The following is a 140,155-nucleotide window of genomic DNA, read 5'->3' as shown; positions in this document are numbered from 1 at the left end:
AAGCTGGACAGCAGATGAAGAGGTGTGATGGAGGGGGAAATGGAAGGAGAAACCAGGGGCCTGAGGAAACTCTCAAACATCCCCAAAACCTTTCTGCATCCTCTCATGTAAAAGCACCAGTGGGAGGAGGAAAACCCAGTGCTTTGCAAGATAGCCAAGAAGTCCAAGAAAAATGGCCACATGCTCCTAAGCATAGACAAGAAGGAAAAGAAAGTCTGCCTTTGCTTCAGGTCTTGATGAGGAGGTAGAAGAGTACCATTCTACCAATCCAACATCCATTGCCAGGCAAGGGATGTCTGGTTTGGTTGGATGGGACAACAACCAGCTGCTTCTCCTCCACAAAAAAAGAGTGAAGCTTTGTTCCATCTGAATTTCATGGTGAGAGAGAAACAGCACCCAAAGCCAAGCAGGGTCCTGCTCCGCTCAAACCATGGTGCACAGAGGGTAAGGATCCCATATAAGTTGGAGACTGGATGTGAAGGAAGCCTGCAAAAAACACTGATGCAACATCTACTGGAGGAAAACCTCAGACCCCTAGAGCAGAGACAGCCCAGAGTGCTATTAGACAACAGCTGCTCCATGGACCATGAGATCTTTCTAGCTGAGGCTTATGCCACTGTAGGGAGAACTAAAAGCTAGGAAGAAAGAGGGAAAGAAAATACAGATGTTTTTTTCCAAGAGCAAAAGCAGCAAGAGGCTGGTGGAGGAGAAACCTGCTGGGATGTGACGCAGAGCTCTGACGCCGACGTGGTGTCAGCCCAGCTGAGTAGAAGCCCATTCTCCTGGGTCAATAACGTCAATTGATTTGGGGATGCTCAGAGGACCAGTGACAAATGCTGGCCACCAGCCATTCAAATAAACAGTAGGCAGCCAGTTGGCCAGTGGCCACTCAAATAACCAGCCCCAAGCTAAAAAAATACAGTAAGCTAGTAAATTTAGTAACCTAAAGAGAAACATTCCTCTACCAACCAGCATGCAAATAAGCCAGAAGGGGATATAGAGCTGACACAGTCCCCTGTTCGGCTTTTGATATTCGATGGCCCTTATCCAACTGGCTGCCAGTTGGTTATTTGCATTGGAACAGGAAACAAATTTTTCTCCTATTTATACTGCTTACCTCAGGAATAAACTAATTACTGTTATAAAATCCCATTCCCACAGTGTCCAGCACACATCTGTAACCTCTGGAAGGGACAAATGCACAAAACCTGCCAGCTGGACTGTCCCATAGACGTGGCCAAGTCCCAGTTTGCTTTTTTTGCTGGCTCTCCCCACTGAACGATGAGGCAAATTCCTACCAGTGCCCCCCTGGCATCAGCTGTTTGCTGTGCTCATAAACACATCGCTGCTACACAATGCTCTTCCAAAACTGCCCAGCACACAGCAAGACAGCCTGGGAATGGGGAAGAGGAGCAGGGAGCAGCATGCTGGTGCTTTGGGTCCTGTGGCCAAGGGCAAGGCCAGCTGGTTGTTCCAAGGGTCCAGGCTGTGGAGTGGCTGGGATGGAGACGGTCCAGCCATGACGAGGCCCAGACGTGCCACTAGATGGAGTTCAACGGCGAGACGGCCCCATGTCCCTGTCCAGCTGCCAACCAGGGGAGATGGTCTCCACCTGCACTGGGAGAAGGGGATTTCTGAGCTTCAGCGCAGGTAAAGGACTCCAACCCTACCATGGTGGAAGCCATCCCATCTTCATGCATGCTTGAGGACACCATGTGCTCTTGGCAGAGAGGTCTTGTGGTTCCCAAAGCCTCTCCTACTGCAGAAATCCCTCCCAGTGCCTTCCCACCAGCTCAAACACAAGACAAAGCTCCAACATTAACCCCTGCCCCATATGCAGGAAGAGACCCAACAGCCATGGCCATGGCCAGAAGCCCTAGTCAGGACAGGTGAAGCAGTCAGTGCCCAGCAGTGCAGGGACACCAGGCTTGGAAGGACACTCTGGTCTCACCAACCATCAGCACACATTCTGCAGGATTTGCCATTTTCTTCAAGACCCAGCTGCTGGAGTCAGGAGATTAGGGAAGAAAGGCTGCATTCTTCCTCTTTATCCCCATCTGTAAAGACTTTCTCGTAGCATGTCGCTTGCAGATGGCAGCTAAGGAGCGTGCAGAGTCTGTGCTTTGCTTTCATCTCACTTTTAAAGCCAGACTCGTGACTTGCCAGGTCCTGACCCGTGAACACTTTGCATGTTAGAGCCAGTTTCCTGGCTGCAAACTTCCTGCTGCCTTTGGCTCCCTCCTGACAAGGGCTCTGCTCAGCCTGGCAGAGGAAGATGCACCGTGGTTTCCCCCTGGCAGAACCCCGCTCACCTAAGCCAGCAAATCCCCTGATCTTTGTGGGGATCCAGCTGAAGATGGTTCACAGGAAAAGATGGAGATTTGTCACCTCAGGTGTAAGCAGAGGGGGCAGGATAGGTGCATGCCTGGCTCTGCAGGAGGCAAGCAGCAAGTGAACATGGAATCAGGATGGGTGATGGGTTGGTGAGCTTCCTGGGTCTGTTTTCCTCCTATCTCATGTCCACCATGGTGTACTTTCCTATCATGAGAAGAGCTGAATGAGAACAGCCCCTCCCATAGCAGGGCATGTCTGAAGGGTCTGTGTCATGCAGTGCAGCTGTGCACCAGGTCAGGAGGTTCCCTGAGATCTGTCAGCAGCTTGGAAACTCTGTGCTTCAAGATTTGAGCTATTTCTGAGCTGGCAAGCTCAACCCAGCAGAATGCCAAATCCCCCTCCCCACCTGCATATCCAAATCCAGACACCTCTGGGACCTGAGCAGAGAGAGCCCCAAGGCCTGGAGTCCACCCAAGATCGAGAAAGAACCTCTGAGGTTGGAAGCCAGTGGTGCCCACAGGGATGTTTCCACTGGGGTCCCTGTGCAGCACCACAGACAGCTTCCTCATGCAACACCTCTCCACATTACTGGTCTCCTGAGATGGCCCTGAGCATCCCCCAGGGCAACTCATGAGAGTCAGATGGACTCAGAACTCAAGGCCCTCTACAGTAGACAGTGTCTCAGGCAATCCTAAACAATGAAATAGAAAGATGGAAAACTGGGAAGGAAGTTTGCATTTAGGGGATATCCCTTCTCAGGAGACCTATGGAAGAGGTGTGCAAGAGCCCTTCCTCTCTCCTGAAGGAGGAACACCCTGCTGAAGAGAAAGCAAAGCCTACACATCTGCCAACAGCCCTTTTTGGAAGGGTGCTCATGCAGGGGATGGCAGAGGTTGAAGACTGGAGTGGCTCACAGCAAGGGGGCCATGAAAAGGGGAACTGGTGTGACCAGGCCAGAAAGTGTTCAGAGGGACAGCTCAGTCCTGGGGACAGCTCTGTGGAGTCAGAGTGGTTGGTGGAACCAGCCAAGTTTCTCCTCTGCTTTGGCCATGACAGGACTGGAGAGTCCACACGAGACCATCCAGGGCCTCTTGTGATCACCTGGCACCTGCCACAGCTCAGCAAAGACCTCGGTTCTCCTGCTCTCTGTCAATCACCTCTCTGTCCCGACTGTCACATGGTCCCATGGACTCCACAGCCATCACTGTGGTCTTGGAGATGGCAAAGTGTTACCTGGTCCCTTCCCACTCACCTCAGCCTCATGTCATACCTTCCCCATCCACAGGCTGGCGCAAGGATGCTGCCACACGAGCATGTGACCTTCTCTGCAGGCTCATCCTGGCCCAGCACCACCAGTGCCCCATTTCCAGCTTCCATCACCTGCTTTATTGGCCAAGCACCCAGAGTCTCCTCACACATCCCTGGAGGCAAGTCCTGGCTGTGTGGAACAGGCAGAGCCCAGGACAGAGAGGCACTCAGAGCGGATAAGATTTGAGATTGGGTTAATTGCACCTTTCCATCATTTGTTTGGCTTGGGATAGGTCCAAAACATAGGAATGAAATCCCCCCATGCACGCCACGCCGCTGACAAGCGGATATTGCATCTGGTTTGAATATGGCAAGTGGCTGCAGAGGCAGAGACAGTGTGGAGCTGCTTGAAATACAACACACACCTCATCACGCTCCCAGCCCCCCTGGACCATGTGCCCTGTAGTTGTGTTATGCTGCAAGACCCCACCTGGCACCCCCAAACTTTTGCCACCACCTCCATGTGCCATCATCTCAGGCCTCCATCACCCCAGCATGTGCCAGTGCCACTACTGGGTGGGTCCTATGCCCAGCCAAAAGGCAGAACCAGGAGATGGAGGATGAGGAAAACAACCCCTTGGACCAGCATGTGGAGATGTCTGTGGGATGGACTGTGATGGCCAGGATGGCTGAGGATGTCACAGGTGAAATGGCAACATTACTTGGCATCAGGAGAGGGTGGGAGAGGAGATGCAAAAGGAAAACAAAGCAGGGTGTATGCCAAAGGTTTGTTTCTCTAACCCTTCCCCAAAGCCCCCCATCAGCCCAGTGTGTGATCATTGCAGGGGCTGCAACACCCAGGGCATGAAAGAACTGATGGCTGCACTGTCCCTGGGGTGCTGAGGCTGGCTCAGGGGGAGGGGGAGCTGATGCCAGGGGAATTTCAGTAGAAGAAAATAACCTTTGGTCTAACATCACTGGCTGAGGGGCACAAGGTGCTGGGGGCAGTCTGGCACCAGCAGCACCAGTGAGCAGAGAAAGCCCTTATTCCCCTGTGTCCACACCCTGATCTGCAGCTAGCACAGGCTGGGGAGTTTGCAGGGGCTCCAGTGAAGCAAGAGAGATTCACCAAGGCTTTGCCATGTAGCATGAAGACACAGGAGCCTGCAAGAGCTGCTTGAATAGGGCCCCTTGGATCATGGCATCCTGCAGCTGCTGGAAGTGCCCAGGAGGATGCTTGGTGAAGGGGCACCCTAGCAGAGGGAAGCACATGATAGAGAAGATACAGGCTGGGAAACCACTTTTCCAGGGTAAACATACCCAGGAAATAAAAAGGGGCTCTGAGTTAAGTTGAGGCACAACATCAGGATTTGGTTTTTGCTTATAGACAACCCAGAAGTTGATGACTGAACTAAAAGCAAGCCTGAATCCCAGCTTAGGCATTAGGGAGAAGTTCTCAGCTCCCTCCCTACAATGCTTCCATTTCTTGCTTTTCAGGAGGAAGATGGGAAAATGTTGGCCTACATTAAGGTGTTCCCCACACATTCTCATTTCAGCCTGTCTCATGTACCCCCAAGACACAGGGGTCACTTAGTTGATCACTGCAGCAGCATCGTGCCCAGAGGACCGTGGTGGGCACAAGGTCCAGCAGCCATGGAGGTGATGGCTGTGTACTGGTTTCTGTCCTGGGCATTGCTGCTGGCCCATGACCCACAGTCCATCCCTACCCCAAAGCTTAGCTGCCTCCTCTTAACCTTGTCTCCCTTGAGCACCTGCAGTAGTGGGAGATGAGGAAGCCAGGAGCTTTCCACGCTGGTGGCATGTGGTCCTCACCCATTGCCTGGATGCCAAAGGGATTGACCTGCTGCCACCAGCACCCAGTCACAGCTTCACTCCAGCTCCCACCGTGGCACAGAGGAATGCCAGTGTCCATGCTGGGAGAACCACACAAACCCAATCCTCCTCCTGGCTGGACAGCTGAGCCCTGATTTGTGCAGGTGTTGAGCACCCTTCATCCCCGGCGGCTCTCAGGGCTGTCACGATCACTCAGCACCTCCCAGGATCTGGCCTTCTTTTTTTCCCCCCTCTTCTTTTATGAAGACGTTATTTTACAGCTTGTTAATTTGTACTTTTTTTCAAGCTTTTAACAGGGAGCAGGGGCCAAGTCCCCAGGCAGCCCCCTTGGCCGTGAGAAATCCCATTTGGTATCATATAAATTATTGCAGATATTGCTAATATTGCGTCTATTGTGTAAATACTGACTAAATGTTTAAAAAGCACAAATAAATATGAGCTGAGCTGATGGTTGGAGCAGCTGCCTATGAGCCATTCTGGCCCCCCCAGGGGAAAGAATCCACATTTTAAACTAATGTGTAAATATGCAACCTGCCTCCATCCCCCGCCAGAGCGGTGTGAGCAGGCCTTGGAAGCGGCCCAGTCCCTCAGCTGCACGGCTATGATTTAACTCCAGCTATAAATACATCTCATCCTGCTGGGCAACTGCACAAACAAGGGCTCACCTGACAGTAAAGGGTCACCAAAGAGTCTCCCACCTGAGACCGCTGCACGTGGGAGGGAGGGAGGTGGTGGGAGATGCTCAGGGAGGCCTGGGCCTTAAAGCCTCCCTTGGGTACTAGGCCTCATCAGGCCAGCCTAGCAGAGCTCAGGGATGCATGTCATGGCTGGGTATGAGGTGTGGTACCACTGATGGGCCACCAGGACCGACAAGAACACCCCCTCCAAGTTAAGTGAGCTTCCCTGGTTGGGGCAAGTGCCTCCCCTCACTTGCAAGCTCTTTCCCCCATTCCTGTAAGAGAGTCACAGTCCTCCAAAGTCCCAGTCCCTCGTTGCCATCCAAAGATGCAGGGCCACATGCCCCTTGCCAGAGAGCAGCAGGACCAGCCAAGGACCACATCCCCATGTCCCACTGGCTCCCAGCCTTAGATGCTGGGATTTTCTAGCCCCACCTTCCAATTCCCCAGACATCCCACCACCCAGGACTGGCTCTGAGTAGTACCTCTTCAATTTGCAGTACCCCTTCCCCACCCAAACCAGGGGTACTGCAAATTGTCCTCTTGGTGCAGCAGATGGAGTGGTGACCCACAGGCTGCAGACAGGGGAGAGGAGACAGCCTGCATCCCTGGGATTACCCAACCTTTTTTTCCTTTTGAGACCTTCCCAGTCTTGTTGGTTGAATTTAACCCATGGCCACTACTCAGGTGGATACAAACACCCCAGAGCTGCAGAGCTCCTGCAGAGGATGAGTCCGTAATGGGTCCGATCCCATTGGAGTTCTGTGATCCTTGGGGTCCCTTCCAACCCCAACCATTCTATGATTCTATGAATCCCCCCTCCCAACTACCCTTTTGGCTCTTCCATGTCACATCTCTGAGCCCTTTTATAGGTCCAGGCATGAGTCGTTGGCCACGTGCACCAAACAGAGCCAAGCAGGGTGAGGGACCAGGGAAGGACAGAGAAGCATCTGGTTGTGCATCAGGGCTTCAGGTCTTGCCCTGTAACTACAGATTAAAATAATAAACTCAGATAGATCCAGCATTTGGCAGGGACCACGAAGAACCAGTGTTTGACTGGCCCTCAGATCACAGGCACACCCAAAGAAACAGCGTTGTTTATAAGGACTGCAAATTAAAAATGAAGGGCTGTGATTTTGAAAGCTCCCTGAGGATCCCTGACATTGAACTCCCATAAAAATAAATGGCATGAAATCCCATCCCTACACGTCTCTGGAGTGATAAAAAGAGCTATTCATTGGGCAACCAATTGCCTAAATTCATCATCATTTATACCAAAGCAATCCTAAGTAATTTCACTGCTCTGGAGGGTTTCAGTTGGCTATAAATCCACTAAATCCAGCACCTACCATTGAAGTAGGAGAAATAACTGTAAGATTCAGCAAATTAGCCAACACAATGCAAAGCAATTTCACTTAGCATCTGCTGGGATTTTCAAGCCACCAATTTCAGTTCATTGACTCTAGTTTGAATTGTAGGTCACTGTTGCCTTCAAGATGACAAGCAAAACTTCCAACTTGGCTGAAAACCATCTGAGGAAAGTGGGGGGGGGGGGGGAGGAGGGTAGCATGGTGTTTGACAAAATCAGGAGGTGTCAATCAATCTGCATTGACCACTGTTGCTTGTGACAGCCTCAGCTTTGTCCAGAGAAAAACATAAGCAGGAGAGGCTTTGATGGAGAGACTTTGGCCTTGCCTAGACACCTCTGCTGAGTTTCTCCAGATGTGCATACCTGCAGGTACCAGGACCCCCCCACCACCCCCACTCACACACAGGATGTTGTTCAATTTGCTATCAGACTCCCTTGTTACCCTGCTGTGTGGTCTGCTGAGGATGGGGTAAATGGTGCACAGGACTAGAGATGCCACATGGAACATCACCAGTGGTGATACACCACAGAGTCACACACACAAACACACACCTGCAGGTCCCATGTCCATCCAGACCACCCATGTGGCTCACAACAGGAGGTCACCAAAGCCACACATGCCCCACTGACACTCACAAGCAGCTGGGACACTGCTCCTAGCCCCCTCCTTGGAGATCACCCATGTGTGGAACACACTCAAGGAAACACATGCCATGGCTGGACGCTCCATCCCTCTCTGAACACCATGGTTCTCTCTCCACCACATGTCTACAGCTGGGCGTCACCACTCTGGCTTCACTCAACAGATGGACCCTGCAGCCACACTGACAGCTCCCTCACTCCCAAATGAACAGAAGATCAGCAGCATTGATGGTTTTAAACTAAATCAGGGTTGGTTAGGGTTAAACATTAGGAAGAAGTTCTTCACTGTGAGGGTGGTGAGACACTGGCACAGGTTGCCCAGAGAGGAGGTGGAGGCCCCACCTCTGGAGACATTCAAGGTCAGGTTTGGTGACGCTCTGAGCAACTGGATCTACTTAAAGGTGTCCCAGCTCACTGCAGGGGCTTGGACTAGATGGCCTTTAAACGTCCCTTTAAAGGGTCCCTTTAAAGGTCCCTTCCAACCCAACAGAGTCTGTGGTCATTCACACCCAAGTGAATCCTTTTTTGGGCAACTTGATCCACAAAATTGTAGATTTCAGAGTTGGCTGAAGAATTAACCACTGATCCCATATCGATTTAGTAAGAATCATGTCCCAGCCTCTGAAACCCTGCCAAAACTCTTTACACAGGGGTCCAACCCTGATCAAACTAGCTGTACCATCAGAAGTCGCTGTGGATCATGATCCCTAAGAAAAGGTCTGTAAAGGAAGAGAGGCAGGAGGCTGCAGGTCACACCATCAGGCACACACACAGCCCCAAATTAGTGATCTCTTCTTAAAGAGATGCCACAATAGAGGGAAAGACAAAATGGGAAACTCTTGAAACTCTTCCTCTCACTTGAGTCATTGTTGGGTCTTCCCTACAGACCACCTCCACCACGCCAGATGCCCACTCCACACACTGCAGACTTGACGCAGGGCTTCCAGGATTTTCAGACCTGGAGAATGCCAACCAACCTCCAGAATCACACCAATGATGAGCAAGAAGAGTGAAAAGCCAAGTCTACTCCATCCCACACCACGGCCATTGGCTTCACCACCAACCAAAGGGACAGAGAGTCTTACATGCACGTTGCCTTCCCGTGGCGGGGTGTGAGCTGGCTGGAAGCACCATGGGCAGCCGAGGTCCAGAAGGTCCAGGGTGGCAATGGTGCACACTGGCCACACGGTCCCTTGGCCACTGAGTCTGCCCCACGGGCCCACGCTGGTGGCTGGTGGCCACGTCCCATTACATGTGGCTGTGTCCCCCTCTAGTGGTGTGTCCCAGCCAGCACAATCCTGGCCACTGCGGCGAGCCGGACACGCACCCTTGGCGTGGTCACCACAACTGCTCTCAGGTCTCTCTGGTGGCCCTGTGCTGGGCAGCAGCATGGTCAGGCCTGTGGTGCACAGAGAGGATCTCCAAGGCCTAGTGCTGCTGCTGCTGTGCATCGAGCACCAGCCTTCAGTGGCCACGGCAGGGCAAGGTCTTCCTGTAGGGATGGGCTGGTCCATCAAGGTGAGCAAGACGCTCCCAGTCCCCCAGAGCTCTCCAGAAGATGGACAAGGGAAGGGCTGGCTTGGCCAAGTCAGACGAAGTTGTAACCAGCCACAGGTCCCAGTTTGAGGTGGCTCCCCTGCCTCAAGTGAAGGGTTTGGGGTGTTTGAGAGGGCTGGGAAGATTAAGTGGAATTAACTTCTGGCAGCTGTTGCCAGCAGATGAAGAGATGAGTTCCAGCCAGCCAGGCTGTGAAGCTATGAAGATGCCTCCTCACCCCAATTAGGATGTAGCACTTGATATCACTGTTAACTTGGACTTCCTCAATGGTTCTGGCCTCATGTGACCTCCATCCATCGTATCACTCCAGGGCAGGCTCTAACCTTGATTCCTTGCTGCATGTATGGGTGAAGATTGTCTTTAGCCCTGCATAGCTCAGCAGGTCAGGCTCCCTGTCAGCTGTGTGTGAGCCATGGGACCTAGCTGGGGTTGCATTCCTCAATCTTTAGTGTTTGTTTTGCTGATGGGTTGTCTTAAGCAGCCAGAATTGTTTCACAGCTTTGTGTTGCCATATATCCTGGTAGACTAAGCAGTGCAAACTGCCCTGGTTTGCTCAAGAGAGATCTGTGGTGAATCATCATGGCATTTCCTCTGCTGGGAGGGCAGACACACTCTTGATTTTGAAACAGTGCTACAGCAGGTGACTCTAAGAGCTCTAAGAGATGATGGGACACCCTGAGATTCTGCTGAGCATGCTGGGATCACGACAGCTCCTCAAAAGTGCATCTCACTGGAGGGTGTTTCAATTTCTGTCTACATTGAGGTTCCTAAACTAGACACTCTTGTACACTCAGCTCTGAAGTGCCTGCTGAAAAGGATGCTGTGAGTGCTGCAGGCTCTGCAAGCACTGACAGTGGTATCACCTCCTGCACCTCTGGAGAGGAACTGGTGGGAAATCAGCACTCTAAATGTTCCTCAATTTTCTTCAAAACTAGGAGTTTCCCCAAGGGACAGAAATCAGCAGTCTGGAAAAAAGAAGAATTGACACCAAAAAAAAAGCACTTTGAGGAGGAAAAAATAAAAATGAAAACTTTTGAGTATTTTTCTACTCATTTCAGCAGACCTGAGCCCATGGACACTGGCCACTCTGTACTGCTCATGTCAGTTTGGTAGAAAGCCAGAGAGATGGTTAAACATCTTTCTCTCTGGCTTCCCCTCCATGCCAGATGTGCACCACGGTATTTCCTGAATCATGCAAGGGTTTGGGTCTGTATGAAGCCTGTCACGCTGTGCAGTGTTTCTAGGATGGAAGAGGACCCATGTATCAATGTCAACATTTCCAACAGGGAGTCTCTTGAGACAGAATCCCAGGATCACAGGGGTTGGAAGGGACCTGGAGAGCTCCTGGGGTCCAACCCCCTGCCAAAGCAGCTCCCCAGCTCATATTGCACAGGGCGGCGTCCAGACGGGGCTGGAATCTCTCCAGAGATGGAGACTCCACACCCCCTGAGCAGCCTGTCCCAGGGCTCCCTCACCCTCACTGGGGAAAAGTTCTTCCCCAGGTTGCTGTGGAACTCCCTGTGCTCCAACTTGCAGCCATTGCCCCTTGTCCTGTCCCCACAGACACTGAAAAGGGGCTGCCCATTTCCTCCTGCATCCCACCCTTCAGATATTGATAAACATTAATCAGGTCCCCCCTTAGTCTTCTTCTCTCCAGGCTGAACAGCCCCAGCTCACTCAGCCTTTCCTCACAGGGGAGATGCTCCAGGCCCTTCATCATCCCCGTAGCCCCTCTGGACTCTCTCCAGGAGATCCCTGTCTTTTTTATCCCAGGGAGCCCAGAACTGGACACAACCCTCCAGGTGGGGCCTGACCAGGGCAGAGCAGAGGGGGAGGATCCCCTCCTGTGACCTGCTGCTCACACTCCTCTTGGTACAGACCCTTGAGTCACCCACAACTTCACTTATAACTTCTGGCATCTGTGACACCAACTTTTGTGGGTCTGGGTATCCTGCTGCTGCTGTAATTTCCCAAGGAAAATGCCTCAAATCAGCAGCTGGTTCACAAACCTCATTTCTGAGTCCTCCTCCCATGAGCTGAGGGGTTGAATTCACCCTGTCCAGCCTCCTGGAAAATAGTCCAGCCTTGAGAACTTACGTGGGCTTCTCTACAGCCTTGCCAAGCATTGCCACAGGCTCTGCTGCAAACACCCACTGGAGAGTGATGGGGTGAATGCCCACTAGAGAGCCCAGCATTTCTCTATAGATTAAGAAGGGACCTTGGATCATTATTTGACCGTTGACACCCACTTTTCAAGTGGTTACACTTAAGGAAGACGAGTTGAACCCTTTGTGGTGGGGGGGTTCATGCATCAAGTCCCCACAGTGTGCTGGGTTTCTGGCCTTTGTGGGATGGTGCATCCTGCAAACCACAGCAAAGGACCTCTCTTAGGACCCCCCAGCCAGCCAACGATGCCCTCCAGCCCCTCAGGTGTTTGAGAGACCACTGTAGTGTGTGACACAGCACAGTATCCACACCTGAAACCTGAGTATCCCCAAAGCCTTCCTTCCCCCCATGAGTTCTGCTATTTCTCCCTCTTGGGCGGAGGAACAGGCACCCATGGGGGAAAGAACCCTCCAGAGTCCAAGCCAGAGGACCCTGAAGAAACCCTTGGGAAGAGGAACGTGATCAACCTCTCAGCTTTACTTTCCAGGCTGGTTACTGCCTAGAGGGCCTTGACCTAGGACATTTCCTAGATGCTAAGCATCTGCCTCAGGAAATATCTGTTAGGACATTCCTGTGCCCTTAACACCCCTCTTGGCTGAGGCACTGCCGACCCAGACACCTAGCAGTGATGGGAAGCCACACATCCTCCATCTCCACTGCTGGGTTTCTGTGCTGTGCCTTCCTGCTCCTGGTGTCTCTTCCTCATTGGCTGGGACTCAAGAGCATCTCTGTCACTGCATCCCCAGAGCACTGTTGTCCTGTGGGTGCCTGCTAACACCATCCTTGCAGGGCTCCTGCATCCCAGCACTCGGTGGTTCACCCCCTGGGTCAGACACTTCACGATCCTGGCAGCTCACAGGGCTCTTTGTTGTGTTCAGGGCACAAAGTCCAAGTGCTCTTCCTTTGATGGGAGATGACATTGGGTCTAGCACTCACAGAAACAGCCTTCAGCCTCTCCTCACCCCACAACAGCCATCCCTTCTCTGCCTTTTGTCCAGAACCCCCCAGGAGTTACTCTGGAGGTGCAATTCCCCTCGTCAGGGAGACAAGATGTTGCTCCATTATCCATCACCACCTGGTAACTGAGTACAAGAAGCACAGATATATGGACAACACAATCCTCTCTCCACTTGCTAGTAAGCTTTCTCCAATGTGTCCTGGCTCCTTCCACCTGCTCATGGCTCATCCTTCAAGCTGGGGTAGTTTCCCCTCTCTTTTCTTCAGCCATTTCACTCTTTCCCCATTAACCTGAGAGAGACTGTGCACATGTGCCTTTCTGATCCCATCTCCTCCCCAAATTTCCTGTGTCTGAGCCCCTCTGCATTTCCCCCGTTCCCAGGCCCTGTGGTATTTACAGCCCATCTCTTTGTTCTGCTCTGGAGGAATCCTGGTGCTGCTGGCGTGGCCCTGGGCTGCAGCCACCATGCTGGAACCTCACTCAGGAACGTTCCCATGACCAGGGGACGGGTGATGGATGCAGCTGATTTCCCATCCCCTGGCCCATGCAATGTTTTCCTGACTTGGAGCCAAACTGACCCATCAAAATACAGATCAATATATGCAGAATTACAGCTCATAGAATCATGGAATCCCAGACTGGTCTGGGTTGGAAGGGACCCCAAGGATCACAGAGTTCCAACCCCCCTGCCACAGGCAGGGACACCAACCTCCAGGCCTGGAAGCCCTAGTCCCCAAGCCTCCATCCCTTGCCCTAGTTTGCAGTGGGATTTACAGACCAACTGATCCTTCCAGCTGAGAGCAGCTGTGTGCTGGAGGGGATGCGGTGCCCAACGCCTGGCACACTCTAAGGTGCCCCCAGCCAGATCATTTCACTTGTCATAGAATCCCAGACTGGTCTGGGTTGGAAGGGACCCCAAGGATCACAGAGCTCCAACCCCCTGCCACAGGCAGGGACACCAACCTCCAGGCCTGGAGCTACACAAGGTTGCTCAGGGCCCCATCCAACCTGGGCTGGAACACCCCCAGGGATGGGGCACCCACCCCTCTCTGGGCAGCCGGTTCCAGCCCCTCACCACTCCCTCTGTGAACTTCCTCCTAATATCTAATTTAAACCTTCCTTCCTCCAGCTTCACTCCATCCCCCTTGTCCTGCCAGTCTCTGCCCTTTAACAAGCTGATTCCCCTCCTGTTTCTCTGCTCAAACAGCTGCAAGTGCCCACAGCCATTGGCTGCCTCAACAGTCCCATTCCTGGTGCTTTGTTAGGAGGTTCCCTGGAGCAGGTCTGCCCCATGACTCAGGCACCCCTCTAAATCCAATATGTGAAACAATCCACGTCTAACCCATTGTCTCCAATGTATCTCCTGGATCTGCACTTTTGAACCTCGGATCCACAAATCCCTACTTATTGCAGGGCCCACAGAAAGTAACTCATCAACCTGGAGCCTGTTATCAGTACAGTTGAGTTGCTTTAGAAGGGGCTGCGTTGCCAGAGGAAAATGTTTCGGGCTCAGCAAACCAAAGCAGGTTGAAAGGCACCAGCCAGAGGTTTTGGGATTCCGGGGAGAGTCTGAGATGATTCAGAGGCTCTGGGCTTCTAGGGCTGAAATATTAATAACAGACTATTGACTTTAGTTGGGATGAACACTGCAATATTGACGTGAGAAGGAAGTACAGACTGAGAGAGAGAGAGAGAGAGAGAGAGGAAAAAAAAAACCCCAAGTCAATATTTGCCAGGTGGGATAATAAATCCTGATTTATGATCAATGCAGAACGCGGTGGTTGCGTTGCTATATACAGCCCATCAGGTAAACCCAGCCTCTGCCTTGCCTTTATTTCAATTAGCTGCAAGTAATTTGCTGAGATATTCTGGGTAATGTGTAACTGAGATGTTCTGAGGGACGTTCCCAGCCCCGTGGCTCAATAACCTGGCACCCCTGAGTGATGTGGAACGTTTTTAGCCTTTGCTGGAGGCGAAACCAAACGTTACACAGCGCAGCCCTAATTCTTTCCTGGATTGCTGGGATGGTTTCTGCTGGGTCCCTGCCCCACAGCAGCACGGCTTGGGTGGGAGTTGAGGTAAGGAGGCTGCCCAAACACCCTGAGGGATGTTGGGTGCAAGGGAGGGGGAGTCCTGTGCTACAGCTCCTCCTGGCCTTCAGAGCCAGCCCAGGCAGCCCATGCCAGCATGGAAAATCTGCCCCTTGTCTCTGACCACGAAGTGAATTTTGGCAGAGGGGAGATGGGCAGCTGCCTTCCCCCATGTGTGTTAGGTGGGGGTTTTTTTTGTCTGGTTCTCTGTACACCTCCACAGAGCCATAAAACTCTGCCTTTCTTCCCTGCCACAGACATTTCAAGCTTCAGTGATTAGGTTTTCATTGTATGTAGCTAGCTATTAAAGCCAAGCATTTACGGTCCTTCCAGTTTTGCAGGATAATTTCAGGAGCAACAGCCCCCAAAGAAGCCCTTTGCTGTAGTTGAATAACCTGATTTGTACAAATATTTTAGCAAAAATCCGGACTATTTTGATTTCTACGTGGCTTCCCTCCCTTCCTAAGAATAATTGCACCAAATCCTCCAAGACACAGCATAAACACAGTGGTTTCTCTTTATTATAACAAAGTATAGATTCTTCACTGCTGCGTCACCAGGTCTCTCGCTGGCTTTTGTCTCCAAAAGGTTTTGTTTTCATCATTTTACCCCCATATTTACGTAGAAATGCGCTGGACAGCTGAGGGGATTTTGCTGTCTCTTACATTTCCTGCCCTGTTGTTTAATTAGTCATTTCTGAAGAGAACACCACTTAAATTAAGTTGTTTCCCACTACAAGAGAAAATTGATTTGAAGAGCCCCGGGCAGCCCAGCGCTGCTGAGCCAGCTCAGCTCCTGGGGGGTTCCAGGAGGAGCAGCGATGTGAGTGGGGAAGCAGGTTTGGTTCTCGATTGTGTTCTAGCAAAGCAGTGGCCTCCAAGTTCCTCTGAGTGCAGAAATCTGTCCTTTAGTTATGTCCCCAAGCCCAGCCCCAGCTCTGCCTCCCAACCGGGTGACAATGTCACATCCATGTGCCTTCATCAGCCAACACTTGGCTCCCACGCGCCCACTGGGCAGAGAACCACCTCTCCCAGAAGATGCTGGGAGGGTTCTCATGGTTCAGCACAAGCATTGGGACCTCCTGGAGATGGGTGTGGAGGGGAAGCGCTGTCCTCTTTTAAAACACTCCCCTCTCAGGGAAGGGGAAGGTAAGCTGATGTCCTCCCAACACAGCCGTGCTCTGCTGTACGGCAGGAACAACAAGAGTGGTTTTTCTGGTAGCCAAAGGTAGAAAAAAAGGCTGTTTCTTACCAAAACTCCATACAGCTTTCAAAGGGCTTTGCCAAAGCAGCTCCACAGCCTCTTAGTGAAAGAAAAAAGGGGGGATTTATGCATGGAGAAGGCAGACACCTTGGCAGGATGTGGCAGAGGACTTTGGTCCTGGGCTTCTTCACTGGCACAGACTCAGTTGTCTCTGTGTGTCCTCCTCCCAGGCTCTTTCTGGGCTCTCACACAGTTTTTTTCTTGCCCCCCAACATTTAGAGGATTTTATCCAGTGGCACCATCAGTAGATTGAAGAACCAAGTAGCATCTGCCTTTTCCTTGGTTTTCTTCTGTTCCTTTCCACCTCTGGGTTTGTGTCCTGAAAAGGCTGGGCCAACCAGACATTGGTCAGGGAATGATGGCACAAAGGGCCACATGCTGTGGACCTGCCAGGGAACACACAGCTAAGCCTAAACCAAAGCTGTCTCATCTACCCCATTCCTTGGGACAGGACCTGCCCTGAACTTTGCCTGGCCACTGCCTGGTGGCTGCCAGTTGGGTGAGCCAAAATCACACCGGCAAGAGCACTGAGAGGGTGGGTGGTGCCAGGAGAGAGCAAGACACGTCCCCACAAGCCCCTTCAAAGAGAGTCACACACAGGAAGGGAAATTTGGGCATGGACATCACTTCAGCTGAACATCTCACCATTGATAACAGCACTTGCTGTGGGAATAGGTCTTCTCTGCACCCTGCTGAATGTGAAGGCAACATGAACTCGACTCCACCATGAGTCACGAAGGGTCAGTGTTTCATCCTGCTCCTTTTCTGGCCATCACCAGCCTGGAAGACCCTTTGCTATCCTGGTGGCCACCATCCCTCCTCCCACCCTGCTCCTCTGGGCATGGGGGATAAAGTCCCAGTACTCCTGAACGCCTGGAGGTACCATAAGGATAGAAAAGGAGTCAGCTGGGGTGTTCCATGTCCAACCAGCCCACAATCTCATTTTCTCCCTGGGCAGGGTGAGTAGGGCAAAGGCTGCAGTCCCTGGCTGTCACTCTGATGCTGGCTCACTGCACATGGCTTGTCCAGCACCTGGATCAGGATTTATTTCAGCAGCACTACAACCTGTCTGGTTTGGATGGCACCCGGGACAGCGGGGAAGCCACTTGTGATCTGTTTGACACCCTAGAGCCTGGAACTGCGATAGGATCTGTGTTGGAGAGAGCACAACATTCATTCCCATCCCTGTGTATAAGGATAGGTTTGGCTGGTGCAAAGCTTGGCCCTTGCCACAACAATTTGGCTTCAAGGCATTCACCCAACTCGGGGATGCTCTGAGTCCCCACATGGACACCACCCCCAAATTCACCAGAGGCGCTTCCCTCAGAGAAACTGCTCTATCCAGAGGCAACACCAAAAGGCAAAGACCTTCCATCCCAACCCACCCTGGGGGGGATTTTTTTTTTCCTTTAATGCCATATTTTTGACAATAAACTCAGAGGAGCAGATGCTCATCCCCAAAGTGCTCCGCAGCCCACGCAGGACACGAGGCTTCCTGTGGAGGCTGGAAAAGGACCGTCTGGATCTTCTAGTGACCATCAGGTTGTGTTTAGCCAAGCAGGTGAGCACGGGTCACAGCAACCCCTGGCTTTCTGTTTATAATACCCTGGACACAGTTCTTTTGTCAGAGGGATTTTCACCCCTGCAAAGCTGCTTCTGTGTGTGGACTGCGCTCCCATACAGCACCTTCTCTGAGCAGGCATCAGCCCCGAGCCGAAATGTTTGGATAGTTTGAAATAAATTTCATCAGAAAAACCACAGGTTTCTATAAAGGAGTACAATTGTCCTGTGTTTTCTGGTATGGAGGCTCTCAGAACAGCTTCTCCTTTCTCCAGGACAGGATTAATACATGCACTGTTGCTAAGTGTCTGATATTTATGTTCCATTAAGTTCAAAACAGGATTTGTTTCTATTCAGCATCAGCCTCAGCAGCTTCAGATTTAGCCCTGAGTTTTGCCTCCTCTTTTCTCACAGCTCTTCTCATGGCTGAGACCACCGACCGCATCGCAGACTACCCCACTTTCCATCCCATTTGGTCAGTCCCAGGGGCATCAGAAAGGCAAAAAGAACCTGTAAAATATCTCCTGTGATCTCTATGACTAACAGCACTAGTCACATCCAGGAACTGAGAGACAGCACTACTTGCCTGCGTTTATCCAGTGTGCTTGTGTTTACATCACAGGAACACAGAGTCTGGCTACACCTCTGCAGGGACCTTGGCAAACTCCTGTGTCTTCCCGTTGGTGCCAGAGCTGGAAAACCCTGTCCTATGGTGACAGTAGTTTCTCTGCAGCCTTTGAACAGAGAAGCACCTGGGCAAACCTATGAAACCCTCCTCAAGTGCATCTTTCCCTCTTCCCAGCCTCTGAAGTATTCACACATCAAAAGAGCCGTGGTTCTTAGTGGGGGTTTGATGTTGATTAAAGCAGAACATGGGCAGCAGTGAAGAGTGATGCCCTGCAGAGCTGGGGTGGTCAGCAGGGGCTGAGCTCCAGGCCACACTGGGGGTGACAAGGGTTCTTCCCCCCCACCCCTTTGATGCTGTCCTGGGAGGGTGGCAAAGGAGGGTCCTGGCTGTGCAGGATGCTCTGCACCAGTGCACAAGGCCAGAAGACCTGGTTCCTCCTGGATCTGGGCCTTCCTCTCTTCCAAATCAGCTGTGCTTTGGAGTCTTTACAGCAACCTGGCATCTTCTGAGGAACAGGACAGCTCAGGAAGCACCTCATCTGCAGGTAGCAAGCCAGCAGTGCTTCACAGCATCTCTGGAAAGACTGGTGGGGGGGGCATGGGGACCCCTCTCCTGGTGAGCACCCATTTCCATCTCTGTTCATTCACACTCACCATCCCCTGTAAAATAAACACCCCTCCTGCCCTGCCATGCTGTTATCATCCCCACAGACAGCTCACACAGCACTTCCCTTCAGGGTGACTCACTCCAGATGTGTCTGCATCTGCCTTCCCTCTGCTATGGGCTCCCATCCCATGGATAGCCTGGCCTCAATGTATCCCATAGCCATGGTCCCACACTGTGATGGATGCAGATGGCCTGAGATTCCTACCTGGTATAGCTCCCTTCCTTCTGGCTAAGTCAGGATGTTTCCCTCTGCTCTACCTGCTACTCTGGAGTCAGTGGCTGGTACCTCTGCAGCAGCAGGTGGACATGTACCATGGCTCCTTGCCCAGGTCAGGAGAGCTGCCACGGCAGGCATGGTGCAGGCAGAAGGTGGGAAGTTAAAGGAAGGAGGGAGCAGACCCACGGGAAAATATCTCCAGGGGTGTTGGAGCCAAGTGGCTGCCAATGTCCACTGCTGGTAGCAGGACAAGGAGCAGCATGGCCAGAGGATCTACCTTCCCAAACACCTCCTTGACCCAGCTAAGCTGCCTCAAACATGTGACCAGTGAAACAAGCATGGAGCCAGACGCTGGGACAGGACATCATAGGGCAGCAGAGCATCTCACATCCCCCAGAGAACACAGGGCCCTTACGAAGGGCCCTGGGAAGTCTAACTATGGCATCTTACAGAGGTCTTCCAGCTCATCTCAGGCACCCACCACAGCTACCCCAGCAAGAGCTGCAGGGTGCCCTGGGCCTGCCAACACCACCAGCCCTGACACCAGCAGCATCTCTGCAGGGATGCTCCTCAGGCTGCAGGTGTCTGCAGCAGTCAGGGGGCCCTGGGGACCCACGCAGAAATCTGCCTTGTGTTGAACTCTGTGGTGTACCTACTTGGTAGGGGGGTTGGGGTGAGATAACACATCTGAGGCTGAAAAATATGATATTCCCATGCACCCACGTGGCTCTGGCCAGCCAGCCATGGCCCTCTAACCTCTCATTCCCCTTCGCCTTTCAATTAGCTCTTGCCTTCCTGACGACTTCACTCAACACCCAGAGCGATTAGAAGCCAGAGGAAGGCCATGGCTTTGTCTTGAACGATGAGCCAGATTAATCAGCTCCAGTTGCACTGAATTACCCAGTCGGGGCTCACAGCAACAACCTGGGATTCACCAGCCAAGCAGCCAGCATCCCGCTTTCAACCGGGATAATCAGCCAGGACATGAAAGCCAGATGAATGACTAGGTGAGGGTGGGCTGCCGCCTGTCAGGAGCTGGAATATAAGTCAAAGCACTTTGAAATTAAATCCTGGCTTTGACAGGGAACTAATGCAGAGATTTTAAAGTAGGTGTAATACACTTAGACAGGCATGTGGGCAGCCCAGCGCGAGCTGCCCCGGCTTTGAATGAGTGTGCCTGGGCTACAGAGGGGAGAGCAGGGAAATGGAGGTGGAAAGACAAAGGGAATTTTGAATAGCTCCAAACAGGCTTGGCGAGATTTTAGAGATGGTAGCAAGAGGTTTTAGTAATGGACCTAACTAATGACATCGTCAGGAGATTTGGTGCGGGGTCGTTGGCTGCCTGGGGTCTTGGATTTCACACCAAGCAGGCATCTCGTGTTGCTCCTGGCTTTAAATTGAGTCATTTGTGCCCTGGTGGACTGTAGGGGACAGGTGAAGGCTCGGTGGGTAGGGGTGGAGACAGGGATCTCCACCACATCTCTTGGCTTCCAAGGTGGCCACACTCTTGGTAGCTGCAGGGATTCCCAAGAGCTGACCTTTCTAGACACCTCTGGAGGTAGATTTAAGCCTCAATACTTGGTGGAGCATCACCTGCCACCCCCAGGGCCAGGAGCCCGTCACCGCAGCATTGTGGCTGGGTGCTCTCAGCAGGGGCAGCCCCACAGAAACACCAACTTCACCCCTGCCGCCCGCTCCGGGTGCTGACAGAACCCCCCCAGACCCTTCTCCTTGTTCACCAGTTGCCAGAGGGCAAAATGTGGCGTTGAACCCTCCCAAACTGTGAACTGGGAAAGGCTTCGGGACGGACTGGGGGTGGTTAATGGGAAGGCAGCTCCCAGCAATGAGCGAACCCCAGGCAGCGCCATGACCCCCCCTTCGAGGCTTTTTCACAGGGGAAATTACCCTAAAAGCGTCAAATACGAGACAACACCCCCCACCCCCCTCCAACACCCCCCCCCCCGCCCACCTCGGGACGCCCCCGCCTCTCCCGGCACCTCCAGGGAGAAGCGAACCCCCCCTCCCCCGCGCCCCGACCCCGCGCACCCACCGAACCCATCCCGGGGGTCGCTGCGGGCACGGGGAAGCGCCGTGGGGCGAGGGGCGGGCCGCAGCGGAGCAGGGGGCGCCGGCAAAGCCCCCCCCGCCTTCCCTTCCCACCCCCGGTGCCCTCCCCGCCGCCGTCCCGCCTCCGGGGGTGTCCCCGGCGGCGGGTCCCGCCCAGGTAGCGGCGGAGCCGGGGCGGCCCCCGGGGCTATCCCCCGCCCCCGACCCGCCCCCGGCCCGCCGCTCCATCCCGGGATGGGCCGGCCGAGCTGACAGTCGGGCTCGGCGGCCGCCGCGGGCGCATCCACCGGGAGCCCCCGCCGCCGCCGCTCCTGCCCGGCGCCCACCTGCGGCGGCGGCTGCCCCGGGGGGCTGGGGCGCACTGGGGTGGGTGGGTGGGGGGCTGCCGCCGCCGGCTCCGCTCGCTCTTCCCCTGAACTGCCCTCCAGGATGAGCCCGGAGTATTTCCTGCGCTCCTTGCTGCTCATCATCCTCGCCACCTTCTCGGCCAACGCCAGCAACTGGCTGTGAGTAGCTGCGGGGAGGGGAAAGGGGGGGGACCGGCCGCTGCTGCCGTCGCCACTTGTTGCTGCCCCCCCGGGGGCGGCGGAGCAGGTGCCGCCGGGGTCGGGCAGCATCGGGGCGCAGCTCCCCACCACCCCTCAACCCCCCCCTAACCCCCCCGCCCCGCGCCCGTAACGATGCTGCTCGGTTCCCGGCGGGGCATCGGCTCCCGTCCCTGTCGTGCTGGGTACCCGCTGCCCCCCGGGCCGGGGGTCGCGACCTGCGGCAGGTGGGCTGCGGGGGATGCCGACCCGTCCGGCGGGTTACCGAGGCTGGCTGGGCAGGGGCTGCTTGTCAAGGCTCTGTCCCCATTCTGCCCTCAAGTTATGGACCCAAATCACGGCAGGGAAGGACGGAGGTCGGGGCATGGGGTCAGAGCGGGGCCCGGGGGCTGCTGAGGTGCTGTGCCAGCGGTCCAGGGAAGGATTTGGCAGGGCTGGGGTGGCCAAGCACGTCAGCCCCGGGGATGCGCAGCAGGTAGGGCTGCCTGTATCTCAATGCCCCCGCTCCTGGTGGGAGGACGGGTGGAGGGGGCTGCAGGAGCCCAGTGACATTGGGAACCTGCTGAACAAACACTGAAATAACGTGTAAGGTAAACAGGGGGGGGAAATTGTTCTGGAAAATTCCTGTGTGTTTGCCAGGGTGGTGGGACTGTCATCTGGGGAGATACCCCCTCCCCCTGCCAAGGCAGAGGGATGGAGCACGACAGCACCTAACTTTAAACAAAGGTGCCAGTTCCTCCTAATTAATCTTGTCTGGTGGGAGATGGTGCTTTCCCTGTTCCCGGTGTCACTGGTAGCAGTGAGCTAATTAGATCCCAGTGCACACACCCAGCAGACCCGCTCTCAGGCTGGGAACATGGGCCACCTCCACCTCCACCTCACCTCCCCGGGTCTCCATCGGCAGGGGCAGGTATGGCACAGCAGGGTGGGGAGTCCCTGGGGCCGTTGGCAGGAAAGATCCTGAATGGCTTGTGCCTCCCCCGACACCTGTGCTCAGGTGGGCAAGGTCCCACAAGCGTATCCCCAGCATAAGAAGTCCTCTCCATACCTAGATATGGCTCCCATATCCCCTGCCTTCAGCTTGGGCTCGCTGGAGGCTGTGGGACATGGGCAGGTTTTGGAAGATGCTCCCTACACCCAGGGAAAGCACCAGGTCAGCAGTGTTCTCCAAGTGTCCTGCCTTTGGGAAAAGGTGCTCACCCATCAGTAGCTGCCCCGGATGCGTTAGCACTTAGTCCTCCTCCCCTCCTCCTTTGCCAGATGGAGTGACTTGCATGCCACGCGTCTCCGTCAAGTGGTGGGTGGATCGTTGCAGCTACCAAGGTGGTCTTTTAAGCTGTCATGCTTCTGGTGAAGGTATATTGGGAACTGTGGGAGTGTTTTTCCTGCAGAGAGACTGTCCTGCTGAGGAAGGAAGCCCTGCGGGGTGATGGAGAGTCCCTCAGAGAGGACCAGTCTCCGTTGCCCTGGGATGGGCACGGGGAAATACCTGGCAAAGGGGAATTTCAGGGTCCACAAGCCACCAGACGCAGGTGTGCAGAGATGGGACACCCTCCCCTCCCTGTCCCCTGTGCTGTGCACAGCTGGGATGGTATTTGGGAAGCCGAGGCGGAGGGCTGGTTCGCCGCTGTAGCTGGGGAAGGAAGGCTGTGTGCAGCCGTCCGTGCTGGCAAAGAGAGGGGTGGGCGCGGGGGGCTCGGGAGAGCAGAGAGCTCATTCCTGCCAACGGGGGAGGAAAAGCAGAGCCCCATCAGCCCGCTCTGAAGGAAGGGGGTCCGGTGCTTTTTGATGTTGCAAATGTATGGTGATAAAAAGGTCGTCCCCCGCTCGGGCGCTTTTTATTCTTTGCCTTTAGGATTAAGACAATTCCCATTGTTTATCTTCTCACATCAGAAACAAAGGCTGCCCGAGGCAATAAACAGAGTTAGAAGGATCCCAGGAGTTATCAGATATTCGAGGAATGAGCGTGCCTCGTCCGTCTTCACCCAGCCTGACGCGTGTGGGCTCTGGGGTGCTCTGCTTCCCCACAGAGCTTCCCTGGGCGCTGCCAGCCCGCGCCCGGCACACGGGGCCAGATCCGGCCTCGCCGGGCGCATATTTCTGCACCTAGGTGTGTGCGCTGGGTGGCAGCCTGCAGTGCAGTTTGCTTTTCCAGAAACCTGCTGGATTAGTGATTAAGCTTAGTTGTGACTTTTTCTTTTTTTTCCTGGTGGGTTTTTTTTTGGTGTTGTTTCCCCTGAAGCTTCTCCCGACCTGTCCGGACTCGCATTCCTGCGGCGCTCCGCAGAGACGCCGCTCGCAACAGTTGAGCTGAAGTTTTTCTCTGAGCCTGGCTTTGTGGGGAAAGGCTCGTTTTTGGCCGTGCAAACGGTGGCCTCTGAGCCACCCCATCCCATCTGACAAGGGAGGTGGTGTAGGTGCCCCTCAGAGGGATCCCTCCGCTACCGCAGCCACTGCCGCTGGAAGGGCCAAATCTTTGCACTGAACAGACCGAGCTCCTTTCTCTCTGGTTAGGAAGCAAAGCTCAGGTGTGTTTTCTCAGCGTCTTGAGTTCTGGGAGGCACTGCTTGGCTTGCTGCCTATCCATCCTATCTGGCCTGTGAATCTGAGGAGATGCTCTGTCCCCCCTGTCTTGTGAAAGCCTCAGGCTTGCTCTTCCTCCTGCCTTTGGAGGCTCAGGGAATTGGAAACCTTTTCCTCCTGCCACTTCAGGCATCGAATTGTAACATAAAATAAAATAACAGGCTGTAGTTGGAGCCTTATAGATCTATCTGGCTGTGCATGGGAAGGTGCCTCCAGCTTCTGCGTTATCCCTGGAGGAGTGTGGGGACATCCTTTATACGGGGGAAGCAGCCGACTGACTTTCCAAAGCAACTGGCATTTCACAGGCTCGCCTCAGCCCTTGAACCCACACACACTGTAATGGGGTTGGATTTGGAAGCGTGTTCTCTCAGTGGCAAAACCCATCCTGATGCTGGGGGTGGTTGGCAGAGGGTTTCAGCCTCTGAAGGCAGCCCGGGAGCACCGGGCTCTGGTTTTGGTTGGGGTGTAAGGGGCAAGCAGGCACCTAGAAACTCATGTAGTGCTTTATTTCTGAGTCCACCTGAGGAGGTGAACCTGAAAACAAGCCAAGAGGGGTGTGGATGTGAGCCCCTGCTAACCTGTGGTGCTGGGGCTGTTGGGACAGGGAGCTTTTCGGGTGGTCTGGAAGATGAGAGTCAACTCCTGCGGTGGGAAATCAGCGGCTCCAACAGGGCAGGGGTCCCTTATGGGTGAGACCCCCTGGTTATCCACCGATCTGGGAATCATTACAGCCTCTCTCCATTTGCTTGTAGCTAAAACTGGCACTGGAGGAGGCTCTGCATGTGTGTGCTGGGTAGCCTGAGATGTGGTTATGCCGCTGCAGAGCAGGGTGTGCCACCAGCAGCTCCGGCTACCCCCTATTTACAGGGGTTTAAAACTTCCGTCTGGGCTTGAGACTTGGCTTAAAGGGCCAGGAGCACAAATGGGCTTTTAAACCCTTTAAAAAAATTTCAATTTGAGCGCTCTGGGAAGGCTTGGAGACCTTGTGAGTGTCCAAACAAGCCTGGCTAAGCAGCTGCTCTCGAGCGGTAACCACTTTTGAGGGCTGGAGAGGGAAGAGAGGAAAGGAGTTTGGATTTCTCTTCCCCCCACCCCAACCTTTCATCTGAACATCACAAGGTGCTTCACAAACACAGGGCCCGATTCTCTCTGCTCACCCCTGCCAGCGTTGCAGTGGGGATGTTGCAAAAGCAGCCTGAATGCTCATTTTGGGCTGGTTTGGGTCATTGTGCAATGGAGAGGCTTTGGGAAGACGCGTGCCTGGGTCCAACACTCCCATCCCTCTCTTTTTATTCAACCAGGCTGGATTTTTAAATGTTTGAGGGTTTTTTTTTAAGATGACTCTCCCCAGCGTTGGTGGTGGGAGAGCTCACTTGGCCTTGAGCCTGGCTTGCTTTAGTTTTGTGTGAGATTCTTTACATGACTCCCATTTTTCACCTGGTGAGGAACCAGTCTGGCATTTCCACGGAGGATGCTGAGCCACAGGTGCAGGTAGATCCCCACTCCCCTCCCTGCCCTCTTGCTCTTTGGCCCAAGGACAGTGTCAAGAAGGTTCCCTGGTCACATCTCCTCTGATGATGTGCTGGGTTTGATGGAGAATCTCCTTGCTTTGAGGGCTGCTGCAGCAGTGGGTGAGTTGGTTTTGGGGTGCTCTGGGGATCCTGCTGGGTCCTTGAGGTTTGGGGCATGCAACCAGTGACCCCCATTCCCCGAGGACACTGGTACAGACAGCTAAACCAGCAGCCTCCATGGAAAATGCTTTTTATTTACTCATTTATTTATAAATCTTGCCACTTCTGACAAAAACCAGCTAATTTTAAGGCAGCAATGAAAACAGACTGGCTTCAGGGATTGCACCCTGCAGAGGCAAGAGACCTCTGCCAGTCTTGGTGCAGGACTTGCACCCAGCTGGGCTTGTCTGGGAGCTCTGGCCCTGCCTGGTGGGAGGACACCAGTGCTGCCAGGGTGCAGGAGGGATCTGTGCTCCCTGGCTCCTCTGAGGCAATGGGCATTATTGTTTTTTCCTAAGGAAACTGCAAATAAAACTGTTCCCCAGGCTGTAGCAGCTGGGCCTTACTCTAGGGAGGATGGACATGGGTGAGATACAAGCACCCTGTGCAGTTAGATCAGCTCACAGCTACAAGGAGAAGGGGTTTCTCTCTCTCTCTGCAGTGCTTTGCTGCAGCTCCCTGGGTCAGAGCTGGACGTTGCATGGAAGGACAGACGTGTTTATGTTACTACACTGTGTGCTGCAGCCTTCCCAACAGAGTCATCCCAGGGATGGAGGGAAATGTGCTGCAGCCTCTTGTTTGGGATTTCTTCAAATGATGGAATTGCTGAGCAATCCCAGAGGTTAACCATTTCCAAGAGGTTCCTCCATGGTTCCTTACAAGTGCCACGATGCCAGCTCTTTCAATTGGTGATTGTTGATTCTTAAAGCCTTGTGAAAAGACAGGGATCTCCTGGAGAGAGTCCAGAGGGGCTGCAGGGATGATGAAGGGCCTGGAGCATCTCCCCTGTGAGGAAAGGCTGAGTGAGCTGGGGCTGTTCAGCCTGGAGAGAAGAAGACTAAGGGGGGACCTGATTAATGTTTATCAGTATCTGAAGGATGGGATGCAGGGGGAAATGGGCAGCCCCTTTTCAGTGTCTGTGGGGACAGGACAAGGGGCAATGGCTGCAAGTTGGAGCACAGGAAGTTCCACAGCAACCTGGGGAAGAACTTTTGCCCAGTGAGGGTGAGGGAGCCCTGGGACAGGCTGCCCAGGGGGTGTGGAGTCTCCATCTCTGGAGAGATTCCAGCCCCGTCTGGACGCCGCCCTGTGCAATATGAGCTGGGGAGCTGCTTTGGCAGGGGGTTGGACCCCAGGAGCTCTCCAGGTCCCTTCCAACCCCTGGGATTCTGTGCATCCCAGTAATCCCAGGCTGTGCAGATGGCAGACTCTACTCTGGGTACAAAGCCCAGGTTACCTTTGCTTAGCTCCAGCCCCATGGTGCCTACCCCACCCCACGCCTGCGGGTGACCCCCAACAGCATCCTCCAGGCTCTCCAGGAGCTGCTGCCATGCAGCTGGGAAGGTGGTGTGCAGGATCTGGCTGGCTCAGCAGAACTGGAGCCAGTATTGTGCTTTCATGAAATTACTTGGGGAAAAAATTGAGTCTCTTGGCCGATGGAGAGCAGCCCGGGGTCTGCTGCAAGTTTGGCGAGATCAAACGGAGCCCGCAGCAGGCGTCTCTCACCACGGATCTGCAACCTGTGATCCAAACTGAAAACATCAGATTTTTCTCCAGCCAGGTCTAGCCCCAAGCACTCCATGAGGGGATTTCCCACAGAGCCCAGCCCCGTGCCCTGCACTTGCCTCCTCTTGCAACAAGGCACTGCCCTTGTGCTCGAGCCCAGGACTGGCTTCTGTTGACTTACAAAGATGCAGTAAAGGATGTTTCCTGCAGATCCAAAGCAGATCTCCAAAGTGGATGCTGTTGTCAGGGTCTTCCCAGCTTCCATCCTGGTCTTCCCCATAGAATCATAGAATGGCATGGGTTTGAAGGGACCCCAAGGATCACAGAGCTCCAACCCCCCTGCCACAGGCAGGGACACCAACCTCCAGGCCTGGAGCTACACAAGGTTGCCCAGGGCCCCATCCAACCTGGCCTTGAACACCCCCAGGGATGGGCACCCACCCCCTCTCTGGGCAGCCTGTTCCAGCCCCTCACCACTCCCTCTGCAAAGAACTTCCCCCTAATACCCAATTTAAACCTTCCCTCCTCCAGCTTCACTCCATCCCCCATGTCCTGCCAGTCTCTGCCCTTTAACAAGCTGATTCCCCTCCTGTTCCTCTGCTCCCTTCAGGAGCTGTTTCCCCTGGATGCTCAGGAAACCATGAAGCATCCCTGCCTGGGGACCAACAGCAGGGCCATCTCGCTGCCCACAAAGCCTTCTGTGATGGAGACAGGCCACCACTGATGATGGGTGCACGGGGTGATGGGTTTGCTAGGGGCATGTGGTGTTAGGGTGCAGGGTCTAAAGTGTGGGAAGGGTCAGGATTTGAGCTGTGGGTTCCCCTCTAAGCTCAGTGGAGCTGCAGGCTCGGGTCTGTAGGCAGGTATTGGTGAGCATGGCAGTGTCTCCTCCTGGGAGGCTGTTTCAGCAACTGTTAATTGGGTGTGAAAAGCATGGTTTCAGCCAAGAGATGAAACATGCAGTAACTGTGGCAGCAGTGACTGAGCAAGGGAGCTGCTTTTCTTCCTGGGAAGGAACCAGACAGGTTCTTAGAAGAGGTGGAAAGGCAGGATATCTAATCCCTGGAGGGGCATCAGTGCCATAGGAGTTGCAGGTCTCCAGCAGATCCTGCCAGAAGCTGGTGGGCCTGCCAAGCCATTCCAGGGACGTGGGTGGTACCTATGAGCTCAACCAGGTTGGTACAGGGGAAGTGGAGTCCAGTGTAGGACATGAGGAGAAAGCACCTGGGGTCTCTGTCCCACCTAGAACATCCTTTGAGCTGCCAATCCTGGGACAGGTCCCCAGGCCTTCCCTCTGCTCAGAAGGGGAACAACAAGGAAAGGATATCTCCTCCTCATCCCTGCAGGACAGGTCCTTGCAGTGCCCACTCCATACCTCATCCTGCATCTATCTTCATGCATGTCTGTTGTTTCCTTTTCTCCTTCCTCAGAGGAAACATCCCCACACAAGGCAGTCTCACTCCTAAATACAGCCCTGAGTCACTAGCTGACCATAGTTCCACCCACCAGAGCCACAGAGATGCTGTAGGTGATCCAGGCTTGATCCAGGCTGCTCTGTAAGTGGGGAGGATGTCTTGGAAGCTGCCTCTGAGGGGAGAGGAACTGAAGCATCTCTGCAGTTCAACACTTGTTCAAGCCCTTTGTGGCCTCAGCCAGGCCAGTATCCCAGGCTGAACAGGGTGAAGCTTCTGAGCTCCTCTGATTTCACAGCATCTCCATGTGGTTTACCAGTGATACCACTGGCCAGGGGCTGACTGTGACCAGCTCTAGGAAAAAAATCCCCAAATGAGCCAACACAACGAGTTCTCATGCTTGAAACTCCTTTGGTTTAAAATAAAGGACAGGCCAGAGATTTCTGCTTCCCCAAGACATCTGCTACACCTTCCCTACTCCCCAAATTCTCTAGTGATAATCTGCCAATCACACAAATTTCCAGACCTTCCCATGGCAGGGAATCCCCTCCCCTCTCCTCCTGACACGATCTGCCAACCCCTGTGGTTCTCCCCTTATCTTCTTGTCATTCCTCTTCCTCCTGAAATGATTCTTGTCATTTTTATTCAAGGATTTATTGAATCCCCTCCTGGCCTTTCCAAAGCACCCTGAGTCTGAGGTGTCCTTATTTGCCATCTCACAGGGTGGATCAACTGCAGCTGATGATGGAGCTTTGACCCTGATCTGTGTGCTGTGGGTGGGAATCAAGGAAGGGCTTTCCATGGGGTTTGTGTTACCATGGTGGCTTTTCTTAAAAGGGAATTTGAGGGCTGGAGCACCTGCCCTATGAAGAGAGGCTGAGGGAACTGGGCTGGGTCAGCCTGGAGAAGAGAAGGCTGTGGGGGGACCTCATTGCAGCCTCCCAGTCCCTGAAGGGAGCAGAGGAACAGGAGGGGAATGGGCTGGTTAAAGGGCAGAGACTGGCAGGACAAGGGGGATGGAGTGAAGCTGAAGGAGGGAAGGTTTAAATTGGATATTAGGGGGAAGTTCTTTGCAGAGAGAGTGGTGAGGGGCTGGAACAGGCTGCCCAGAGAGGGGGTGGGTGCCCCGTCCCTGGGGGTGTTCAAGGCCAGGTTGGCTGGGGCCCTGGGCAACCTTGTGTAGCTCCAGGCCTGGAGGTTGGTGTCCCTGCCTGTGGCAGGGGGTTGGAGCTCTGTGACCCTTGGGGTCCCTTCCAACCCAGACCAGTCTGGGATTCTGTGAGTAACTTGTGTGGAACCAAAGGCAGGAGAAATGAAACATGAACACCACGATGAAGCAAGACGACAAAAGTCTGCCTGGGGAGCAGCTCACCCTTTGGAACCTGCTGCTATTTGGGTTTTTTTCTGACACACAGAGCTGTTTTGAGGATCCATGTGGGACTTAAGGCCTAACCTAGAGCTCTGTGCACCCACTGGCTTGTGGCAGCAGGATGGAGACGTGGCCAAGACCTTGCAGAAGGCAGGAGCTGTTGGGTTTCCCCTCGCTGTGCCTGTCTTGCTGTGCCTGTAGGAAGACAAAGGCTTCATCTGTGGTTTCTACCACCTCAGCCCAGGAAAAGTGAAGTTTGGATCAAGGTCCTCATTAGAAACGAGGCGCAGTGCTAGAGCCAGGTTTCCATGGTGACTGTGGGATGCTGTGAATGGGTTTGGTTCCCTGCTTGGGCTGCCCAGCCCTGAGAAACACAGTGAGTTGCAGGGTGGAAGCATCTTTGAGTGCTGGGGAGGACAGAGCATGTTTTTTCCAGCTTTTATCTCATCTTTCAGCTGCCCCAGGGAAAGGAAAAGGGGTGAGATGTTCCTGCCTGGTGCCCCTGAATGTGGTGGGGAGAGATGCCCTTTGAAAGCCTCAAAGTTGTGGTCCTTCAGCAAAGGTCCTTCCTTACATCCTTGACCCAACCTCTGGATCCCTCCTGGACCAGGGATGGGGGCTTCCTCACTTCCCCCTCCCCAAAAATGCCCTTCTTTGGGATCAGTGATGGTACTCATGGCATACAGGACACTGGTACCAAGTTGGGGCCATGGCATTTTAGGCACAGTTGCCTCCATCCCCAAGGACACACAGGCACACATGGGCTGAGGAGGGATGATGGCATACAGAGGACCTGTCAGAGGGGAAAGAGGCCAGAGCACCATTCTGGATAGCTTCATCTTACTGCCTGCCTTGAAAACAAATTACCAGACCTGTTCTTGGAGAGCTGCACCTATCTTTGAAGCATCCTTGGCCTTCATTTTATCATCCCAAACAGCATTAAATGCTTGTTGGGGAGGCATCTTATCAGGCACATCTCCTTGGAAAGGCTTGAAAGGCTCCTGTCATGCCTTTTTTCATGTGTGTTTTGAATTTATAGCTCCCCATTGCCTGGAGAAACCCACCGAGCTGGGAAGGGAGGTGATGCCCCCCCTCCTGCACAGAGCTGATGTTCATGTGGCTGTTTCACCTGCGGCACAGCTCCCTCCTGCCAGGGGGCCTGCAGCCAGGCCAGGCACTGACTCATGGGCAGGACCAGCCATGCTGCTTTGCAGGAGCTGATTCCCTGGGCAGGATAGATAAATGCTGCTTAAGGTGCAGGAGGGGGAAGAGTTAAACCAGCACCAGGGGTTAGGACTGGGAGCAGAATCTGGTCGTCTTAGTTTCCAGGCTCAGTGGATCAACCAACTCCTGGCTGCCTTGGGATGAATCTCACTGTGTATCAGCTTCTCTGTGCTCAGAGTGATGCCTGGACCTGGGAGGGGACGTGGCTGTCACAGGCACCACATGTTGTCTCAGCATCAGACATCCCCCAAGACGAGGATGGTTTGCTGCTTGGGTCAGCCAAGTGCAGTGAGATGCAGGAGGAGCCATTGCCAGGCTCCATCTCCAGCATGGGGACCAGAAAGGTGACAGCCCTGGGTTTGGCCACAGTAAGGTTTCCAAGCCAGCCCTGTGCATCAGGGAGCCACACAACTGGTCCCCTGCTAACAGGGCTGTGCCCTTGGAGGAGCAGAAAGCCCTGGGCAAAGATGCTAAGCTGGTATAAAGGCCAGGAGAGAACTTGGCTCTGCCACCACAGCAGCCTGCCACTTCCCGCTGGCCGGGAGGCGTTGCGTCGCGATCTCCACACAGAGAAGGAAGGCTGAAGGCTTTTGACAGTTAGCCATGCAGACTCCCCACGGACTCTGCAAGCCAAGAGGCCTTTCTCACCAGCTCCCACATCCCCCCCCCCTTAGTTTGTAAGCGTGAAACCAAGCTGGTGAATAATTCTGCTGATGCACGGGGAGAGAAAATCCTGTTCGCTCCTCCTGGGGCAGGCTGGCAGGGCTAATGGGAGGAAGAGGCTGTGACAACTTGGATTTGTGGCTGGAGTCAGCAGATCTGGCTCCTGGGACACATGGGAACAGGCAGGGAGCAGGAGCCACTTTTTTTTTTGCGCAGTCGCTTCTTGGAGGCCAGCAGAGCTTCAAAGGAAAAATCCTCAGCAGGATGTTGCAACTTGGGAGGAGGAGGGAAAAAAAAAAACCCAAGCAAACAAACAAAAAAAAAAGAACCAAAAAAAAAACCCCACACAAGCTGTGTAGGGCTGGGAAACACAGAGTCAAGGAATGAGGTTTCCAAAAAGCCTTCCCTGGGTGCTCACATCTCCTGGTGCAGATGAGGTAGCGACACGAGCTGATGCTGGCAGTTCCCAAGGACATTAAAGCTCACTGTGGTCAGTGGGTGCAAGCTTTGCCTGCCAGTGCAGGGGATCTCCCTGCTCCTCACAGGATGGGGCTCCACCAGCACCAGTGTCACTTACAGCAGCTGGCAACCATGGGAAGAAGGGAGCCTCAGTGAGGTGCATGCAAAAGGAGGCACAGATAGAGGGTCTGGGGTTATCCGACAGCCTGACCAAGCTGTTCAGGTCCATTGCAAACCCCCCCCGGGATCCAGAGGCAGGAGGCTGGACTGAGGAAATGGCCAAGCATGTGCATGCACAGGTCACGGTGGGTTGGGTGTGAAGGATGGACCACCATGCCCACATGCTGAATGGGAAGATGCCAAGAGCGTGTGGGATGTTTGCCCCCAAAAAGGGCAGCTCCCCTTTGCCCCTAATGCTGCTACTCCAGGGCAAATCTGTAACTCCCTCAGCTGAGGATGGAGTGATGGAAAGCAGAGAGCATGGTCACCTCCTCGCAGGGCCAGGCTCTTCCAGGTCAGCAAAGGCCTCATGGTCACGTTCATGAGCCAGGCTGCTGCAGGAGGTGCCCAGTGTGTGTGGCTTTGCCCATGGAAGGTTTCCTACTCCATCCTCCCCACTTCAAGCCCTGCTTGAATCCCAAGTGTCCAGAAACCTGTCAGCTTCCAGAGGCCATCCTTGCCTGCTGGGCACCAGGGCAGCTATAAGAAAGCTCCATGAGGAAAGTGGTTGGGAGGGTGAGATGTGTCGATGATGAGCCTACAGCCATGCTGTGGGAGCCATGTGGCAGCTGGAGCTGGCAGCAGAGCGCCTGTCCTGCTTGTTTTGGCTGACTTCAGAGACCTCTGGCTTTTCCTAGTAGCACTTGGATGTGCCGGTACTCAGGAGACCTGACCAGGCACATTCAGACAATGCCGAAAATATCTTCCTTGCAGGCAACAGAGGCAAAGGGGAGCCAGCAGCTGGGCTCCCCCAGAGACAGGGGACCAGGCTGCAGAGGGGTGGCTGCTTCGCTTGGGCTTGCTCCCTGTCAGCCAAGAATGCATCCTGCAGAGCCACTGCTGCAGCACAGCTGAGGGGACCCCAGATGGGCACCAGGTCTCTGCTGCAGAGGGGGGTGAGATGCCAGGTCTCTTGGCTTTCTGCAGCACAGGCTCTCCCAGCTGCAGGAGGGTTCATGCTCCCCCAACCCCTTCCTCCTAAAGGGGTTTGCTGGCTGTCGTGGCAGGTACCTGGCAAAGCTGTCCTCAGTGGGGAGCATCTCCGAGGAGGAGACCTGTGAGAAGCTGAAGGGCCTGATCCAGCGCCAGGTGCAGATGTGCAAGAGGAACCTGGAGGTGATGGACTCGGTGCGGCGCGGAGCCCAGCTGGCCATCGAGGAGTGTCAGTACCAGTTCCGCAACCGCCGCTGGAACTGCTCCACGCTGGACACCCTGCCTGTTTTTGGCAAGGTGGTCACACAAGGTGAGCTGTGAGGACACGTGCCTGGGGTGCTGCTGCACGGGGGAATGGCTTGCAGCAGCTGGTCTGGTGGGCTGCAGGTGGGTTTTGCTCGCTTGCCCCTGAGCCAACGGCTGGGGAGCACAGGGAACAGCCCAATGTTACATCCTGGGGCTGACAGATCTTCCCTGGGCATTTCAGCAGGGCTCTTCTGGCTGTGGTGGGGAAGGATATCCAGAGCCCCACGGTTCCTCAGCTGCCAAGTGCTTCCTCTCCCCAACCTTTTTCACACCCATCGCATTGAGGCACCAGCCCAGGGCACCTGGAGATCCTGGACCTTTTACAAGGACATGCTAAGTTCAAGCAGGGCACTAAAGTCACCCTGTGGTCTAATCTCTGCCCCAGCGAGCCCAGGAGCTTCATTCCACAGCGCTGTGGGATGCTGGATTTACTCTGTCTCTTCAGGCAGCACCGGAGCCGTGACTGCTGCCAGAGGACAGCCCTCTGCCGCCCGGCACCGGTAACTCACGGTGCTGGACCCTCCAAGGGCAGCATCACCACCTCCCACCACCCAGCTGCCTGTCTTCAAGGGGGGGATTGATGGCCAAGGGCAGCCCCCAGCCCCTCTGCTCTGGCTGCACGCAGGTGTCCTGGAGACACGGGGCTGTGAATAAGCCAAGTGAGGACCTAGAGCGTCCAGGTGAGGAGAGGGAGAGGAAAGCCCCTCTGCAAGCCCTGGAGAGCACAGAAGCAGCCCTGCTGACACCACTGATGCACCATCACTCTTCCCACCCCAGGACTCCCAAAGCCTCCCCGCCCCCCGACTCCTTGTTTGATCACCCCCCCACCCCACACCCCCCCCCCGCCCCCGCCTCAATGCAGGGGTGAAGATCTCTTCTTGTGAAGGTTCAGGGACTGGAAATACCAGAAATACCAGAAACTAAAAGTCTTCTCTTTTTAGGCAGCCACAGCACAAACCGACCAACACGATCCTACTATTAACCTCGATTAACTTGGAGGCGGTTCAGGCCCCGCGCGGGCTGAGGCCTGCCAGCCACTGCCGCCCTGGGCCAGATTACAGCTGGGCCACCAAAGTCTGGGCTGCGACCACCAAAGTAGCTGCCCTCTGTCTGACCGGCAAGCTGGGGTGATCATAGAATCCCAGCCTGGTCTGGGTTGGAAGGGACCCCAAGGATCACAGAGCTCCAACCCCCCTGCCACAGGCAGGGACACCAACCTCCAGGCCTGGAGCTACACAAGGTTGCCCAGGGCCCCATCCAACCTGGCCTTGAACACCCCCAGGGATGGGGCACCCACCCCTCTTCTGGGCAGCCTGTTCCAGCCCCTCACCACTCTCTCTGCAAAGAACTTCCCCCTAATATCTAATTTAACCCTTCCCTCCTCCAGCTTCACTCCATCCCCCTTGTCCTGCCAGTCTCTGCCCTTTAACAAGTTGATTCCCCTCCTGTTCCTCTGCTCCCTTCAGGGACTGGAAGGCTGCAATGAGGTCCCCCCACAGCCTCCTCTTCTCCAGGCTGAACCAGCCCAGCTCCCCCAGTAGAGGAGCTGCTCCAGCCCTCTGATCATCTGCTGTGATTAATGAATAATCTGAATAATCTGTGATGTCTCCTCACAAGGCATTCCCCCTGCCCCTAGCACGGGACTACCCCAAATACCAGCGCTTCTTGCTCGGAGTCAGAGGGGCTGTGGTCTCAACCTGCCTTGGAGGATGGTGGGGATGTATTTGGGGTGTTGCAAGAGCTGATCCCTGATGGTGCCACACTGTGTTTATCCCCAGGGATGTTCCCTGGCTTCCCAAATGAGCTCTTACTAATTGTATGGTACCACACAGGTACATACAAAGGCTAGGAAGGGGATGCTCCCCTTGCAAGGCACTTTGGGAGCAGAGTGGTGGTTTGCAGGTTGGTGTGGGATGTACAAGAAGCTACACCACCATGTGTGAGAGGGTGACAAGGACCTCAGCTGCAGGGGATGTTCCTGGATGTGGAAAGCAGCCACCTCTTCTGGCCTCAGGAGGGATTGCATGGCAGAGGTGCCCTGCAAGTACCAAACAAGACAATCTCCATACAATCTCCAGAGAGCTCTCATAACACTGGTGATACAGCCTCTGCATCTCCCTCATTGCCAGGCTATAATTTGCATCCCATTTGCATTTTCAACCTTTTGGGGCAGTTCCCAGCTCCATCCCTGTTGGAAGACAGGGCTCTCACTGCTGCAAGTGATCTCCTAGCACCAAGGTGTCTCTGCTGAGTTTGGCCCAGGCTGGGCACCGAGCAGACAGCAGGTTTAGGAGTGGGGAAGAGGAGTGTCCTGCACGGGGCACGCTGCCTTGAGACAAAGAGACAGAGCAAAGGGCTTGTCTTGGCTACAGCCTGCTTGCACACCAGCTCTTCACAGGGGTTACGTGCAGCACCAGCACTGGGAGGAAAGAGCAGCGGAGACACACGTAGCATCCCACTGAGGGCCTCTGGCCACCTGCCCTACAGAAACTCCCTCTCCACAGGCCCCAGAGGTGCTGCCACCTTTCCCACCACCCTTTGTGCTGTTGCAGGGACGCGGGAGGCAGCGTTTGTCTACGCCATCTCTTCGGCAGGGGTGGCCTTTGCGGTGACCCGGGCCTGCAGCAGCGGAGAGCTGGACAAGTGTGGATGCGACCGCACCGTGCAGGGGGGCAGCCCGCAGGGTGAGCACCTGGAGGCTGGGGGGGGGGGTGGGAGGGGTCAGGGGTGCAGAATGGCCAAGTGGGAATGTCCAGCTTGGAGCCAGAGAGGAGGAAAAAGGGTGGGTTTGGGTTTTGTTGAAATAACCCCAAAAAAGTACGGTTAGCCCAGTGAGACTCTCAAAAAGGCAGCTGACAGCATCACGCATGGGGCAGAGACAGCTTCTTGTCCATGTGTCCCCCCCCCACCCAGGGCCACACTCCCCAGCTTCCCCAATCACACAGTTACAGACCGGTGGGGATTGGGGGTGACCTCTGGGGATCACTCAATCCAACCCCCCCTGCTAAAGCAGGATCCCCTTGAGCAGGTCACACAGGATCGTGTCCAGGACCACAGGTTTGGGGTCTCTCCAGAGCCTCTCTGGGCAGCCTGGCCCAGAGCTCAGGCAACCACAGAGTGAAGTTTTTCCTTGTGTTGAGATGGACCTCCTTGTGTTCCAGTTTGGGCCTGTTGCCCCTTGTTCTGGAGCTGGGCACCCCTGAGAAGAGTCTGGCCCCGTCCTCTTGACGTCTTCCCTTTAGATAGTGATAAGGATTGATCAGATCCCCTCTCAGGCATCTCCAGGCTGAACAGCCCCAGCTCTCTCAGCCTTCCCTCACATGAGAGATGCTTCAGGCCCCTCATCATCCCCTTAGCCCTCTGCTGGACCCTCTCCAGTAGCTCCCTGTCTGCCTTGAACCGGGGAGCCCAGCACTGGCCACACAACTCCAGACAGAGCCTCACCAGGGCAGAGCTGAGGAGGAGGAGAACCTCCCTTGACCTGCTGGCCACCCTCTTCTTAACATGCCCCAGGTACCAGTAGCCTTCTTGGGCAAGAGGGCACACTGCTGGTCACGGACAGCTTGTCTAGCAGGTACCATCTCAGAGGGGTGGCAGGTGAGATGTATTTTTAGGAGGAGCAGGGCTGTAATCTGTCTGCTCTGTGCTCTCTGCCTCAGGCTTCCAGTGGTCCGGCTGCTCCGATAACATCGCCTACGGCGTCGCCTTCTCGCAGTCCTTCGTTGACGTCCGCGAAAGAAGCAAAGGGGCTTCTTCCAACAGAGCACTAATGAACCTCCACAACAACGAGGCAGGGAGAAAGGTAATCATGGAATCATAGAATGCCAGGGGTTGGAAGGGACCTGGAGAGCTCATGGGGTCCAACCCCCTGCCAAAGCAGCTCCCCAGCTCATATTGCACAGGGCGGCGTCCAGACGGGGCTGGAATCTCTCCAGAGATGGAGACTCCACACCCCCTGGGCAGCCTGTCCCAGGGCTCCCTCACCCTCACTGGGGAAAAGTTCTTCCCCAGGTTGCTGTGGAATTCCCTGTGCTCCAATAGTGAGGGGGAAAGAGAGGCAGCCGATGCAGCTCAGCAGCATCCCACTGGGTTCCTGTGGGAGCCCTTTCAGCTCCTCTTAACCCCATGAGCTCCCGCGTGCGGGTGCCGCTCTCCACCCAGCCCTGTAGCTGCTTCCACCCCGAGCAGACGGCTCTGTCTCATTCCTGCTGTCTGTTCCTCCAGGCCATCCTGAACAACATGAGGGTGGAGTGCAAGTGCCACGGCGTGTCGGGCTCCTGCGAGTTCAAGACGTGCTGGAAAGCCATGCCCCCCTTCCGCAAAGTGGGCAACGTCCTGAAGGAGAAATTCGACGGTGCCACCGAGGTGGAGCAGAGCGAGATCGGCTCCACCAAAGTGCTGGTGCCCAAAAACTCCCAGTTCAAGCCGCACACGGACGAGGACCTTGTCTACCTGGACTCCAGTCCTGATTTCTGTGACCACGACCTCAAGAACGGGGTGCTGGGCACCAGCGGCCGGCAGTGCAACAAGACCTCCAAGGCTATCGACGGCTGCGAGCTGATGTGCTGCGGCCGGGGCTTTCACACGGACGAGGTGGAGGTTGTGGAAAGGTGCAGTTGCAAATTCCACTGGTGCTGCTCTGTCAAGTGCAAACCCTGCCATCGGGTGGTGGAAATCCATACGTGCCGGTGATGCATGGAGGGGAGTGCCCATCCATCGTCTCCCCCCACCCACCCACCCCCCCACACCAAATCCTCTCTCTAACTGACCCTTACCCCACGGCCAGGACTGAGGAAGCAACCCAGACGCTGCAGGGAGAGCGCAGCTCTTTACAGAGACACAGCCCCAGAGGGAAAAGATTTTAAAGAAAAAAAAAATATTTAAAGTTTAAAAAAAAACAAACCCAAGATGATTGTTGGCCTTTTGTTTCGTTCTGGTTTGGTTTGTTCACTTGCTTTGTGTGCTGGTGACACCAGAGCCCCTCCATGCCCTGCGCTGGCAGGGCCACGTCTGCTCTCGACGGCTGGCTGGGGACCTGTGTGATGCCTGCTCTCACCAGGTGAGTTCCTGCTGCCTTTGGAGCGTTGCAAACAGGAGCTGTTTAAGCCAAGGCGAGCGTTAGGTGCTCGGTATCTTCTGTCACAGTTGTTGTTGTTTGTTTAAGGTGTGCTCTGAGCATCCCAGAGCGCTGCGTGCCTTGGCTGAGCCTCAGAGGGGATGGAGCAGAGCCAGCGTGTGCAGCCAGGTGCACTGCAGAGGATGGGCAGACGTGGCAGGGTGGCAATGTCCCCAGGAGTTAAGTTTGATTCTACCTTCTTAAGGCTGCAGGGGAGAGCCCAGCCAAGGCGTTCTGTGTATGAGAGGGATGTGGGACACTTGCATCCCATCGCTGTGGGATGCTGGATGGCCTCCAGGGCATTGGATGGATTTTGGAGCAGCTCAAGTGGCCACCCTGATTTACAGAAGCTCTTCAGCAGCTGCCCAGGGCTGCTGGAGGATGCCATGGTGCTCCCCTTCCTCTTGTGAGCCTCCTTCCCCCCGTCACTTCTCCAGCATCTTCATCAGCTGGAGACTTTGAAGAGGGTCCAGAGAGGCCATGGTACCTCCAGTCCGGTGACTTAATGGAACTGGGAGCTGATGGAAGGCAATCCAATGGGATTTCTTTTCCTCTGTCCCAGAATTGCTCCCACCACCCTCACGTGCATCCCAAGTCTCTTCTTCCCCCACATGTGCTCTGGGGACTGGCCCCATCCCACTAGCTGCTGAGAAAAGCCACATTTTAAAGTGGGGCAGTTGCTGGGGGCAAGGGAAAGATGCTGCTGGGCTGGGGGAAGGCGATGCTTGTGCTCTGCCACTACCTTCAGGCAGCTGGAGAGGAGGGCTGAGCCCAAGGGATGCTGCTGTGTGTGCCCCAACCACCAGGCCTGAGCACAGCAGGGCCCCAGCTGCCCCATCTCACTCCCTGCAGCCTTGCCTGGAGCGATGCCACGAGGATAACGCGCTGTCCTACCCGCTCCCGCTTCCTCTCCGCCTGGGATCAAGTTAGTGCAGAGCCCTTGCTGCCGGGCTGCACGACCAAGTATTTGGAGAACTAATAAGCAGAGGGGCACTGTGAGGGGAGGTGGAAAGAGAACCAGTTCCTCTCTCCCTCACCCACTTGTCTGCGGGCGGAGAGGCAGTCAGGGAGCTGAGGAAAACCCTGAAACGTCACTTCCAGCCCAGAGGAACATCTGCCTGCGCCCTGGCGAAGGGGTCGGGGTGCAGGGGCATTGCCAAGCCCTTCTGTGCAAGCTGGGAGCTCCCTGCGTGGTCCAGGTAAAGCCCAGAGCTGAGACCATCACCCTCTGGGCTAGGGGCTGGGCTGTGCAAACCTGCCATCTTGTTTTTCCTTCCGTGCTTCATGTTGGGAGGGGAAAAGTTGGGGAAGCGGAGACGTGCGCGGAGTCCTGTCTGTGCCGTGGCAGCCATGGGCTGGGGGAGAGCCTGTGGTCGCTGGAAGGGCTCCAGACACTGTCCGGCTGGAAGGCTGCTGACAACTGACTTGAAGCAGCGCAGGGCAAAGGAGGTTTTCACTCCAATACACCCCCAGCTGCCTGCTCCTGCCTGCCCAGCCCCTGATCCTCAAAGCCTTCAGCAAAGGGTGCCCGAAGGTCGGGGCACGGACAACCAGGGGGGGAACTCTGAGGTGGAGCCACTGTGGGTTGATCCACGTCAATGCAAACCACAGATCTCCTCCCCAGAGCAGCACAGAGCAGGGATTGCCTCTCTCTGTGTCTTGGTTGGCCAAGGGCACAGGATGAAATCCTCAGGGAAGGAGCTGAGCTGTGCCCCCACCAGCTCCATCTCTTCAGCCCCACGATGCTGCAAGTTCTCAAGTACTTGAGACTGTTCCTCCTCTTCCCAGCTCACGCAGAGGAGGCCACAGACCTCAGGCCACTGGCCAAGTTTTCTGCTCGTTGTCCAGCTAGGATGAGGGCCAAAGCTGAACAAGACAATCCAGATCAGTTTGGAGATAATCTCTGTGCAAGGGATTTTTTGGAGCTGTGATGAAAGCTGAGCTCTGTAAATGTCACCCGGAGATAGCCCAGCTCCACCACGCTCTGGCTCTTCTCACAGCTGTGAATTTCAGCACCAGAGCAGGAGAAATGCCTTTTTTCCCCCCCCTATTTGCTTTGTCTATTAAATCAGTTTGTGCTGAATGAGCCACAGGCTTTTCTTCTCCCAGTAAACAGGCTCCACTGGGCTGTGGAAAACCAGCCCGCACTCCAAACACCTCACAGTTGTTGGTCTCCTCTTGAGCATCCTTCACTAGGAGAGGTGCCCAGCTGGTGTCCCTTGACAGTGTAAGGCTGTCCTTGTCCCTCCTCCTGTCTCTCCTCAGGTGATGCTGGCTGGAGCACAGGCTGCATCCCTGCTTTCCCATCAGCAGAAGGAGAGGTAGCTTGTTAATCTTCTGCCTTAACCCCTTTACACACTGCTGGCTTAGGAGGCCACTTATCTTAGATTTCAGTATGTCTGTGACTTCCTCCTGTCAGAGGGTGCTGATACCCATCTGCTTCAACCAGCCTCTCCTCCTCTGCACGCAGCCACAGGAATACAGCTGCTGGAAACCTCGTGCCAGTGGCCTCAAGGTGCACTGGAGCTGGGAGGAGGCAAGACCTGCCCACAGACACAGAGTAAGGGACCTGGCACATCTTGTCTCCATCCCTGTGCTGCAGGGGAGCTGATTTGGAGGGGATGCGGTGCCCAACGCCTGGCACACTCTAAGGTGCCCCCAGCCAGATCATTTCACTTGTCATAGAATCCCAGACTGGTCTGGGTTGGAAGGGACCCCAAGGGTCACAGAGCTCCAACCCCCTGCCACAGCAGGGACACCAACCTCCAGACCTGGAGCTACACAAGGTTGCCCAGGGCCCCATCCAACCTGGCCTTGAACACCCCCAGGGATGGGGCACCCACCCCCTCTCTGGGCAGCCTGTTCCAGCCTCCCCTTCCAGCTGATTCCCCTCCTGTTCCTCCGCTCCCTTCAGGCACTGGAAGGCTGCAATGAGGTCCCCCCACAGCCTTCTCTTCTCCAGGCTGAACCAGCCCAGCTCCCTCAGCCTCTCTTCATCCCTTGTCCTTCCAGAAGTCAGGAGCACTCAGCTGCATCCTTTCCACACCTTGCCCAGAGCTGCTCGCTCCAGCCTGGGCTGCTGCTGGGTCTGCCCTGTCTCCCTTCTCCAGCTGCAGCTCTCTGGTTCCCTGCTCTCCAAGCTCACCTTTCCACCAGGTTTGCAGTGAAACCAATGGCTTCTCTTGCTTTGGCCTCCATGAGCAGCAGGGCTCCAGGGGTATTTTTGTACCTTTACCCTTTGTTGTAGCTGAAATATGATGGTAGGATGGGAGAGAATGGTCCCTGAGCCTCCCAAACCCCCTTCTGTCAAATGGCTCCTCTCTTTCCCAGAGGAAAGCCACCCCACAAGTTCCCTTCCTCCCCCCTCCCCACTCCAGCTTCATCCCCAGGGGAGGGACTGTCTCCATTCCCCACACCAGCGAGGTGGTGAAGCAGAGACATGCTTCACCCCCAGGCTGGAACTAGATGTAGGGAGATACCAGCTTCTCTGCAACCATGGATGGAGCAAGATGTTCATGTCCTCCTCCAGTGCCCCCCACCTGCTCAGGCTGTGCCCTACCTCCCCCATGCACCCCAGAACATCCTGCTCAGCCCCTTCTCACCACCACAGCCCTCCACACACTCGCCCCCCCCTGTGCCAGCCTCCTCCTCCTTGGCCCCCTCGACACCCTCTCCCCGGTGAGGTCATCTCTCCTCCGAGGAGACTCACAGGCTGATGTCTCCACCCAGCCTCTCCCACTCATAAACCTTCCTGGATGTCCCACTGCCAACTCGAGGTCATCCTGGCAAAAACAGGACATCCCCTCCAAGTCCTCCCCACCCTGCTCCAGCAGATGGGTAACTCCATGATTTCTTCTCACTCTCCAAACTCCAAACTTCACCACCATTTTTCTGATCCTTCCCTTTTCTTCACCTTTCCTCCTGGAAAAATCCATCCCACGTGCCATGTAGCCTCAGCCTCAGCTACTCCGTGCTCTGGGCTTCACATCTGCCACCTCTCCACCCTCCAGCCTGAGCATGACACCACCAAGCGCGCGGGCAGAGCTGATGCTTCTCTCCAGCTGCTTTGGCCACATCACCCTGGTGCCCTTTATTGGCCATGAACACCCTCCTCATCACTCCCAGCTATCTCATCTCCCCTCCCTGGGCATGCTCAGCCTCACCCGCCACTCGCCTGGCAAAGCAATTCCCATCAGCACGATGACATCAGCAGCGCTCACGCCGAGCGCAAATTAAGCCCTCAGATTCTCCTCCCTCACACCAACAGCCAACCCCACAGCAAACCCCTCTGCACATCCTCTGCTGAGAAGGACCTGGGTGTCGTGATGGATGAGAAACTCCCCATGAGCCAGCTGTGGCACTGGCAGCTGGGAAGGGCGATGGGATCCTGGGCTCCATCAGCAGAGGGGTGGCAGCAGGGACAGGGAGGGGATTGTCCCTCTCTGCTCTGCCCTGGGGAGGCCCCAGCTGGAGTCCTGTGTCCAGAGCTGGGGCCCCAGGACAAGAACGATGTGGGACTGGTGGAGAGGGGTCAGAGGAGCCACGGAGATGATCAGAGGGCTGGAGCAGCTCCCCTACGGAGAGAGGCTGAGGGAGCTGGGCTGGGTAAGCCTGGAGAAGAGAAGGCTGTGGGGGGACCTCATTGCAGCCTCCCAGTCCCTGAAGGGAGCAGAGGAACAGGAGGGGAATCAGCTTGTTAAAGGGCAGAGACTGGCAGGACAAGGGGGATGGAGTGAAGCTGGAGGAGGGAAGGGTTAAATTGGATATTAGGGGGAAGTTCTTTGCAGAGAGAGTGGTGAGGGGCTGGAACAGGCTGCTCAGAGAGGGGGTGGGTGCCCCATCCCTGGGGGTGTTCAAGGCCAGGTTGGATGGGGCCCTGGGCAACCTTGTGTAGCTCCAGGCCTGGAGGTTGGTGTCCCTGCCTGTGGCAGGGGGTTGGAGCTCTGTGATCCTTGGGGTCCCTTCCAGCCCAGACCAGTCTGGGATTCTATGATTCTATCCCTACTGTGGTGCCCACGGTGATGTTCCTCAACCTCCTGTTCCCCCTTTATCCCTGGGAATTCACCAGCTGGTTGTAGATGATGGAGATGGCAGGAAACAAGAGCCTGGGACCACTGAGCAAAGACACTTTGAGGGTGGGCTGGTGTCTCTCTGTAAGGCCAGGCAGCAGAAGAGGATGAGTCCTCTTCACAGCTGCCACATCCCGGGAACTGGAGATGAAGGGTGTCACCTCAGCTTTGGCAGAAGAGCACCCACTTTGGGATGGCTGCTGCTCCCACCTCCACTTGCTGAAGGCATCAGCAGTGCCCTGGCTGCCCGGGGTGCCTCCTCCATCAGCCCCAAGGCAGCAGCAGAAGGGCCACAATGGAGGAGCAGAGCCTTTGACAGCAGCGTGATCCCGTGACAGCGGGAGGGCGCCCGGCCAGCACTCCTCAGAGAGGCCTCCCAACCCTGACTGCCAAAATCCTGCTTTAAGTACAGGAAAATAAATTGTGCAACCTGCCTGAGGCCGGATGGTAACAGCCCCGCCGGGCCCAGGGGGAGGAAGGGGCAGGGACCGGGCTGAGGATCAGGCCCTGCATCTCAGCATTCAGGCTGGACCACGCCAACGTCTGGTGCTCCAGCAGTGCCTGCACCAGGTGAACCCCACCTCATCTCTCACAGGGATGCTGCTGCCCCCACAGAGCCCTTCCTCAGGGCCACACACAAGCCCCTGTCCTTGTGCCTTGTGCCTTCATTTGCCATGAGCTCCCCTAGGCTGGCCTCCTGCCCTGGCAAGACATTCCTCCCCTCACCCCAAATCTGACCCTTAGTATTCCCTTTCAGCACATGAGCAAGACTGGTCGAGTCTCCATCCCACTGTGGATTCCCAACCTGTCCTGGGCAGTGCCCCAACACCAGACACTTGGTCCAAAGCAGCAAAATCACATATCAGGGCTCCTCTCCTTCCAGATCTTTGTTGGCCACATGTGAGAGCAGAAATTGGAAGCCTTAATTAGAACTGGTTGCTCAGCAGTGTGGAAAAGCCCCACTCAAAACCCCTGGGTGTGGATGGAGCTCACCTGTCCCCCTGGCTCTGGCCTGGGACAGTTGTTGCACCATTCCAGTGCTGCCCCATCACTGTGTAGCTCCAGGCCTGGAGGTTGGTGGCCCTGCCTGTGGCAGGGGGGTTGGAGCTCTGTGATCCTTGGGGTCCCTTCCAACCCAGAGCAGTCTGGGATTCTATGATTCTATGACTGGGGTAGGGAAGCTGATCTGCAAATGACTCTTGAACCCAAGAATTAGAAACCTAAAAGGGAGTTTTGGGGCTGCTTCTGCATAAGACAGTTCAAGCCCCCCCATGAACTGCAGAAAGCTGCTGCTTGCTGAGCTCCTGTCCAGGAGGGAGTTGTGCAGAAAATGAAATGTGGCAGGGTTATAGATGCCTTCAAAGCTGAAACTTGGCTATAAAACAAGACATCCAAGAAAGACCACAGAAATACAGACCATGCTCAGAGCAGTGCTGGGGGTCAAGGCACTGTGGTTTATACACAGCTCGGGTGGAAGAGTGAGAGGAATTCTGCAAAAAAAGGAACATCAGTATTCATGTTGCCTCAGAGAATTACCAGGGGCAACAGACCTTGCACAGACAAGCTGTCTGAGGCCAACCACAGGGTGACCACCAGCTTGCAACCACTTCCAAGGGCACTGTGAAGATGTTCTGGAGTCTCTATCTGCAGGAGGATATTGGGTGTGCTTTGCATGGTAACAACACCCTCCAGGTTCATGGGGGTCATAGGAAATGCATCTCAGAAGGCTTCAAGGTGCAGGTTTCAATTCTAGAGCAAGGTCCTCTCTCTGGAAAGTCAGAGGCAGGTCATTCTTAATTCATTAGCAATGAGTCCATGCTTCCTTCTGCCTTCTCAGGACCAAAGGCAGGCTGGTTCCAAGTCCAACAGCAGACCTCACTAGATCTGTGGTAATACAGACAAGTGGGGAATGAGCATGGAAGAGGACATCTGGTAGCTCCAGGGCTGCCTCTTGCATACATGGAAGTGGGTGTGGTGGTACCACATCCCTGCTGTTCCACCAAAGCTGAGAGAAGAAAGACACCAGATCTGGATGGACAGCAGGATGAAGGAGCAACAGCTGGAGCAAAAGGAGGAAGAAAACACACAACCCAAGGTCCAGCAGGAAGATGCACGTTCTCATGCAGACTGAGACCACAACAGGGAGAGTGGGACAGGCAGGACTCCCAGGATGCCATTAAAAACCATGAACTTTGAGAGGAACATGGGGAAAGGCAGACCAGGCAAAGTGAAACAGCAGCAGTGGAAGCCCTGCAGATAGCTCATCTGGGACTTGGCCTCCTGTAAGTGCTCTGCTTTCCCTGGCCAGCTGGAAAACCTGCAGCCGTTTCATTTCCACCAAGAAACCCAGAACATCTGCAAGTGCCTCAGAGCTGAAAGAGATGTAAAATAAATCAGTCCTTTGTGTCTTTTTTTTTTCCCCTTCTTCTCAATAAAGTCCCTTTGCCATCTCAGGGTTCCATGTGCTGCAGCTGGGAAGGTGCAGGCTGGTACAGAAGCCCACTGGGATGGTGGTGCACCTCAGAGCCTTTTCTTGGGGTTATCAGCAGGTTCAGGAAGTCAATGCAGCCATTGCACTCCACTCTTGGGCTTTTCCCTTCTCTTGGTTGGAGGTGGTGGTATATATTGCTGTACCAGTAAACCACAGGGAGGTTGGAGCACAACCCTGTGCTGTGGGGGGACCTCATTGCAGCCTTCCAGTCCCTGAAGGCAGCAGAGGAACAGGAGGGGAATCAGCTTGTTAAAGGGCAGAGACTGGCAGGACAAGGGGGATGGAGTGAAGCTGAAGGAGGGAAGGGTGAGATGAGAGATTAGGGGGAAGTTCTTTGCAGAGAGAGTGGTGAGGGGCTGGAACAGGCTGCCCAGAGAGGGGGTGGGTGCCCCATCCCTGGGGGTGTTCAAGGCCAGGTTGGATGGGGCCCTGGGCAGCCTTGTGTAGCTCCAGGCCTGGAGATTGGTGTCCCTGCCTGTGGCAGGGGGTTGGAGCTCTGTGATCCTTGGGGTCCCTTCCAACCCTGCCCAGTCTGGGATTCTGTGTTTCTATGACTGGGGTAGGGAAGCTGATCTGCAAATGACTCTTGAACCCAAGAATTAGAAACCTAAAAGGGAGTTTTGGGGCTGCTTCTGCATAAGACAGTTCAAGCCCCCCCCATGAACTGCAGAAAGCTGCTTGTTGAGCTCCTGTCCATGAGGAAGTTGTGCAGAAAATGAAATGTGGCAGGGTTACAGATACATCAGTATTCATGTTGCCTCAGAGAATTACCTGGTCTCTGTGGTGCCTGGCAAAGGCACAGAAACCCTGGCAAGAGAGGATGGTCACACAGTAGGAGGGGATCTTCCAATACCAGGGCTGGGAGAGAGCTGCCAACATCAAGGCTTTATTTAGCAAGTGAAGATGTGGGAGGTGACAACATACCATCTAGAGGAGCAGAGGTCAGGACAAAGATGTGGCTGAGGATGCAAATGGAGATTTTGGAGCAGGGGAGCCTGTCCAGGCAAGAGGCTGAGAGCAGAGGCAGGGATGGAGGTACTGCAACTTACCCAAGTCCTCTCTGACTTTCACAGCCAGCATGAGCTGGAAACCTCCCAGAACCAGGCAAACAGCCCAGGAGAAGCTGAGCTCTGGACTAGTGAGGATGGTGCCTGGAGAGCAGATGAAACCAAGGCTGTGAAAGCCTGTTAAGAGTGGTGGCAGTGGGACAAATTTACCTGAAATCTTCCAGCAAGGCTCTGCCACAGTTTCAAGAGGAGCTCTCTGGAGGTGCATCCCCTGCATCTTCCCATTGTGCCAAGACCCACCTGCCCAGGTGCTTCTCCATGAAGAAGAGACACACACACACCCAGTAGTAGAGAGGCAAAAGCAGCAGTAGATGCTTGGTTGGGTAGGTGGAGAGCAGTTGTTTTGTTGCTGTTGTAGAAAGCCCATCAGAGATCTGGGGGGAACCCAATTCTGGGATGTTCTCAAGCACAGTAACAGACCCTGCCCATGTTGTTCCAGCCAAACCTAGCTCAGGAGGGGCTGTTCTGCACCCTGACAGAGCAGAGGCCCTGAGCTTAATTCTGAAAGTCCAAGAAAAATCCCCTCTAATAAACAAATTCCCAATGGCCTCAATAATGCCAACCCCTTTCTTTCCCTTCCTGGCAGCCAATGGGGAAGCCACCTCAAGCTGTTTTTTCCCCCCATCCTATTTCTGTCTCCATCTCCCGTTTCCTTCTATCCAATATTACCTTCCAAATTCCAGCTCTGATCCTTGGATAACTTGAACATATTGCATTGCTTTACAAACTGTGTTATTTTATCCCTTTCACCTGCCACTTTGCTTTTAGATAAACACTCCAAACTCCAAACACATCACTTTAACTCTTTGACCATCACTGGGAATTGAACCAGCCCAGACTTTCACGGGGGAAATTCTTTCCTCTCCTTTTCTTCTCTGTTTTGTGCATTAAGCCAAACAAAACCTCACCTGCCTTAGCACTGTCTTCAGATCATTTTCCTTAAGCTCTGTCTAATCATTTCACCAACTTCTGGGGTTATTGTATCTGCCCAGGCCAGCCCCATGGTGTAAAGCTGTCTTAATCTCAGCTCCTTGTTGAGGGCTGTGTTTTTCCTGCCCCAACCATCAGCTCTCAGGATTTGAAGACCCTGAGCTGTGCAGAGGAGAGCAGATTTAGACACAGGCAAAGCAGGGAGCTGATACATCTCACACCTGTGTCCCATCCCAGTGCAAAGGGCATGGACAGCACCATGAGAGGGAGCTGAGCAGAACACTCCCAAACGACAAGCACTTTCCTGCTCCTCCTTCCACTCTGCTCATCATTCTCACATCCATCACCCAGGGATCCCTGCTCAGCTCCATGGGTTTAGCTGTGCCAGCTCTCCTCAGGACCCAGATGCACCTCCAGTAATCATGGGATCAGCTAAATCCCTGTCTTTCAAAGCATCTGATCCCCTCAGCCTTCCCAGCCTGAACCACCTTACGAGGTGTTGTCGTTCCCCAAACTTCTTCCTTCTGGACCCTGCAGGGAAAGGGGCTTTGGTTGGAGTTTACCAAGGCAAGGGGCTTGCAGGGAAGTCAACCACCTCACACAGTGTCCCTGCACAGGTCAGAGCTGACAGCAGCCACCAAGATGTGTCAAAAGGAGACCAGCACTGAGCATCTCCCAGTTTGCAGCTGGACCCACACTGAGTCCTGCTGAAAACCCTACTTTGGCCAAGCACTCCTCACTGCTGGTCCACCATGGCTGGCAGCCTGGTCCTCTGCTTCCCATCTGGACCACCACAACTTCAGTTTGGGTGTCCTTCCAGCCCAGCCAGGCTGTGGGAACACATCAGGCATTGGGCAGTTGAGGTGGTGCAGAGAGAAAACCCTGGAGCACAACTTTTCTTGCTCCACCCACAGAAGGCATCCCTGAGTATTGATGCTGTGCTTCCTGCCACCTTCTCCCAGGGCCACCTTTACCATCCTTTGGATACCATTTTGAGGGAGAATGGCCACAAAATGAGGGTCTCAGGAGGTCCCACCCTAATGCAGACTGACCTCCTGGCCTCAGTGCTCCACATATCACATCTCTTCCCACCAGCACCACTCAGAACCAGAACTCAGGACCCCACCAAAGGGCCCAGATGGACTAAAGCTCTGACATCAGGCATAGGTGTTTGGAACTCTCTCATGGTTCACAGGGGAGCCCACAGCACTCCAAAACCCACTGCTGGCTCCCTTGCCAGGAGCCTCCAAAGGCTGTCAGGAGGCGCCTGGGTTAACAGGGCTGCTCCACAGAGATCCACCCGCTCGGCCTGGGGTCACAGCCCATCGGTGTCGCAACGTCTCTCTGAGTCATCTGTTTCCTCCCAGTCACTGAAAATGGCCTCAAAGTTTGCACAGATGGTGTTTAATCCCCGTTTGGACAATGGGTGTTTGGGGTTTTAAAGGACAATTAACTAAAGGAAAGCAGGGGGGGAGGGAGGGGAGGCGGGGAGGGTGGAAGAGGGCACAGGCAGGACCGCAGGATGCAGGCCAGCAGCACAGCATCCAGCAAGGATGGGATGCAGTCGCTGCACAGGCAGCCTGGTTTAGCCCACAGAGGCTCAAAGCAACAGGCAGTGCTCAATCTGAGAGGGATGAGGACCAGGAGACCGTGTCCCCTGGATAAGGATCAGGGGACCTTAGCCTGCTTGGGGCTTTCTGCCCTTCAGGTCTATCCCTGCACATCACCCATGGGTCAACAGCAAGGTCATGGCTGCATGATGGACAGTGGTAGGGTTGGTGGCCCTTTTCCCAATGCTAGGAGAGCATGTGTCAAGTCCTCCTCATGCCCTGGATCCCACCCACCTCTGGGAAAGGACAGCCCTTCCCACCACAGATTGGACAGCTGATGCTGTGGCGAATCCAGTCTCCTCAAAGAGGAGTGATGCTGAATGATGCTGTGTCCAGCTCCCAAGGGGAAATGCTCAGCACCCTTCAATGTGCTCCCAGGGCTTTGGCACTGGGACAGTCAGAGGTCCCAGAAACATTCCATACAACATACAGAGTGGTGCTTCCAGGGCCTCTCTTCTCCTGTGCACTCCGATGGGCTCACATCAAGGTGAGGGAACGGGACCCCACTGCAGCAACCCCCCAGCCCCAATGGCAAGACCAGGTACAGCGAAGGAAGAAGGATGGAGGGGGCCAGCCCATGTCTGAGCCAGGGGGAAGCTCTTCTGCAGGCCCAAATCCTCCTTTCCTACTGCCCGTCCTTCCCAGTCACCAGTCCCACCAGTCAGAGCACTGGGGGATTTACAAACAAGCGTGAGAGCAAAAAGGGGGGCTGAGACAGGGCAGAGAGAGCCAGCAGGACACAGCTTGGGGATTTGGGGAAAGGGAATCATAGAATCATAGAATTGTAGGGGTTGGAAGGGACCTGGAGAGCTCATGGGGTCCAACCCCCTGCCAAAGCAGCTCCCCAGCTCAGATTGCACAGGGCGGCGTCCAGATGGGGCTGGAATCTCTCCAGAGATGGAGACTCCACACCCCCTGGGCAGCCTGTCCCAGGGCTCCCTCACCCTCACTGGGGAAAAGTTCTTCCCCAGGTTGCTGTGGAACTCCCTGTGCTCCAACTTGCAGCCATTGCCCCTTGTCCTGTCCCCACAGACACTGAAAAGGGGCTGCCCATTTCCCCCTGCATCCCACCCTTCAGATATTGATAAACATTAATCAGGTCCCCCCTTAGTCTTCTCTTCTCAAGGCTGAACAGTCCCAACTTACTCAGCCTTTCCTCACAGGGGAGATGCTCCAGGCCCTTCATCATCTTCGTAGCCCTTCTCTGGACTCTCTCCAGGAGATAAGCCTCTTCCTTGCCAATCACCCCTCTCCAGCCCAGCAGAGATGGACAACGTGGGGCTGGGAAGGGAGCTGCTCTTTCTCTACCAAAACCAGAGCATCACACCGCAGTCCCAGGGCTCCTGAGCAACTGGCCAAAATCTTCTCTTCCCTGGGGATTAAGTGGTGCTGGTACAAGGGAGACAAGTCTGAAAACCCCAGAGCAAAGCAGCCCAGGGCCAGCCTTCCCCCCTCAAGGCTGTGCTCACTGTCCCCCATGGTGCCTTCGCATCCGTCCGACAGAGCCCCGCACTTCAGAAGCAATTAGCAGCCCCGGCTGAACTAATTCCCTGCCCGGCGGCTCCAACACAAACAGGCGGCGCTGGCCCGCGCCCCACACCTCTGTGCACACTCACCTCTGTTTCAGAGGGCCAGGGCATCCCTGCCAAAAGCAACACAACTAACCCACTGCTGCTCCAGGTTAAGAGGCAGCCCTGGAGGGCTGGAGCTTGGTGGCCAGGGCTGAGCACGCTGCTGCCGGCAGAAAAGCCGCCTCTGTTCGCAGCTCGGGTCAGGCCTGAGGCAGGCAACAAGGATCTGTGTATGTGGTGCTTGTCCCAGGGGCCTGGCAGGGGTTGGGGGGAGAGGCAGTGAGGTCTGGGGGGGGTGGGCAGTGAGGGAGTCCTGAGCTGGGGAGCAGGGGGGTTTGGGGGTAGAGGGGAGAAGGGACTTGGAAACAGCACCTGCGGGGTGTTTGTCAGCCCCACAGAGGCTCCAGCAGCTGAAATAACAACTTGGGCAAGGGAAGGGGGTGTGTGTGTGAGGGGGGGAATGCTGCTGGGCCCCCCTCACCCCAGCGCCAGGCCCTGCTGGGATGCAGGCTGATGGGTCGCCATAGGGATCACCCAATGCCTTCTGCAGGCAGGGATGTTCCCAGGCTTGGTGACAGCCCCTAGAAGGCTTTGTGACTCATCCAGGGGCTCCTGCTCCTGTTCAACCCCCAGGATGCTGCAGCACAAACAGGGCTGCCAGGCTTTTCCAAAGGCACCTGGTGAGTTTGAGTGCAACGGGTCTGCAGAGCTAAAATCAGGGTCCCTCTCTCCAAGGAGAGCGTGCAGGACAGGTCTTGGGAACAACAAAGGGACCCAAGGCTGCTCTCCAGGAGACAACCCCAGCGAGGGCTGAAGATGGAAGGGGAGATGGCAGCACCTCCTCCTGCCTGGCACGCAAGCCTGCCTCAGGCCAGCTCTGCTCAGAGCCCTTTGGCACAGGGCACCGTGCTGATGCTGCCAGGCCAGGATGCCACCCACACAGCCCTGAGCAGGTCAGGGCTGCCCCCCTTGTGCAAGCATGTCAGGACAGCCAGAGGGCAGCAGCTGAGCACCCGTGGGAGCCAGCACACAAGGAGATGTGTCAGGATGTTGCAGGAGAGCAGCTGGCAGGGTTACAGCCCCCGCGTCTCACCTGTGAGCAGCACCTTCTGAGGATCCCAGGTGGCATCAGAGAGGCTTAGAACCCAGTCTGCCACCTCCCTCTCACTTTTCAGTTGGAGCCATATTTATCCCACCCCCCATCCGTGCCAGCACACCCTTGGGATCATGCTGGGGTAACCTGGAGCGGATAAGAGAGCTGAGTCACCATGCACCAGCCCCAAATGCACATCTCCCATGCAGGGACAAACCCCTGCCTCTGTGGGGTCCCTTCAAGCACACTGGGATAGGCAGGGGGTTGGTTGCCCATCCTGCACACCTCCCCCCAAGCAACCCCATGACCCAGCAGAGAGGTGACCACATCCCCCCTGCAGAAGTCAGGCTCACACAGCCCATCTAGAATGAGGAGTGAACATCTCCAAGAGTGACAGCACACACACAACAAGCCTTTGGCCTCAGATGCCAGGTCCTCTGGCTGCCAGCAGAGGTCTGTCCAGCCCCTGTTGCACTGCATGGCCAGAGATCCACCCCAGGACATGTTCCCACATGTGCTGCAAAACCACTGCCACTGCAGGGATGGCGATGGAGAGGTCCCAGGGTCAAGCTGTTAAGTCTCCCATCTGTTTAAACTCTTAAGCTGTCCTGTGATCTTGGCCAGGCTTCCCCGAGCTGAAGCCCATGGTTAGGAGGGAGAGGGACATTCAGCAAACGATGCCTTGTGTGAGCGCCCCAAGGAGCCAAGGATTGGGGGCTGCCAGGACTGGAGGTGGAGGAGTGGCAGGAGGTGGGGGCCTGGGGGGCTGCCAGCGAGCTGGAAAGGCCCCACAACACAAAGCACCCCTTTTTCACCTCTGCCCAGCCCTTGGGCTCCTTTCCACCATGTCTGCGTGCGCCCAGCAGCTTCCAGCCCCTGAATGCATCCGCAAAGCCACAGGAGAGGAAAGCACAAGGGGGCCAGGACAGAGGCTGGCGGGTGGATGAGGTGGGTGGATGCAGGATCTGGCCTCAGCAGGAGAGCCAGCCAGCCATGCCTGGCAGGACCAGGCTGGGCACTTACCCCAGGTAGCAGGGCCTGTCCTGCTGTGTAGTGTCTCCTCAGCGTGTTCCACTGCTCCAGTGCATCCAGCAGCTGGGATTCAGCTGCTGCCACGTCCCCAGGGTTCTCACCCTCAGCAGGGTAGACAGGAGGAAAGAAGTCAAATGCAAAAGATGCCCTGAGATGGGCCATGCAGATGCCACACCAGTGCCAGCTCATTTGAGGAATGTCACATAGTCAGGAGAACTCCGAGGACATCTACCCATGAGAGCTGCACCTTACCCATGGAAGGTCTTCAGGGACAAGAGAAGAGCCAGGATCATGGAGGAACAAACCTCCAAAATCCACAGATGAAGAAATTCTGCCCCACAAGCTCCAGGCCAGATGAGTCTTCAACAGGCACTCTCTGGCACTGGCTGTGCCACCAAGCAGAATTACACCCCAGCACTGCCACAGCTGCAGATGGGACACACAAAGTGCCACCCACTGATGCCTCTTGAAACCAAGGGCCTGCTGTGGCCACAGCTCAGGGTCAGGAAAGCTTGGATAAACCAACACTCCCATTTTGTCTTGGTTCCCCAGCTGCTAGCACCCCCCAAAACAGAGGAGACCTTCCCAGCCAGCTCAAGATGCCAACACACAGCCATCCAGCCAACATGCAGCCAGGCTGCAGCTCTGGCATTGCCCATGGTGTCCTTGGAGCTCCTACAGAACCCAGAGTAACCACAATGATCCTTTTTGTCATGAAGGATGAGCACTTCATCCGTCCTTTCATCACGACAGATGAAGTGCTCATCCTGCCCCTGCCTGTGCCTTCCAACCAGCCTGCAGGAGGGAAGCAGGCAAGGAGCCAGAGCTGGCAGGTTCAGGGGCTTTTTTGGACAGGACAGTGTCAAAAGACTGACAGACCCAGCTGCATCCCAGAACCTTGGTTCTCTGAGCTGCTCCCAGAAATGCAAATAGAGTGAGGCAGGCCTTCCTAAACCAGCACCCCGGGCCTGAGACATTCCCATGGGTCATCTGAGTCAGCAGAAGCTCCTCCAGTGTGGTTTGTTTTCATGTTCCCCCCCCCCTCTCCCTCCTCACTTACTCATCCTCATTCTCCAAGACTCCAGCTCCCAGTGTTGGTCTTTGGATATAGACAGCACCCATGGAAAGCTGCAGGATTGCTTGGGCACTGGGAAAGGAGCCTTGGTGCCACCCCAGCTTTCTTGGGGTGCCTTGGGAGTAAGCCCTGAGAGAGAAGGGGGTCTGGTGCTGCACACACAGCACGTGGAGCCTGGCTTACAACCCCCACCCTCCCAGGACCCGTGGGGTGCACTGTGCTCCCTCCAGCCTGACATCTTGCTGACCCCACCCAGGACAGTGACAGAACGCATCTGGTGTGGATGGGGAGTAGCAGGGCTGCGTGTTACCGGCACAGTTACATCTCCCCCACAGCCACAGGCAGGGAGTAGGCAAGGAAGGGGCTGGAAACCTGGCTGCACTCACAGCACGTGCACAGACAGGCCTGGAGCAAGGCCTGGGCTCTGGGACTGCGCAAGGCGAGGTGGGAGCCGGGCTCACTCACTCCCCACAACCAGCCTGGGTGCTACGGGGTTTTGCATCAACACACCTCCCCAAGCAGACATGCCAGGCCTTCCCCCAGATGGAGAGCTAGGAGAGGGTGCTGAACACCCCCAGCCACAGCACGGGGTGACTCTCTGAGAGTGGAACTCCCCCAGGCAGCACTCCATCCCCTTTCCCACCCCACCGTGGTTTAGGCAGGGTGGCCAAAGCCTAAGCTAACACCCCCCCAACCCCAGCACCCTAGCCACAAGGCAGGGGTGTCTATCACCAAAGCCCCTGCTCCCTTTTACAGGCTGCTCCCCCCAGGGGTCAGGAGCAGCAGGCTGAGTGAGCAACACACTCGTTTGGCAGTGTGCTGTGCTAATTAGTAAACATGGTGAGAGTAAATCGGACCTTTCTCAGAGCTGGAGCCTGCCATGTAAACCCAGTTATCTTTAGCAATCTCCTCAGAGAATGAAATCAGGTCTGTTAGAGCAGGACTATTGTTTTCCAACCCCAAATGGCCATCAGTCACAGGAGGGGAGAGGGGAAGAGGGCACCAAGAGCCCGGATGGTTCATTGTCTGGCTGGGGTTGTTAAAAGCAGTTTGACAGATTAACCCACGCTGGAGCCAGGCAAGAGCCAAGCCAGAATGAGTCTGAAAGGGAGCAGAGAAAGGGGATGGAGGTCAAGGTCCTGGTGCACCTGAGACCCCACTGCAGAGGTCCAAGGAGCAGAGCAAGAAGTAGCTGCCCACAGCACCACGTTAAGGCGTTCAGAGCCAAGCTGATATGTCCCACTACTAGTACAGACACACCACGCTGCCCAGACCCTTCCCCACTCCTGTCAGGGTCAGGAGTGCATCTGAACACCCACCTCAGTCAGAGCAGGCAGCCCCAGGGAGAATCATCCCCCAGCGTGTCTCCAGACAGGGCTGGGGAACAGGACAGGCTTGATCAGGGCGTGGGGTCAAAGCTCACACTTCCAAAAGCCCCCTCAAGCAAGACAGTCCCAGCTTCAGAAGCAGCACAGCTCCCTAGCAAGGCAGCTGAGCTCTGGCCAGCCACCACTAGCAGATTTTCAAAGACTTCAGCCTCTCATAGTAAGGATTAAAGTCTGGAGGGATGTTTCAGAGGTGGCTCTTTGGGTGCTTCAGGACCTGCATCCATCAAGCTCCTGAATTGCTCGAGTATCTTTACAAAGTCTCCTGCTCTGCTGCAGAGGCAGCTGTGTCCCCAGGTTCCCTGGGCTGGAGTGGGGAGCAGCAATTCTACACCACAGAAGACATCAGCCCAGCAGATTCAAGTTCTCTCACTCTTGGGAGATAGAATATGTTCCCCCTGGTTCACTGAACCCTCAAAAGAAAAGTCCCAGCCCACAAACCTGAGTGGCATCTTCCCTTCACACTAGAAGGTGAAAAGGTCCAGAGCCAAAGCTGGGGAGAGGCATCAGTGTGGTGGTAGTGTCCTCTCTGGGCCAGGTGTGTCCCATTCACCTTGGCAATTCCTTTCACCAGAGAGACCAAACCACCCCAGCATCACCCAGCCTTGAGACACTGGGGAACAGAGTCTGAGGGGACATCTCCAAAGGGAGATGGGGCAGCTGGGTGATGCTGCAGCTGGCACGGGCTTCTACAAGCCCCAGATCAAGGTGCCTGAGAGGGGCTCAGCCCTTTCTGCCCTCATGCAGAAACTGCCCCACGGGGACACAGCTTCAGGGCAAAGAGGCACTTAGGCTGAGCTCAGCCAGGGAGACACGGGGCACCCCACGCTGCCCGGCACAGTGGAAACAAACTCCCCTCCTAACCCCCCCCCCCCCCCCCCCCGGCCTCTCTCCTCTTCCCCCTGATCCTCTGCAAAGCAGGGCCGGGGCTATCCGAAGGAAGCCAAAACCAACAGAGCCCAGGCTGCTCCCTGCAGCCGCGGAGCCCAGCTGGACGCTGCTAACGCAGCTGGAAACAGCTCCGCAGGCTGCGCAGCCCCGGGGCGGGGGGATGTGATACAAAGGGGCTGGAAACAGCAACGATCGCGCCCCCCCCCACCCCACAACACACCCGCTGCCGGGGCTGCCGGGGCTGCCGGGGTTGCCGGGGCTGCCGGGGCTGCCGGGGCTGCCGGGGCTGCAGGGGCTGCCGGGGCTGCCGGGGCTGCCGGCCCCCGGCTCGCAGCGCAGCCCGCAGCCGGCTGCGGGGCCCGGGGAGCAGCAGCCGTGACGCGTTTGCCATCTAGCGGGCTGGGGGAGGCTGCAGGGAGCGGGGCCGGGCACAGCCCACACCCCCCCGCCCAGCCCGGGACACGCTGAGGATGAGGGGTCAGACCCTGCCCGCTGCGGCTCGGAAAGGGGGGAGGGGGTGTGGGATGGGGAAGGGGGGTCAGGACCTGGTGAAGCATCCTGCTGGTGAGAACCCGGCTCTGGAGGTGACCAGAGTGTGTGGAGGTGACACAGAGTGTGTGGAGGTGACACACAGTGTCTGGAGGTGACACAGAGTGTGTGGAGGTGACACAGTGACTGGAGGTGACACAGTGACTGGAGGTGACACACACTGTCTGGAGGTGACACAGTGTCTGGAAGTGACACAGTGTGTGGAGGTGACACACAGAGTCTGGAGGTAACTCACAGTGTGTGGAGGTGACACAGTGTGTGGAGGTGACACACTGGAGGTGACACACAGTGTGTGGAGGTGACACACAGTGTGTGGAGGTCACACAGTGTCTGGAGGTGTCACAGTGACTACAGGTGACACAGTGTCTGTAGGTGACACAGTGACTGGAGGTGACACACAGTGTGTGGAGGTGACACACAGAGTCTGGAGGTGACACAGTGACTGGAGGTGTCACAGTGACTGGAGGTGACACACAGAGTCTGGAGGTGACACAGTGACTGGAGGTGTCACAGTGACTGGAGGTGACACACAGAGTCTGGAGGTGACACACAGTGTCTGGAGGTGACACAGTGTCTGTAGGTGACACAGTGACTGGAGGTGACACAGTGACTGGAGGTGACACACAGTGTCTGGAGGTGACACAGTGAGAGGACTTGGAGGGGTTGGTGTAAAGCTCAACCTGCCCCAGCAACATGTGCTGGCAGCCCAGAAAGCCACTCCTGTCCTGGGCTGCATCCCCAGAGATGGGACCAACAAGGAGAGGGAGGGGATTCTGTCCCTCTCCCCCCTGCAGCGCTGCCTCCAGCTCAGGGGGACCCAGGAGAAGAAGGACATGGAGCTGTTGGAGCTGGTCCAGAGGAGACCATCCAAGGGCTGGAGCCCCTGTGCTCTGGAGCCAGGCTGGGAGAGCTGGGGTGGTTCAGCCTGGAGAAGAGAAGGCTGCGGGGGGACCTTAGAGCCCTGTGACAAGGGCAGGGAGGGACAAGGGGAGTGGCCTTCAGCTACAGGAGCTGAGATTTAGATTGACAAGAAATCCTTCCTTGGGAGGGTGGGGAGGCCCTGGATCCCTGGCAGGGTTCAAGACCAGGTTGGATGGGGCTTTGGGCACCCTCAGCCAATGGAGGTTCCCCCTGCCCATGGCAGAAGGTTGAAACTAGATGAGCTGTGAAGGTCCTTTTCAAGATTCTATGACAAGACAACATCCATCAGAGGCAAAGGGTCTGTACCTACATGGTAGAACCACAGAATTCCAGCCTATGGGAGCACGGATGGCACCTGCATTACAGCTGCTCTGCCTGCTCACAGAACAGGCTAGGGACCTTTTTATTTTAAGGAGTAATATTTTCATTTTTAAAGCTGGTGCTTTGAAGGAAAAGGGGATCAGAATCTCCATCGTGCTTCCAGCCAACATGGAAAAGTGTTTAGGGCCATAGGGACCCAAATGGGCCTGCTGCCCTACAGCCCACTGGGGTGTCCTTAGGAGGGCAAAGAAATTGGGACAGAAAGAAAGAAAAGCCCAATGCTCTGTATCAAACACACCCCCCCAGCTGTACTGACTGAGTCCCTGGGCAAGCTCAGAAGAGCTGGTGCCACCTCACCACTGCTGAGAGGTTTGAAAGCCTTGCCATAACCCAGGACAAGCAGCCAGCAGACCCCAACCCTGCCTGGTGGGCTGCAGCAAGGCCAGCCCACCTCCAGCAGCGTGTTTTCAACCACACATGACCCCCCAGGGATCAGGTGCACAACTGCTGGCAGATCCTATGGCACACTGAGAGGTCTGCAAGAAGGTTGGAGCACATGGGATCTGCTGCCTGGCTCTGGCTCCTGGCACTGCTTGTATCTCTCCCTGCTGCTCCATAAACAGGTCCTTGCTCTGGACCTAAGGAGAGGCAGCTCAGTGGGACAGGAGGCAAAACAGAGCAGGAAGCTGCAGAGGGAGGGAGGGAGGGAGGGAGGGAGGGAGGGAGGGAGGGATGGAAAGGGATCAATTGCAGATGATGAGACAGGTGAAAGGGGTCAGAGGTACAACAGAGAAGAGGAACAGGGTCAAAGGATACTGGGAAGACACATGGGGAACCCAGACATGGGAGAAGACTGTGAGGTGGAGAAGGAAAGGCAGTGAGAAGTCAGCAGGAGCTTTCCCCTCCTCCAGCCTTCCCAGGACAGCTTGTTGTAGCTCAGGGCTCACTTGGGATTAGCTGAAGTGACACCCTCTTGGGAGGCTGGTCCCAAGTTGCTCCTTTTGGGCCACCAAAGATTTGCCAACTAGCCCACCAGGAGCAGGCAATGAGCAGCCTCAGAGAAGAGGGCACCTCACCCACCCCTGCAACACCATAACTAACCCAGATTAACACCCCTGTGGTTTATCCCACCAGTATCTACTGGCCAGGCTTGCACCACCTCCCTTGGACCCACTGCTCTGAGTCCCTGCCAGCTTCAGCCACAGCTTTGGTGATGATGATGGAGTCACCCCACATGGGAGAGGAACATGGAAAACCCCCACCCCAGATGGTGGGTTTGATTGGAGGGGAAACCACAGAGGAAGGGGACAGCACCATGGTGGATGGGGCACCACAGTGACCCTGTGCTCAGGCCTGAAGAAGCCAGTGCTGAATCACAGATTCTTTCTCAGAGCCAATCCCACCCCCTCGTGTCCCCCAACTCTGCACACAGGTGACAAAGCCACTGGAACCAGCCCAGGCTGGGGGTGACCTGCTGGGGAGGAGCTCTGTGTCTACAGCAAGAGGCAGAGATGGCAGCAGCAGCAGCCAAGGGAAACCAGACCCATGAGCAGCACTGCACGCTCTGCCAGGCCCAGCCAGAGCCAGCAGGGCCTGACACCCACCTAGAACACACCCAGTGCCCACCCAACCAGCACACCCCAGCAGCACTCCATGTCAAACACAGCAGGGCAGCTACAGAGCCCTGGGCAAACCTGCAAGTGTCTGACTTCATACAGGAGCTGCACCTTGTCCAGCCTCCCTCCTGGGGGTGCTGGTGGGTGACAGGGTGGCCATGAGCCAGCAGTGTGCCCTGGGGGCTGAGAGAGACAATGGGATCCTGGGAGGCATCAAGAGGAGTGTGGGCAGCAGGTCACAGGAGGGGATCCTCCCCCTCTGCTCTGCCCTGGTCAGGCCCCACCTGGAGTGTTGTGTCCAGTGCTGGGCTCAAGACAGGGATCTCCTGGAGAGAGTCCAGAGGGGCTACGGGGATGATGAAGGGCCTGGAGCATCTCCCCTGTGAGGAAAGGCTGAGTGAGCTGGGGCTGTTCAGCCTGGAGAAAAGAAGACTAAGGGGGGACCTGATAATGTTTATCAATATCTGAAGGATGGGATACAGGGGGAAATGGGCAGCCCCAAATGCATGAAGTCTGTAAGGCAGGAACTCAGCAAATATCTAGTTTGGTTTTATGTTTATGTAGTTCATCCCAGCACAAGATTGATGGCCAGGGGCTAAAAGGACTAGAGAACCTGTGCTTCACAGCTCAAGCCCACTTCTTGCCAGAGCACCCCCAAAGAAGCTGCTGCAAGGTCTTTAGCCTGCATTTTCCATCTCCAGAACCCCACCACCTCCCCCTGAAACATCCAGTCACCCCCCATGCAGACACCAGGCTGTGTGAGCCTCACAATCCCTTCATTCAGCCCCTCCTCAGGCTTTATGAGCAGCACAGATGACCCAGGCACCGTGCAGGAGGCCCAGAGGGCTGCTGGAGCTGAGCCCACCCTGTCCCACCCTACCAGCTCCAGCTCCCAGCTCTGCTCAGCTCCGGAAGCTCCCTGGGTGTGGTGCAAAGAGCCACTCAGTCCAATTTGCTGCAGAGGCTCCTACGAGGAGCTGACGTCAATATTGCAGGCTGCTTTTCCATCCCGAGTCTTTCTGTCCAAAGCCACCAGAGGGCATCTTGAAACACAACCACGTATGGGCCTGGCTGCATCACACACACCAGCTCCCCCAACTCCTGCCCCACAGCCACTCAAAACACACCCCACTCCATCCTCTGCCCTTTTAGGTGGGCTTCAGGCTGTGGGGAGTGGCAGCTCCTCAGGGAATTCCTCTTCCCTGCCATAAAACAGTCCCAAGGGTCTGCCAGCACACGTGGCAGAGAGTGTGTCTGGTCCTTAGGGATGTGCTCACAAAGGTAACGGAGACAATTCAAGCCCAAAACTTCCTTGGGGTAAGGAAAAGCCTTTGCTAGTTTCCAGGGACTGTTAGATGAGGGGGTTGTCAGACAAACACACCACCTTTGTTACTCTCAGCCTCTGACAAAGCTGAGAAGCTGTCACAGGACAGCAGCATGAGGTTTGGTACCAAAGAATCCTCAAACTCAGACAGGAGCCCTGCTGCAGCACCAGGAGCTTCTTTCCTGGGCCATTTCTCTGATTTAAAGACAGATTCCTTTTTTTATCCAGGCTTTTTATCTTCATCCAAGCCCCTGATGAATGATATCTGTATCTCCCCAAGCTGTAAGATGGTGGGTTGTCACCAGTTTAGCAGGGAAGAAGAGGAGGAGGGTCCTGGGCTTGCTGGTGTGTTTATGTAGAGACAACCTCACCACTGAGCTCAAGCCTGTGCCCTGCAACCAGCCCCTTGCTCAATGCTGGACACATCACTGAGGGCAGTGCACAGGAGAGCTCCAGCCAGCCCACAGCTCCCTGCTCATGGCTTCTTTTTCCCAGGCTGGGCTTCAGGAACTGGGTTCAGGTTATGAAAGGGACAGATCTCTGCTGGGACTGAGGTAACAGAACCAGCAGCAATGCACTGCCAGGAGCTGGGGCCTGCTCCTTGCACCAGCCAGAAGTGATTTATTCTTAGTTTAACCACTTCAGGATTGCCCTCTGCAGCTTTTGAAGCCATAATTGCCTCTTTCATTCTCCACCTTCTCTAATTGTTTGACTACTCAGCAGCAGGAAGGGCTCTGGGCACCTGAACAGCAACTTGCAGTAGTCAAGACAGGAGAGGGGGAGTTGAGCAGCAGCAACAGCAAGGAAGGGTTCTCAGAGCAAGCAGGGAAGAGTGGGAGCAGCAAGGGAGAGCAAAGCACTTCCCCACACAGGACCCCAGCAGCACCCACGTCAAGCAGCTGCACGGCGAGAGGCGGGTTTGCGTAAGGGAACAGGAAGGCTGGGTCAGGGGCAGTGCTGACACAACAGTCTCCCAAATCCCCCTCAAAGTCTGTTTTTAAAAGGAGGCAGCTGCTACCAGCTGCAAAATGAGACCCAGTTGGTGGCCAAGTAACAAGAGGACATTGCTGCCTCTTGGGAACAGGCCAAAACCATCAGTCTGTTTTTAGCTGCGTCTGCAGCAGCAAGAGGCAGAGGTGGCAGCAGCAGCAGCCAAGGGAAACCAGAGCCATGAGCAGCACTGCACGCTCTGCCAGGCCCAGCCAGAGCCAGCAGGGCCTGACACCCACCTAGAACACACCCAGTGCCCACCCAACCAGCACAGCCCAGCAGCACTCCATGTCAAACACAGCAGGGCAGCTACAGACCCCTGGGCAAACCTGCAAGTGTCTGACTTCATACAGGAGCTGCACCTTGTCCAACCTCCCTCCTGGGGGTGCTGGTAGATGATGACAGGGTGGCCATGAGCCAGCAGTGTGCCCTGGGGGCTGAGAGGGACAATGGGATCCTGGGGGCATCAAGAGGAGTGTGGGCAGCAGGTCACAGGAGGGGATCCTCCCCCTCTGCTCTGCCCTGGTCAGGCCCCACCTGGAGTGTTGTGTCCAGTTCTGGGCTCCCTGGGATAAAAAAGACAGGGATCTCCTGGAGAGAGTCCAGAGGGGCTACGGGGATGATGAAGGGCCTGGAGCATCTCCCCTGTGAGGAAAGGCTGAGTGAGCTGGGGCTGTTCAGCCTGGAGAGAAGAAGACCAAGGGGGGACCTGATTCATGTTTATCAATATCTGAAGGATGGGATGCAGGGGGAAATGGGCAGCCCCTTTTCAGTGTCTGTGGGGACAGGACAAGGGGCAATGGCTGCAAGTTGGAGCACAGGAAGTTCCTCAGCAACATGGGGAAGAACTTTTCCCCAGGGAGGGTGAGGGAGCCCTGGGACAGGCTGCCCAGGGGGTGTGGAGTCTCCATCTCTGGAGAGATTCCAGCCCCGTCTGGACGCCGCCCTGTGCAATCTGAGCTGGGGAGCTGCTTTGGCAGGGGGTTGGACCCCAGGAGCTCTCCAGGTCCTTCCAACCCCTGTGAGTCTGTGATCCTGAGCACCTCTGAAGAGCAAGTATGCACAGGGAACCCAAGCAGAGGGAGTAAGTGAACAGGACCATCCCTAGGTCAGATAAGATAGCACACTGCTTGGCCAGTGTTTGACTGATGGTGTACCCCAGTTTGGACAATGCCATGGTACAAGCTTCTCAGGAGCTTGGATGACTCAGTAGAGCTGGTAAAGATGTTCACAAAAAGAGCACATCTCTTACATCTTATCAGGTGTGCTCATCTTTCCTCACATGAGACTCTGCATGTTTTAATTAAGGCCACACCTAGGTCAGTGTAACACCCAGTGCTGACAGCAAGAACTGGCACATTACTGGGAAGGAGAGGGGTAAGGAATATGGCTGAGCAGACAAACACTCTCCTGGGAAAGCTGCAGAGCTCAGCTTTTATGACATCTCCCAACACTGAAGACAACCCCAGCTGCCATCTGTTGTTCAGCAGCACCATTTCTTCTAAAGCCTAGCAGCTTCCCACTGCCCCACAGGGAACCAGGCAAGGGAGAGAGGAGAAAAACCAGCTCACTTCAACGTGCTCCTGACAGCACAGCACAAGGAATCTGGGAGAGGGGAAGGGAAACAGCCAGTTTGACACAATCTAAGTATCATTCTGAGTTACAGCAGCCATGCAGAAATCATGCCAGTACCAGGAGCTACAGAAACATCAGGGTTAGATCAGCTTGTACACAGGGGAAAACTTCCACATATTAAGTGTATCAGCAAGGGAGAGACATGCTTCAAGTTATCTGCTGCCTGGGAAAGCAACTGCTGCCCTGGAGCACTCTTCCCACCACTAATAAAACCTGGAGGCCAACCTCTTGTTTTGGATTTCTGATGCAAGTATGCCCCTTACAAGTGGCAGGGCTTTCCTCCACATGAAGTACTTGCCTATTTAGCAGACAGTCCTGAATTTCCATATTCCAGCTCTGTTGGCAACAGCACAGTGGGAAAACAAACTGATCCATGCTGGTTTGTCACCACATCCAGCAAACCTGTTTACCTGATACAGCTGAACTAGTCAGGCTGTGTGGACATTCCCACCTCCTCCCTGAGCCTGCACTCCAGACCTGCTCTCCTTCCTGCTGCCCTGCAGTCATTCTGGCAGCAGCTTGACCATGAAATACAGGCAGTTGAGTCCACTAGTTCAGCAGGGCAGTATCCTACAAGGTGATACATCCCCCTGCAATTAGTGAATGCAATCATCTCCCTGGACAGCTGAACAGAGCTAATGTGAGGCAGTCAAAGGGGATGACCACTGCTTCAGAGACAACAAGCAGCTGCTGACAATACAGAGCCACTTGGTTTGGAGCAGCCATCAGGACCTAGAGCCCTGTTCACCTGCTTTTAAGCAAAACTGAGTATCAGGAACTAGTAGTTTACATGAGAGGCAACTGAAACCCAGAAATCACTGCCTCAGTCTCTGTGCAGAAGTGGCTGTTTAATAGAAGAGGCACATGAATAACCAAACCATTTTATTAGGAGACTGCTGTGTGGCCCAGCTATTAAAACAAGAACCTGCTCTTCAAGGTCCAGGCAGCCTGTAGTCCTCAGAGCAATTTTACTATCATTCTCAGGTGCTTTTCCATTACAGATTCCAGGCCCTTTACAAGAAATGTCATTACCACCCATAGCAGTTGGTTAAGCACCCAGCACATACCTTGTGAGCTAATGAGCTACTACAGGTACCTCAAGAATCCCCACAGGTGAGAAGGAAGACAGCACTGAGCTGTAGGTGCACCTTCAGATACCTTACTCTGTTGTAAAAGCAACAAGAGGCAATCCCAGCTTGTAACACATGCTGTCTTGAACCACATTATAAAGGGAAGTGCCCAGTATTCCCACCTGCCTCCAAGACCTTTGCTCTCAAACCTGCTGGCACTCACAGAAGAACAAAGTGGGGGATTTCTCCTGCTTTTGCCCATTTTTGATGCCTTCACACAGGAAGGGAGACCAAGGTGCTCTTGTGCTCATATAACCCAACTTGAGAGACACCTCACTGCTGAGCTTCAGAGAAAAAAGGGCACATTATCAGCCCACAAGATAAGCTGCTGGAGCTTGTTTAACCAACCCCAGCATCTCATCCCCTCTCTGGACTGGGACACCCATGTCCTAGCAGATTTGTTGCACTATCACACTTTCACAAAGCTAATGCAGCAGAGGAAGGAAGCAGCACTGCTCCTTGGAAAGGATCTCTTCCCATCATCCAGTGCCCTCAGGATTCCCTCCAGAGCTGAATTTAACCTCATGGCACCAGTTTCACAGAACAGATCTTCTTGCTTAGAGCCCACATGAAAGTATTGGCACAGATGGACACCAGGAAAGGTATGCAGAAGGACCAGAGAGCTCCAGGCAATCCCTGCATAAGGATGCACTGAAGACAGAAGAAGCATGCCAGGGTAACCCTGCTACTTCAAGCAGAAGTCCTAACAGGTTCTCCCTCTACTTGAGGCAGCTTCCTGCCTCATCTCATGCAGACAATCCCTTGGTCACCAGCCTTACTGCTGTCTTTAGACAGATATCTGAATTAGGTTTAGCTGTTAGAAGGTTCAGAAGCCTATTTTGGTCTGCTGAAAGCACACAGAGCAGCCACCACCACTCAACTGTCACCAAGCATCACAAGTACCAGTAGTACTCAGTTGGGAGCCACAGCCCTACAGCCAAGCTTCCCCACAGAGGACAGCAATTAAAACCTGAACTGCAAAGTTGCCCAGCAGCACTAATAATCACCATGAAAAGTGAAAAGCTACGTCTGTTACACTAAGCTCTTTGATGACAGCACCCACAAGTCAGCTTCTCAGAAGTGACCTTTAATGAGGCTCTTTGGAATGTGTTTTAATAACAAATACAAATTACACATCAACAGGTTAAGACCTCAGCAGTCCTTCAGAGAATTAACAGAAAGGTGTAGTAAATCCCATGTGGTTTTTGGAAGGAGATAGGTACGTGGCATCATTTGTCCCTTCAGGGCCTTTGCTATCTGCCCATGAACAGGCAGCAATAGGAAACTTCCCTAAAGACTGGCTCCTTGACAGAAGAGGTACAAGAACCCAATAACCCCCCAAAAGCCAACCTTTAGTATTTGTGAACATGCACAGGGAGTATCCCTTTCATTGTGCCCTCTCCTCAGAGCTGGGGGTGATGGCAAAGACATGGCAGCAGAGATTAGAGAGATCTGGACAGAACTGAAGCTGGCAGCAGAGATGAGGGAAGACATGAACTGACAGGATCAAGCATTAAAGACAGACCCAAACTAACTTGGCAAGTAGGGGAGTGGGGCTCACAAGGGATCAAAACCTTCACACTCAGGAGAAAAGCAAGGGAAATAACTACCCTCAGGCAGGCTTGTGAAGATACTTTGTTTAATACATCTGAAAAGAATGCATATACAAAGAACTTAGACATGAAAAAAGCATTGGTTCAACACTAACAACTCTACAAGAAATTGGAATTTTGGAAGATGGAGAAGATTCCCTAAGTCTTAAAACCTTTTGAATTTGCAAGCCAAAAAAAAAAATACCTATTTTTGGTAAAATCCCTCCAACACTGCAGTCAGTCTCCATGAAGACCCTGCACACAGTCCTCTGTGGGCTGGAGCCCATTGGGGAAGTTCAAAGTTACTCAGGGGCAAACTGCAGAACAAGGGGATTCCCTTAACTGGTCCCTGTATGGTGCCACACTAACACTAGAAACCCCTTCCCTGCAGTTCCTTCCTACTGACACAGGTCTTGTGTTCCACCCCTCCCTGAAGGATGCCAAGCCATCCAGTAAGAGATGCACCAGCAGGGCCAGCTCCAAAACTCATCTTAAAGTACACCAGGTCCTCTCAGAGCGTTCAAACAGCAGTGGATACGCTGGTCACCCTAAGTGTTTCTCTAATAATTAAGGATTGGCAGATGGGTTTGTTAAAAGCCAACTGGATCAGTTGGGCATGCTTAAAAAGGTGCAGTTATTTCTTCATCACATGACAAAAGCTTATGATGTCAAAGGTTAAGGAAGAGACTGGCAAGCTAGTTTCAAGTCTGATGGTGCATCCAGAGAAAAGGATTCTCCTATTCCTAAGGCTTCATAACTTAGAGGATGGGGTAGAAATTTATGACCTGCACAGTGGAAAAGCCAAGGGAAGAGATACAAGGCAACTTCAGAGGAGATGCAGATACATTTTCTACACTCCTCCTTAGAGGAGCACCAGCTTGGGACATTTTACTTTCCTGTATTTGTCTTCAGTACTAAAGTCTGCTCACACCCAGACTGCTGGCTGGCTGCAGGACAGCCCTAAAAGTTCTTGGAACCAGAACCAAGTCTTGCCAGACTAGCATAAGGGACAAGGCTTCAGTAAGCCAGCCTAGAATTAGTCTGTTACAGAAAATGTCATCACAAGCATGCCTGGATCTTAAACCAAAAAAAAAAAAAAATTAGAAACAGTAAACAAAATAAAAAAACTAGTACTGATCAGTGTTTTTTGATAATACATAATTACTCAAAAATTAACTAGTTTAACTGAATAGAGGGGGCACTGGGGAATAAACACTAACATTCTCATCTCACACAGGGGTCGTGTGGGGGAGATGGGAGTGCAGGGCATTTGTCATTATTGCAAAAAAAAAAAAAAAGAAAACAAATTTTAAAATTTGTATCTTTAGTTTGATTTAAACATTGCTTTTAGTATGACATCAAACACCAGCTTTGCAGAAGGGGCTCTGGAGGGACGTTCATAGCAGCACACACCTGCGAGTCTTCTTCGGCTCCGGAGGCTCCAGGGCAGCCAATATCGCCTCGTCAAATACATTCTTTAGGCCTTTCTGAAAAGGGGTAAAGAGAGAAAGGGGCAGTCTCATTTTTGTGTTTTCACACAACCAAAAAACCCCCAGAAAGCCACGTGGGCAAACCCTTCTAAGGATGACTGGAGGTTTGCCATCTACAAGTCCCAGAGTGTCCTTTGCTCAGCTCTGTCCAAGCCGCGTCGTGGGGTCGGCAGCTCCTTCAGCACAGCAGCTCATCTCTCTGCCCAGGAACAGGGCTCCTCTGACACAAACCCAGTGGTACTCCACAAGAAGCAAAACCACAACGTACCAGAGTTGTTTTCCTTAAAGCAATTTTTATGGTTAGCTGGCTACTACACACATCTCACATGCTGATGACAAAGCAGAGGGTGCTGCGTTGCAATGGAAGGGCTTGGATCTGGAGTACAGCAGTGCAGACACTGTGTGTCAGGAGAGGGGAGACAAGGCAAGCATGCAACCATACACCAGTCCAGTACACACCCTTGGGCAGGCTCCTTAGCCCCACACCCCCAACGATTAGAAGCAGCCAGGTAGAGCCCAGAAGCTGTGCATGGTATCAGAGAAGTCAGGGTGGGAAGAGGACGAGGTGGGTATGGACATTAAGGGTTAAAGTGAAGCCAGGATCAGAATAAAGCTTCCTCAGTCATTTATACAAACAACTGCAATTTTTAATTTCAAAATTTGAAGACAAGCTACAATTGATGTTTCCTCCTTAAAACAATAAAAATCAGAAGCATGAAGAGTAAGAAGCAGCTTTACATCTTACAGTAACAGGCTTTAAGGGTCTATTCTTGAAATGAAGAGGTCTACCAGGTCAGTGAAAGCAAGAATTTTAACAGTTCATAAAGCAGTAGCAAGTACAATGATATTTCCTTCCCCCCAAGGACTGACAAATACTCCACTACAGCACAGACAGCCAAAGCAATAGCAACAGAAAAACACCTCACTGCACACAGGAGAACCAGAAAACCCTTCACATTACAGCATCACTTGCAGATCACCGTTTCATGTACTTTTTTTCATGCAAATACAGTTCACAAGAGTCACAAGTAGAAATTGAAAAAAAAAAAAAACAAAAACACCCATCACTTCTTCCAGTTGGATTCAGGAAGATCAAACATCAGGTCTTATTCTTTTGCTCTTTCTTTAAGTAATGATGTAACCAGATCCTTTCCCCCCCCCAAACAGCCTGAATGATAAAGCTACCCACATCTGGCAACCCAAGCAGCAGAGAGTTAAGCGAGTCCAGTTCATGTTCCACGGTCACAAAGCTTTACTAAAGATATTAAGTATTGTTTTCAGTCCAAAAGCTAATACAGAGGTTGCTCTAAGATGGTAAGCAGACACAACAGCTTTCAACCAAGGTGGTTTTATTCTTTTTTTTTTTTTTTTTTAACCAGGTTTCTACAGTAGTGGGACAGAGGAAGCAGCAGCAAGAGGGGAAGGAGAAAGTTTAGAATATACAGCACTTCCTTTTGGGCTGAGTTTCCGGAGGCTCGAGGGCAGCTAGGATAGCCTCATCAAACACATTCTTCAGACCTCTCTACAAGACAGAGGGGAGGAGAAAAAACAGCAGCCAGGTTAGAGGATTAGAGAAAAACAAGCAGATACAAAGAGCATTCAGGATAGACCAGGCTGAATTCACAGAGGCAGTAACCAGATTTACTTTGCAAAAAAAACCACAAAGTAGATCCCTCAGGAAATTTCAATTTAGATGATTTAGGAGTCAGTGTCAGAGAAACAGGGGACAGACTGGGTTAGACAAGATGAACACCCAGAAGGGCAGAGGCACAAACACAGCGGCAACTGGTAAGAACACGGGGGTGGGAGGGGCCACACAAGAGATGGTGTTTCCACTTTACTGCTGAAGATACAGTTAGGGAGTTCACAGGGCAATAAAACACAGTGAGAGCAGCTTGCCCCACCACAGGGATCCAAAAGGTCAAGGAAGCCTTTAGTTCACCTCTGTGGATAAGCAAGCACATCACATGCACGGACTTACTGCTCCCAACACCCCCAGTGGCAACTGGTCCACAGCAAAGGCTCCTAACAACTCCTCTGCTTTGTGAATTCAGCCCCTGAATAACTGATCATCTCCAGATGGCTGGGAAAACAGGCTCTGGGATCAAAGCAGTATCTCTCTGGTAAGCCATCATCATCATCATCACCACCATCAGTCTTTGAAGAAGCAGGGCGATACCTTACCAGCGCTGCTACTCTGCCACCGAGCGCCAGCCTGGGAATGGTGCAGTTCAGTTATTCAGTTCAGTTACCAAAGCAAATCTAACCACTGGAGTCACAGGGAGACAGAGACGGTGTTAGGGCTGGAGTGAACTGAGATCCAGCAAGAAGTCGGAGCTGCGAGGAGCCTGCGGGGATCACACCGGAGCATGAGGCATGCGCGAGGCTTGCTGGAAGCACAGGGGGACACTGCCGGGCGCCGCCACCCGCACACAGCCCTGCCAGTCACACAGCACCAGCAGCACTGGAGCCCGGCTCAGGGTGTGCTAACTGGACTCGCCTAAATCTACTGGCATGAGGTCAGTTCAGAAGAACTGCTTTATCCCAGCTAAGGAGGCAGGAAAGCTTAAATTACTCCCCTGTAAACAATTGTATTCTTGGCAAAATTAAGCTTAATTCATGCCCTGAAATGATTCAAAGGTAACTGGTTTCTGCCTCACAGGTCAGACTGGATATGTGCCTTTCAGAAAGCCCTTTAATCTTGTTTTCCTCAAGCACATACATGGGAGATTCCCTAAGGCAATTCCACCTGGAAGCATTTAAAGCCACCATGCTACATGCAAGATTATACTTGAAAGTAGTGAAGGAATTACAGGGAACAATCATTCTGTACATGCTCCCCAGCAACTTTCTTTTCTTTTTAATGAGTTGCAACCTAGAACTAGAGTTCTACAGAACTAGAGGCTTCAGTCAAACAATGCCTATGTGAAATCTGAGCCAGAATAAGGCTGCAGTATAAACTCAGTTATGTACTGTTAAGAGCCCAGGCAGGGTAACAGTCAAGAACACATGCTTCCTTAGTTCTACTCAGGTACTCCTTGTTTGTTCTCCCACAGGAGTTGTTCAAAAGAACAGACTTGGGGATTTATATTAAAAGGACATAAAAAATTACAGTAAGAGGAGAGGAAAACAGGATAGGGACAGAATTCTTGAGGAAATGGAAGTGGAGCTGAAAGCCTGGATGTCACAAGAGTAACCAGGTGAAGGGGGCTGTGTTTGATACCACTGGCATCCCAGCTTCAACACCTGGGGCAACAGGCTGAGCTCAGGCTCCCTTTACCCCCTCCATTCACAAACCTGTAAAATCTGTGTGTCAGACCTGCCAAGCTGACACTGGAGGTAGAAGGGAAGGAACTGAATTCACCCTTGTGTTAGGTGCTATTTAACTCATGAGTATAGCAGAAGTGGCAATCATTTTAATTGCAATCTGTGTGCCAGTCACCCTTTGTTATCTGCCTTTCACAGTGGCACTGGCTCCTATTTGTAGAGAAAGGCTGAAAACACCAATGCACCTTAATCAGAGACAGGGATTCCCCAACCTGAGGAGAAGGAGATAGAGCTGACTCCTCAGCACTGCAGTCACCCACACTTACAGATGAGAAGATACTCTGTCTTCATAAACAAGCCTTTGGAAACTCAGCCTCTGCTAACTCACCTAGTACCTTCAGAACATCAACTCTTCCACTCAGACAAGCAAATTCTTCCTCACAGAAAAAAAAAACCACCTTGCTCTGGCTCTGTTATTCTATGATTATTGCTACTGTGGTGTCAAAGTCATTTCTAAGTTAACTGGGAAGGAAACACCACCCCTAGACTGCTGAGATGAACGGGGTAGACAGAAGCCAAGGTAAAGAGAGACTGAATTACCCAGCTGAGTCTGGCCTCAGTTGAAACCAGCTCCTACAACATTGCTTTGCAGGTAGGAAAGCAACCCTCCTGGCTAGGAAACCCAGCTAGCTTACTGCTGGGAACTTCAAACAACCCTCCACAGATAAGCTGTATTTGTTTGGCAGCTGTTACTGACAGACTGAGGAAAAAGGTGTTTTTGGAGGAGAATCAACGACACATGAAGGAAGAAGAGTACAACAGATGCAAACCACCTAGTCTTCCAGGTGAGAAGGCTTCTGAACCCTCCTCCCAGGTTACTCGGTTCCTAAACTCATCAATGGATACACAAGCACTGGTGCTCTAGAAGAAAGTCAGGCCGAGCTTCCAAGTGCATAAAGCTGTTCTCTGCAGCAGATACACTTTAATCTATCTGGAAATAAAAAGAATGGATAAACACTGAAATTTCCAATCATATCAACTCTTACTCTGGTAATTCTTAAGTGCTTCCATACAATCTGAGCAGACTAAACAAGGCAAGTTTAAAGCTACAGAGGAAGTGGTCTCAGTGAGTGCTACAGGACAGAAAGTCCTGGTATGTGTTTAACCAACTAGCAGGTTCTACAGTCTAGTTAGCAGCAGCATTCAGGGCATGCCAGTCACCATCTAAAATGGTATTTCAGAACTGAACAGATCTAAGAATTACAGCTGAAGCACAAATAACCCTCAGCTTGCACGTGGGCAGTAAGGAAGCACAGCCAAGACCACCTTTTGATCAGGGATTCCCAGGATGAACTGCAGTGTGCCTCACCACACCACCTCCAGCGCCAATATCCTGCACAATTCCATTAAAAGCCTCTTCCTTCTCAGCAAACACTCAGGCAGAGCTTTGTTACAAAAAGAAAAGAGTCTCAGGATCCCAAATGGAAAAGCCAGCACGCAATCCAGGCAGAAGTTGCAAGAGAAGTGGGATTTCACACATCATGAGGTTTAGCTATAGAGCTCTGTGCTCAAGATATTAGAAATTAGTGCTCAATAAAACTGAGAAGTGTGAGGTACTGTGCATCCCTGGATCAATTACCAGAGACATATTTCTCAGAGCAGCATTAAGGAAACAGTTAAAGAACTGTAGTAAGTTCTGCACAAATAAGCAAGCACACAAGATTAAGTTCCCAGGGCATCCAAAGTGAAGGTAACAACCAGCCAGCCAATGGCTCCCAACCATCCCACCCTCTTATTCCTACCTTAAGGGGAAAGGATAATCAGGTCTCTGGCCTCAAATCAGCTTATTTTAGTTGGCTTTAGACTCATGTTCACAAGTTAGTTCACACAACATCATCATGTTTATATCTTAAGAACTATTTCATTGTTATTTTCTGTGTCAACAGAACTTCCATCTTAAGGCAGGCACAGGAAACAGCTCACCACCAACTGCACAGGAAGAGAAATAAGCTCTCACAACATGAAGTCTTAGAAGTACCACAACTGACTCTTCTGAGAGGTTTTTTCTTTGCCTCTTTTCAGCAGTGAGCTGCACACTGTGTCCCAACCCACTTACTGTCCACAGCACTTCTGTTTTCAGTAGCTGTTTTGCTTCAACAAAAGCACACACAGTAAGCACATCCTCCTCCATCACCCCTCTGCACTACACCTGATCTTCACAGGCTGACTTTCTTAGCACCACCACCAACTCCTTATGCCTTAGAAGAGGATGAAGAGAAAGCTACAGCATCAACAGCAGAAACAGACCTTATACTTTTAACATTGACACAGAGCTGGTTTTCCCTATGGAAGAAAAGAGTAGAAGCTGCAGTGGTCAGAGACCAGCCCTCACCTGCGTAAGCGCAGAGCACTCCACGTATTTGACAGCCTTCAGGTCCCGGGCCAGTTTCTCAGCAGTCTCTGGAGTTATGGGCTTCTGCTTGTTCTTGGCAAGTTTCTCAATTGTTGAGGGGTCATCTCTTAGATCAATTTGGGTCCCAACAAGCAGGAAAGGAGTCTTTGGACAGTGGTGAGTGATTTCAGGTACCCACTAATGGCAGAGAAGACACACAGTATTTGTTACTAACCACTTCAGAGAACTCCTAACCTGCTTCCAAAAAATCACTACAGCTGCTCCCTTTTTTTAGGCAGAATTCAACCAACCTTTTCTTTCACATTTTCAAATGAAGAAGGAGACACCACAGAAAAACAGACCAGAAATACATCTGTCTGTGGATAGCTGAGGGGTCGTAATCTATCATAATCTTCCTGACCTGGAAGAGCAAACATTAACACAGTATTAGACAAGGAAATAGTGCCCTTTGCAGGTAGCTACACCATGCACATACCAGCACAGCATCATTACTGTGATTAATCCAAACTCTTAAGCAAATACAAATGCCCTGAACCCAAACATTCAAAGCTCTTAATCTTCAACTACAGAATTCACTCAGTTGCTACGTAACAGCAAGGCACAAAGTCACAGGAGAGCTGGGAAGTCTGACAGGAGTAGGGTCTAATAAATTTTTAGAACTAACACCCTCAGACTGCCCAACACTCCCTCAATTATACTGAAAAGTTGTAGAACATGGATCTGGTTATAGGAGTCTGCACCTAGTCCATTCACTGAAAGCACTGTGCCATCAAATTTCATCACCCTGCACTTTGGAGGAAGAAAAAAGCAGTTGGTCACTAGACTATTCTGACTTATACTTGGAAATACTTAATGAAGCACCTTCTAAGCAGTAAGAGGAGAATACTGCTGTTACAGGGGAGCGTGTTCAGGCAGTGAGCACGTTTCAGAAGCAGCCAGGTTCTTCCCTTTGGGTCTGTGAGGAGCAGGCAGTCCCCACAGAGCACTGTCAGCGCTGACCCACAGCCCGACTCTGCCCCAACTCATCATCGAGCTTCCCCCTGCCAATTCAGCAGCATTCTGTTTTTAGAAAGCAAACCTGGCACTAAAGGAACTGCTCCACTTGCTGGCAAACAGATCAGAAACACTTGTTCAGAAGGCTTTAGGTGTCAGCTGATACTCTCTTGCCTACCATACAGAACAGACCTCTGAGAGCGGGAAGAAGCTGACTCAACACCTGGGACAGATCAATGGAGGAAGATCAATAGTTTGAAGACAGAGGTCTAAACAGCTAGTTACAGCTCTCATGCTTTGCCAGACAGAGCTCAGCACTGACCAAAACACCTTGTTGCTATCAGACTACTCCAAAAATCTGTCTTCATAGTAGAAGTTCAAAAGACTGCTTTTTTTGTCCTTTCTTCAAATCTGACAGTGAGGAATAGGGGGGTTACCCATCCAAGTTCTGAAACTTGTGCTGGCTGCTGTTCAGCCAGAAGCAGGGAACCTCCAAAGAACAAAAAGACTCACACTTCAGAGCCCAGCTCTGAAAGGAAAGCTGTTATATTCACAGGTGTTTATAGAGTCACCTACACACACTAAAGCCACTTGTTAAGATTTCAGACTTACTGGCTGGATTACTGCTCTCACATTCACAGAATCATAGAATGGCATGGGTTTGGAAGGGACCCCAAGGATCACAGAGCTCCAACCCCCTGCCACAGGCAGGGACACCAACCTCCAGGCCTGGAGCTACACAAGGTTGCCCAGGGCCCCATCCAACCTGGCCTTGAACACCCCCAGGGATGGGGCACCCACACCCTCTCTGGGCAGCCTGTTCCAGCCCCTCACCACTCCCTCTGCAAAGAACTTCCCCCTAATATCTCATCTCACCCTTCCCTCCTCCAGCTTCACTCCATCCCCCTTGTCCTGCCAGTCTCTGCCCTTTAACAAGCTGATTCCCCTCCTGTTCCTCTGCTCCCTTCAGGGACTGGAAGGCTGCAATGAGGTCCCCCCACAGCCTTCTCTTCTCCAGGCTGAACCAGCCCAGCTCCCTCAACCTGTCTCCATAGGGGAGCTGCTCCAGCCCTCTAATCATCCTTGTGGCCTCCTCTGACCCCTCTCCACCAGTCCCACATCCTTCTTGTATTGAGGGCCACAGCTGTGGCCACAGGACTCCAGCTGGGGCCTCCCCAGGGCAGAGCAGAGAGGGACAATCCCCTCCCTGTCCCTGCTGCCACCCCTCTGCTGATGGAGCCCAGGATCCCATCGCCCTTCCCAGCTGCCAGAGCCACTCCTGGCTCATGTTAAGCTTCTCATCCCCCCTGACACCCAGGTCCTTCTCAGGGCTGCTCCCCAGGAGCTCCTCTCCCAGTCTGTATCTGTGTCTGGGATAAGGCAGCACATGGATATTCAGATCTACACAGGCAATGGCTTCCAGAGGACGTCAGCAGGAACAGACTGAGTTCTATCAAGACAATTTCAGCTCAAGTAAACCCTCTGGAAGGAGAGGTTACAACACCAGATACCACCTTCCCACTTAGCTACTGTGACAGACTGGGGACAGGGTACTTCTTTGATCACAACCCAGGCTACTTACTACACAAAAGCCATGTACAACCCACAGTTTTATTCAGCATAATTTTCTCCTTTAATGCCTTTTAAAAACAGAAACCCTTTAACCTTCAGGCATCACCTAGATTAGAGGTCAAAGTTTGAAACTTGTCTTCTGGTGTCACAAAATCAAACAGCTTTAATAGAAGTGGAAGGTTTTCTTGGTTTATTGAGGATTTTTAAGTAAACTCAATTTAGCAACTTATCAAAGTTTCAGAAAGGAAAACAAGATTTTTTTCCCTCTCATAAAAAAAGAACCATCTGTCTACATCTTCACCTGCAACATCATCTCAGCTACATCTTGGACAGGTACAAGGACACAAGCACTTAATTTCTCACCTGCAGTATCAAAGAGGCCTAGGGTGTAAGGCTCTCCTCCAATCATCACTGTTACAGCATAGTTATCAAAAACCTGGAAAGAAAAAGGGAACACATTTAAAAGAATGTGAATAACCCACCACCTGCACAGGCAGAAACCATTAGGTACACAGTGCTATTGCTATTAAGGCTAACAGAACAATTAAGTTTGGAGTAGGGATGTAAGGGCTGTCTCCAAGGGTATCTGGAGCAAAGGCTCACCAGGTACACTGCTGCATATAACAGGGTAAGAGCTACTTAGTGAAACACCTGCCCTGCAAAGGCTCCTGCCTGTAACTGCTGAGATTTCCCCACATTTTAACCTTCACACTTGGGCTGACACAGTACACACACACCCCCAAAGAGACAGAACTCAAACTTCAGCCCTGCCCTTCAGGACAGGCTTCTCACAGGTCCAGAGTCCTCTGAGGTTCATCCTTCTGAATGGTTAGGGAATTCAGTACAGACTCCATCTTTTCAGCAGCAAATTTATCCTTTGGAAGAAACAATACAGGTGATCAAGGTAAGTCTGTGTCAAACTCACTCCCAATCTAAAAGGAGAATCCAGCTCCAGAAGACCAAGTTATGTTGTCCCTGTACAGCATCTGGCACAACAGTCCTGTCTTCAAGGGCAGGCCTGCTACACAGGTCAGGAGCTAACACTGCTGAAAACACTGTACCCAGTGACTTGTTTACAAGCCAACTGAGCACAGGGACCTACACAAAGCCTTCTAGTCAACATCCACAGGCTCAGCATCAAAGAGGATACTGTCTGAGATCACAGAACCACAGAATTGTAGGGGTTGGAAGGGACCTCCAGAGATTGAGTCCAACCCCCTGCCAAAGCAGGGTCCCTGGGACAGGTCACACAGGTCGGTGTCCAGACAGGGCTGGAATCTCTCTAGAGAAGGAGACTCCACACCCCCTGGGCAGCAGACCAGTGTTTCTGTAACTGTTTTACCTTCAGAACCCTAGCACAGTATTGCAGAAAGTACCACTGGCAAAATCTCCTTCCCACTGTAAAGTCCCCCAGCTGTCCCTGCCCTGCATGGGCTGCAGGGTTACTGGGAGACAGCCCAGACTGCCACACAAGGACAGGGAAGTTCTGCTTCATCTGCTCCAACACAGAACTGAAGTTGAGCAGCTGAAGTAAACTGCAACATTAGAGGCCAGCAGTCATCACAAAAGCTTTGCAGGCAAGAGAGGAGGGAGGTACATGGTAGTCACATGCATCTACTAACAGGGCTTTAGAATGAGCTTAGGTCCTTGAAAAAAATCCCACTAAAAATGGAGATAAACCCATTGAGACAGCATTTCAAAGCTAACTTCCACGAGCCCAGATCTGTCTCCTTTTCACCCAACTGTCCTCATTAGAGCCATACCTGACACCACACTGATTTTTTTTCAGCTTTTCATAACTCAGTGATTGAGAAAGCACCTATGGCTGCACATTCCCAGGAGCATCAGCTAGAAGCAGAAGTCTCCCTCTCATACGACTTCAGATTAGCATTCCTGCTTTTGAATTACTGCAAGAGATTTCATTCATCTCCAGTAACAGCAGCCCAATCCTTCACACACTGCCCTGAGTTTGCCTAAATGAACCACCCAGAAAGTGCACACCTACACATAACACCTTCAGGCCAGGGGGCAGTGGAAAGCGTTTCTTAGGGCACATTCAATACACCACAACTGCTACTTGAAGGCTCCAAAGGACAGGTCAGGATGAGAACTCACCTACTGCTAGGCACAGAACAAGAAATCTGAATGCTCCATGCTGAAGGTCACAGTATTTGCTGTTTCAGATGTCAGAAGATCATTTGCAGCTTAATCCCCCAAAGATGGCCCATCATTTTCACCCAGGGAACAGTAAGGCAATTATACTCCCCGTAGCTGCTCTTTTAGGACTCCCTGTATTGTGTCCCTAATACTTTCCTTTTTTCCTTTTTAAGTTCCCTATCTGCTAAATGGAATTTCCCCCTCCCCAAGACAGAGTCACTACCTTAGGTCTGGCATTCAGCCCCAAAGTTACAACACCAACCTTCAGAGAAACACAGCAACTACAGTCTCCTAGCATAATTTCACCCTGTGCCAAACAGGCTAAAAACCAGAGCAACAATCAGCCCAAGAGAAGTTTCAGTTCCCAGCAGTGCCAGACACCCACTGCAGCCAGTGGCACAGCCTTTCACCTTACAGGAGTCCCACCTGCCTCTTGATGCCTTTTATGAGTGACATCAGAAGCATGCAGGTGACAAACCACATGCAGTACCAGTATGAAACCCACCTCCCACTGAGAAATAACCTCAAAAAAAAAAAAAAAGAGAGAGAAGATGCTGCAAAACAAAGCCAAGAGAAAGCAGCTGATCACTGAGAACTGGTGCATTCACCAGTGATGTTCAGGCCATGCTGCTGCAGAGGGAACAGCACAGGAGTTTGCAGCAGCCAGGGCAGTGCCTGCTCAGAGAGGCTCCATTCAAAGCCAGTGTTACTGCTCTGCTACAACACCCCCACACCTTCTAATGGCTTTATGCTCAGCACCCCTGGACACCCTCAGAAAGAAGGGTGCTGCCTTCCTCTGAGGGGGACCCTGCAGTAGCCACTGCAGCTGGATCCCTGGTGTTTGGCAGTGCACTGGCCTCGAGCTACCTCTGGTAACCACCAGGTTCTCAAAATCAGAAGTCTATCTCCAGGTTCTTCTCCTGCTTAAACATTTTTGTTAAGCAATTTCAGTCCTACCCACTTTATCCTAAGGTCCTTATTTAGCCTCAAATGTTCTGGGGACATTAAAACTTAGGGACACTCAGACAGTTTGCCTTCATTTGGGGAACAGTGCTGTGTGTTGTATTTCTCTGCCTCTTTATTATGAGAAGTACTAGCTAGAATATCAGAGGTTATTTACCAGTTTCTAGAGTATGAAATATGCCTCCAGGCCACCCACAGAATTACAAATAGGCCTGTGATATCCCCAGAACAGGGAGTTCCTCAAGCCATGAGGTCCAGAGGTCAATACTACTCCAGAAACATGGGATGCTTTTGAAAGACACTATAAATAAGCCTTAGTACATCTTAAGCACACTGTACTAGCAAGTAAACTTTGAATGTCTTTTCCACATTGCTCATTAACAGGGATTTAGAGACAGGGCTATCATCTGCAGGACAGCACAGTAACTTGAAAGCTTTCAAAATACATATTTAAGATACCATTTTCCAACACAATCAAGAGTCATTTCACAAGGGATAAGTCTAGAAATACTGACTGCCTGAACTCAGTGACCACTTTGCTATTGTCTTGACTGCAAAGAGGAACTTAAATAGGGCAAACAGGCTTCCACAGGTCCAGCACAGGAGGTGGATGTCCTAGAAGCAGCCCAGCAGTATAGCTGACATGGTTTGAAACTGTGTTTTACCAAACTTCTTCCCTACCAGTCTGCAACGAGGGGACCTCCATGAGGTGAGCTTAGGTGCCCACATCTACAGCTCCCCAGCTCATACTGCACAGGGCGGCGTCCAGACGGGGCTGGAATCTCTCCAGAGATGGAGACTCCACACCCCCTGGGCAGCCTGTCCCAGGGCTCCCTCACCCTCACTGGGGAAAAGTTCTTCCCCAGGTTGCTGTGGAACTCCCTGTGCTCCAACTTGCAGCCATTGCCCCTTGTCCTGTCCCCACAGACACTGAAAAGGGGCTGCCCATTTCCCCCTGCATCCCATCCTTCAGATACTGATAAACATTAATCAGGTCACCCCTTAGTCTTCTTCTCTCCAGGCTGAACAGCCCCAGCTCACTCAGCCTTTCCTCACAGGGGAGATGCTCCAGGCCCTTGAGCATCCCCGTAGCCCCTCTGGACTCTCTCCAGGAGATCCCTGTCTTGTTTATCCCAGGGAGCCCAGAACTGGACACAACACTCCAGGTGGGGCCTGACCAGGGCAGAGCAGAGGGGGAGGATCCCCTCCTGTGACCTGCTGCCCACACTCCTCTTGATGCCCCCAGGATCCCATTGTCTCTCTCAGCCCCCAGGGCACACTGCTGGCTCATGGCCACCCTGTCATCTACCAGCACCCCCAGGTCCTTCTCCACAGAGCTCCTCTCCAGCAGGTCACCCCCAGCCTGTGCTGACTCCAGCAGTTCTTCCTTCCCAGGTGCCAGACTCTCCACTTGCTTTTGTTGAACCTCATCTGGTTTCTCCCTGCCCAGCTCTCCAGCCTGTCCAGGTCTCGCTGGATGGCAGCGCAGTGTCCTGTGTGTCAGCCACTGTTCTTTTAAGTTGCTTTACAGTAACAGAAAATACCACTGGCCCTTTCCCCAACAGGCATTTGACTTCTTCACAATGCATTTCCAGACCCAGAGTTGTTTGAGGGATCTAGAGAAACTCTTCAGTTTGTATACACATGTAGCAGATGGTCTTTTCAGGTCTGTAACTGAGAAAACTTAACAAGACCATCCAAGATCTCAAGGTCTCTTGCAGCAGCCTCCTTAAAAAGCAAACCAGCTCAGTGTGAGCACACTGCTATGATGCTGTTATAGCAACAGAAAACACTACTTTCCCTAAAAATTAAGGTGTGGCATGAGCTGAGAGTGCAAGTTACAGAGCGGGTGTTCCCACTGCTCATCCTCTCTGCTCTGCAGCCCGTGGTCACAGAACCCAGCCAGTGGCCCCCAAGCAGACAGAACCCACCAGACACAGGAAAGGCATCCCAGCACCACCAGGTCATGCAACAGTCAGGCTGCAGCAGCGTAGCAAACACACTGATCATTCCTCTTTCATGCTGGATTAGTCTCCAACAAGAAAGCAGGCTGTAAGAAAAAAAGCACTAAGGCATGCATGGCACAGGAGTGAGTTAGGAGGGAAAGCCATGCCCAGAGCAGCACTGCAGACACCCTCTCACTTACCGTTGGTACATATTCCGATGGGAATTTATTTGTTGTGTAAGAAATTAAGAGACAGGTTTTACCAACAGCACCATCACCCACAACTACACACTTGATCGTCTGCATAGCTGAAGTCTACTAGAATATCAACTCCAACAGGAACCTAGAAGGAAAAAAAAAAAAGATAGATATTTAGATGTTTCTCATTCTCACTGGATAGCAGGACGTGTCATTGATGAGCTTTGACTGGAGGCCAAGCCACGAGCAGCACAGTTGGGATCTGAAAACAAGCCACTCCTAAATGAGCTGGTAGATCCATTCTCCTCAGACACACTGTTCATTTTTATACATACAAATGCCTCTTCCCAACAGCCAGACCCCTCCCAAACACATACAACTGCCAAACACCACCTAAAGTGACATCTGCCATGGTCACTTCTCTACACTGACAGAAGGAGTGAATTTACCTGGTCCTCCTTAACACACAGTGCTGGTTTTACCTGATTACCTAGAAGCAGCCAAAAGAGATCTTTAGGCTTTTTTAGTCTGTTTTTAATGCATGGAAGCATCCTGCTTCAAATGCAATGAGAGCTGAAAGTGCAAGCTTGGGTCTTGAGAGCTGCCAAGTAACATACGGATCTCCCAAGAGATCTTCCCTCTGGAGAACACTTCAGGAAAGCAAGCTCAGCAGAAAACACAGCAGCATGAGCTTTGGAAGTAGTTTATGGAATAAAAATAAGCAGGTACAGGCAGAAGTAAGTATTATTAATTCCTACTCCCCCTGCTTTTCTTTTGAAAGCCTAAATACAGTTCTACAATCTTTTCCTTAATATTACTGCTCAACACATACCTTGATCCCCACTTTGAAGTGGCTAACACCACCCAGCAACTCAGCAGGGCATCCAGCTCCCAAGGAATAACATGAGTCTCCAGACATTACAAAAACCCCAATGTACCCAACTACCTCAATACTCCCCCAGCACAGACTTTAGCACGTGAATTAAATCAATATTTGCCATCAATACCTCCTCCAAACATCATTTAGTGCCAGATACAGCTGCCCTTCATTAATATATTACCTTAATTAGAAAAGGACCAAGCCTTTGCCCAGTCATACACATGTAAAATCCTGACCCCAGCAAGCCTAGTGGTAAAGCTCCCATTGACTTTCAGTGCTTCCATATTATTGGAAGTACTTTTCTCTGCAGCAGCAAGAGCTGCAAACTGAGTTACCCCCTGCTAGAGCATGGGGAAGAAGACAAGAAGAGACATCCAGTGCAGCAGATTTACCCTCAGAACAGCAGCAATGCCTCTGCCTAATGAGGATATTGCCATGGGTCTCACTGCTGGGTAACTGCATTGATGAACTGAATCAATCCCTACTGAACTGAGCATTTGGGCACTTCCCAGGGATTTCACTTCTCAGCAGTCTGGAAGAAATTCAAGGTCTTTGAGCATTCTGGTCAGATACTGCACATCCATTGTCATGCTTGCAAGAAAAGGTAATTACTAGTGACTCAAAACCAAGCTTACAGCACTAGCTTCTCTTTAGATGCTGCAGGGATGCTCAATGATTTACACACAGCCAGTTACCTCCATAATAAACATAGGCAACAGCTCCAAAACCCAGACCTTGTAAGGAAATACTGATCCCCACACATTCCCACCAGCCATGGAAAGATGTGCAAGCAGGAAATAGCAAAGACTTTCTCAGAGCAGAAGATCAGCATCCAGTATATCACACACTCACAACACTGCTATCTATACAGAACCACAAGGTTGGAAAAGACCTTTAATATCACCCAGTCCAACCATTCCCATCCTAAGCTGAACAATATCCCTGAGTACCTCATCTACCCTTTTTTTAAGCACACCCAGGGGGGGTGACTCAGCCCTTCCCTGGGCAGCCTGTGCCACAACCCCACAACTCTTTCAGGGAAGAACTTTTCCCTCCCAGCTGAGCTGACCCTGCCCTGGGGCAGCTTGAGCCCATTGCCCCTTGTCCCATCTCCTGTCCCCTGGCTGCAGAGACCACCGCCCACCTCTCTACAACCTGTAGTTGTAGGTGGTGAGAAGGTCTCCCCTCAGCAATCTTCTTCCAATAAATAGCAAGATGATGAAGGATTGGCACAGGCATGGGGCATGAGCACCAGCCCTCTACTTGGTGCTGGATTTCAAAATCAAAACAACCTAGTGTGAATTTATGCAGCAGAGCTCAGTTTCACACAGGACCATCAGAAGCCTACACAGTGAAGCTGTATCAACAGGCCTTTCCTTACTACTCCAAAAAGCTCTGGAGTTTGGCCCTATGGCAAGCACAACATTTCCATTTCTAAAGCATCTTCCGTGTTTAGGTCACCTCAACTGTCTCCATCTAAGTAATATTAGTCAATATTGCCTCAACTTCCCAGGTGCTCACATAGTTCTTCTTGCCACGCTGGTACCACTGATCACAGAGAAAAAGTCCTGGTTTAAAATGAAAGAATCCCACCAGAAAGAAACCTGGCAATAGAGCAAAGGATCTTAGTCCCAAATTAAGAAAGGCTCTATGCTCAAAAGAAAGGTAGAAAGGGATGAGTCACTTGTTAAATAGATTTATTTTAAAAGGAAAATAGATCAAAACAGTCATCAAGTCTGGCTAACAAACTTGAGTGCACTCAAGCTAAAACCAGCCTAAATTAGAGCCTGCCTTGCTAGCTCACCAGCCTTACCCATGCAGGAAGGCACCATCCTCTGCCTTTGGTTTTGGGATTTGCCTAAACACAGCCATTCAGGTATGGCACTGCACAGCACAGGGAGCAACTGCCCTGAATTCCTTTCAGACTTGATACATTTAATACACAACACACTGAGTTTCCCAAACACTTCTCACGTGTTTTTCAATTTCAACTGGAATTCCTTACGCTGCCCACCCAGACTCAGGAAATCCCTGCTCACCCTACATGCCATCACAACAGGAACAGCCCAGGTTAACAGCAGCCACCCTCACTAAGAAACCTAATCTCTTTCCACCCTGCCCTCCCCTTGGCAGACACCTCCTCCTCCTCCCTTCCTGCTCTACCTCTTCTTAAACCCTCTTGCACCAGCTATTTGCATTTCCTTGTTTACCTGTAATTTGCAAGTTACACATCTGCTTCAAGACAGCCTTCCCAGAACCCACAGAAGAACCATCTAGACTCCAAAGCACTTCCCAAGCCCTGCAACATACCAACCCCATAAATCTTAAAGTGCTCTAGATGCCCTCACACAGGAATAGCTCACACATGGCTTTGCATTAAAATAACTCCAACAACATAAGGATGTGTTTAGTTTTACCCTTTAAAACTTACTGCTCCAGAGAACATCACAGACTGACAGGGGTTGGAAGGGACCTGGAGAGCTCCTGGGGTCCAACCCCCTGCCAAAGCAGCTCCCCAGCTCATATTGCACAGGGCGGCGTCCAGACGGGGCTGGAATCTCTCCAGAGATGGAGACTCCACACCCCCTGGGCAGCCTGTCCCAGGGCTCCCTCACCCTCACTGGGGAAAAGTTCTTCCCCAGGTTGCTGTGGAACTTCCTGTGCTCCAACTTGCAGCCATTGCCCCTTGTCCTGTCCCCACAGACACTGAAAAGGGGCTGCCCATTTCCCCCTGCAAGCAATGAAATGAATCCGGTCTCACAAAGCACATCAGCTCGTGGCTGTACTGCAAACCTCCCTTTGCCCTGTCCTCAGCCACAGCTAAACCCTCCATACAGGCCCTGGGAGAGAAGCTGCTGTGCTCTGCTCAGGGCTCGGGTCAGACCCTCCAGCTAAGACAAAGCACAGGCTGTACACACACCCCTGGCACCATTCCAGCAACAGTCAGTGTCGGTTTTTGCAGAGAATGAGCAACTTCATCTGCAGAATCACTCTGGTACAGCAGAGAACATCAGCAGTTCAAATTAATTTCCCGTAAAGCACAGCTTACTCTCACCCTACACCTTAAATCATAGAATGTCATGGGTTTGGAAGGGACCCCAAGGATCACAGAGCTCCACCCCCCCTGCCACAGGCAGGGACACCAACCTCCAGGCCTGGAGCTACACAAGGCTGCCCAGGGCCCCAGCCAACCTGGCCTTGAACACCCCCAGGGATGGGGCACCCACCCCCTCTCTGGGCAGCCTGTTCCAGCCCCTCACCACTCTCTCTGCAAAGAACTTCCCCCTAATATCTCATCTAACCCTTCCCTCCTTCAGCTTCACTCCATCCCCCTTGTCCTGCCAGTCTCTGCCCTTTAACAAGCTGATTCCCCTCCTGTTCCTCTGCTCCCTTCAGGGACTGGGAGGCTGCAATGAGGTCCCCCCACAGCCTCCTCTTCTCCAGGCTGAACCAGCCCAGCTCCCTCAGCCTCTCTCCATAGGGGAGCTGTTCCAGCCCTCTGAGCATCTCTGTGGCTCCTTTGACCCCTCTCCACCAGTCCCACATCTTTCTTGTATTTGGGGCCCCACAGGGTTGTGCTGCTCCTCCTCACACCTTCAACCACGTACCACTCTACAGCAGCTGTGAGGCACAGGCTCCAACCACACAACTCAAACCACATGCCACCTTTTCCTACCAGGGGACCTGGTCCTTTAAGTTTTCCCCATCAGCAGGAACAAAAACCAAGTGCAAATAACCTGAGGCCTCACTCCAGAAGGCAAAGCAGAACCTGAACTGCACAACAAGGACGTGGAAAAGCCTGGGGGGGAGGGTGGGGGGGTGTGAGTGGGTGGTTTGTCTGGTATTTTTTCTTTCTAAAGGAAGAAAACAAAAATTACCACGAACAACAGAACTTGTCGTGCACCAGTTCAGTATGTACCAAGCCACTACCCCTTCTCTCACACAGTTATTTAATTGCCACCCCCCAACATCAGCCACTTCAGGATTACATCTTTAAAGGCCCAGAGTGCCTTCAAGTAAGGGATCCCCTCACTTTGCTTTTAATAGATTGAAACAATAGCTGGAATCAGCAGAGTAGAAAATTTACCTCCCCAAACCCTGCAGCAAGCAGCAACACTAGGTAAGATAGCAACAGCACTGTATACACACACCAGCACACTGCAAACCTTTTAAAAGGGTCTTATTTCCAAGATCAGGATGTAAGAGGACCCAAGACCACTCCTGCAGCTCCAGCAAACAAAGAGGAAGATAAAGGTCACAGCTCACAAGAGCACAGTGATGAAGATGAGGGGATGAAGTAAACAACCACCAGGGTCCTTGAAGACCACCTGAAGACTGTAGTAGGCATGGGGGAAAGGGTGGAAACCTGTGATAGTGAGTTTCCAGGCAAGTAATGAATATGTTAATCATGTCTCAGAAATATCCTTAACACCTATGTAGAACCAACTGTGTAATTAACTCATTCAGGGTGCACATTAGGAGCGATCCCCTGTGTGCCCAGCACAGCAATGCAGGGTACCTGCTTCACAGTCACCAAGACTATTGTGGTTTTATTTCAGCTTTTCATGGCACCAGGACATACAGCTTGATCCCACAATACTGAAATAAGACAGTAGAAATTTTAAGCAGATTTCAAGTCTTAGGCATAATCTTCCAAAGTCTTTCTTACCAGTGGGAAACTGGAGATGTTGAGTAAGTTATTTTACTTGGAGTTGTAGATTTTCTAGGTTAGCTAGAGCAGCTACTTTGTTTTTCACTTCTAAGAGGTCCATAGATCACAGATGAAGACAAGCTCATTTTTAGGGAGTTTAGATGCACTATCACAGGACCTGCTCTTCCACAGAAAAAGCTTTAAAGACACAGACACCGTTGACTTCTGGTTTACAAGTAACTTAGTCCAGTATAAGATATGATTAGAGAACAACTCACCTCCACAGTGCAACCTCGACGGAGAGGGAAACAAAGTAGTTTGAGTCTGTTCCCCCTCCAAAGCAGCCTAGTAAAAGGAATCCTACATACACAACACCCAGCAGGCCTAGAAAACACTACAAGTATTAAATATCTGAGGGAATTGAAACAGACTGGAAAGCACTGAAGCCATCCCAGTTTGAATGCAGTGAGTGGATTTTGAGCCATGTAATTGTGAGCAACCTGGCCATGCCCAGAGAGGACTGATGAAGACTAGCAACCTAACACACATCAGCAGGACTTAGTTCCATCCACCAAAATCTAAAGGCTTCTTTAAAAGACCCACAAACACAACCCTGAATTGATTTAATTTCTCAATTCTTTGATTCTTAAATTTATTTGTTGTAACCAAAACCTCCAGTGCTTCAGTAAAGTACAGGTTAACTGATCATACTTCTAATATTTTTGGAATTTTAACCTGTTCAGCATGTGATCACACTGCAAGATTCCACAGAACTCAACTGTATCCTGGAAACTGTATTACAAAGCCCTGCAGACCTTGTCAGATTCATTGTATGGCCCTACTCCAGACAGGGCAGACCCATTACAGGATTTTGCTTGAAAGTTCAGTTTCATAACACTGTAAGGCAGCTGATCTGCATTTAGGATTAATTCCCCCTCCCAAAAAAAAGCAGTACCATAGATGCAAGTGTTGCAATGAACAGCTAACTGAAGTCTCCACTGGGATGCTGTGTAGATATGTAACCCTCCCCAGTGCAAAGGGAAATGTGGAATTTTCCTCACACAGTACCAAAAGCCACCTACAGATGACAGAAGGCTGAAGAAACCCATGGTCCCTATGGCAGGGTCCCACTCACTAAGCACAAGTTGCAAGGGATGCTGTCCCAGACACACCACACCACCAAGGACCACAACACCCCTTGTGCAAGGCTAATTTTCCCATCTTAATAGCAAGCACATGAAATGTGGTGACACTATGGGAGCTCTTCAGTTTTAAAAGCTGCCTGTAATGCAGAATAATTGCAATATATTCTAGCAGCTGTATGAAATACTTGCCTGTGAAGAAATAAGCAACATGCTGTGGGTCTCTGTACACAATCAGTGCCTCCTCCTAAACCAAGAGGTGAGGATCTGCATGATCTTGCCTTGTCTCCATTCTTGCTGTACAAGCAAACTGAAGTAGAAACCACAAAGCTTCAAGCTCGTTAAGATTCCTTTTCTTTTTAAGCTACTGAAGTCTGTTTTCAGGTTAAAAATGTGCACGTTCTCCTAGCCAAAGGAAACCAAGATGTCAAATCTGTCTACACATCCTGCGCTCGCTTCCTGTCAGGGCTCAGCAGCACCACGACTTCCTCTTTCAGGCAAGACTGAAACTGCTGCCATTTCATCACAGGTACCGGTACACTCAGCCTGCTGCAAGCTGGTGACCAAGAACCATTTCAGGATGCTCTTCAGCACACACCATCAGCTCACAAGCCTAAGCTTCAGCAGCCCCTCACCACTTCCAGGTCCTATCTGCGAGCCTGCTAACCGCTGCAAGAAAACAGAATCATTTCTGAAGACTAAGACCATTAATTTTCCTCTCCAAACAATGTAATTGTACAGTAAACAGGTTATTCATCTAACTCCTGGGGGCTCAAAGCACTTGGGAAGCCACAATGAAAGAACAGCATTCGCAGGACTTAACTCCTGCTGATCTGTTCGCCACTTTGACCCTTCCACTCTTTCTTTTCATATCTTATAAATAAAACCCACCTAAATAAAGTATTTGTTTGCATTTGACAATTTGCTCCTACATTAATCACAGCCACTTCAAGGCACCCTTGCCCTACCATTTCAAGGTACTCACCCTCTCCCACCTCCTCTACTACAAACTAACACTTAAGCTTTTCAAACTAAGTCTCCCAAATCAGAGGCACCAAAGAGATAACCAGCTCCTACAATCCAAGCAATCACGTTTTCCCTACCAGCATTATATGGAGAAGGTACTAATTCCAACCCTGGTGCAGCAAACCCTTCATCACAAAGCTCACTGCATGTACCACACATCAGTGCTTTACAAAGATCACAAGCCAGCAATGAAGAGCTCAGCTCTCAACTGCAGAGGTAAAAGACTCTGGAGGTCCTGTACACTGATATTGTTGCAAAGCTATGATGCAAAACACCAACAGAAGCCACTCTGATTCAGAGCTGAACTCCAGAAAGACTAACTGGCACAGAAGGCAAGGCTGGTTTCAAGAGCAGTATTATCACAGCCAGTGTTCTCCTCTGCAGGTGTACAGCAGCCGTTTACAGAAGTTACCTACAACTTCCAGCCCTAAACCCACCTTTCAGTCTGCTAGGAACCATCTTCCTTGTGGAGATCTCACCCCAGAGCTAAACACACCTACCACCTCTATGCTAGCAATGTGGTAAATGAAAGCTAAAAGAAAACATTATACTCTAAACCTCCTGGTGCCCAGTATCACCTGCCTGTCTGCCCTGCAGGCACCAGATTGAAATGCATCTCTGCTCCCAAAGGTTCTGAACTGAGCTTAAGGCCTGAGTACCTAACTTTTTAAACTGAGCTTAAAGAGGCTGAAAAGCTACAAACCAGCACAGGAATTGCACTCCCTTAGAACAAGGCAAACCCTGCAAAAAGCAGAAGGAACAGAATGAAGGAACAATCTTTTATCACATCAGTTCAGGATCTTAAAAAAGATTGGTTTAGGCACTGCTTGGGTATTTTTAACTCCTACTAAAAAGCCAGACAATCCTTTAAATACATCCCAGAATTTGCACTCCACAAGGGAGAAGTATGTCCAAAAAACAGGGTTACTGTTTTATATAGAAAGTGTCTCACTAGGAGACACAACCAAAAAAGCTCAGTTGTGTTAAATCAGTGTGAAGCCAAAGACAAGAACTCAGGTAAAGATACAGACCTGAGCTGGGGGGTCTCAGCCTGAAGCTGAACAGACTGGCAGGGTCCATCCTGCACACCTTCCCACACCCACAGGCTCAACCTGGTCTTGGACAACAGGATGGAAAACATTTAGGCAGGTGTCTGAAGACACATGGGACCCAGCACCACAACAGATCTAGTTGAGGTCTCAAGCTGATGCTGTTCTCAAAACCCATGAAGTTTGCTATCATTATGGGAACCCTGTTTGAGATGGGATGCTCCCAAGACCCCAGACACACACTCTGATTCTGCCACCCAACAGAACATGTCCATACATCTCTGCTAGTTTGAAGCACTTGTTCCTGTGCAAGTTATAACACATGACCAGGGAAGAAGAGATCTCTTCTCAAAATGCAACTAAGGTCAACTGCTATTTGCTACACTTCATGCAACTTTCTTTTAGCTAATTATACAGGAATTGACAGCTACTTTGCACATCTTCATAAAGGCTCCTTGCAACCAATGGGTGAAGCAGAGACATACTCAATATAGGAAGTGAAAATAGCTGGGTGGGGGAAATTTAAAGGCCTGAACCTAAGCTACCAGTGCTGTAAAATGTGTCTTTAACAAAAAAAAAAGTGACTAAGTCCTGTCATCCCATTTTAGGCCTCAACTCAAATCAAGAAAGCTGCCCGTGCAGCCTGGTCAGATAGAAGATGACTCAGCGGGCTCTTTGCTGCCACACCAGTTAGACTGCAGGTGCCTACCTGCCTCAGCATCTGCACTGCCCATCTATCCCAGTTCACTGGTCAAAACAACCACTTTATCATCAACTCAACAGAAAAAAAGCAAGTGTCAACTTCTATTACCACTCTGGTTAAGGTTACATTGTCAAAACCAGGCATCAGCACTGGGAAAGCCTGCCCCAGATTAAACACTGGGAAGTAGGTGGGCTTAGATTATCCTTTCCTGTCAAAGGCATTTTAATCTTCCCTTCTGACTCTTCACTTTCATATTCTACAGGAAGCTGGTTTACTCTGCTGCGTAGCAAAACCCTGTTCAGCATTTCAATACCAATTTCTAAACCCTGCTATCAGCTTAGTTTCACAGTGTTAATATTTTAGAAACACCAGCTGTGCTCCTGTTCATACACACAACCAAAGCATGGCAAGCACCAACCTCACCATTGCCCTCCCCATGCCCACAGCCAGCTACAGTCACAAAACAGACACTGCCAAGAGTTCCTCTATTTTGAGGCCCATTTTTGCATAACGGGAAGCACTCTGCATGCACATCATTGCAACAGATCACCCCTCATTCCTGTTCCACTCAGGGAATGGGAGAGCTGTAGATCCTCCACCTGCACAGCCTGAAAGGGTACACCTTGAGGATGCAATGTGTTTGAGGAGGGGGGGGGATAGCTCAGGTTGAGCAGCCACCCCCTGTCTCAGGACTAGAGATAAAACTTTGTTTAAAAAAAACCCCAAACATCAATAAAAACATTACAAAAGCAACTTTTCTTAGCCACTGAGCTACCCTGGTGTTTCTGTTAAAGCTAATGAAGCAGCTGGAAAGCTCAGGAACACCGGGGTAAAGCAGGAGAGGTCACACTCACCTGGCCAAAGGAAGCAGAGCAGCTGGACCACCCTCCCTCACACAGCACAAGACAAACCACCCACAGTGCCATGACCCCTGGCAGAAAGACCAAGAGCCTGTCAGGCAACTGGCAGCTTCTCAGCAGTGGGTAAATGCCAAAGACACTCAAGAAGCAGCAACAGCCCCACTGCAGGACACAGAAAAGGATTCTTCCAAGAGACACTAAGCATCTAGCTGAGCAACACTTTACAAGCACTAAAAGAAGCCACTGAGCTCGAGCTAACTGGGGAAACACACCAAGGTGAACCACAACCAGATCCAAGCCCAGCAGCCAGCCCTCCCACAAGCCCTTTTACCAGCTGTTTACCAGCCACAGCTGGCCCAGCACAGCTACACCAGTTGATGAAATGGCAGATGCTTGGCTTTCCTCACATCCAAACCTGCAGGAACATTTCTGATTATATATATATATATATTTTTTTTTTAACCCCCAAAAAGAGAACATTCATCATCACCCAAAAACACAGCACAGCATCTTTCAGCTTGAAAAGAGCTGAGCAATTCAAAAGAGCCTGTTACAAACCAAGACAATCCTGGCAGCCTTAGCTATTGCTGTGAGTCTGGCACAACAAGTGACAGCAATCCCCTCCCGTTGTACAGGCTGCCTCTGGGGCTCAGCTACTCCCACACCCCAGATACAGGTTTGCTCTAACACTGTATTAGCTTGGTGAAACCTTCACCCTGACAGTTTGGTCTACACTTAGAAAACACATGCTGATACCTGGCTGTCTGGCAGAGAAGTCAATGCAGATAGAAAAGCTCAAAGGAAGCTCCTGAATAAAAAAGATTTGGTTTTTCAAGAGACAAGAGGACAGTGCACAGAACAACTCTTGCTAGGAATTACCCCAGCACATTCAAAAGGGACATGGTGAACCAGCATCACAGGAACTTAATATAAAACAATGTTCTTTAAAAAGCTTTTGCAAAACTCTGTTTCCTCTTTATAAAAAGTGTCTTTTGTTTAGAAGTCAACACATCAAGAAAATGAAAACTCCTCTACTTGTGAGGAAACGGGCCAGAAAGTGTTTTGAAGCTTTAAATCTCTTTAAGACAGAAGTCACTCTCAAACTCCAAGGGAAGATACAAAGATCAATTACATGACAGCAACACTGAAACCCTGCTTCTCACAGTCACTATTTTTAGTTTGGTGCACACACAGGACAGGATAAACAAACACAGTTCTTCCACCCAACACCAACCCACCACCACCAGAAGCTAGGAATGCTTCCATGCCATGGCTGTCACCTCAGGCATTCACCTGTGCACCACCACACGATGCAGCAGGGGCTGCAAGAGGCAGCTCATCCCCACATACAGATGACCATACCTACTCAGGGAAGGCCAGCTTTGTGCCAGCCTTTAACCCAGGAGAAACCCTGGTGAAAAGGTTTTACCTGCCACTTCCAGAGGCAATCCTTCCTGACAGATACCCTTTGCTAGCGTGGTGCAAGCTATTTTAAACAGGGCTTGAAAGCAGCCACCTACTTAAGTGATGACAGGCTGAAGCATAAAGATAAATTTCTTTTAAAATTTCAGCATCAAAGCTTATCTAGCCAACACATTGGTTTATTTGTCATATATATTCAATACTAAAAATAGAGGGTGTTCACCTGCATTTAGCATAATGGGGTGAGAGCAGCCAAGGCAGATGTCTACAACATGCTAAGTGGTTAGAGAGCTTCTTGCTACCTGAGTACCAGCAACCAATTTCACTTCCATTTAATCTGACAGCACCTCCATCTTCTGCAGAAGAAGAGATGGTGTTCTTCCTTTCCTCAGAAACGGAGCCTCCAGAGCAAGGATAACTACTTCCTCCTCCAATTCCTCCTCACAGGCTATTACTTTAGAAGCTAGGATCCTGAAATTCCTATGATCCAGACAAATGACAGCGTGAAAGCTCAGCTGACCACAAAAAGCAGGCAGAGGAAAGCAAAGGCTAAACCACACAAGCCCATGGATGACTTTTAAAAGCTGTGAGGACTCATATCAGCATAAAACTGATTACACACACACACACCTCGACTGCAGTGATGCACAGGCATTTATTGTACAAGTTCTCATGAAGCAGAAGAAGCAGGGCTGGAACCCAGCTACATCAACACACTGTGTTAACTTTGAAGCTTGCAGGGTAACAGAGAGCTGCTGAAGAGATTTTAATTAAGATGTCCGTCTGTCTGTGGAGATTTATTTTAGCACCACAGCTGCATTTTAACCAGAACGAGCTTTTACATGGGGATTAGCAGTCAGCTCCAGACTGCACTTCACATCAGCTCTTCACATGCTTTACAGGAAAGTAAGAAAAGCACAGCTGCACACTCATCAGGGAAACCCCTAGGACTTTCAGATGGGCTCTGCCTCTGTTTACTATTGTTCTTTTAGAAGAAGATCTGCGCTTCCATTTCAGACCCTCCAGGACTTTAAGAGCATTTCTATTAAACATCATAAGCTTCCCAGAAGCGGCCAGTTTCAGGTAAACAAACAACCCCAAAGCAGCACATAAAATGAACTGAGAGTATCAGTTGCAGGCCATGAAGAAGCAAGTTCAAAGCATGTAAATCTAATGATTAAAATGTCTGGGCAGAACACGTTACCGACCTGCAAACATGTTTTATCTTGCATCACAGTAGTTTTTATTTCTTGCCAAGACTTAAAAAATCCTTTTCCTCATTGTTACTGAAGCATACAAGTGAACAGTTTAGACACAGAATCGTTTCTACAGCTAGCAACATAGATTTCAAGTCTTGCATGCTTTTGTAAGGCCTGTTTCAAGCACACATTTGCCTATTTTGCCTTCCCCATAATCCTATGCTGACAAGAAGGAACAATTTACAAAGCAGAACAGATTTTCCATGTATAGCTAGCTGAATACAAAGGCTTTCTATCTAAAGTTGCTTTTGCATAAGACCCTTTTGCTAAGTGGGGAAAAAAAGGAAGCTTTAAGTGCTTTCCTGAGTTATTCCAATAAGCCATAGGAGGAGTTTGATCCAGGTTTTAAATACCCTTTAAAAAAAAAAAAGGCCATTTGGGGCACTGCAATTTAATGCTTTGAATAAAACAGCTAGCACCTCCTTTCCTAGGGGGGGGGGAAGCAGTACAGAGGAACACAAGACAAAGACAACCACAGATGGCCAGACCAAACTACTTCTGACTACACAGTTGTCATCTAACATGGCCTCCTCCTTAAGGCCTCGTCTTCTCCGTGCTGCTGTCAAGAGAGGGTAGAGCAAAGCTGCCCTGGCACGGCAGGCCTGCAGTACCCACACAGAGAGGACAAGAGGAATCCTGACCATTTTGCAACTGCTCATTAAGCCCAGGTTGCAAAATGCCGGTTGCTATGCTCACAGCTACCTGCCTGTTGCCACCAGCCACACGTTCTACCCACTGAGAGGTAACAAACCCACACTGCTCGGGATCCACATCACTTCAAAGGATTAGGGCACGGCGAGGTGACACGGTGCTGTAGTGTATAAGTCTTGATAAGGATTTCCAAAGAGAAAGAGGACTGTGTGCCAGCACGACCCTTTAAACTAGCCCAGCCTCCCACCCCAGGCAAAACCTGCACCACCGCTGGGGCTGCACAACCGCAGCGACGGGTCTTCCCACAGTCCGAAGCCGCGGCCAGTGACCCCGCACCCAGGGGAGGGAAAGCCAGGAAGTGCCTCTAGGCGCAGGAACGGGCTCTTCGCAGTGCCCCCGGCTCCGCGCCCTGCGCCCGGCGCCGGAGAGAGCCCGACCCGCAGCCCCGAGAGCGCAAACCGAGCCTCGGCGCCTCTCCCTCCAGCCCCCCCCGGGCGCTGCCGAGAGGCAGGAAGCCGCAGCCGGGGCGGGAGCAGCCGCGGGGAGCGAGGCCCGGGGCCCCCGCGATGGCCGATGCGCCCAGCCCAGCAGCGGGAGCGCTTCCTGCCGCCGCTCCCGGACGACGGGGGTCCGGCCCCTGCCCGCCGCGCCAGGAAACGGGGGAGGGGAGAAGAAGGGGAGAAGGCCCGGCACCGCCGCCCCCCCCCCAGCCAAGACCCGGCCCCACAAAGGCCCAGCCCCGCCACGACCGGTACCGGGGGAGGGGATCAGCGCCAGACCCCGCGCACCGGGAGAGAACCCCCCAGCCCAGCCCAGCCCAGCCCCGCCAGCGGCTGCCGGGGAGGCCCCGCACACGCACCGCGGGCCCGGGAGGGCGGCTCCCGCACGACGCGCGCACCGGGGGACGGTACCGGGCCGGGCGGCAGGGAAAAGGGGAGCGCAGCGGGAGGAGGAGGAGGTGGTGGAGGGGCTGGGGCAGGGTGGGTGGGGGGGGTCGCAGCGGTAACCGTGCCCGCCCCGGCGCCGCCGCCGCTCACCTCAGAGTCTCCGCCGGGCGTTGGCAGCTCGCTGCGGGGTCTCCTCAGCTCAGGCACAGGGGCACGGCGCCGTGACGTCACCACGCAGGCGACGCCGGGTGGGACGGGAGGGCGGTGTGGGAGGGTGACCGGCAGGAGGCGCTGCTCGGCTGCCACGACACGACACGCCCCCCCCCCCCCCCCCCGCGGGAGCGCGCCGCGCCGGGCGGGAGCGCGCACCATTGGCGGCAAGGCGGTGCCAGGCGGGAGGGCCGCAGCCGCACAGCAGCCTCACAACGTCCTCACAGCACCATAGGATCGCACAGAAAAGCCCAACTGCCCCCCCACACACCTCTGTCACTCACTAACCGTGTCACAAAGTCCCTCATCCCACCTTTCCTTGCCCTCCCCGAGGGATGGTGACCCCCTCCCCACCTCCCTGTGCACCCCATTCCGACGCCCACCTGCTCTCTCAGGGGAGAAATGTCTCCTCATTCCTCACCTGAACCTCCCCTGGCACAACTCACTGCCATTCCCTCTCGTCCTGTCGCTGGGGATCTGTGAGAAGAGGCTGAGCCCAGCTCACCACAACCTCCTTCCAGGGAGCTGGAGAGAGTGATGAGGTCTCTGCCCTGAGCCTCCTCCTCTCCAGGCTGAACACCCCCAGCTCCCTCAGCCGCTCCTCATGACATTGATTCTCCAGCCCCTCACCCTTCTCTGGACACACTCCAGCACCTCAAGGTCTCTTCTGGGGTGAGGGGCCCAGAACTGAGCGCAGCTCCCAAGGTGCAGCCTCACCAGCACTGAGCACAGGGGCACAACCCCTGCCCTGCTCCCGCTGGTCCCACCATTCCTGACACAGGCCAGGAGGCCATTGGCCTTGTTGGCCCCCCGGGCACACTGCTGGCTCGTGTCCAGCCGCCTGTCAGCCAACACCCCCTGGGCCTTCTCTGCCTGACAGCTCTCCAGCCGCTCTGCCCCAGGCCTGCAGTGCTGCACGGGGTTATTATATCCCAGCACTCAGCCATGTTGAACTTCACATCCCATTGGCCTCTGCCCATCACTCCAGCCTGTCCAGGTCCCTCTGCAGAGCCTTCCCACCCCCCAGCAGATCGACAGTTTCCCCCAACTCAGTGTCATCTGCAAACTCCCTGAGGGTCCACTCAATTCCCTCATCCAAATCATCAATAAAGATATTACAGAAGCTTCAGCCCATGCCCTGGGAGCCTCAACCACCACCGCGCCTGCACACCACTGCTGCAGGAGCCCCACATCCCATGCACACACCCAAGGGCTGCAATACCCCACACCAGCACCCTGTGAGCTGTGGGACCCCTCACTCACACCCCATGCACATACCCAAGGGCTGCAGGAGCGTACAGAGGGCACAGAGTCTCTCCTACAGGGTGCATGTGCATCCCAGCATCTCTGTTTCTGAATTTCCTCAATTTTTTCTTCCCTTTCCATCCCCCCCAACCCCACCTGGAGCTGAACCTGAAACAAAATGGGCCCAAAAGCCACAATGGTTCTTGCTGGGAGACATCCCCATGATGCCGGGGGTTGGGAGGGGGTATAACCCTGAAACTACCTGTTGGCAAAAAGAGCCCAAGAAGAAAGTTCTCCAGGCACCACCAACCAGAAAAGCAGGAGCCAAAATCAGGCCTGAAACAGAAAACCTGGCTAGAGTGAATTGATCTTTCCAAAGCCAGGAAGACCTGCTGCTCTAGTAGTGCAGCTCCAGAAGGTGACAGGGAAGCAGCAGAAAGCCTGCAGTTAAAAATCCCTACCCTGGGCAGCTGAAAACCATCTGAAAAGGCTGGGGAAAAAAATCCTCTACATCCTTTTTTATTTTGCCTGACCCTGGTTCGGTGCCTCCTGGAATTTTAGCACATCCAAGAGATGTTTTCACATCATTGAGCCACTAACAAATCCATCTCTCAGGACCAGAAGAAGACAAGGCTGCTCACAGCAGCCCGATGAGTCGGCAAACGTTGGCTCTGGGGAGCACCATGGAGATGCTCCCCAGATCAGGCATTGAGAGCATCTTCCCACTGGCCCTTTCAAAGGAGCCCTGGTTTATTTGCACGTTCAAAGATGGAGCAAAACTCACTCAGCCCAATATTAATGATGTCAGAAGCCCATCTCTGTCTCCTGCAAGTATCTTCCATCCCTGGGGATTCTGGAGCGAGCCATTGCCTTCAGACCAGGTTCACCATTCCTGCCCTGAGCGCCCACAAAAAGGAGAGTAATATTTTCAAACTGAATTCTCAAGACAAAACTGTGAATGAAAATGAAGCCTTGCAGGAGACAGCTGATTTGTAACCTTTTTATCCAGGAAACACATGTTAGCTTTTATTTGCCTGCAGCTGTGACTGAAAAAGCTGAAGTAAAATACAAAAATAGGGCTTTTTTTAATATGTAAAGTTCCCTTTTATATAGAGAATACACACACACAGAGGTGCTTCCCTTTTCAAACCTCCAGATTCTCCTCCCTCCCAGCAGCCAGGTTCTCCCTGATCCCATTTCCTTGCACCCATCAAGTTCTCTTCTCACCATTTGGCAACAGCAACCAGAGTGAGACAAGAGGCTCCCTTGCAAAAGTCACTGCCTCCTTTTGTTGGCACCCAAACTCCTCCTGGTGCCATCATTCTTACAGTCAAAATGGATTTTAAGAAGTTGGATAGAAGCCTGGACATCCCATCCTTCAGATATTGGTAAACATTAATCAGCTCCCCCCTTAGTCTTCTTTTCCCCAGGCTGAGAATGGTCAGGGGTGTTTGCTGGAGATGTAGGAAAGCACACATAGAATCCCACCAAAGGCCAGGGACATCACCTGGATCTCCTCACACATGTCACTGTAGAGCTTTTAATGATGGGAAACAGTGATACAACTGGGGCAGGAATCCCCTCTTCCCCGAGGAGCATCCATCAACCCATGTGAAGATCTCTGCTGTTGCTGTAATTAGCACCATGGCAAAGCCCATGTGGTAATTAACTTTCTCCCTTCCAAGTTATGATTTAATAACACACAGTAAAAGAAGACCAGGGGCCATGAAACAAGCAGGGGAAAAAAAGCCATCAAATTAGACACTTGTGACTCGATAAGGAATTAATTATACCCTGGCCTAATAATAATGTGTCACTTTTAATCTGCCCTTGTGCTCCAAGTGAGGGAGGGTGAGCTGAGAAACACTGCTTGAAATGTCCTTCATCAACTCCAAGGACTGGTTTCTGCCAACCAGAGGCTCAGCCACACTGGGATTTGGCAGAGTGGGGCAGAGAACATCTAGAACACAAACCTTCTCCCTCCCCAAACCAGCCCTGGGTTGTCCCAAACCTCCCATCCTGGCAGGGAATGGGTTTTCCCAAGGGGGAACTAGTGCTGCAACAGCCCCAAGCATCTCTTGGGGCAAGTCCTGTGGTGTGCCAGGGTTATGGGGACCAGGAGAGAGTACAGGGAATAAGCTACAGTGATGGCAAGCCCCAGACATGGTGATGGTCTCCAAGGGCTTAAATGTGGGTGGAGGTGGTCCTTGGTGGAGCCAAGAGTCTATGGTTGGGCTTCCACCAGGAAGAACCACTTCCACCCTTGGCAGACCCTGCCCCCAGGTGACAATTTCCCTTCCACAAACAGCCCCCAACCTTCACACATGGTCAGGAGAGGAGGAGGCCAAGGTGAGTGTGCACATGCAACACCCTGAGCAGCACGTAAGGGCACTGCCTCCTCATCACAGGGAGGTGAACAACTCATGGGAGGACCCAACCAGATCTGACATTTACATGCTGGCATCCAACCTGGATGTCTCCTTCTCCATCAGTACATTCCCACCTTGGCAAGCTCCTGGAGGAGCCCTGTCCAGCAGGAAGGAATCTCAGCAGCTCACTCTTTGCCTCTCTCCAGTTCTTGCTGGAAAAAAGAGAAGCTGGACACGTCCTACCAGCCCCAGGGGGTCTCCCTGGTAAAGCAGTGCTGACAGGACACCAGGCCTGTCCCAGAGGTGCATTTGAGACCCAGACTGATTTAGGTTCCCACTGCTCTGGCACAGAAGCATTCAGTGTCCCTGCATGTTCCTGGCAGCTCAACCACTCAAAGCCCAGGGGGACATATTACACAACACCCATCTTTTGAAGAGCACTGGAAGCCTGCATGGTACTTCTGAGGATGAAGACTCAGGGGTTTGGACCAGTCAGGACAGAGACCCACAGACTCAGGTCACAATAGACCCTTCTGTACAAGGTCTCCACCGCTCTTCTCAGGCCACAGAGCTTCCTACAGCCAGGCAAAATCCAGCCCTGAAATCATTACCTGCCACAGGCAATCCCAGTGAGGTAACACCAGAGCCAGACAGATAGGACATCATATTTTATAGTATTAGCACATCTGCCCCAAGCATTTGCCTTTTTGCCCCAGGCCCTCCTGGAACTGACTCCACATGGTGTTATCTGCCACAGCTTGGCATGGACTCAAGGAGATCAATGACTCAGGTACTAGAAAATCCAGTAGGGCTGAATGCAGGATCAAAGCACAGAGCAAGTACTGGTGGCATCAGTTCTGTTTCTTGGTCTCCTTCCTTGCTCTGCCTTTGGCAGCACACAGGCACCACGGGGCCTCACGCAGGAGCTCTGCTCAGGGGGTCCCCTAGGGTCACTCGTGTCACTTGGTGAGGCCCTGGAAGTTGGGCTCTGAGCACGGGGGCAGTGCAGCCTGCTGGCTCAGCAGCTTGTCCAGGATGTTTATTTGAGCATCTCGTTTCTCAATGTCCTCAAAAGGAGTCCAGGACATGTCGTGCTGGAGCTTGTAGGCACCCAGGAACTCGTGAGGACTGGTCCCCCATTCCTGGAAGAGAAAAAAAAGGTTCAGGTGGCTGCTCAGTTTCCCTTAGAGTTGGGCTGTCCTGTCCCTAAGCCTGCCCATGCTGGACAGCCCTACCACCTCTGGAGCTGTCCCAGCTATGGGACTATCCTTTTTCCTAACCTAAAAACAGGCTCAACTTTCCCAAGTCTAAGACCAAGTGCTGCTGACAGCAGGAGGCTTGGGGATACAAGATGTGAAGCCAGACAGCTCCTCTATGTGAAGCCAGACAGCTCCTCTATGAGCTCCAAGCTTTGCTCTGAACCCTTCACCCTGCAACCTAAGCAAAGAGGTGGCCTGGAAGGGGGACACCTCCAAGACCACCCCCACCAAGCTGCAGACAAACTCACTCCCTGGATGGAGGCTCCTGAGAAGACCACACTGCAGACAGACCACAGACAGACACTTCAGGCAGGGAAGGCCCAGGGCAGGTTTGCAGTCCTTCACCTCAGGGACCGAGAGGCAGAATTCAGGTCCATGACCCAAAGCCTTGCCCCACACCCACCCAGAGCTAAGAGAACTTGTCAGCAGGGTCACTCAAGACCAAAGACAAAAGCCTCCACCCAGGTGGTGCTTTCTTCTGAGGTCCAGAAGTCCTCAAGCACTACAAACAAGGGGTTTTTTTTCCATTCCCAGCTTCCTCAGTGGCTGTCACCACCCACCTTGGGAGACAGGATGGAGAAGTATCGCTGGCCACTCTCCCTCCTGTACATATAGTAAATGTTTCCTGGCTTCTTTACCAGGTTGCAGGCCACGTGGTGCAGATCAGCATCTCTGTTAGCTTCATCCAAGACCTGAAATGAAATTTGAAAACGTCCCCACTTGAACTAAAAGGACAGGACACCTCTCTGCCAGCCCCAGGTCCATTGCTTGGCACACCACTCACCAGGCCATGCCTGGCTTCACGTGGCACATCTTTACTTGCCCCCAGGAAGCAGATGATTTCCAAAGAGATAAAGCTTTCTCCAAGCTTCCCCTGCCAGCTCGACCTCAGAGCTCCTGCACCTCCCCACAGAGGCAGAGATACCACCCAAGCATCAAGGACCTCTTCACCACAGCTTCTGTGCCTGACCCCACCATGTGCTGGACTCATTCCTCATCTCCACACACAGCTGTGGGACAGTGGGGGGGTTCCCTGCTGTGGTGCCCCCGGGGAAGGGATGGCAAACAAAGGGGAATTCATCTCCACAGCTCCACCAGCTGACTGCTCCACAACTCCAGCTCCACCAGTTAACCATTATATGACATAGTGGCCTTGATGGCAGCAGGCCAGCTGCAGTGACTGGCAGATCCTTTCCCACTCAGGCTCCAAGATTTCCACACACCCCCCCCCCCAAAAAGGGTGAAGGCTGGCTTCAAGAGGACAGTGGAGCCCTGCTGCTGGGGCCACCTGCTCCAAGAGATGAGCTGGGACAGACTGCAAAGCCAAACCCATCACCAGCTAACAGCTCATCTCCTCCCAGGAGCTCAGATCCAGCCAGAGCCACAGCATCATCCCACTGCACTGAGTCCTCCCGGGAGCGCAGCCCACACACTCTGGTGCCAGGAGTTGCCTGTCCTAAAAACCAGTCATCTCTCTGTCCTTCCTGCCACCCAAGCTGCTTTTCCCTGCCTGTTTTCACTCCTCTGCTTTAACACAAGTCCACCCTGACGTGCAGAGGACTCAGGGAAAGCCAAACCCATCCCCAGCTGACACCACACAATAACCCCTCGTTCTCTGCCCACTGAATCTTCTCTCCCTGGCTCCTGGCCACGATCCACACCCAGGCCCCAGCTCTTCCTCAACATCTGCATCTGGAGGAGTGTGGGCAGCAGGGCACAGGAGGGGATCCTCCTCCTCTGCTCTGCCCTGGTCAGGCCACACCTGGAGTATTGTGTCCAGTTCTGGGCTCCCTGGGATAAAAAAGACAGGGATCTCCTGGAGAGAGTCCAGAGGGGCTATGGGGATGATGAAGGGCCTGGAGCATCTCCCCTGTGAGGAAAGGCTGAGGGAGCTGGGGCTGTTCAGCCTGGAGAGAAGAAGACTAAGGGGGGACCTGATTAATGTTTATCAATATGTGAAGGATGGGATGCAGGGGGAAATGGGCAGCCCCTTTTCAGTGTCTGTGGGGACAGGACAAGGGGCAATGGCTGCAAGTTGGAGCACAGGGAGTTCCCCACCAACATGGGGAAGAACTTTTCCCCAGTGAGGATGAGGGAGCCCTGGGACAGGCTGCCCAGGGGGTGTGGAGTCTCCATCTCTGGAGAGATTCCAGCCCCATCTGAGCAATATGAGCTGGGGAGCTGCTTTGGCAGGGGGTTGGACCCCATGAGCTCTCCAGGTCCCTTCCAACCCCTACAATTCTATGATCTCACAGCTCAGCCAGACCTTCATTCCCTTCCCCTCCCAAGCACAAGGCGGGGAGCCTTCTGCCCAGCTCCTGGGGCTGCCCTCACCTTCCTTGCCTGCTCCTCACCTTCCTTGCCTGCTCCTGCAGGTACCGGATCTGCTCTGCAATGACAGTCAGCCTGTTGCAGGCGTTGGCTCGGGTGAAGGCGTCAGCCTGGGAGGAAGAGCGAGGGTTGGTCAGCAACGGGGTACAGCCCCTTGCCCCCTGCCCCTGCGGCCACTTGCGGGCTGCACCGGGTGCGGGAGCTGCCGAGTGCGGGAGCTGCCGGGTGCGGGAGCTGCTGCGTGCGGGAGCTGCCGGGCGCGGGAGCTACCGGGTGCGGGAGCTGCTGCGTGTGGGAGCTGCCGGGTGTGGGAGCTGCCGGGTGCGGGAGCTGCCGGGTGTGGGAGCTGCCGAGTGCGGGAGCTGCTGGGTGTGGGAGCTGCTGGGTGTGGGAGCTGCCGGGCGCGGGAGCTGCCGGGTGTGGGAGCTGCCGAGTGCGGGAGCTGCTGGGTGTGGGAGCTGCTGGGTGTGGGAGCTGCTGGGTGCGGGAGCTGCTGGGTGTGGGAGCTGCCGGGTGCAGGAGCTGCTGGGTGCGGGAGCTGCCGGGTGTGGGAGCTGCCGAGTGCGGGAGCTGCTGGGTGTGGGAGCTGCCGGGTGCGGGAGCTGCTGGGTGCGGGAGCTGCCGCGTGCGGGAGCTGCCGGGTGCGGGAGCTGCTGGGTGCGGGAGCTGCCGCGTGCGGGAGCTGCTGGGTGCGGGAGCTGCTGGGTGCGGGAGCTGCCGGGTGCAGGAGCTGCTGGGTGCAGCTGGCGGCAGCTGTGGCACCCCCAGGCTGTGGGGTGACAGGGACAGGGCACCAGGAGGCAGCGGGAAGGAGCAGCAGGACATACTGGGAGGCACTGGAATGGACCTGGCTTCACTGTAAGGGAGAATAGGAGCTACTGGGAGGCACTGGGACTGGGAGAGCGGGCTGCAGGAGGCACCTGGGCACAGCGCAGGGGACTGGAGGCAGCGGGACAAGCTAGGAGGAGGCTGGGCATACTGGGATGCTCTGGGAGGTGATTGGGCATCCTGGGATGTACTGAGAGGCAGCTGAGCATACAGGGATGCTCTGGGAGGTGGCTGGGCATACTGGGACGTGCTGGGAGGTGGCTGGGCATACTGGGATGCTCTAGGAGGTGGCTGGGCATACTGGGACGCGCTGGGAGGCGGCTGGGCATACTGGGACTTGCTGGGAGGCGACTGGGCATACTGGGACGTGCTGGGAGGTGGTTGGGCATACTGGGATACTCTGGGAGGAGGCTGGGAATACTGGGATGCTCTGAGAGGTGGTTGGGCATACTGGGATGTGCTGGGAGGCAGCTGGGCATACTGGGATGCTCTGGGAGGTGGCTGGGCATACTGGGACATGCTGGGAGGTGGTTGGGCATACTGGGATGCTCTGGGAGGAGGCTGGGAATACTGGGATGCTCTGAGAGGTGGTTGGGCATACTGGGATGTGCTGGGAGGCAGTTGAGCATACTGGGACGTGCTGGGAGGCGACTGGGCATACTGGGACGTGCTGGGAGGAGGCTGGGCATACTGGGACGTGCTGGAGGGAGGCTGGGCATACTGGGACGCGCTGGGAGGCGGCTGAGGTGCACCGGGAGGTACCGGGGGCACAGGGAGGAAGAGGGGAGGGTGCCGGGGCACACTGGGAGAGGGCACACTGGGATGCGTGGGGAGACAAGGGGGCAGCAGAGCGCAGGCGGCCGCGCTGGGAGGCCCCGGCGCCCTGCAGACGGCCGGGGGGGCGGGGAGGCTGGGGCGGCACACCGGGCACCCGCGCGGCCCCGGCCCTCACCTGCTGCACCTGCCGGGCCAGCGCCACCAGGTCGCCGGGATCCCCGAGGCGGGCGGCGCGGCCCGAGCGTCCCTCCACCAGCGCCAGGCCCTCCGCGCCAGCGCCGGGCCCCGCGCCGCCCTCCGCCGCCATCACCGCCCCTTCCGCGCCCGCCTCTTCCGCCCGCTGTGGCGCGGGGGTTCCGCACAGAGGCGGGGCGATGGGCGTCCCGCTGCCCGGTTCGGGGGCGGGGTGTGCGGGGCGGTGCGGGGCGGGCGCGGCCCCGAGGCTCGGCCATGGCGCTGCCCGCGCTGCTCCCGGTGCTGGCGCTGCTGCTGCTCCCGGTGCTGGCGACGGCTCCGGAGCCCGCTCCGATATCCTCACCGCTACCGTCTGACCCGCCGCTGTCCGCCCAGTCCCCGGACGCGCTGTTCGCCGCCGGTGCCGAGGCGTACGCTCGGGGGGACTGGCCCGCCGTGGTGCTCCAGATGGAGCGGGCGCTGCGGGCCCGGGCGGCCGTGCGCTCCCGCTTGGTGCGGTGCCGCTTGCGCTGCGCCAACGCGACGGAGGGAACCGAACCCGCGGCCGAACCGGTGCTCCGCGACCTGCTCTTCTTCCGGGGGCTGCTGCGCCGTGCCGCCTGCCTGCGGGGCTGCGGGCCCGCCGCGCCCTCCCGCTACCGGCTGGGCGAGGAGCTGGACCGCGAGTTCGTCAAGCGCAGCCCCTACAACTACCTCCAGGTCGCCTATTTCAAGGTGCGGTACCGGCGGCGGCGGGACCGGGTGATGGGGAAGGTGCCCGCGAGTGGCGGGACCGGCAGCGGCCTTGGGAAGGGGGTTTGGGGTGGGGGGGGGAGCGGGTGTCTCGGTGCGGAGGGAAGATCCGGGATCGGCGGGATGGTGGAGCCGGGAGAGGGGCTGAGAGGGGATGGGACCGGCACTGCTGGGACTGAGCGGTCCGGAGCCGGGGTGGGGGGGGATGTCCTGGCACAGGGCCGTTTGTCCACCCCGGTAGGGTGAGGGGTGTCTCACGGAGACCCTGGCCCCGGCTTGGCCTTTCTCCGCTCCCCCCCTTCCTTTCCCCCTTCCCTCCCCGCCCCGCGCAGTGCCACGTCGGAGCTGCCCGGAGCCACCCCCTGTCCCCGCCTCCAGCAAGGGGCTGCGGGACCCCCGGCCACCCGGGATGCCGGGGGATGAGGGTCCCCTCTCCACCCCGCGGGGGTCCCCACAGTCTCACCCTCCCCCATAATCCCTCCTAGATGAACCGGCCGGCGCAGGCGGCCGCAGCAGCACACACCTTCTTCGTAGCCAACCCTGGGCACCAGGAGATGAGGCAGAACCTGGAGTACTACCAAGCCATGGCCGGCGTCCGGCAGGACGACTTCACCGACCTGGAGGCCAAGCCACACCTGGTGAGACACCCCCCAACCCCCTCCCATTGCCCCAGCTTGGGCACCCCCTCCCAAAACACCCATCCACTGCTGGGCCTGGGGGTCACTCTACAGCTGTTGGCTCAGCGAGCTCTTGAGATTCCCCCTTGGGCGTCATCCCCATCCCGTGGGGACCTGGCGCTGGTGGGGAGCGGGGTGCTGAGCCCCCATCGTCACTCCTCACCCCTCCACAGAGCGAGTTCCGGCTGGGGGTCCGGTTTTACACGGAGGAGCAGCCCCCTGCTGCCATCCTGCACCTGGAGAAGGCGCTGGAGGAGTATTTCGTGGCGGACGACGAGTGCCGTGCGCTCTGCGAGGGGCCCTACGACTACGAGGGCTACAACTACCTGGAGTACAACGCAGACCTTTTCCAGGCCATCACAGGTGGGAGCTGCAGGCACTGCGTCCTGTCTCAAGAGCTGGGGACAATCTGGGGGTCCCCAAAGACCAGGGAGAGGGGATCCCCAAAGAGGACAAACTCCATTCTAGGTTTTGCTAGGAGGAGTCTGGCCAGTAAGTGGCTGGAGCATTTTGCCTGTGCCCTGCACCAGGGGTGATGCCCAGGACCACCCCCCCTACCCCAGATTCCAGAGAGATGTGGGGGAACAGGAGAGAGACTAGCAGAGGGTCACCAGGTCACAAGGGTGGGAGGCTGGTGATGGTTGTTCCCTCTCCAGAGAGCAGCACATAGTGGAAGACCACCTTTGGTGTGGGTTTTCACCCCCAAAAAAGCTCTCAACAGCCCTGCAGCGAGCTGGAGGTCAGAGTGGAGACCCCTCAAGGTCTTGTCCACCAGCCTTTGGGTGACCAGAAGCAGTGACATGGGGTTTTTTTTCTCTCCACCAGATCACTACATGCAGGTGCTGAGCTGCAAGCAGGGCTGTGTCACAGAGCTGGCCTTGCAGCCTGGCCGGGAGAAGCCTCTGGAGGATTTCCTGCCATCCCACTTCAACTACCTGCAGTTTGCCTACTACAACAGTAAGCAGCTTGTCACCCTGTCCTGAGGGCCACTGGTGCTGGACATCCTGCTCTGCGTGGGTCCTTCTGCACAGGCACAAAGTGTAGACTAACAGAAGAGTTTGGGTTGGGAAGGGACCTTCAAAAGCCCCATCCAACCTGGCCTTGAACCCTGCCAGGGATCCAGGGGCAGCCCCAGCTTCTCTGGGCAACTTGTGCCAGGGCCTCACCACTCTCATTAATGGAGAATTTCTTCCCAATAATTCATCTAAATCTCCCATCCTTCAGCTGAAGGCCATTCCCCTTTGTCCTCTCTCTCCCTGGCCTTGTCATCAGTCCTTCTCCAGCTTTCCTGGAGTCCCACAAGGGACTGGAAGGGGTGAGATTTCCCCAGAGCCTTCTCTTCTCCAGGCTGAACCACCCCAACTCTCCCAGCCTGCCTCCAGACCAGAGGGGCTCCAGCCCTTGCATCATCTTCATGATCTCCTCTGGACTCACTCCACCAGCTCCATGTCCTCCTTGTGTTGTGAACCTCAGAGCTGGACACAGCACTGCAGGTGGGACCTCGTGAGCATGGAGTAGAGGTGGGGGGAGTCCTCTTCCTCAACCTGCTGGGGGTGCAGCCCAGGACAGGGTTGGCTTTGTGGGCTGTGAGCACATACTGCCAGTTCATGTCCAGGTTTTCATTCACCAGTTCATCTCCCAAGTCCTCCTCCACAGGGCTGCTCTGTGCCTGGCTGCTCCCCAGTCTTTACCTTCCACCTGCCCTTGTTGAGCTTCCCAAAGCTCACACAGGCATGCTTCTCCAGCCTGAAACATTCCTTAGGAGATGCTGGGCTGCAGAGCTCTCCATGACACTTCAGATACTCAGTTCCTGGACAGCTTCTCTTTCCAAGTGAAATGACTGCCTAGAAAAACACGTTTTTCTCTCCTTCCACCCCTTGCTCCAAACCCCAGAGGCACCTTCCCTCCCTCTCCAGATCAGCTGTTACAATCCAACCTCCCTTTTCACTTTGGGTTGTTCACCCCCTTAGAAGCTTCTAAACTGTTTCTGTGCAAATTTCTCCAAAAGGAGGAAAAAATAGTATGTGAAGTCTAAGAGGATGGAAAGGCTGCAGTCCTGTAGATGACAGTAAGTGGCTGCAAATTGCAGGTTAGGCTGGAGATGGGTGTGTCTTGCTGCCTGGAAATAGGCTTCAAGATGTTTTCCAAGAGAAAGCTACTCAAGCAGTGTCTTGATTTCTGGTGAGGTGACTTCTGGAGGCAGGAGAGCACCTTGGGCACGTAATTTTACCTTTGCTCCAGGGTATCTGCCCAATTTAGATGACCCTTTGGAGACCAACAAGGGCCTGGGTGTGATGATGGATGAGAAACTCCCCATGAGCCAGGAGTGGCTCTGGCAGCTGGGAAGGGCGATGGGATCCTGGGCTCCATCAGCAGAGGGGTGGCAGCAGGGACAGGGAGGGGATTGTCCCTCTCTGCTCTGCCCTGGGGAGGCCCCAGCTGGAGTCCTGTGGCCAGAGCTAGGGCTCCAGGACAAGGAAGATGTGGGACTGGTGGAGAGGGGTCAGAGGAGCCACAAAGATGATCATAGGGCTGGAGCAGCTCCCCTACGGAGAGAGGCTGAGGGAGCTGGGCTGGTTCAGCCTGGAGAAGAGAAGGCTGTGGGGGGACCTCATTGCAGCCTCCCAGTCCCTGAAGGGAGCAGAGGAACAGGAGGGGAATCAGCTTGTTAAAGGGCAGAGACTGGCAGGACAAGGGGGATGGGGTGAAGCTGGAGAAGGGAAGGGTTAGATTGGATATTAGGGGGAAGTTCTTTGCAGAGAGAGTGGTGAGGGGCTGGAACAGGCTGCCCAGAGAGGGGGTGGGTGCCCCATCCCTGGGGGTGTTCAAGGCCAGGTTGGATGGGGCCCTGGGCAGCCTTGTGTAGCTCCAGGCCTGGAGGTTGGTGTCCCTGCCTGTGGCAGGGGGGTTGGAGCTCTGTGATCCTTGGGGTCCCTTCCAACCCAGACCAGTCTGGGATTCTATGATTCATCTCTGGTTTGTCCTCCAGGTCGGTGTTTGCTCTGGGTCGTGCTGTAACAGTCCCTCTTCTCTTTGCAGATGGGAATTATGAGAAAGCCATTGAATGTGCCAAAACCTATCTGCTCTTCTTCCCCAACGATGAAGTGATGAACCAGAATCTGGCCTATTACACCGCTGTCCTAGGGGAAAACCTGGCAGGACCCATCCAGCCCCGAGAGGTGAGCAACTGGCTGGGACGAGCCATTCAAGGGACATCTTTCCCCTTCTTTGGGGACCTTAGCAGAGGTTTTGGGGTCTGCTCTGGGTGCATCTGCCCTGTCCAGTCACCCTTCAGTGGCAAGGCAGAGAGGAATGGATGGATGTAGGAGCCAACAAGCTGGAAAAGAGCTGAGAGGCTAAAAAACATCAGTGGCAAAGTGTCTTTGGGCAAGTGAAGGCTTGATGGCTTGCACAAATAGACCAGCTCTTGTGGGAGAGGTCCACAAGAGTTGGATGGACAGACTTTTTAGGAGGATCTGAGCCCACCTCTGCTACAGGCTTCCACAACTGAAGTGAAATTGCTTAAAAAGGAGAGGATTTGGCTTCAGAATAGCTGGATCCAGATGCCAGGGTGCTGCCTGGGAGATGATAGGTAGGGATGGAGGTCTCCACCCCATGTCAGCAGGAGCAGGGAAGGGAATCTGCTTCTAAAGAGCTTCCTGCAGGAGGGAGGGATGTGCCTGTGCTTCTCCCTCCTCCATCCTCTTCCCAGGGCTCACCCACACAGGACAGGGAAGCTCATGCAGGATGTGGAAAGCCACTTGCTTGCTGGCTGCCACGGGCTGGGAAACCAGGGCTGCAGGTCCAGCACAAGGACCTTGGGAATGATGTCAACCCAGCACCCTCCTGGGGTCTTTCCAGAGCCTGCATGCCATGCCCTCAACCAGTCCCTCTGCCCCTCACCACAGGAGATCCAGGCATACCAGCAGCGAAGCCTGATGGAGAAGGAGCTGCTCTTCTTCAGCTATGACGTCTTTGGCATCCCCTTTGTGGACCCGGTGAGTGCTGCTCAAGGAGGTGGGATGCAGTAGCCAGGTGGGAAGAGGGTGAGGGGGTCTTCATGCCAGCCACACCCTGGTCAAGCTTCTGATGCTGTTGTTGTTCTGGCTGCAGGACACATGGACACCTAAAGAGGTGATACCAAAAAGGCTGCGAGAGAAACAGAAGTGAGTATTCATCCAAGCTGATGGCCAAGCCTACTCAAGAGGGGTGCTGATGGGAGGTACCCCTCTTCCTCCACTGGGTTTGGGCCAAAGGCCAGGGAGCTGCTGACAGGAGGGTGGGTTTTTTTGTGCTGGGGCAGTAAAAAGGCTGCTGGAGGGCAGAACTCTGCTTCCCATCGGTCCTCGGGGTGATGGGGACGGGTAGGTCATCCTAAGCCACTCAGGCTGAGGGGATGCATTGAGATGATTCTCTCCAGCCTTGGGCTTTGTCACCAGCCCTTGGAGACAAGTCCTTGCCCTGGTGCCCCTTGTTCTGCTCACGGGGACAGCTGAGCTGATGACTGCTGCATACCCAGGGTGGAGCGAGAGACAGCGGCGCGCATCTCGGAGGAGATCGGCAACCTCATGAAGGAGATTGAGACGCTGGTGGAGGAGAAGGCCAAGGAGTCTGCTGATATGAGCAAGTTCATCCGAGAAGGTGCAGGCAGCTGGGAGGGGAGGTGGGATGAGGACCTTCATGTCCCTGCTTGCCAGCCCCCCAGTCCCTCCGCACAGGTGGTGGCAGAAGCAGGTGGCAGGGCCACAACGGTCCTCAGCACTGTGCCTCAGGGTTGGTGGCACCCATCCCCACCTCCTCCTGACCCTCTTTGTGCCACAGGTGGCCCCTTGGTGTACAAAGGAGCCAGTGTCACCATGAACTCCAAGGCCCTCAACGGCTCTCAGCGGGTGGTGGTGGATGGAGTCCTCTCTGCCGAGGAGTGCCGGGAGCTGCAGAGACTCACCAACGTGAGCCTGGGGATGGAAGGGGGTGGGCAGGAGAGGCTGAAGGCTCCCATCCTGTCTTTTAGAGGGTCAGACCAGTAATACCAGTTGAGTTTTGCAGGCAGCTGCCTCAGCTGGGGATGGTTATCGTGGGAAGACATCTCCTCACACCCCCAGTGAGACCTTCTACGGAGTAACTGTCCTCAAGGCCCTCAAGGTGAGTATGGCTGCAAAGCACAGGGAGAAACAAGCCCTGGAGACAAGGGGGCTTGAAGGCAGGCAGCCCCCCCACATGGGGCTGAGCCTGTGCCCTGTTTGTCCCCCCTAGCTGGGCCAGGAGGGGAAGGTGCCCCTGCAGAGTGCCTACCTCTACTACAACGTGACGGAGAAGGTTCGGCACATGATGGAGTCCTACTTCCGCCTGGAGGTGCCGCTGCACTTCTCCTACTCCCACCTGGTGTGCCGCATGGCCATCGACGGTGAGCCTGGCCCAGTAGCTGGGGTGGTCTAGTCCTGGACCTTTCATTGGAGATGCCCTTGCTACTCCTTTTCCCAGAAGAAAGATGTGGGGAGCTTATCCCTAAGCCCAGTTTGGGAGGATGAGCAGCTCTATTGGTTGCCTCCAACAGGGCTGTGTCTGGAGGTTTATGGAGGTGCCATGGGACTATGGCTTGTGCCACCCAAATGGAATGGCCTCTCATGGTCCACGCTTGGGTGACTTTATCACCTCCAAGCACATGACACTTGGGGACAGACCTAGGTCCTGCAGAGACAAAGGGGTCCTGACATGCCATGTCTTGTTCCACCCTAGAGAAGCAAGAAGGACGGAGTGACAACAGTCACGAGGTGCACGTGGACAACTGCATCCTCAATGCAGAAGCCCTGGTGTGTGTGAAGGAACCTCCAGCCTACACCTTCCGGGATTACAGGTAGTGGTGGTGGCTGTCAGCCAGAGCTTCCCCACTTGAGGGCACCATGTCCTGGTGTCACCTGGGTTGGGAGGAGCAGGGTGTGAGGACAACCCAACCTGGGCTCTCCTGCCTTTGCCTCTTGCCATGGTGTTAGGAGAGCATTAGACTCCCCTGCTTGCTGGAGCTGTGATGATGATTGTCACCTCTGCTCATCCCCTGTTTCTTTTAGTGCCATCCTCTACCTCAATGGGGACTTTGAAGGAGGAGCTTTCTACTTCACTGAGCTGGATGCCAAGACTGAGACTGTAAGTAGCTCAGCCCCCCGAGGATCCGTGTGCCTCAGCACCCCCAGCTCCTACATGCTGGCACTGTCCCCTGTGCCACCAGGAGGGGTGAAGCCGGGTCGGAGGGGCCCAACCCATTCCCTCACCCACCCAGCATACCCTGACTGGGGCCTCCCCTCCATGGCAGGCAGCGGTTCAGCCGCAGTGTGGCCGTGCTGTGGGCTTCTCCTCTGGCTCAGAGAACCCCCATGGGGTGAAGGCTGTGACCAAGGGCCAGCGCTGCGCCATCGCCCTCTGGTTCACCCTGGACCCTCGGCACAGCGAGCGGGTAAGCTCCTTCTCAGGCTGTGGGTGAGATTTTGGGGGGGCTGGGGAGGGAGGAATGGCCACACTTATCCCTGTGGGTCTGCCCCCAGGAGCGTGTGCAGGCCGATGACCTGGTCAAGATGCTTTTTGGTGCTGAAGAAGGAGATTTGCTGCAGGAGATGGAGCCAGAGCAGGAACCACCAGCTGCCCTCACGGTGGGGAAGGACGAGCTGTGACATCCCTTGGGGCTCAGGATGTCCCTGCTGACACCAGCATTGTGGCATCGGGCTTCTCAGCCATGGGGCTGCCAGATGGGACCCCACTCTGTCCCCAGCCGACGTGGGATGGAGAACTGGGGCTGCCCTGCACCACTGAGAGGCAGCATCCACCACCCTTCCTGCAGCGCTGCCCTGGGGCTGGCATGGAGACTCTGGGCAGGGGTGAAGGGCTGGGAGACACAGGGGTGACAAGGGAGGGATGTTTGTTTTGGGGGGAGGGGGGGTGAGGGCCCTGGTGCCAGGGTAGCATCCATGTGCCTTTCTGCTCCGTTGAGCCTGCGGGTGTTGAAGTGCCTTCTGCAGCATTGGGGCAATAAAAGGGGTTTTCTAAGCTGTTGCTTGCTGCATGGGGCCCCCAGCTGTCCCTCCTCAGTGGGGACACATCCTTCCCTCCTCACAAACCTTCAGCTGAGGCAGTACAACCCCACAGAGGTGTTTTGTGGGGACGGGTCACTTTTTTGGGGGGGAGCAAGCGGGTCCTGTGGGCACCAGGGGCTTGTTCCTAGGGGGCTATACCATCCCCAGCCAAACCCCAGAGCATCCCCTGGCCCCTGCTCCTGCAGCGTGGGCAGGGACCTGCAATTTTGGGGAGGGAGGGAGCTGTCCTTGAACAAGAAGGACATTGAGTCCCATGGCATCCCCCAACAGGGCAGCGGATTGTTCCAGCCCGTGTCCTGCCCTGGCCATTTCCATAACCATCCAGGGAATGTGAGTAAATAAACCCTGCCCCACGCTGGGAGCTGGGCACCCCTGTAGGATTTGGAAGAGGCGTAGGGCAGGTCTCATTTAGCATTGGGGTGGGATGGGGGCTTCTGGGGGCTGGTGTCTCTGGGATGAATAGATGGTCCCACTGCCCACCAGCTGGGTGTCCGACCCCGGCCAGCCCCGGGCGTGAGCAGACTGCTGATGAGGCTGCAGCAGTTAACGATTGCCAGGTCCCAGGGCTGCCTCTTGTGTGGTGTCAGCGGGGCCGGGGCACGTCCCCATCCCCCCTCCCTGCACCCCGTGTCCCCCTCCTGCGGGGAGGGGGCAATGCCACCCTCAATGCCAGCTCTTGTTGGCCCCCTGGCTGCATCCCCAGCCTCTCCCTGCAGAGAGGGGGTGAGGGTCAGGCCTGGCGTGGGGGGCACGACCCCCTTCCCTGCTCCCCTCCCACATTCCTGGAACCACCCCCGGGGCTGCAGTGCGGGGTCCTGGCCCCCCCCCCAGGGATGCAGGAGGATGGGGTGGGGTCCAACCCCCGGTTCCCCCCATCCTGTGCGCACCCCCCCCTCTCATCACCCCCCTCTGTCGCTTGGGATTTCCCCAATTAGGCTACAAACCCCACCCCCCCCAGACCCCAAATCTCTTCCCAAGGACCCCCCTCACACCCCTCCCTACCCCCTCCACCTCGGGGGGCGTGGCCTGGGGGGGTGGGCGGGGATGGGGGGGGTGGCTTCGTGTGCCGGGGGGGAGCGCAGCGCGTCCGGGCGCGAAGCGGCGGCGATGGGCGGCGGGGCGCGGGAGCTGGCCGGGTACCTGGCGGCGCTGGGCGGCTGGGTGGCGGCGCTGGCCGCGGCCGTGCTGCCCCAGTGGAGGCAGAGCTCGTACGCCGGGGATGCCATCATCACGGCCGTGGGGCTTCACGAGGGGCTGTGGATGAGCTGCGCCGCTCAGAGCACCGGGCAGGTCCAGTGCCGCCTCCACGATTCGCTCCTCTCCCTCAACGGTGGGTACTACGGGGAGGGGAAGGGGAAAAGGGGGGAGGGGGTGGGTGCCGTGGGGCTGAGCCCCGCTTCTTTCCAAGGGAGAGAGACGCCCTGCCGTGGGCTTGAGCTCCCCTGTGTTTCTCACTTCCCTGCGGGTCTGAGCCCCTCTGTGGGCTTCACACCTCGATGGGTTTGAGCTCTGTACCCTCTCCCCATCTGTGTTCCCCCAGTGGATCTAAGGACCCTTCCCCCGCCCTCCCACCTAGTAGGTCTGAGACCTTCTTGCATCACCCCCCAGCAAAGGGTCTGGCTCCCTCCGATGCACCTGAGCCTCCCTCAAAAGGGCCTGAACCCCCCTGTTCTCCTTCATTCATCTGAGCCACAGCGAAGGTCCAAGCTGCCCATCTTCACCCTGTGGCTGTGAGACCCTCTTGGCCCCCAAGCTCCCCACCAGGTCTGACACATGCCCTCCCCCCACCCCACCCCCCATGTGTTTGAGCCCCTTTTTGTGTCTGAGACCCCCCTGACGCCTGTAAGTTTGAGCTCCATGCTGGGCATCACCTTTTGGGACCTACAGTGCCCTGTGGGGACATCACAACCCCCAGAGCTGTGCATCACCCCGGGGCATTTGGGAACGGTGGTGCCACTGGGGGTGAGGTGTTTCCCAGCCTGGGAAATCGTGGTGAAGATGAGTGTGGCAGGGAGGAAGGTCAGGGAAGGCACAGGGAGCGGTGCCTTGGTTTGAGGCTGAGGTGTCCCTACCAGCTGTGCGGGGATGAAGTCACACGGGAGTCAGGCAGCCAGGACAGGGTTAAGGACAGGACACCAGGTGACCTTGCTTTCTGTTTTGGAGACTGGCTTTGGCTGAAAGCACATGCTGGCCAATGGCTTTTCTTTCCCCAACTCCTTGCCTGCAGTTCACATCCAGACCTCTCGGGCTCTCATGGTGATTTCTCTCCTCCTGGGCTTCTTCGGCATCATTGTGAGCGTGGTGGGCATGAAATGCACCCGAGTTGGGGAAGACGATCCCGTCACCAAGAGCCGCATCGCTGTAGCTGGGGGTGTTCTCTTCGTCCTCTCAGGTAAGGCAGCTCCAGCCTTTGCACCCCCCTCATGCAGCAGACCTCAGACACCCTTCAAAAGCTGTTTGATGCAGGGAAGGGAGAGGTTTTGTGGTGGATGGGGCGTCGCTGCTGTTCAACGCTGGGTGTCTAGTTCACGTTGTCCCTGCTCATCGCAGGGGGTTGTGCTAGATGACAGGTAAAGGTCCCTTCCAGCCCAAACTGTTCTGTGCTTCCATGGCCAGGTCTCTGCACGTTGGCTGCTGTGTCCTTGTATGCGACACGGGTGACCTATGAGTTCTTCAGAGAGAGCACAGTCCCTGTCAACGCCAGGTAAGAGCCCAGCTCAGGGGATGCTCTTTATCTGCCAGCCCAGATTGTCCCTGCCCTTCCCATTGGACCTTCCTTCCCATGCTGGTTTTGGCAGCGTGGGAGCTCGTAGGCAGCTTGTGCCACAGGGGATGGGACCTGTGCTGTCACCTTCAGTCAGTGCCACTGCTGACTCAGTGCTGGGACAGAGTCAGGCAACACAGTTTCAGCCCAAGGGAAGATTAAAGTGAGGAAGACCAAACAGCTGGATCCAGCTAGTGTGAAGGAGAGAGAAGATCCAACGTTTGCCTCCATGTTGCCTGCAGCCTCAGGAGGGTTTTGAGCATCCTCAGCTGGCACCTCTGCCTTTCCCAGCTCTCCACCCCCCTGATGATCTCCTCTCTTTACTGCCACAGGTACGAATTCGGCTCGGCTCTCTTCATCGGCTGGGGGGCTGCCAGCCTCACCCTGCTGGGGGGCTCCCTCCTGTGCTGCTCCTGCCCTGCCAAGGAGCGGCGAGGCCAGCAGTACTACCGGCAGTCACAGCCTTCCACAGCTCGGGAGTATGTCTGACCCCTTAACCCCACCTTCCTGCCACCCAGCACCTCCCTCCCCTCCCAAAAACCAGGCAAGACCCTGGCACTCCCACCCCGCGTGGTCACTGAATGACCCGTGAGACCGTCCTTCTCCTCATCGCCTGCCATGGTTCAGCACCATTCACAATACCCTCTAAAACAGGGGGTTCTTGGGGGGGTGGGGGGGTGTCATAGCTCCTGTATCCCTTCTTGCCAGGCTCCCCCCAGCCAGCCCTCCTCAGGATGGCTGGGACACCGTGGGTGGCTGGACGGCGGCCGCCTGTCACGTGGCTGCCGCGGAGCGCTGCGGGTCCCGTGGGGGTGTGCTGCACAGAGCTGCATTGTGCTGGGGTCCCCCCCACACACACACTCTGCATCCCATGTTCCTCAGGAGCAAAGGCAGTCCTTGCTTTTCCTGCTGCCCTCCTCCATCAGCACCTCCATCACCCCATCCACCCACCCCAACCCGGGGCTCCAGCATCCCTGCATCCCGCTGTTGGCAGAGGGATGTTTTCAGGGTGTGAGAGTTCCCCTGGCCTCATTGCTACCCAGAAGTAACATTTTTTTTTAATTAGTATTAATTCTTAATTCAAACCCAGTCCCTGGTGCTCCAGCTGAGCTTCACCAGCTAAAATCAGCCCTGGGCTTATTTCTCACCAGGCACAAGTATGTGGCCTTGTTAAGCAGCAGAATAAACGGCGCTGGGCAAATTAAAAGAGGCAAAAAAGGGCTTTTGAACACAAAGCAGCTGTTTGTTTTCATTTTTGGTGCCCAGTGCAGCTATTTTGGGCAGCAGATGGACAGACCTGTGAATTTTGAGGCCTCCCCGCTGTGTCCAAATCCCTTTGTACCCCAACAGGATCCCCTGGAGGGGGCGGTGAAGGCTTCAAACCCCACATGCTAATTGCCTCCACCTCCTTGTACCTCGGCTGGGCTGCTGCTAACTGCTCTGGGAACACCACAGCTCCGATTCCATCTGTAAATCCCCTCAATCCCCCCTCCCAGCACCTCCATCCACCCATCCACAGCATGTGTGCTATGCCAGCTAACCTGCAGCAGAACAGAAATCACCCAAAGAGCTTGATTACATATTTTTTATTGTTATTTTTATTTTTTCAATCAAAATTAACCAAAGGAGCTGATTTTTTAAATGTCATTTTGCTTTTTTTTTGGCTCTGTTTTATTTTGCTCTAATTTAACATGAGCCAGCAGTGGCTCTGGCAGCTGGGAAGGGCGATGGGATCCTGGGCTCCAGCAGCAGAGGGGTGGCAGCAGGGACAGGGAGGGGATTGTCCCTCTCTGCTCTGCCCTGGGGAGGCCCCAGCTGGAGTCCTGTGGCCAGAGCTGGGGGCCCAGGACAAGAAAGATGTGGGGCTGGTGGAGAGGGGTCAGAGGAGCCACAGAGATGATCAGAGGGCTGGAGCAGCTCCCCTATGGAGAGAGGCTGAGGGAGCTGGGCTGGGTCAGCCTGGAGAGGAGAAGGCTGTGGGGGGACCTCATTGCAGCCTTCCAGTCCCTGAAGGGAGCAGAGGAACAGGAGGGGAATCAGCTTGTTAAAGGGCAGAGACTGGCAGGACAAGGGGGATGGGGTGAAGCTGGAGGAGGGAAGGGTGAGATGAGATATTGGGGGGAATTTCTTTGCAGAGAGAGTGGTGAGGGGCTGGAAGGGGCTGCCCAGAGAGGGGGTGGGTGCCCCATTTCTGGGGGTGTTCAAGGCCAGGTTGGATGGGGCCCTGGGCAACCTTGTGTAGCTCCAGGCCTGGAGGTTGGTGTCCCTGCCTGTGGCAGGGGTGTTGGAGCTCTGTGACCCTTGGGGTCCCTTCCAACCCAGACCAGTCTATGATTCTATGATTCTATGATTTTATTTTGCTCTAATTTATTTTATTTTCCTGCATTTTCTTTCATTTTCCTCTGTTACACTTTATGCCCCTGTGCTGCTTTGTGTCCTGGACCACGCTGGGGTGGAATTGATGCTTTCTCTTTGCTGGGAGGAGGGTGGTGGTGTTGATTTCTCTCTCTCACATGGGACTAACAGGCCTCTTTCTCTTTTAAATCGCAGACCCCCTGTAAAAATGTCTTCTTCACCCATCAGGGGAGAGCAGTCCTTATAGTCTGTCTTCACCCATCAGGTGCTTTGCTTGGCTGAACCCAACTTAGAGGGTTCCCCTCCAAAAACACACAGCCCAAGGTACCACAGTGAGGATTGAAAAGGAAAGTTCTGCTTAAAAACCAAAAAGAAAGGAAAAAAAAATCAATCAAAAAGGCCTTTTTCTATCAAGAGCAAGGTGCTGTGTAGCAGAATGGGTTGATTCTTGTAGTATAAAATTGCATTAACTTTTCTATGGCCCTGGGAATGGGACCAGGTGGGATTTTTAAATGCTTTTTTTTTTGCTGATGGTTTTTACTAAAAATTGTGATTGGGTGATATTAAAACCATGTCCCATCACGTGTGTCTTCCTAAAATCATGTCATCCTTCTTCCCCCTTCCAAACCTCCAAAAACCTCTCCAAAATCAGGGACTGGGGGGCTTTGGTGACTCCCATGACATCCCCATGGGGCTCCCTGGGAATGACTCCCTGGGGCTGGAAGCAGATCAAAGTGTCAGGGGTGGGAAAACAGCTGAGCAGTGACTTACCACTGTGTTTGGGGGTGTAAAGGCTCCTGCTGTCCTCTGAACAATCCCCTGGGTGTTTTGCATGGCACAGGAGGATGAAATACGGGACCGGGACGCTGGTCTCACTGCAGCACGTGGGTTCTGCCTGACTGACCCCCCCCCCCGGGCTGGAGCATGGGGGGTCCCCCCAAAACACACTTATTAAATAAGACTGGGGTGAGGAACAACGTTTGGGGTTCTGGTCACCTCACTTGTTTGTGTCCAAAACCCTGGGAAAGAGGCAGAAGCAAAGGAAAAGGACTCTCACAGATGCCAAGATCCCAGAATCCCAGGATCCCAGGGGTTGGAAGGGACCTGGAGAGCTCCTGGGGTCCAACCCCCTGCCAAAGCAGCTCCCCAGCTCATATTGCACAGGGCGGCGTCCAGACGGGGCTGGAATCTCTCCAGAGATGGAGACTCCACACCCCCTGGGCAGCCTGTCCCAGGGCTCCCTCACCCTCACTGGGGAAAAGTTCTTCCCCAGGTTGCTGTGGAACTTCCTGTGCTCCAACTTGCAGCCATTGCCCCTTGTCCTGTCCCCACAGACACTGAAAAGGGGCTGCCCATTCCCCCTGCATCCCATCCTTCAGATATTGATAAACATTAATCAGGTCCCCCCTTAGTCTTCTTCTCTCCAGGCTGAACAGCCCCAGCTCACTCAGCCTTTCCTCACAGGGGAGATGCTCCAGGCCCTTCATCATCCCCGTAGCCCCTCTGGACTCTCTCCAGGAGATCCCTGTCTTTTTTATCCCAGGGAGCCCAGAACTGGACACAACACTCCAGGTGGGGCCTGACCAGGGCAGAGCACAGCAAAGCTCACCAAATTGTCACAGCCCTGGAACACAAGGAAAATAACAGAGTGGAAACAATTCTATTTCAATATATCTCTGTATTAAAATAACTTGGAAACCCCTTGCATTCCCCTTGGGATATTCAGCAGGAAGATGTTTCTGTGGCAACGCTGCCCTTGGCTGGGGCCCTGCAGCCAGCCCACATGCAGAGGGGTTTTACTTCTGGTTTAATTTATTAATTAGTCATTGGCCTGACCCAAGGGCACCTGCAGAGTCCTCTCCACCTCTGTGAGATGGTCCCACAAGAGAACACCTCTTTATACCCTTTCCTTGGTTGTTTTTTTCCCAGCCACAGCAGCTTCGTGCCACACACCCTGGGTGCTAAAACACAAAGATTTGGGTCTCCCATCAGCACCATTAAATTTTAACACATGGGCTTGACAAACCTGGTGGGACACCAGATCTGACTCCCCCCTTCATTAACCAGGGAAATCATCTTAATTGTTCAATGACTCTGCTGGATCTCCCCCTCTGCCTGTATCTTTTCAATCCTTTGAAAGGTTTTAATTCAGCACCAACAGGACAGGTTAGATTGATGCCCAATAAACTGACTGTTTGGATGGGGAGAAGATGGAAATAAATCTATTTTATAGGTGTCACCAGGGCACACAGCCACAGGTTGGCACTGCAGAACTTCCCCCACGGTGGATGTCCATGAAGCATCAATTCTTGAGCTGTAAATGTTGGGATGTTGAGGTACAAAATGCTCCTGGACACTGTCAGCACTAATTCACCACTGTGTGCTGGACCTGCCCCAGGCTGAAATCCCAGGGAAATGGGATAAGTGTCATCTGCACATTCCCTGAATGCTCCCTCAGCAAGTTTGCAGAGGACACTAAGCTGGGAGGAAGTGTTGATCTGCCTGAGGGTGGGGAGGCTCTTCAGAGGGATCTGAACAGACTGGACCAGTGGGATGAGGTTTAACAAGGCCAAGTGCAGAGTGCTGCACATGGGACAGAACAACCCCGAGCAGCTACAGGCTGGGGCGAGACTGGCTGGAGAGCTGCCAGGCAGAGAAGGACCTGGGGGTGTTGGGTGACTGCAGGCTGAACATGAGCCAGCAGTGTGCCCAGGGGGCCAGGAAGGCCAATGGCATCCTGGCTTGGATCAGAAATAGTGTGGCCAGTAGGTCTGGGGAGGGGATTGTACCCTGTACTGGGCACTGGTGAGGCTGCACCTCGAGTGCTGGGTCCAGTTCTGGGCTCCTCACCATCAGAAGGACATTGAGTGAGTCCAGAGAAGGGCAACCAGGCTGGGGAAGGGTCTGGAGGGCAAATCCTCTGAGGAGCAGCTGAGGGAGCTGGGGGTGTTGAGCCTGGAGAAGAGGAGGCTGAGGGGAGACCTTCTCCCCACCTCCCCTGCCCTGCCAGGAGGGTGCAGAGAGGTGGGCGATGGTCTCTCCAGCCAGGGGACAGGAGATGGGACAAGGGGCAATGGGCTCAAGCTGCCCCAGGGCAGGGTCAGAGCAGCTGGGAGGGAAAAGTTCTTCCCTGGCAGAGTTGTGGGGCTGTGGCACAGGCTGCCCAGGGAGGGGCTGAGTCACCCCCTGGGTGTGTTTAACAGAGGGGAGATGAGGTGCTCAGGGATGTGGTTTAGCTTAGGATGGGAATGGTTGGACTTGATGATCGTAAAGGTCTTTTCCAACCGTGTGGTTCTGGGATTCTGAGGGGTTAATTACTGGCTGCATGCCTGGCCAAAGAGTTTTCCCCACCCTCTTTGTATTTGAGCTTCTTTATCTGACCTCCCCCCAGCTCTCCACTTCTCCAGCACCAGGCCTGGGCACTCAACACGTCTCAGGCCACTCCCCCCACACCCCAAGGCAATAATTAAAAGGTCTAATTAAAAAAAAAATGGGATATTAGCCCAGGACACAGAGTCCCCCACCTGGGGAGTGTTCCCAGTGGGTTCCCACAGGTTTCCCCACGTGACTGGTTTTCTGGGAGGCTGTTTCCAGCCTCTTCCCATTCCAGCTGCAGGGATGCCCAGCACAGCACGGAGCACACAGCCCCTGGGACACGGCTTGGGAACCCTTAAATAGCCCAGCACAGGCTCCAGCAGGCACTGCAGCTCCCTGGCTCCAGCAGGTGGGTCAGGATCCAATCCCACCGGCGCTCCAAAGCCTTCCAGACCCACGTCCAGCTTTTGCCATCGTCCCACCCCAGCAGGGATGAGCCTGTGCTGAAGGTAACGCTGCCCCCGAGCGCCTTTTCTTGGCAACAGGCTTCAGAGATGGCTTTTGCCAGGGCTAAGGGCTTATTTTCTCCTTTTCCCTTTTCCTTTCCTTTCCTTTCCTTTCCTTTCCTTTCCTTTCCTTTCCTTTCCTTTCCTTTCCTTTCCTTTCCTTTCCTTTCCTTTCCTTTCCTTTCCTTTCCTTTCCTTTCCTTTCCTTTTCCTTTTCCTTTCCTTTCCTTTCCTTTCCTTTCCTTTTTCCTTTCCTTTTTCCTTTCCTTTCCTTTTTCCTTTCCTTTTTCCTTTCCTTTTTCCTTTCCTTTTTCCTTTCCTTTTTCCTTTCCTTTTTCCTTTCCTTTTTCCTTTCCTTTCCTTTCCTTCTCTTTTCTTTTTTTTGTTTTTCCCTGCAAGACCCAGATCTTGCACTTGGGTCATAACAACCCCAGGCAGCTGGATTCTATCCCTTGGGCACATCTCCCCCCTCCTGCAAATTTCCTCCACATCTGGATAGAATGGAGAACAAATAGTCCCACCCTCTCTGGTCTTTGGAAAGCCTTGGCAGCACTCAGGGGCACAGCACCCTTGGCTCAGTGATCAGGACACCTCCAAGGGACACTTGCTGGTGTTTCAGCACCTCGTTGCTTTTCTTGGGGAAAAGAACCAGCAGGAAAAGGTGGGTGATACTCCCACCAAATCACAGAGGTGCAGGGATGGAGGCATCAAGAAAACCCCAGGGTACCAGGGGAGACGTGCAGGTCACAGACCTTAACAACAGCAGATGTTTGCCAACAGCTTCCAGCAGCTTTTGGTTCCTAAAGGGCAAGAACTAACGCTTGGCACCTTCAGAGACAGGACACCTGGAGAGCATCCCAGCAGGAGTATGTCTCCACCATGAAACTAACATAGCCCTGAAGGCCCTGGCTACATGCCAACCTCATGGCCCAACCTCAGCTAAAGTCCCATGAGATGGACCCCCAGATAACTCAGAGGGGCCCAGAGAACACCCTGGTCCAGGTGATACTTCACCCTTGGTGGATCAGGCACCTGGGAAGCCTCCAGAGCAGAGGTGGCAGAGATCTCTATGCCCTTGTAGGTCACCCCATGAACGCAGCCTTGCAGGTGACAGTGTTTGGCCTTGCCCTGATCTCAACCCTCTTCCTGCTCCTTGCAACTTGCACTGACTGCTGGATGGTGAACGCTGACGACAGCTTGGAGGTGAGCAGGGCACCCACCCTCAAGGTTAGCAGCTGTGAGCAAGGTGGGTGCCTTGACACCCATGGGGTTGCACCATGGACTTGGAAAGGGGATGTGGTGGGACAAACCCACTGCTTTCTGCAGGAGTTTTGGTGGGTTAGAGAGGGAAATGCTGGAGCAGGAGGAGGAGAGAACAAGTCCTGAGTAGGGAGTCAGTGGGACATGTCCAGCTGTGGTAGTGAGAGCCTGAAGATCTGGCTGGGCTGGGGTATCCCTGGGGAGTTGGGGTGCTTTTTGGTGCTTTTTGCTTGTCTTTGTCCTGATTCCAGGTAAGTCACAAATGCCGTGGGCTTTGGAGGGAGTGTGTCACCAACATGCAGGACGGGGTCAGGACCTGTGACCAGTATGACTCCATTTTGGCCGACCACCCAGGTAAGAGGGTGTGGACCAGTGGTGGTTTTTAAGTTCACAGGTAACAGTTTTCCCTCTTCCCTTTCCAAGATGACCTTTGTTGCAAAGGCTTGACCTTCACCAGTTAGCAGTGCAGGCCCAGGGCTCCTCCTGCCCCACCAGCATGACCTGGACTGCAACCCATGGTTCAGCCAAATCTGCCATGGGGTCACCAAGCAGGGGAGGAGCCATGGAGCCATGTCACCTCACAACAAAGTCTTTTGGCACACAAAGCCCAGGCACAGCTCCTGCCCTCCACTGCCTGGTGGGATTTGCAACCCCATTGGTGTTGCAGGGAGGGGTAAGGATCATTCTCACTACCCAAGGACTTGTACCCTCAACTCATCGACAGCCAGTTGGTGCAGAGACTTCTCCTGGCCTGCACAGGGCACATCAGGCCCTGCACAAAAGAGCCCTTGCACAGGGTGGTGACACAGGACAAGGCAGATTTAGGCAGTGGAGAAGGGGACTAGAAGTCAGCATGGACTAAGCTGTTGTGCTGCTCTGGGAAAAAGCATCACAGGGCTGGGTGGTGTGACCTGTGACATTCAAATCCCCAGCTGCACAACTTGGAGGAAAAACCAGACAGTCTGGACAGCAGCATCTTCTGTCCAGGCTGTGTGAGAGGGTCTTGAGGAGGTCACCACATTCCAGGTGCTGACTGGAGCACCAGAAGTTAATTTGGTTTCTTGAGCTGGTCCAATAATGGGCTTATTAAGTCCTGTTGAAAGGTTTCAGATGGGCCTGGTGAGTACCTTGCCTACAGCATGTGGCAGGCATGGGGTTGGTGGGTCCCAGTGCAGGTATCCCCTATGGCCATGCCCACAGGTGAGCTGGATGACTCTAGGAGGGACACAAGCAGCAATCTGGAGTGGGGGGACCTATTGCTCTGACCATTCTTCAGTCCCCTTTCTGGTTTCCTTGTTTTCCTTCCCTTATCAGTGAAGATCGTGGTGACACGGACCCTGCTGATCACAGCAGACCTGTTGGCTGGCCTGGCTTTGGCCACGTTGCTTCTTGGGCTCGACTGCATCAAGTTCCTCAAGGAAGAGCCTCATGTCAAACTGAAGATGTGCTACGGGGCCGGTGTCATCCTCAGCATCGGGAGTGCGTGGCTGGGGAGGCCTCAGGGGGCACGTGGACCTTGTGGCACATGGGAAGATGCTGGGAGCCAGGGGCACCCCCTCAGAGGGGCCTTGGGGAGCACGGGGGGGTGTGGGGGGGAATGTTGTGTGGCTCTTTCTTAACCAGCCCTGTTCCTCTCAGGCATCCTGGGCCTTGTGGGCTCCGTGTGGTATGCGGTGGATGTCTACATGGAGAGGGCCATGCTGGTGTCACGCAACATATTCCTGGGGGTCCACTATGACTTTGGGTGGTCGTGCTGGCTGGGGATGGCTGGCTCAATGGGCTGCTTCCTATCAGCTGTCCTGCTCACCTGCTGTCTCTACGCCTGCACAGGTCAGTCTCTCCTGGCCCACCTCATATAGGTTTTTGACCTGCAGGGATGTACACAGGGTGAAGGAGCAGCTCAGAGGGTGCAGGGACTTCTTGCAGTGTCCAGCCAAGTCAAGGGGAACCCCTTCACAGTTTGCCTGTGCATCCTGGCTGGGGAGGCCAGGCAGGACTGGGCTGAGTGAGGAACCCAAAAGCCCTGTAAGGGCATGGAGAGGGCACAGAAATGCTGCATCCACATCTGTGGGACCTAGAGGTCTCAGTGAAGGTGTGTTGACATCTACCCAAAGCAGTAGCTGTGGCCAGCCAAAGCCTGAGCCAGTGGCCATAAAGACACGCTGGTGGCAATCCAGTCATGTCACCATCAGGGATGTGGGGCAGCTGATGCCTCACCAGACACCATCTCTGTCTGTTACGCCTGGTCCCACAGGGTGGAAGTCACCCCCCCCACACACACAGAGTCCCCCTGCTACTGCCACCCATGACACAGCCCTAACTCTTTCCTGCCAGACTCCAGCAGCCGCTGGCAACCCCAGAGGTGTCCCCAGCCCCAGGGCCGAACAGCCACCGGCAAGATGTACGCCATGGACTCCCGCGTGTGACAGGCCGCAGCGCCTCCTGCACTCGGCCCCACTGTGGGACACTCTTCCTCCCAGCCTAACCCCATTAAAGCTCCTTCACCTGTACTGGGACTTCTCTGCAGTTGCTTTAGGGCTCACTCTGCTTGCAGGGTCTGTGAGAGCTGGAGCTGGGGCATAACAGCCCCAGGCAGCACTACAGGCCTGGGGCAGAGCGGCTGGAGAGCTGTCAGGCGGAGAAGGCCCAGGGGGTGTTGGCTGACAGGCGGCTGGACACGAGCCAGCAGTGTGCCCAGGGGGCCAACAAGGCCAATGGCCTCCTGGCCTGTGTCAGGAATGGTGGGACCAGCGGGAGCAGGGCAGGGGTTGTGCCCCTGTGCTCAGTGCTGGTGAGGCTGCACCTTGAGAGCTGCGCTCAGTTCTGGGCCCCTCACCCCAGAAGAGACCTTGAGGTGCTGGAGTGTGTCCAGAGAAGGGTGAGGGGCTGGAGAATCAATGTCATGAGGAGCGGCTGAGGGAGCTGGGGGTGTTCAGCCTGGAGAGGAGGAGCCTGAGGGGACACTAATTGCTCCCCAAAGGAGGTTGTGGAGAGGCTGGGGCTGACCTGTTCTCCCCAGTGACAAGGGACAGGATAAGAGGAAATGGCATCCAGTTACCCCGGGGGGGGGGGTTAGGCTGGATATGAGGAAGGTTGTTAGGGATTGGAACGGGCTGCCCAGGGAAGTGTGGAGTCTCCATCCCTGGAGGTGTTTCAAAGATGGTTAGATGTGGTGCTGAGGGACACAGTTTGGGGATGGTTGGCAGGTAAGGGGGATGGTTGGACTTGATCTAAAGGGTCCCTTCCAACCAAGACAATTCCATGACTCCGTCAGAGGAAGGCTTCTCCCACTTCCACAAGGTTTCATGGAAAGAAAACATCCACCCAAAATCCCCCAAAACCGTAAGAGTTTTCCTTTAAAGAGGTGGCCCATGTCCCCTGGGGAAGCTGTTGGGACAAGGTGCAGAAAAGACCTCCTGGAGGCAGGAATTTAGTGGAAAGCCTTCCCTGCACGAAGCAACACTGACTCCACGTGGCTGCTGGCCCTGATCATTCACACAGCTGGAAGCTGCCGGCACTCAGAAACCCAGCATAAGGTTTGGATTTAAAATCTAGGTAAAGCTAATAGCCTAGAGTGCTAATTAGTGTTACTATGGGATGGTAATCAGAGGAACTTTTGAGGAGGTGGGTCAGTTTGAAGCCCAGTGGAGTCTCTCTACCTGCAAACTGGGCTTTGAAGCCCACGCAAAAAAAACCCCACTTGTTTTTCAAGTGAATTATCATCTTAATTACAAACTATTATAAAACCCCAGAACCCCAAAACACCACTAACTGCCCCCAGAATTGCTGTTTAGTCTTTGTCCTTATTCCTTACTTCTGAGCCCAAGGTCACCACGCACAAACTCTGCATGAAGCTCCTTGGGACGGGCTTTGCAGCCACAACAGGCAGTATAGGCACTGCCTGGGGGCTGCAGCCAGTCCCTGCACCAGAGCAGAGCCTTGCAGTAGCACCCCCAGCCCCAAACCAGGGTCCTCCTGTGACATCATTCCTCCCCTCACCCTACTTGCACAGCTCATTGCTGTGGATGTTGTGTAAAACCCCACTGGCCAACCACTCCCATGCTGCAGGATACAGCAGGTCTGGCAGCATTATTAGCCTGGGCTAATTTATCACATTAGGAATATTTGTTTGAAAGGCTAGAAATTTTTTTCCTCAGGGACCTAAAAAAAATTAAATTAAAAAATGAAGAAATCTGCTCACCAAAGCTGTGTGAAGGAACAAGCCCACAATCACACCGTTGGAAAAGACCTCGAAGATCATCCAGTCCAACCATTCCCATCCTGTGCTGACCCACATCCCTGAGCACCTCATCTCCCCTCTGTTAAACACACCCAGGGGGTGACTCAGCCCCTCCCTGGGCAGCCTGTGCCACAGCCCCACAACTCTGCCAGGGAAGAACTTTTCCCTCCCAGCTGAGCTGACCCTGCCCTGGGGCAGCTTGAGCCCATTGCCCCTTGTCCCATCTCCTGTCCCCTGGCTGAAGAGACCATCGCCCACCTCTCTGCACCCTCCTGGCAGGGCAGGGGAGGTGGTGATAAGGTCTCCCCTCAGCCTCCTCTTCTCCAGGCTCAACACCCCCAGCTCCCTCAGCTGCTCCTCAGAGGATTTGCCCTCCAGCCCCTTCCCCAGCCTGGTTGCCCTTCTCTGGACTCGCTCCAGGACCTCAATGTCCTTCTGATGGTGAGGAGCCCAGAACTGGACCCAGCACTCAAGGTGCAGCCTCACCAGTGCCCAGTACAGGGGCACAATCCTCTCCCCAGACCTACTGGCCACACTATTTCTGATACAAGCCAGGATGCCATTGGCCTTCCTGGCCACCTGGGCACACTGCTGGCTCATATTCACAACTGAGAGCCTGGGCTTAACAGCCAGATGTGGGTGCTCTCAAGGCTGGGCAGTCAGCACAGCTACAAGCGTTCAGAGTGTGAGCAAAACCCAACAGCCCAGGAGCACACAGGAGACAATAAAACAAGAGCAGCACTTGCATGACAGCGAGGTGGGGCTCTGGCTCCACACTCCCTCATGCCAGTGTGATGACAGAGCCACCACCACAGGGACACAAGGACCCATCACCCCCAAAACCACCACAGTGGCAGTGGTCTGTGGTCTGCAGCACACAGCTGCTGTTGGAGGCTCCGGATTTCAAACCCAACTGGGGTTTTTTCCCTGTTTTTCCCTCAATTCCCACCTCACACAGCAGGAACGAGACACCACAGCTGTGAGGGCATCATCACCCCTGCAAGCTAACAAGCTGTACCTTGCTCATCTTCAGCAACAACTTGGGGGGTGGTTTGTGTTTTTAATTCCCTTTCTGTTTCCTTCAGCACCCTCACACCACCTCAGTTCTGTATCACAGCAGGGACAGAGCTGCCCTGCCCCAGCTCAATTATCTCTTCATTATTTTTTCCCCATTTTAGCCCAAATGAAGAAATAAAGCAGTCATTTTCCCGCAAAGTTCTTATGAACAAGGAATTTCAACCCTCTGATCCAATAGTGGGGTTAGAAGGAGGAAGCACACAAGGTAATTCTTTAAGACCTTTATTAACAGATGCTTGCAGTTTGACTTGAAAAAATCAGGTGTATATTTCATACAAATTAAAAATGAGGTTCTTAAAAATCTCAACTTGACCAGATATGAAACAATTTAAAAACCTTTAAAGGTATATTGAGAAAAAACAGGCTTTTAAAAAACGTGTTTATCGTTTCCAAAAGGAGACTTCTTTAGGTAAAAATAATAAAAACCCCATGCTGCATAGATAATGCAGATAGTTCTAGTAATCTGGTCAACAGCAAAAAGCAAGCACTTAAGGTCTTCAGTTCCAATTCTTTTGTTCATTTCTTATTGCTGGAATTTCATTTTCTTCTCTTCTTCGTTTCTTTAATCTTTTCTTTGATGACTAAACTGGAAGAGAAAAAACACAAAGGATGATCAGACCCCTGGCAGGGGTTGTACAGGTGGTGTGTGGCCTCTGCAGCCCCCTCACCAGCCTTCTCCCACGAGCACAGGACTCCAGAGAGGACGCTGAACCGGGATGCAAAGGGATCTCATCTGTGCTGTGACAGCCTCCCAGGGAGAAGGCTGCTCAAACCACCTGGCCCTGCAGACACCCAGCTGGAAGCACAGCTGGAGAATCCTGGGCATCCCCAGGAAGGCCACTGAAGACCTCCAGGAGGTGGCTTGAAGAGATTTCTACCTGTGTCTGACAGGCAGCATGGCTTCAGCAGCCACCAGCCAGACCACAGAAACCACAGCTCATTCTCCAACACTATCAAATGACAACCCCGTGTCCTCCTGGGGTTTCTCCAAAGCCTGTGGCATCAACCATGATGATGAATGCCAGGATAAGACACAGGTTCACATCAAGCACATAGCAAACCCCATGGCAAGGCCTGAAGAGGCATCGAGCCATCCATCTACACAGGGAATCACCTCAGCCCTTGAAAGAGTGACTAAGCACTGAGAGCTGGGATAGGTCCATGGGTGCTGCTGGCACCAAGCTTCCTGCCACAGCCAGCTCCTGCATTCCCTGTCCATCCTGCTCACCTCACCACTCCCACCAGTCTAAATGCCTCTTTTCCCTTTGATTGCCCCTCAAGGCGAGGAGTGAGACACAATGGGAATGGGATACAATGCTGGGGAAAGAAAACAGGGAAAGAGGAATAAACAAGGAGGGGCCAGAAAAAAAAAACAGAACAAGACGACCTAGCAACAAAAATATTCTGAGATTATCAAAACTGGCTGTCAGAAGACAGCACCAAACAAGCTCCAAATGACAGCCAGTCTGCCCAGCAACAAAGAAAGGCTTTAACAGACCTTTAGGCACACAAGCAGCAGGTCACACCAGCACCACAGGACCTCACACTCAGGCACCTGCAGAGCTCAGCATTTCCCTCACTACTCTCAAATCACTACATCTGGGCAGATGGAGGCTACTGTAAGCCCCAACTACCAAGCAGTGCCAAGACTGTTAGCAGCATTCTAGCTAGTGACTCCATCAATGCCAATCAAAGCCTGGCAACCCAACCCTCAGTTTATCAGCACTGGTATGCAGTCTCCCAGAGCAGTTTCACAGACACTAGTGAGCTCACACACACACAGCCTGTTTGGTTACAGGAACAAGCACAGTCCAAACCTTGTGAAAGGCAGGAATTAAAGGAAAGGCTGGGAAGAAAAGAAAGGTCAGTGATGGGCACTGTACCCCCAGCCACGCACCCGGATGATGGTAGAGATGGTAAGCCGGCGTTTACTCAGCCCCGCCCTGCTCGGCCTCGGGAGCGGACGTGTTCTCAGCTGGTGGTTCGGCTGTCTTCGTCTCTTTGCCATCTTGTGGTTTAGGGTTCTCTGGGCGTCTGCGTCGGTAGTTGAAGTTACGACGGTACCGACGTTGAGGTGGCTGCTGACTTTGGGTTTCATCCCCTTGGTTCTCTTTATCTTCTTCGTTCCCATCCTCTCTAGGCTGTCTTTGACGAGGAGGACCCCTGAAAGTCAAGCTAGGCTTTAACAATGCAGCACCTGACCATCGCCATGGTCTGTCCCTGTTGCTAGAACGTTACCCAGCAGCAGCTGATGCGCAGCATACCTGCGAAACCGTGGTCTGTACCCTCGATACATGTTCTGCCTGACTGGTCTGCCTTGATCTCCTGCACCCTGGTTGTCAGCACCCTGGAAGACACCAGGCCAAAAAAGAAATCTTAGCCCAAGGCAGAAGCCCATTAACACCACAACCAGCCAAGCTGCGAGGGTGACATCTGAGGTGTACAACAAGGTGAGCAGTGTTCCTGAGGCACACACTGTGTTTCTCCCAGTTAATCATACAGGAAGTTAACACAAATTTGAACACACTGAGGTTTTTTTTAAAAGCTGGAACATGAAGACCTTCAGCTCACTGACATCTGAACATGAAGAACCTTCAGTTCACTGACATCTGTTAGAACTTTTCATCCTACTGCCAAACCTTACCCAAAACCCATCCTGATTGTCTACAGAAAGTGGCAAAAAGCTGCCTGCCACCACCCAGCTCCGAAGCAGCCGAGCCAGTTCAGCAAACCTTACCTCCACTATCTCTCCCTGCACGGGAGGGTTGGAATATTGTGGTCGACGCCCGTAGGGCCTACGCATATAGTAAGGTGGGTACCGCCGCCTGCGATAGGGACGGCGTTGCTGGGCTTGACCTTCTGGTATGTTCTCTGCTCCTTCGTTCTTTTCCCCACTCTCACTGTTCTGGTAGTTTTGCTGGTAGTTGCGCGGAGGACCCCTGCGACGTGGATATCGTCTGTAATGGTTACGGTCTGCTGCGTATTTGCTGCCTTGCACTGGGACTCCACCAGGACCTGTAACGTTCGCTGCCTCCGCGCCCTGAAGAGCGGGGACAGCGTTAGGTCAACAGTCAGCAGCACATCACTTAGAGCATAATTTAGTGCTGAGCAACGATTTACATCCCTGTTGTAAAGCAATGAAAAACCATTCGTCTGCCTGGGTGTCATCAGGCATTGCCTCAAACCACAGGCACCACACCAAAGCCTGCAGACCACACTTTCTGTCCATACTCTTACCACCAGAGATGTATTTACCTTTTCTCCCTCAACCACATCAAACTCCACGGTCTCTCCATCTCCTACGCTGCGGAGGTACTTCCTGGGGTTATTCTTCTTTATGGCAGTCTAACAACACAACATTGCAGAATTACATTTACAGGCACAGCATGAGAATCCTACTCAGCATATCTGAAGATTTGTATTTTTAAATAAGGAAATGACTATTTAGTGTCTTAGGAAGAAGACCTGTACTCCTGAAAAACGTAACACCACACTGAAAATCCAAATAGGCATAAAATTTACCTGTATTACTACAGTTCTGGCCTGTCTGAAGTGTGCCAACAGCTTTACCATTGACTGGAAAAATCTGTCAGCATGCTGCCTGCTAGCTGAAAAAGCAGTTTGAGTAACCAAACAAACCAACCCACACTGGCCATGGTATTGCAAACCAGAGTTTAGTGTTAAACACCCCAATAGTATTCATACATTCCTCTGAATTACATACACCAATACATATCCCTTTCCAATCATGCACTCAGATCTCCTGCCCTCTACCATTTCCCACAGCGTTACAGCATACAGCAGCCTACAGCTCCCAAGCAACATACAGAAATAGATCTCCTTCTCCAAGGCTTCCAATGCCCTCACTTCAGCCACAGCATCCACCAGTTCATCACAAGCCTACTCTGCCCACATCTGATATGCAGAGGATTAGCCCTTCCAAGGCATCAGCACCAGACACACACTCACATCAGTACCTGCATGTTAACTGACATCACTAGAAAACACAGAGTTTTCTGTGCTATTCAGCAGCAGGTTGGATTTCTGACAGGTGAGTTCATACCCAATACACACTCCCCTCCTCAGCCACATTCTGCTCATCAAACACTAGCTGGACAGTAATAGAAGTGTAATAAGTTCACAAAAACCACCAGCCACAAAATTTTAATAGATTTTTTTTTTCCTTTAAATGGAACAAAATCCATGAAAAAAGCATGCCCACTGAGTCCCTTCCTGTAAAGGAAGGGATTTTTAGGGAAAGGCAGGAAGCCTTACTGCAACAGCAGCCAAGTTTAACAGCTCTTCATGAGAGCCAAGCTTGATAATAGGGATGGGGAGAAAGCACACACAGCTGTAACTCCTTAAGAAACTGGTTTCTTTCAGATTAGACCTCAAAAAATGTTTTATAATGAAAATTATTTCATTAAAGGAAATCATTGCCAAACTGTACTTTGGCAACACATGACAAGCCCTGAAATCCAGCATCACATAAAGGTGACTTACAGGTGACCCTACTTGCAAACTGAGTGGCAAAGCCTGAACACTTTCCTTCAGGATATACATTCCTGCCTGGGAACACAAACACAAGGAGACTCACTTGGCCTTTCTCCACTGCCCATTACAGAATAACCTTTTATAAACAAATGCCTCTGCACTTTAACAACAGGTACTTCAGACACAGCATGAGCAAGAAGCTGACTGAGATTTGGCAGATCAAACTCAAGTCAGATCACTTTCCAAGGGTTACTTTTCTCTCCCTCTGTTTACAACAGCAGCAGTATACCCCTAACTCTAAACAGCATAAAAATCCATAGGTTCCTGAATGCCAGAAGTAAGCCACGCTCCACTAAACACTCCACTAAACTCTTGTGGGCTTCTTCACAACAAGAAATCCTAAGACAGAAAGTGTATAAACACACTGCTGATCACACAGACTTACAAGTCATACACCAAGGACTAAACTAAGGCCAGCCAACTCCATGAGCGCAGTGTGCAGTCTCACTCTGGTCTGGTTTCCAGAGGTTTACATGCTCCCCTAAAGATAATATTTAAGTGCACCTATGATTCTATGATTCACCTATCTGTTTAATTGGGGGGAAAAAAAAAGCAAAGCATCCATTAAAATGGTTATAGTCTTTCACTGAAATAGTGGAGCCATAAACTCCATACTGTTTTGCCTTAAAAAGGCTTCACTGGCACTTCAGCTCCATTACAGCCTAATTAATTTCTTTCCCTCCTGCTAGCTTTTCATTTAACCTTATTTCCATAAGCTTACTAACAACTCTATGAATACACAAGGCAACTTAACTGGACTTTAGTTATGCCCAAGTCAGGAGTGTACTTACAGGCAGGGCCATTTCCAACACTGTTAAGTATCAGCCTGCTCAACCCCACGTATCTCCTGTCCTCAGGAGCAGGCTCTGCTTGCAATCCAACAGTGAGAAACAGTTGTTTGTGTTCCAGAACAGTTCTTGGGAAAGGGAAGCTCGTGCTCTCACCCTCTCTAAGCCCACTCACACAGGGCACACAGCAAGTTCCAGAGAAGCAACATGTTTCAGTTTCAAGGAAACCTTACCTGATGGACAAACACATCTTCCTTGGTGTCATTCCTGCAAGACAACAGGAAATGCAAATTCACATATGATACACACACTGAATCAAGCCACTTTAAATATTCCATTGTTTGGGGACACACACACACAAAACAGGCATCTACCAAAACAGGCTGATTCTGAAAGCTACTTTTCTCCTCAACCTGCTCTCAACTGCTCCCCTCCAAGCTCACTACCTGTAGTAAAGAGAACATCAGGCAGCCTGTGCAAGGTTCTGTGCACACACTGACATCCAGTAAGCTGTGTGTGAAAGTGTTCTTCCTCCCTCCTGCACACTCCTCCACCCTTCACATCCCACACCAAAGGGATATTTGCAGAAGAAACACCTGGAAGCAACTGGTTGTTCCTTTCTGACAGGGAGCTGTTTGGATTTCTCCCATTACAAAAAACACAGACACCAGCTCAAGCTGGGTTTTTATACATCCAAAAATCCAAAAGCATCCTTCAGCATGATACAGTTTGCACTATTACCATGCTAAGTGAGGCTGGGCAGCCCCAACATGGTGTCAAGTGAAGGAAGTTTCTGTTCTGCAACTAGGAGGCACAGCCAAAAGCCTCTGTGCTGGTTTGAGTGCTGCTTTCAGCCACAGGTCCAGGCTGCCACATGCAACTGAACCTCGTTGCAGTATTAGTCTGCAGAGCAGTTTAAATCAGCAGCAAAGGAGCTTTTATTTCCCAGTATGACTCGTTAGACACTGCAAAGCAGGTTTGTGCAAAGGCATGCTCAGAACTGGAAAGCCTGCAAGTATGCATGTAAGCAGCATGATTTTCTTGCTCTTTTCTTTAAAAGATAAAGCCAAGTGTTCCTCAGCAGGGGCTTTAAAACATGAGAATGACTTTTCCAAAAACTCAGTCCAAGCTATGGCTATTCTGTCAGACAGCACCAGTAAAAATAAAGTCACCTTGTTTCCTCATGGAATCAGTGCCTACAAGCCTCAAAGGTTACTGGAAAAATGTAGTCAAAAGGCCACAAGCAGAGCTGGTCTGACCATCACAAGGCACCTTATCTCCAAAGTCCCAGGATGCAGCATCCAGAAGCCTCTGCAAAGCCTCAGTCTAAATACTTTCTTCTTTGCAACATAAGATCTCTTACCAGATACTCCAAAAGCTGAAAACCTTCAGAAGAGCCCAGGAACAGGTTTACAGTTTCAAAAAATAAATAAATATTGAAAATGTAACAAAAATGCTCAGCACATTCCTTCACTCTCAATGGAAAAATGGTGGTAGGAAGTGCTCAGTGTCTGCACCCTGCAGGCATGGATGCTCCACACTCTTGCCCAAGTTTGATTTTGGGCAATCACACCAGATGCTTATAAAGTCCTTTTGAAAAATCTATCTGCCATTTAGGAAGTCATCAAAACTTGTCATCAATGAATGATGTTACACAGGTATCATTCAAGGTGTACACAGAGTTAGCTCAGTGTTGAAGCTTGATGCCTGTCACCCAGCTCCTGACAGCATCTTCCAGCAAGCACATCTAGGAGCAGCACTATGGCTTGGATAATGTTAACAGTAGCCAGCACTTTCTCCAAGAAAACTTGAGATGGCACAAGAAGAAACCTGCATTCTGAAGACCTAACAAGCCCTTTCACTTCTCTTTGCACTAAACAATTCTCCCCTCAACATCTTTAACCCCTAAAATCAAGAAGGGATGGGACAGGCAGTCAGATGAGGAGAATGCTACTGATACACCCAGCAGAGCACTCAATACCAAGCCAGGTACCAACGTGCAGCTCCCACTGTGGTAAGTCAGTGGCCTGCACATCCATTTGTTACTTTGACAACTGTGAGAAACAACTGACAGACACTCAAAGAGTTCCAACCAGCCCTTAAGAGCAGAAACACACTTTTAACATGAAGAGAACACAGGAAATACTGGAAAGTAACATGCATCTACACTGAAGCTAAATTTTAGTTCCAAAGCTAATTTAGCTGCAAGCAGACCTGGCTGAAGCAGAGACAAGCAAGGGCAAGAGTTCCCACAAAGTTTCCCTTGCAGCAAGCCAGAGAGATTCCAGAGTTGAGGAAATGTCCTCCAGTTTGGTTCTCAGGCTGTGGCTCTAATCTCTTGATAACACGAGATCACACTGGGTTTCTCATTAAAAATGGCAACCTCAGGGATTAAACAGCTGCCAAATTAATGGCTGGGGAAGCCATTCGGATGTCTTAACTAGCTGCTGTTGCTTCCTTGCTTGACTCACATAGCTGAGCATTTCCACTACTGAGGGAAACAGGAAAAAAGCCTTCCCTAGAGGGAGGATTTGTGGCCTATGATTTTCTACGCGTTTACAAAGGCCAAGGGACGCTAAAGCTTACAGCACTGATGACTACACAATGTCTAACGTTAAAAAGCTACAGGAATGCAAACTGGGCATTGAATTTTTAAAGCTGCCGATGTGAAACCAACCAAGGAGCCTGGCAGACCCTTCAGAGTGGGTCATAAGGTAGAAGTTGAAAGAAATAATAATCAGCACTTAGACCAAACCTAAATTAACAGCCCAATAAAAGCACCAGCACAAAGTGGCTTGCAGAGCAGTTCAAGGATGCCTCTACTACAGGCTGGCTTCACCGAGATGCCAATTTTCAGTCATTTTACAACAGTAAACCTTGAAATTCTTCCTTTAAAGCCAGCTCCTGTCATAAGAAGAACCCTGCAGGCCCCTGCCTCTCGAGGCCCCGTTGTACAGGCCCTGCGGTACAAAGCCAGCCCGGGCACCGCGCCCCTCATCAGCGCCGAGGGTTTCCCAGCGCGCTCCCAGTTACCCCGGCGCCCAAAGCCAGTTCTCTGCCCCGACGGGCCCCAACTTCAGGCGGGAGTTCAAACGCTTCGGGCCTGTAACAGCCAACAGCATAAGGCCTTCACCAGCCCTGCAGAGCACATGAAAACCCCCCAAACCAACCCCGAATAAGCCATCCCACCGCAGCCAAGATAACCCAGCCAAGTCCCTTCAGCTAAAGAGCGAGGCTGAGGGTCCCGCAGCCAAGAACCAACCGGGTACAAGCCGCCAGTGAGGGGGCCGGACGTACCTCACCGCGGAGAGCGACTGCACTGACCGGGCACAGGTCGCGCAGAGGCCCCGGCGGGCCCGGGCCCAGCCGCTGCCACCCACCCCCCCAACCCGCCCTCTCTCCACGGCGCGCCCCCCGCCCCGCCCCGCCGGGCCCTCACCTGTTGATGAAGCCGTAACCGTTCCTCACGTTGAACCATTTCACTGTTCCCAAAACCTTCGTTGCTGAGGGAGGGGGGATAGAGGGAGGGGGGGGGGGGGGGAAGAGAGGAGGCGGCGGCGTCAGGGCGGCACGTGGCGGGGCGGCGCACACAAAGGCCCCGCGTGGCGGACATCTTGAGCCGCCCCGCCCCCATCCGCCGACACGCGGGGGCCCGGCGGCGCGCGCGGGAGGGGAGGGGGGAGAGAAGGGAGGAGGAGGAGGAGGAGGACGAGAGCGCCCAACGGCCGCCGCGGGCGCGAGCGGGGGAACGCGCGCACCGTGAGGAGAAGGAGGAGGCGGCGCGCGCGCCGCCCCCTCAGCGGCGGCAGAGGGGGGAGGGGGCTCGCGCCGCCGCCAAGGCCGCCCGACCCACCGCGCCCGACCCCCCCCCCCCGACCCTCCCTCTCACCGATGACCTTCTTGTCCCCGCCGGCGGGAGGCGCCGCCGAGGCCAGGCCGCTCCCCCCGTTCCCGGTGCCGCCGTTAGGTTTAGAGTCGGCGGGTGCGGCGGGGGCCGCCGCGGGGACGGGGGCGGCGGGCGGCTGGGTCTCGGCCTCGCTGCTCATGGCGGCGGCTGTTCGGTGCGGACGGTGGTGGTGACTGGCTGGTTTGCGCCGCCTCCCGCGGTGTGATGGTGACTGAGGCCGGCCGTTGGGGGGGGGGGGGGCTGCTCCCTGCTCCGGGCTCGCTGAGCTCCGCTCTCCGCTCCCGATACCGATCGAACTGGCCACAATGGCGGCCCTCACCGGCTAGCCACCCCGCGCGCCCCGCCCGCGCGCGGCCCTATTCGCCTCACGGACCGTCCGTTAAACGGCAAGAGCACTCATTGGCTTTTCCCCACCCGGCTACCGCCCCTCACTGAACGCCCATTGGCTGAATCACCTGCCTTTCCACAGGCGCACACGCCCATTGGCTGCTCCGGCCGCGGCT

The 140,155-nt window shown here is 53.6% G+C and overlaps 6 protein-coding genes across 7 annotated transcripts; 3 read left to right on the top strand and 3 right to left on the bottom strand.

Annotated features, from left to right (window-relative positions):
- Window positions 1–21,725: 21,725 nt before the first annotated feature.
- On the top strand, window positions 21,726–38,937 carry WNT4 (Wnt family member 4; the record flags this gene model as incomplete). The annotated part of the gene is made up of 5 exons (XM_084274669.1): window positions 21,726–21,802; window positions 34,014–34,249; window positions 36,798–36,929; window positions 37,905–38,047; window positions 38,470–38,937. The coding sequence occupies 5 exons, from the start codon at window positions 21,726–21,728 to the stop codon at window positions 38,935–38,937; spliced, it is 1,056 nt and encodes a 351-aa protein (XP_084130795.1).
- A 28,746-nt stretch (window positions 38,938–67,683) lies between these two features.
- Window positions 67,684–97,377, bottom strand: CDC42 (cell division cycle 42). The gene is made up of 6 exons (XM_084274655.1): window positions 97,332–97,377; window positions 82,655–82,796; window positions 77,752–77,824; window positions 75,114–75,223; window positions 74,803–75,000; window positions 67,684–69,140 (listed from the first exon to the last, which is right to left on the bottom strand). Exons 2-6 carry the CDS (start codon window positions 82,757–82,759, stop codon window positions 69,051–69,053), a joined length of 576 nt encoding a protein of 191 aa, XP_084130781.1. The 5' UTR covers window positions 82,760–82,796; window positions 97,332–97,377; the 3' UTR covers window positions 67,684–69,050.
- A 4,289-nt stretch (window positions 97,378–101,666) lies between these two features.
- LOC311200545 (uncharacterized protein C1orf50 homolog) lies at window positions 101,667–106,507 on the bottom strand (the record flags this gene model as incomplete). The annotated part of the gene is made up of 4 exons (XM_084274807.1): window positions 101,667–102,147; window positions 102,825–102,956; window positions 104,619–104,705; window positions 106,376–106,507. The coding sequence occupies 4 exons, from the start codon at window positions 106,505–106,507 to the stop codon at window positions 101,965–101,967; spliced, it is 534 nt and encodes a 177-aa protein (XP_084130933.1). The 3' UTR covers window positions 101,667–101,964.
- A 143-nt stretch (window positions 106,508–106,650) lies between these two features.
- Window positions 106,651–114,698, top strand: P3H1 (prolyl 3-hydroxylase 1; the record flags this gene model as incomplete). The annotated part of the gene is made up of 15 exons (XM_084274475.1): window positions 106,651–107,109; window positions 107,613–107,765; window positions 107,978–108,167; window positions 108,630–108,761; window positions 110,844–110,983; window positions 111,713–111,802; window positions 111,918–111,970; window positions 112,324–112,445; window positions 112,626–112,753; window positions 112,851–112,946; window positions 113,058–113,208; window positions 113,541–113,658; window positions 113,870–113,945; window positions 114,112–114,252; window positions 114,341–114,698. 15 exons carry the CDS (start codon window positions 106,651–106,653, stop codon window positions 114,464–114,466), a joined length of 2,175 nt encoding a protein of 724 aa, XP_084130601.1. The 3' UTR covers window positions 114,467–114,698.
- A 1,232-nt stretch (window positions 114,699–115,930) lies between these two features.
- LOC311200273 (claudin-16-like) lies at window positions 115,931–127,512 on the top strand (the record flags this gene model as incomplete). Its single annotated transcript, XM_084274474.1, has 7 exons — window positions 115,931–116,216; window positions 117,114–117,278; window positions 124,908–125,029; window positions 125,338–125,440; window positions 126,401–126,565; window positions 126,725–126,916; window positions 127,421–127,512. 7 exons carry the CDS (start codon window positions 115,931–115,933, stop codon window positions 127,510–127,512), a joined length of 1,125 nt encoding a protein of 374 aa, XP_084130600.1.
- A 3,097-nt stretch (window positions 127,513–130,609) lies between these two features.
- YBX1 (Y-box binding protein 1) lies at window positions 130,610–139,932 on the bottom strand. 2 transcript variants are annotated; one of them, XM_084274578.1, is made up of 8 exons: window positions 139,635–139,932; window positions 139,185–139,248; window positions 135,979–136,012; window positions 133,659–133,748; window positions 133,141–133,443; window positions 132,668–132,750; window positions 132,301–132,578; window positions 130,610–130,989 (listed from the first exon to the last, which is right to left on the bottom strand). In XM_084274578.1, exons 1-7 carry the CDS (start codon window positions 139,789–139,791, stop codon window positions 132,332–132,334), a joined length of 978 nt encoding a protein of 325 aa, XP_084130704.1. In that variant the 5' UTR covers window positions 139,792–139,932; the 3' UTR covers window positions 130,610–130,989; window positions 132,301–132,331. The 2 variants fall into 2 exon arrangements, with proteins under 2 accessions (XP_084130704.1, XP_084130705.1); XM_084274579.1 differs by having other exon boundaries at window positions 132,301–132,566; window positions 139,635–139,883.
- Window positions 139,933–140,155: the final 223 nt, after the last annotated feature.

The sequence above is a fragment of the Gallinula chloropus genome (genome assembly GCF_964237585.1).
Source record: "Gallinula chloropus genome assembly, chromosome: 23".
Lineage (NCBI taxonomy): Eukaryota > Metazoa > Chordata > Aves > Gruiformes > Rallidae > Gallinula > Gallinula chloropus.
The sequence above is the reverse complement of the archived record's forward strand: the minus strand, read 5'-3'. Positions and strand labels throughout refer to the sequence as shown.

What these genes read in the sequence shown, in the direction of transcription:
- CDC42 (XM_084274655.1), bottom strand. Translation starts at nt 82,759, where the DNA reads ATGCAGACGATCAAGTGTGTAGTTGTGGGTGATGGTGCTGTTGGTAAA. An exon ending in AGGCCTCTTTGATACTGCAG is followed by an intron (nt 75,224 to 77,751) that starts GTGAGAAATTAA and finishes TTGCTCTTCCAG; the next exon opens with GTCAGGAAGATTATGATAGA. An exon ending in AGTGCTCTGCGCTTACGCAG is followed by an intron (nt 69,141 to 74,802) that starts GTGAGGGCTGGT and finishes ACCCCTTTTCAG; the next exon opens with AAAGGCCTAAAGAATGTATT.
- YBX1 (XM_084274578.1), bottom strand. Translation starts at nt 139,791, where the DNA reads ATGAGCAGCGAGGCCGAGACCCAGCCGCCCGCCGCCCCCGTCCCCGCG. An exon ending in GGTTACGGCTTCATCAACAG is followed by an intron (nt 136,013 to 139,184) that starts GTGAGGGCCCGG and finishes GTTGTCTTGCAG; the next exon opens with GAATGACACCAAGGAAGATG. An exon ending in AAGATGTGTTTGTCCATCAG is followed by an intron (nt 133,749 to 135,978) that starts GTAAGGTTTCCT and finishes TTGTGTTGTTAG; the next exon opens with ACTGCCATAAAGAAGAATAA.